Here is a 144,179-nt window from a genome sequence, read left to right on the forward strand (position 1 = left end):
GGAGTGTGTACGTTCTCCCCGTGATCTGCGTCGGTTTTATCCGAGATCTTCGGTTTCCTCCCACACTCTAAAGACGCAGAGGTTTGTAGGTTAATTGGTAAATGTAGAAAAAAAATGTCCCTAGTGGGTGTGTTAATGTGTGGGGATCGCTGGTCGGTGCGGACCCGGTGGATCGAAGGGCCTGTTTCTACGCTGAATCTCTAAACTAAACTAAATCTATCTCTGGCAGCTCATTCCACATATCCACCACCCTCTGTGTGGAAAAGGTTGGCCATCAGGTTCCTTTCCCCTCTCACCTTAAATTTTTCTCTTTTGGTTCTTGATTTCCCCACTCTGGGTGAGAGACTGTGCATTGACCTTGTCTATTCCCCTCTGACCTTATATACCTCTATAAAATCACTAAGTGTACGAAGGAACTGCAGATGTTGGTTTAAGCCGACGAAGGGTCTCAACCCGAAACATCACCTATTCATTTTCTCTAGAGATGCTACTGATCAGTTGAGTTACTCCATCTTTTTGTGTCTATCTTCTATAAAATCACTCCTGCGCTCCAAGGACTAAAGTCCTGGTCTGCCCGACCTCTCCCCATAGCTCAGGTCCTCAAGTTATGGAAACATCTTTTATGCACTCTTTCCATCTTAATGACATCCTTCCTATAGCAGGATGATCAAAACTGAACAATACTCCAAATGCAGCCTCGCCATCGTCTTGTACAACTGCAACATAACATCCCAACTTCAGTACTCAATGCCCGGACTCAGAAAGGCCAATGTACCAAACACTTTTCCAACCATCCTGTCCCTGTGATGTAGGATGGAACTGCAGATTCTGGTTTAAACTGCAGATGCTGGTTTAAAGATAGACACAAAAAGCTGGAGTAACTCAGCGGGACAGGCAGCATTTCTGGAGAGAAGGAATGGGTGACGCTTCATTTAACATCACCCATTCCTTCTCTTCAGAGATGCTGCTTGTCCCGCTGAGTTACTCCAGCTATTTTCTGTCCCTGTGATGTCACTTTCAGGGAACTATGTACCTGCACTCCTAGATCCCTCTGTTCCACAACATTCCCCAAAGCCCTGCCATTCACTGTGAATTTCCTGCCCTGGTCGACTACCCAAAATGCAACATCTCACGCTTATCTGCATTAAAATCCATTAACCATTGCCCAGCCCACTTGCCCAGCTGATCAAGATCCTGCTGCAGCTTGGATAACCATCTTCACTATCTACAACACCACCCACTCACGTTTGTCTGCAAACTTACTAAATCATGCCTGCCACATTCTCATCCAAATCTTTGATATGAACCACAAACAGCAGTGGACACAGCACCAATCCCTGAGGCACACCACTAGTCACAGGCCTAACAGAGAAAGACATGAAGACTAGCGAACTAGGGACAGTTAATGGAGTTGTCTTGAGGACAGTCCATATTATAGTCAAATAGGTAGGGAGTGTCCGAAGACTAATAAAGGTAGACAAATCTCCCATCCCTGATGAGATATATCCAAGAGCATTGTGGGAGTTATGATTGAGATATTCTGGCACGTTCTCCCTGGATTGTATGTGATGTAACCTTCCAGAACAATCGTATCAAAGACCTAGATGAAATCCTTATAGACAACATCTACAGTTTTCTCCTTGTCATTTTGGCTTACTTCAAAAAACTCAATCACATTCGTAAGACAGGATCTCCCATGTACAAAACCATGTTGACTATCCCTAAGCAGCCCGTCTATTCAAATACTCATATATCTCAAAGTCAAAGTCAAAGTCTCCTTTATTGTCATTTAGACCTTTCGGTCTGAGCGAAATTTTGTTGCCTTGCAGTCATACATATAATAAAATAACAAAACACACAATAAACACAAATTTAACATCCACCACAGTGAGTTCACCAGACACCTTCTCACTGTGATGGAAGGCAAAAGTCTTAAAGTCTGATCCCTTACTATCCTCCCCAGCAACTTGCCTACCACAGATGTTAGGCTTGTTGGTCTTTAATTCCTAGACTTTTCCCTGCCGCCCTTCTTAAATATAGATACTACTTTAGCCACCCTGCAGTCTTCAGGCACATCACCAGTGTCTAATGATGCTTCATATATCTCAGCCAGGGCTCAGACAAATTCTTCTCTAGCTTCCCTCAGTGGCCTTAGATATAACTGATCAGTCCAGGAGATTCATCTACCTTCATTTGCCTTAGGACATCCAACACCTCCTTGACTGTAATACAAACTGTCTTCGACATCTCCCTTAAATATTATGCAATCTAATACAACTAACCGACACTGACGAGGAAAAAGCACATTGCTGGAGGAACTCAGAAGGTCAGGCTATATTTGTGGATGGGTCCATTCCCTCTCCACAGATGCTGCCTGATTTGTTGAGTTCCTCCAGCACTTTCATTTTTTAACTCAGGATTCCAAGTGAGTTTTCACTTTGAAGAAACTTCACTTTGAAGATAATCAAGATGGTGATAACATTTAACACCGGTATTTCCCCTTACTCAAGTCTTCATGTCTAACTTCATGATAAAAACAGAGGAGAAATATTCATTGAGGACCTTCTCGATCTCCTGCTTCTTCACATGCAGGTGACTGCTTTGGTGTATATGAGGCCCTATTCTCCTTCCAGTTACCCTTTTTCCCTTCATATAAAACCTCTTTAGTTTCCTCTATATTATTTACCAGAGCGATCTCCTGCCTCCTTCGTGCCCTATTTCCTTCTAGATATTTGATTCTTAAATCAGAGATCCATTTTGTCATTAAACAAATTCATTGAACCGTTCCGCCCAGCCTCTCTCAGTTTACGTCACTTGGAACTTTGTGTGACTGAATCTGAAGGCAAGGTGCACTGCAGGATTTCAATTGATCCTAAAGTTTATGTGCTGAGTGTAAAAAGGGTTGTATTATAAGTAATACTTCTCCATCTCCCTCCATCCTTCTTCAAGACTTTCCCTTCATCTACTCATGCGAAAATGGAATTGGAAAAAGTTCTGAATTGGTTCTGAATTACTGAGTCACGTCGCTGGTTTGATAACAAGATACTTGGGCCCAAGAACAGGTATTCATTGGGAAGATAACAATTTACCTGTTGCTTAATTCTTTATGTAGAAAATTGACAATACGGTTCAGGTACTACCAACAATGGCGCAAGCAATTTTTTTCAATGGGTATTCTTCAAAACGACAACTCACCATTGTAGACACAAGGAACTGCAGATGCTGACCTACTGAGCAATTTGTTTTTTCGTCATCAGTGTAGGTTAGTTGTACTAGATTGCATAATATTTGGATGGGGGCCATATAATCAAGATGGTGATAACATTTTACAGAGGTATTTCAGTGCAAGCTGGATACACAAACTCTTGTTATGAAGACTTCAGCATGTTCATGAGAGAGTTCTCATAGTACATAAACCACTAATTAAACTGACACCATTTGTTGCCAATGGAAATTTGATATTTAAGTATGAAAGAGTTGCAAACATGATCATGTTTCACAGCTGAAATTGGGAACAGTAACGCAGAAAATGCACGACAGCTTGAATGAAAGCCAGACATGATGTAAACACTCAGCAAGTCAGACATCGCTTCTGTTTCATCTCCCCATAAATGCATTATGTGGTTTGATGGTGTTTACAGCATTTTCTCTACTGTATTTCTTTAGCTGTAAGTGAGTGGATGATCAGAACAATGGTGCCACCTGGTGTTGACCTATATAAATGGCATGAAAAATCTCTGAAAGACCTTGTTTTCAGTTTTTCCATGGATATTAATAAATGTTAAGGTACACAAAAATGCTGGAGAAACTCAGCGGGTGCAGCACTATCTATGGAGCGAAGGAAATAGGCAACATTTCGGGCCGAAACACAAATTTACTGTAACTAATTCTTACTCCTGAAGTAGCACTTATGTCTCTGGGACTACAAGCATGGACAGGGCTAACTATTTATGTCAAGGAGTGGGCTTGAATTTTACTGGGGGTCCTTTGTGCAAGAGTGGTGTTTATGATTATGATTTATGATTTATTAGACTTCAGGCAACAGTGAGGGACCCACTTGTAATCTTACTCAATTAAGAGCTCTATTTTATTTAGTTCAGCAACCCCACCCTACTCCGTTCAGCACCCACCTCCCACCCTACTCAGTTCAGCGCCCCCTACCCTTCTTAATTCAGCAACCACTATTCTACTCAGGTCAGCATCTCCCACCCCACTTAATGCTTCTAGCTCTTTCCATCTCCCCCTCTTACCACTTCCCCCTCAACCAATGTCTACTTGTGTGTAAAGGTCATGGTTTCAATGCTTTCAATGGGAGGAATGTATTATCCAAGGTTACAAAGTGCTGGAGTAGCCAAGCAGATCCGGCAGCATCTCTGGAGAACATGGATAGGTGACGAGTTGTGCGGGACCCTTCTTCAGGGTGATTGTGGGGGGGGGGGGGGGGGGGATGAAGAAAGCTGTCAGAGGCTCACAGCTATCCCCCCCCCCCCCACAATCGGTCCGAAGAAAGGTTCTGAGCTGAAATGTCACTTATCCATGTTCTCCAGAGATGCTGACTGACCCGCCGAGTTATTCCAGCACTTTGTGTCCTTTTTTTTATAAACCAGCATCTGCAGTTCCTTGTTTCTACCCAAGGTGACAGGTCAGTGCAATATGAAGGAAGTGTTGGTTTGCCTAAGATTCTGCCTTCAGATGAGCTATTGAACAATTTAGCCTATCTTCTTTATACTGAAGCACAAAGCCAGATAACATCTTAAATCGCTGACTTACAACTTAAAGCTAGGATGTTCAGAGGCAAATTTGCTAACACTGAGATGAAACTAATAACTAATAATTGACACAAACTGCTTAGGTAACTCAGCAGATCATGCAGCATCCATGGAGAACATGAATAAGGGATGATTCAGGTTGAGATCCATATCATTTTGATAAAATATTTGATTAAAATATTTAATCAAAAATATTATGATAAATTCCTTAAATTAATTTATTTCATAAGATTATGCTGCATTAAAGATAAGCAGTTTTACTAAACAATCATTTTATTGCACAATAGTACACCTAGTTTGTTGTAGAGCAAACAATTTGAATAGGAATGTGCGAGGCATGGTTAGTAAATTTCCAAGCAATACTAAGAGAGGGAATATTGCAGTCAGTGGCTATCAAGAAATGCAGAGGGATCTTGATCAGTTTGGGTAAGCTGGTTGAGGAATATCAAAAATAATGTAATTGATTTTGAGACATCAAACCAGTATAAGACTTTCACAGTGAATGGTAAGGGCCTGGGGAATATTATAGGACAGAGGGATCTAGGAGTACAAGTAGATACTTATCTAAAAGCAGCAACACAGGTGGACAAGGTGGTAAAGGAGACATTTGACATGCTGGCCTTCAGCGGTAGAGGCATTGAATATAAGTGTTGGGACATTATGTTGCAGTTGAACAATACGTTGGTGTATTGTGTTCAGCTCTGGACATCCTAATAAAGGACAATGTCATTAATCTGGCAAGAGTGCAGAGAAGATTCATAAAGATTTTGTCAGGACTTGAGCGATTGAGTTATTGTATAGGGTGAGTTTAGGTAGGATGGGGCTTCATACTTTGGAATATAGGAGATCGAGGGATGTTCTTGTAGAGGTGTATGAAATCTTGAGGGGCATAGATAGGGTGAAAACACGTAGCATTTTTCCCCAATCAAGAACTGGAGGGTCTTTGAAGAAGTGAGATGGGGAAATATTAACAGGAACCTGAGTGCCAGCATTTTCACACAGAGGGTGGTACTTTTATGGAACGTCCTGCCAGAGAATGTGATTGTTCTTCTACAAGAACATTTAAAAGACATTTGGACAGGGTCATGAATAACAACTATTTAGTGGGATATGGGTCAAATGCAGGCAAATAGGGTTGGGGTAGATATCCATCTTGGTTGGAATAGACTAGATGCACTGAAAGGCCTGTTTCTACTGCAAGTTTAACTTCTAAAGTAGACTAAGTGGGACCCAAACGGGTCCCCTGTCACACGGGAGGCCTGTTCCCCCAACACAACCCGTTCCCCAATACAATATTCCACCACTCACCCGTTCCCCCAACAGAATATTCCACTACTCACCCATAGCCCCCAACTGCGCAGGCACGGCTCAATTCCCCTCATCCCCGAGCACTCCCTCCCCCTCTACATCCTCCCTCTTTTCCCCTCCTCCCCTCCCCAATACTTTCCTCACCTCTCCCTCCCTCTCCTTTCCCCTACCTTCAGTCACTCGCTCCCTCCCTCCCTGCACAACTCCTCACCCCTCCCTACCCCTCTCCTATCCCTCTATCCCCCCCCCCCCACCTCCCTGCACCTCACCTCCCCCTACCCCGACCCCCCCCCCCCCACCCACCCCCCACTCTCCCTCTTCACCTCGCTTGGCATTCCCCACCTGTCCACTAAGTCACTAAATAAGCGGGACTTTTGGACTACACACAGTCGGACCTAATAAAGCATTTACTCCTTCCAAAGACAGTCAGACCTAATAAAGCATTTATTCCTTCCAAACACAGTCGGACCTAATAACGCATTTATTCCTTCCAAACACAGTCGGACCTAATAAAGCATGGCAGTTTTAAGCACAGGCCAAAAAACTCATGGCATTGTCATTTCATTTCCAATTAAGCATTGCACTTTCAAGCACAGGCAGGGCAGCAGGCCAAACAACTCATGGCATTGTCATTAAGGGCTAACAAATCATTTATTGCAAGTACTTTGCAGACTCACAGTTCAGTTGATTCACAGCTTAGAATGACAGTTGTGGCCTCTCCCTCGCTATCTTGCAGAGTGACTGACTCACGTCCAGGCATCCGTGGTTTTATAGTCCTGCCCCCCGGAAGGGGCGTTATCTTCATTGCTGTGATTGACAGGTGAGAGGACCAATCAGCTGATCTCAAGGTTTTTTAAACACTCATAACTTTTTTATTTTTCATCGATGGGAGAAATCCTCGGGGCTGGCTCAGCGGAGGACTGCGAGTAAGATGGCCAAAAATCACAGCGATACAGGGTTGCGATTGTTGTAAAATCAATATACAGTGCAGACAGGAAGTGGTCATGATGAGACTTTTAATTATATAAATAGAATAGAATGTAGGATAGATAGATACATACCGAGTCCACAATCCCTTGCTGAATAATTTGAGGGATCTTTGCACTGTTAAAATCTTGTGTTTTTGTATTAATTCTCTCACTGCAATTAGTTTGGTTTTGGCTAGGTACACCGAACATGTGAGCCTTTCATTAATCAACCTCTCTTTACCCAGATCCTTCATTATACACCATTATTAACTTTCTAGAAATCCTAATACTGCACACATTCAGTACCATTCCTCAATTAGTTTATCAATGCTTACCAAAACAGCAACTTTTATATACGTTTTAATTTAGAATATTTTTTTCTGCTAAATAATGAACCAGTTGTATTGGCATTATTCCTCAGTGAGGTGCAGTGAATTTGCTTCTTTAAAAAAACAACTGTGGGATTTCCCACATTCCAGAGCTGCCGTTCTCACTGAAATTCTCAGGTATTGTTAATTGTTACCAGTCTTGTGCACTAGATCAATGACAGTTAAATGTAATGTAGAACGAGCTAAAGACCCTGAGTTCATCAGTGCTTCCGTCCTGTGCATTAGTCGGGGTTGAGTATAAAGTAAACTGTCAAATTGAGCCAAAATTTGTGTGTATTTTTAATTTTATTAATTTACTAAACCTACCACAAGAACACAAACAATAGGAGCAGGAGTATGGCATCAGGTCCTCCAAACCTATCCCAACATTTAATAAGACCATGGTTGATCTGTGCTGGCCTCAACTTCTCTTCTGCGCCATTCATCCACACCACTCTATTCCTCATTCTGTCAATTATTTATCCACCTCCACTTTACATACTTAGAATGATCTTACTTCGACTACTTGCAAAGAAATCCATACTTAAATCCAGAGATTTGCCACCATCTGAGAGAAGACATTTTTACATAACCCAGTGTTAAACAACCACCCTTATTTTGAAGGTATGACCCCTTATGCGAGAGTCTCCCACTAGTGAAAACATCCCGAATTCTGCCTTAAGCACCAACCTTTACTTACACCATAGACAGACACAAAATGCTGGAGCAACTGAATGGGTCAGGCAGCATCTCTGGAGTGTCTTTTGGTTGGACAACTCCCTCCTCCCAGGAATTAAGCTCGTAAATGTTTTGTACTGCCTCGTTATTATATCTTTGGTGTAGGCAACGAAAAATATGCAGCACTTCAGGCGAGGCCTCACCAACATCATGTGCATTTGCAACAAAACCTCCGTTTTTTCACTCCAGCCCCATTACAATGAAGACCAAATTGTTGTTTGCCTTCTTAACTAATTGTTGGACCTGCCTGATAGTTTTTTTGAGATTCGTGACAGGAATACCTAAATCCCTCCATACTTGTCTGAAGAAGGGTCCCAACACAAAACATCACCCATCCTTTTTCTCCAGAGATGCTGGCTGACCCGCTGAGTTACTCCAGCATTTTGTGTCTGCCTCCATACTTCTCTCGCATTTAGGAAATAATCTGCTTTTTGAATTCTCTAACCAAAGTGCATGCCTTTACTCTTTCACACGTTAAATTCCTTTTGCCCACTAAATCTATCCATATTCTGTTGAAGGTTCACAGTATCCTCATCAGAACATTCCTTTCCACCTATTTTCATATCAGCAGCGAATTTGGAAGCCTTACATACTGTTCCTTCCTGTCCCGGTCATTAATGTAGTGAACAGTTGCGGGCTCAGGATTGATCCCTGTGGTATTCCGCAGGTTACCTTCGTCCAGTCTGAAAAGGCCCCATTTATTTCAACTCTATTTACTATCCATTCCAATGCAGTTCCCTCGATACCATGGGGTTTCAATTTATGCATCAGCCATGTGGCACTTGTCAAATGGTTTTTGGAAATCTGAATACACTCCATCTATAGGCAGCCAGCTATCAACTCTCCCTGCAATATTTTCAAATTGGAGTTATATACAACATGGAAGCGGAACCTGCCTATCCAGCCTCTCATTACAACTCAAACCCTGTAGACCCAGAAAATTTCACGTCAATTGTTTTTCACCGTTTAACAACGGCCTTTCAATAGCAGGGTGACGAGACTGTGCACAGTACTCAAATGTAGCCATAACATGATGTCCGGACTCATACCCTGACCAATGAAGGTAAATGTGCCAAATGCCTTCTTCACCACCTGTGTCCACGTCCATGCAATTATACACCTGTAACCCTAGATTTCTGTGTACAACACTCTCAGGGCCCTACTATTTACATCCATGTCTCCCAAAACCTTGCACATATTTGAATTAAACTTCATCTGCCATTCCCCAAACCATTAGCCTAGTTGATCAAGATCTCATTTTAATTGTAATTTGTTCACTGTCCATTATACCTGAAGGGTCTCGACCCAAAACATCACATATTCCTTTTCTCCAGAGATGCTGCCTGACCCGCTGAGTTACTTCAGCATTTTTAGTCTATCTTCTGTGTAAACCAGCATCTGCAGTTCCTTCATATGTATACCACCAATTTTCGTGTCATACAGAAAACTTACTACTACATTAGCATTCAAATCGTTGATCTAAATAATGAACAGAAAACTTGTTGCAGGCCTCCAATCTGAAAAACAACTTTCTACCATCACCTTGCCTCTTACCTTCAAGCCATTTTTATTTCCAATCAGGCCAGCTCACCCTGGATCACATGTGATCTAACCTTCCAGATCAGTGTGCTTTGTCAAAGGCTTTGCTAAAGTCCATGCACAACATCTAGTGCACTGCCCTTATCAATCTTCTTGGTCACCTTTTCAAAAAATCCAATCAACTTCAAGAGATACAATTTCCCACACAAAACCATGCTAGCTATCCCTAATCAGCCCTTGACTTTCCAAATGCATGTCAATCCTATCTCTCAGCATACACTCCAATAACTTAACCACTGATTCAAGGCTCATCCAACTGTGGTTCCCAGATTTTTTCCTTACAGTCTTTCTTAAATGTAAGTACAACATTATCCACTCTACCATCTTCTGGCACCTCACCTATGGCAATGGATTTAAGGGCAAATACATTTTCGCTGATTCACAATTGCTAAGTCATACATAGCACACATTTGTTTTAGGTTAGATACATATGAAGAATTGGACATTAATTCTTCTTAGTACCACAAGGCAAACAGAAATGAAAAGACCTAGAATAACATTATTAGTAAAGTAATATTTATAATGTTTCAAGATTTTAAACATGTACATTGTACAGATACAGAAAACTGCCCCATGCAAACACATCAATGGCTGGATATTTTGGCCCTTTTATTGCAGAAGACCGAAATAATAACATTCCCCCTCGATACCAAGTATTGCTGAAGTTCTGTTTTTCTTTTTAAAAAAATGCACGGCACAATTTATTTTTTGTCTTTCTTTTCTTCCTTCTTTGATTCGCTTTTCTCTTTATCATCTTTCTTTTCTTTCTTCCCCTCTTCCTTTTCTTGCCCTTCCTTCTTTTCTGCATCTCGGTTGGCAATTTTATTGTTGATTAAGTTGTGTAGAGCAACCACTGATCGAATAAGTGATGCAAGATATACCACCAACATCTGGTCATTTGTCTTCAGGTAAAAAGCTTTCACAAACTCTTGCAGGTTAACATCGGGTAGAAGATTGAAGACATCCTGCAGCTGGTAGATAATTTGATGGTTGATGGGCAATTTTCCTGTGGCCACTTTCTCCAAGTAATTCCTTATCTCTAAAATCTTTGAGTTCAGCCCTTTGAGGCCATGCACTTGGTTTGTGATTCGCTGTGACAGTGTTCCCACTGTAGTATCTTTAATATCTCTGTAATGGTAACACAAGCAAAGAAAAACAACTTTATTCTCATGTAATATTTTTTAAGCATGATATAACAGTGGCCAAATTTTATTCCATAAAAATACAGCTGCATTGAACCTATTATGAAATTGTTCTTGACTGACAGAGTATTAAACATAGAGTCATAGAGTGATAGTGTGGAAACAGGCCCTTTGGCCCAACTTGCCCATAATGGCCAACATGTCCCAGCTACAATAGTCCCACCTGCCCGTGTTAGGTCCATATCCCTCCATCGTCTTCAAAACACTGCAATTCCATCTCTGGCGGGAATTAACAAAATCAAAATATATCATGGTACTATTCGGTCGATCAATAAAACAGTTAGTTGCACATCAAATTATTAAACAAAACGTTACCAGCAGTCTCAAGTTGCACATTTATTTACATTCCACGAACACCAGGTAACGTTTGCCATCCATTGGGAAGTCAAAGTAAAACTAGGCAAAATTAATTCTTTAGCTATCATCATCACAAGCCAAATGGTCTTCGGTGTCTCATAGTTGTACAAAAGGAAACAAGCCCATGATTTTGCCCAAGAGCAAGGATTTTAGGGAAAGATTGACAGTTTACCGTAGCAAATGCTCCACTCCAACTTCTTCAGCCTCTTCTGCTCCTATTTCACTAGTTACGTGTTCAAATGTTTTGGATGTTGGAGTTCCATCCTGAAGAGAGATCACACAATAAATAGTGAATTTAACAGTCATTTATCAGTTCTCTTTTGCAGTCACATTGGATCTGGTGAAGTTTTAGGTGAGCACACCTATTGTACTAAATTTATTTTACTTTTTAATATTTCCACTTAATTCTTGATATCCTATATGGATCAGCATTCAACACGGGTCCTGCCCAAATGCATGTGGTTTACACTTAGGCCCAGATAAATGACAGATTACAGTACAATCTGTCTAAATCATTTTACCCCTTCATCAATTTCACTTACAAAAGATGAACAGAGTAATTTCTGATCCAGTGCATTGGATTGGGACAAAAATAAAGGACTGTGGGATTCCAAATATTGCTTGAGCAAAAACCAAAAGGAGTACCCCAACGTCTTTGTTCTTTCTTGGTAAATCGAGAGGCACCTGAACTAAAGAATTTGAAGTGATGGCCAAGTAAAATGTAAGTAACTTATCTAGAAGAGAAAAGATATTGATCAGAGTCATGTCCACAATAGTACCAAGGCAAGGAAATTCAAAAACAACCAGCATTTTTCACCTTTTTGAAGTAAAATATGTTTCAAGGCGCTTCACTGGAGCATTACCAAAAGAAATGTCATTGTGCCATGAAAGCAGATCAAGACAGCTGACTAAATGCTGAAGTCAGTGATTGTAAGCAGAGTCCTAAATGCATGGATATATAGATTAGAGGTAGGCCAATCAGCACTTCAAGCCTGTGCTGCAATTCAGCAAGACTATGAATAGGAACAGGAATTGGCCATTCGGCGATTCCTAATGCAGGTTTTCAAACATTTCTTTCAACCCAAAGAAGTTGTTCCTGCCACATTCTTCCAACAGATTGTTTATTGGTTCAGATTCCAACATCTGCAGTTTCTTGTGTTTCCATTTGGCTCCTGTGGTCAGTTCCACTATTATTACTGTATTTCCCGGCAATGAAGACACTATTTTTTACCCAAAAATAAGGCACGAAAATTTACCTGCGTTATGGAGACCGAAGGTTAGGTTGTTAGCCAAGAGAGATAGACTTGGTTATCCCTCAGTACAGCAACATCAAGAACGATGTTGCTGTACTGAGGAACAATCAAGTCTATCCCTCATTGCTGGCAGCTTATGGGAAGCGGCTGTAAAAGGACAGCGACACTGGGGGGGGGGTGAAGGGAGATCCTTTCACAGCACAGGGTCAGCACAGGCAGGAGCGTTGAGAGGAGGGGGTCAGGGATCATGCCAGCAATTCACTCACTCAATGCTGCCGCGCAGCGCTCCAGGCAGGGGAGGGGAGTAGCTCGGGTGGCTGTGAGCGGCCGCCGTTCCTTAAATTCCAATTGTCGGGGGGCGCTGTCCTGTGTATGGCTGCCCAGCCAGCAGCTGTCCGTCTTTTCATCTCTTTTTTTTATTTTTAGTTAGTTAAAGTGTTTTTGTTTCTGGAGTTCTAGACTTTTTTATGTGGGGGGTAGGGGGGAAGGGGGAAACTACCTTTCAGGGTCCCTACCTGGTCGGAGAGGCGGCTTTTCTCCGGGCTGCAGTTTTCGACCCGTCCTCGCGGCCTACCAGCGGGCCTGGAGCGGCGTTTCCTGTCGGGGACCGCCCAGAACCACGGCTTCGGCAGCGGCACAGCGCTGGAGCGCTAACGCGGAGCGGAGAGGGCGATGCCTTGCCCGGGTCGCCGCGCTGGAGCTCCGGTGAGCTGAAGACCGCCGAGAAAAACATCGCGGAGCTGCGGGACTGTGGAGCGGCCGGCCGCGGGCAGCGTCGCTGTACTTTACGGCCTGGAACATCGGGTCTCCGTGGAGGCAACTCCGTGGAGGCAACTGTGGAGGCCTCAATAGGCCCGACTATGGGTGAACTGGGGTTGGGGACTGGACATTGTGCCTTCCCTCATAATGGGAACCATTGTGGGGGGATGTTCTTTATGTTTAAATCTCTTATTAATGTTATGTCTGTATTCTTTCTTTATGTGCTGCACTGGCAAGAAGCATTTCACTTCACTACACCTAGGTGTATGTGACCATTAAATAACCTTTGAACAGGACATGGCCTCACTTGCTGCGCTAGGTGACACTGCATGGCATTCACTGCCCGGTCCGTGTCTTTCAATGTAGACTGGACAGTGAGGGGACCAGCTCAAGAGCAAAGATCATAGAGCGGAGAGGGTCAGCGGGCGATGGATAACAGGACAGCAGGTTGTGGAGCTTACTCCTGTGTCAGCGCGAGTAACCTCAATTGGTCCCTTGATCGTGCTGACACAGGAGTAAGCTCCATCGCCCGCTGACCCGCTCTGCTCTATGATCTTTGCTCTTGAGCTGGTCCCCTCACTATCCGGTCTACATTGATAGACACGGATCGGCCAGTGAACGCCATGCAGTGTCACCCAGCGCAGCAAGTGAGGCCATGTCCTGCTCCTGGTGGCAGTCGGAATATAAGGAACAGCAGCTGCTCGCAGCCACCCGAGCTACTTCCCTGCCCGGCCACAATGCGGTGGCTCCGCACCCGGAGCTCCGCGGCAGCGGTGAGTGAGTTGCTGGCATGATCCCTGACCCCCTCCTTCTCAACGCTCCTGCCCGTGCTGACCCGGGCCAGACTCCCCATACGCTGTGAAAGGAACTCCCCCCCCAATTGGACCATTGAACTAGTATTGTCATTCAATAAGATCACAACTGATTCAACTTGTCGCCCGGTGTGCTCCCGTTTTTCCCACCATCTCTCCACCTGCCGTCACCCTCCACCCCCCCACCCATTCAGTCATTCAGAATGGAGGAGATCTGGAAGCCTTGGGCAAATTGAATTGTTACTTTCTTTCTTATTTTATTTTTTTGAGCGTGAGAAATTCCATGTCCCGCCAGCCTTTTTTCAAAATTTAGCAACTCAAAAGGGAGGTGCGTCTTCATTGCCAGGAAGTACGATAATTAGAAACAGGATTAGGGTTGATACCTCCGTCTTAATGCCATATCCCTCCTCTCTCACCTTCCCCAGGTCCCTTGATGCTCTTTGTGTTTAAAAATCAACTAGTTCTAAAATATATTAACTGATTTGGCCTCCACTTCCTTCTCAGATAAGAATTCCACAAGTTCATTGTTCTCCACATTAAGTTCAAGTTTATTTGCCACTGGAAATTGAATAAATTTTGATATCAATTAGGAACATTTTTCAAATCTATTTCAGCAGTTTAGATCCCAAATTTCAGTTGGATTCACCTTACAAAGAAACTTGCAACAAAATGATTCATAATATTTAAAGGGTTTCTATAGAAGCCATGAAGCATCACTTACATCATGAACTTCCTCCACTGAAATGTAAGCTTCTGTCGGTAGTCCCAAATCTTTAGGCTTCACATCAGTGATGACTAAAACCTAAAAAACAGAATTTACAGCTTCAATCTTGAGGGTGTATATTATTTATATTTCAGTAAATTCAACAATAACATTTTTTTCTTTTCATGTTAATAAGCATCCATGTTGGAAATTATTAAAATCATAAAGTCAATTGCCCATCTATGATGATGTTTCATATTCTTCACAAGTGTTGCAAATGAATCTCAAAACAGAAATTTAGGGAACTGTCTCTAGCATTCCTTTTCCATAAACTTTTTAAATTCCAGTCAGATTAAATTTACAAGAAACAAACTATTTGCAGTAAAAAAACAAAGTGCTGGAGAAACTCAGTTGGCCAGGCAACATCTGTGGAGGGAAATGGACAGACAACCATCTAGGTTGGGACCCTTTTTCAGACTGATCAATCCTCCAGCACTTTATTTTTTGTTTAAGGTTCTAGTATCTGCAGTCTCTTGTCTGTCCTAACTACTTGCAGTATAAAACTTCAATGAAACATTTTGATACCTAATCTTTTCATTTTTGTTTCCACCTTGCCTACTTATTGTAGCACAAGAAGTCATTTAGTGAAGATCCAGGCTCACTACAGAATAACAATTCCATCAGTCTCATTTGCATTGTAGCCCTATTATTCTCTTTCATGATCCCATCAACTCCCCTTTGATTCATTTGCCATTTATCTATACTAAGAGTAAATTACAGTAGGCAGTGAACCTACCAGCAAATTGTTGGGATGTGGGTTGAAATCTAAAACTCAGGTGAAAGCCCATGTGGTCACAAGTAGAATGTACAAACACTACACAAACAGCAACTGAAGTGAGGATGGAACCAGGCCCCTGGACTAACAGTGTGCCACTGCACTGCCTGTTATTTGTCCCAGTCAGGTTATTACTCCATTTTAATCTCAAACCCATTTAAATCAAAGTGGCTGCCACACGTTCACTTTGATCCACATGCTATTCAATTCTTGTATTTAAAGAATGCAAATGCTTGATAATCTTAAATAATTAAAATAACAATTAATCCTTAAATACACAGGATATTAATCTCATTCCAAATTGTTTACCTGACCCAACACACAAACAGATAGACAATGACCGTACAGAAAACGCTGGTGAAATGCTGCATAGCAAACATTTTTTTTTGTTGAACTGAAATGTCATAGAAACACATACAGGCATGCACACTTCCATTTACACAGTGGGTTTGAGCAAGACCCAGCTCTTTGATGTGAAAAATATATCACTACAAAAATATATGGATTAAAATTAAATTGTCAAACCAGTCACCAATTAAGAGATTTCATTTTCAAAAAGAAAAGCAACACCACAAAATAACAGAATGCAATGTATTGAAAAAACCCGTTAAATCATTTTTAAAAAGCTATATGCTATGAAACAATTTAGATTGGCATACAAAACAAATGCTTGATATGCTTTGTCAAATAGTGCATTTTACCATTAAGTTCTTAAGTTATTTAAAAATAGAAAATCTAAAACCTTACGGAATTAGGACAGTATCGTTTCATAAGTTCATTGATGGCAATGTCGTTTTTGTGCAACTTGGGTCCAGTGTGGTACCATCCAACGATCCTTTCCCTAGCTGACAGGTAGATAAACACCCATTAAAATGCAAGTCAATAAATGTTAAGACAATAGCTAATGCACTCATTGCATTGATTAAACAGTATTGGGAATGAGAAAACATTAACATAATCTCTCTTTTAAAAAACAGGAAACATGACTGATGTCAATTAAGCAACAAGATTTAAGAATATTTCATATAATTTTAATTGATTTTTCTAAGAAAAGTAAATGCAGATTTTAAGTAGAAGATTTCTGCCAATTTTGATAGCATACCTGATCTCTGCAACATAATCTGACATTAGACAGTTCCTTTTCTTTGTCAAAGCATAACATTTGCCACATATTCCTATACTATTTACCCCAAAGGGAAACATTTTCACAGTATTTACCTAATGAAAGTGCCTCACAAGAGAGGAGAAAGCGACAAACTTGATTTCAGGGAAAACCTTTCTGGTATTTGTGCATTACAAAATAATATGCAAAGTTACTCTTCTGGAATATCGTTTTAATGTAAACTATAAAACTAAAGGGATTTAAGTCAGGAATCTTACCATTCACTTTTTTAAACATCCCATACATGTTCTCCAAATAATCATGATCCAGGAACCACACTGAATCATCTTTCTCATCTTCATCGAATGGGACTAAAATGGAAATAAAGAAATGTTCAAAAATGAAGAGCTTCTGAAATACATAAAAACTAAAAGATAACCTCTAACTGTCATATCTGTCATATAATTTGTGGATTTCCTTCTTTGTGCAAGTTGCAAAGATAACCATTTACTCTCATAACACAACAACTCGCAAAAATGTAACGAATTTCAAAATGTGCATTATTGCTTATTATTTAACTGGCCAATTGTATAATAATCCAAAAACAAATATAAAACAATGATTTTTCCTTTAAAAATTTTTTTTTTAATGATTACTAGTTACTAAACAATACTAGTACTAAACAATACAAGCAGCTTACTTACAGGTACATTATATGCCATCTGTTTATCAACATTGAGATTAATTTTGTCTTTATAGTATGAAATAGAAAAATCAATTTCTGCAGTTAAGGAACTATGCTACCGACACCAACACTCAAGTCGAGCAATATTTACTTACGCCCAAGTGAGGTGTAACAAATCAATGTTGCAAGGAATTTACTTCAAATAATGAATGATTGGTGATCTGTAACAATTCTACTCACAAATGTTAATTCTTACCTGCAAAACTGTTGGAAACATCAAGTATCTTTTTGTGCCAAGAACCCAGCAACACTCCAACCACTCGTTTTTGATTTCCAACTTTTCCTATTCTAAATATTAAAATAAATTATAAATGATTCTTCATAAAAATGCCACTAATAAACTAAAAACTCTAATACCATGTCTTAAAAAATTCCAGGTCAAAGCAAAATTTGACACATCGATCAGCGTGGAAGTCCCGATGATGTAGACATTTTGTCTGGATTAAAGTGGGTGCCACAAATTGCCGGAAAATCAGTGGAGCTTTATTCCTTTTAACTTCTCACTTATTTATCTATTTTGTTAACCTTAACTACAGCATGTTCTTCACCAAACTGTTCAATGTAGTATTGAAGTTTAATTTATTTAATTCCAGATGTCTGGTCTACATTCAAAATTAATTCTGTAATTATTTCCAGTTGTCCATCATGAGTGGGATAGGTACATGTTAGATGTACAGTCACAAAATAGAAATGGGACAGGACAGGAGTCCAGATCAAGAAGGCAGGAGGAGATTTGAGCTACAGTGCCCTCCATAATGTTTGGGTCAAAGACCCATCATTTATTTATTTGCCTCTGTACTCCACAATTTGAGATTTGTAATAGAAAAAAATCACGTGGTTAAAGTGCACAATCAGATTTTAATAAAGGCCATTTTTATACATTTTGGTTTCACCATGTAGAAATTACAGCAGTGTTTATACATAGACTCCCCATTTCAAGTCAAGTCAAGTTTATTCGTCAAATACACATACGAGATGCGCAGTGAAATGAAAAGTGGCAATGCTCGCGGACTTTGTGCAAAAAACAAACAAACAAACAACCAAACAAACTACAAACAGAATGGAACAGAATCACATATTCTTTTACATATTAAATATTGTGGGCGGAAGGGAAAAGGGAAAAAAACAGCAATTTAAAAAAAAGCAGGAGAGTGGTACAGTAAAGTTAGTCCCTGGTGAGATAGGAGTTTACAGTCCTAATGGCCTCTGGGAAGAAACTTCTTCTCAACCTCTCCGTTCTCACAGCATGGCAACGGAGGCGTTTGCCTGACCGTAGCAGCTGGAACAGTCCGTTGCAGGGGTGGAAGGGGTCTCCCATGATCTTATTGGTTCTGGAGTTGCACCTCCTGATGTATAGTTCCTGCAGAGGGGCGAGTGAAGTTCCCATAGTGCGTTCGGCCGAACGCACTACTCTCTGCAGAGCCTTCTTGTCCTGGGCAGAGCAATTCCCAAACCAGATTGTAATATTTCCGGACAAGATGCTTTCCACAGCCGCTGAGTAGAAGCACTGGAGGATCCTCGGAGACACTCTGAATTTCCTCAATTGCCTGAGGTGGTAAAGGCGCTGCCTTGCCTTACTCACGAGTGCTGCGGCGTGTGATGTCCATGTCATATCCTCAGAGATGTGGACTCCCAGGTATTTAAAACAGCTCACCCTATCCACAGTATCCCCATTTATCCTCAATGGTGTGTACGTCCTCGGATGATGTGCCCTCCTAAAGTCCACGATCAGCTCCTTAGTTTTTTTGATGTTCAAGAGGAGGCTGTTGTCCTGACACCAGAGTGCCAGATCAGCCACCTCCTCCTGGTAGGCCTTCTCATCGTTGTCTGAGATCAGGCCCACCACCACCGGGTCATCAGCAAACTTGATTATTGAGTTGGAGCTTAACCTAGCCACACAGTCATGTGTGTACAGGGAGTACAATAGGGGGCTGAGGACACAACCCTGGGGGGATCCTGTGCTCAGGGTGAGGGACTTCGACGTATTCCCTCCCATCTTGACTACCTGGGGCCTGGCGGTGAGAAAGTCCAGGGCCCAGGCACACAGGGGGGTGTTGAGCCCTAATTCCAGTAGCTTCTCGGCCAGTCTGGTGGGGACTATCGTGTTGAAGGCTTAACTGAAGTCTATGAACAGCATCCTCACGTAGCCCCCCTTCTGGTTGTCAAGATGAGAGAGAGCGGTGTGCAAAACCTGGGAGACCGCATCGTCCGTGGGTCTGTTCGGATGGTATGCGAATTGTAACGGGTCCATGTTGCGAGGGAGGAAGGTGCAGATGTGTTTCTTCACCAGCCTCTCAAAGCATTTAATGACTACCGAGGTGAGGGCCACCGGAGGGTAGTCATTCAGACAGGCTGGGGAGGCATTTTTTGGTACCGGTACAATGATGGATTTTTTGAAGCAGGCAGGGACCACGGACTTGTCCAGGGAGAGGTTGAATATTGTAGTGAGCACCGGAGCTAGCTGCGTAGCACAGGACTTGAGTACTCGGCCCGAGATGCCATCGGGACCTGCAGCTTTCCTCGTGTTCACACGTGTCAGAGCCCTCCTCACATCGTGCTCGGACAGCGAGAATGTGTGCACATTCCTCCCTTCAACTTCGTTAGCCAGCCCGCTGGCGGTATTGTCGATAGTCGGCAGACCTGGGGTGGTGTTGCCTATCTCGAAACTAGCATAAAAGGAGTTCAGGTCATCAGCTAGTGAGGTGCCGGCACTTGCGGATGAGGGTGGGGTGCTCCGGTAGTTGGTTACAGTCCGTAGCCCCTGCCACAGGCGTCTGGTGTCCTGCTGCTCCATCTGTGATTCCATCTTGTCCCTGTACCTCCTTTTTGCGTCCTTCACCCCCTTCGTAGTCGGTAGGACTCTACCTTGTAGACGTCCATGTTTCCTGATGCCAGGCCCGAGTTGTAGGCAGCGGTGCGAGCATTCAAGGCAACACGAATGGACCTGTCTACCCAGGGTTTTTGATTCGGAAAGGTGTTTACCCTTACCATGGGGACGATCTTGTCGGTTATTGTTGCGATGAAGTCGGTGACTGCTTCCGCGAACTCACTGACGTCACTGGAATTTGTTTGGAACATATTCCAGTCGCTCAGTGCATCTTGCAGCATGGCCTCTGACTGGTCGGACCACCGCTTTACGTCCCTCATCTCTACCGCTTCCCGAACTATCCTCTGTTTATACTCCGGCAGCAGGAAAATAGCAGCGTGGTCAGATTTTCCTAGGGGAGGGAGTGAAACGGCCTTGTAGCCCTTCTGGAACGGCGTATAGCAGTGGTCCAATGTTCTCTCCCCCCTGGTGGCACACGTGATGTGTTGGTAGAAGTACGGCATGACCTTCTTGAGATTTGATTTATTAAAATCTCCAGCCACCACCATAGCCGCATCCGGGTACTTGTTTTGATGTCGACAGAGCACATCGTGTAGGGCCGATAGTGCCACGTCGGTGTCCGCCTGTGGTGGAATGTAGACGGCTGTGATGATCACTGAGCTAAACTCCCGGGGAAGGTAGAATGGGCGACATGAGATTGTCAGGTGCTCTAGGTCCAGCGAGCAGGAACGTGAAAGCATCTTGATATTTCCAGGGTTGCACCAGTTGTTATTGGTCATGAAGCAGACTCCTCCACCCTTGGATTTCCCAGATGCTTCTGTTCTGTCAGCACGATGGCCAGTGAAGGACTCGGTTGGGCAGATTACCTGATCCGGAATCAGTGAGGTCAGCCATGTTTCAGTCAGGCAGAGGATGTTGCAGTCCCTTATGTCCCACTGGAATCTGATCCTCGCCCTGAGGTCATCCTGCTTGTTTTCCAGGGACAGGACATTCACCAGAAGAATGCTGGGCAGAGGGGGACGAAAGGCTTGGGCTCTCAGCCTATTCCGAATCTCCCCCCCCCCGCTTACCTCGATGTTTTCTCCAGGTTTTCCTTGTAGCCGAGCTCCCATTGTTGCTGCAGTAGCTTCTGTTGATCTCTGCTGGCCATGCTGGATCAGTAAGTACAGCATTTAAAAAGTCTCCGTTTGCCCTAGAGTTTAGATTTAAAAGGGTTTCCCTGCCATACTTCATTAGTACTAGGGAGTTAGAACTTAGAAATAAGTTAAAAAGGAACATGAAAGTTAAAAACACACACAATTTTCGCGGAGCTCTTGCCATCACTCTGATATGTTAATCTTCCTCTCATCTGTCCACAAGACCTTTTTTCAGAACTGTGGTTGCCCTTTTAAGTATTTCTTGGCAAACTGTAATCTGGTTATCCTATTTTTGCAGCTAACCAGTGGTTTTGCATCTTGCAGTGTAATCTCTGTATTTCTGTTCATGAGTCCTCTGCGGACTGTGGTCATTGACAAATCCACACCTGATTCCTGAAGAGAGTTTCTGCTCTGTCGGACAGGTGTTTGGGGATTTCTTCAGAATTCTTCTGTCATCAACTGTGGAGGTCTTCCTTGGTCTGCCTGTCCCTTTGCGATTAATAACTTACCAGCGCTCTCTTTCTTCTTAATGATATTCAAAACGGTTGATTTTGGTAAGTCTAAGGTTTGGCTGATGTCTCTAACAGTTTTATTCTTGCTTCCCAGTCTCATAATGGCTTCTTTGACTCATTGGCACAAATTTGGTCCTCATGTTGATAAACAGCAATGAAAGTTTCCAAAGGTGATGGAAAGACTGGAGGAAAGACTAGGCACTGAGAGCTCTCTTATACCTGCATTAAGGAGGCAATTAAACACACCTGAGCAATTACAAACGCCTGTGAAGCCATGTGTCCCATACATTATGGTGCCCTGAAATGGGGGTCCATGTATTAGCACAGCTGTAATTTCTACATGGTGAAACCAAAATGTATAAAAATACCCTTTAATAAAATCTGACAATGTGCACTTTAACCACATGTGATTTTTTTCTATTACAAATCTCAAATTATGGAGTACAGAGGCAAATAAATAAATGATAGGTCTTTGTCCCAAACATTATGGAGGGCCCTGTGAATCATTCACTAGTACTAATGATGCCTGAAAAGACTTCTCCATACAACAGGTAGTGGAAATATGGAGCTACATCGACCCAACATTTGAAATGTTTTATATTAGGTTAAAAAAAGGTTTGATCAAGATAATCAATATAACTGAATGCTGGAGAGGCTGAATCACAGTTTAGCTCACTGAACTGATCAATGAGGAAATAAAGACACATAGTACTGGAGTGATTCAAAGGTGGTCAGGCAGCATCTCTGGAGGATGTAGAAAGGCAACGTTTCAGGTTGGGACACTTCCTCCGACTGATTGTAGGGGGGAGGAAGCTGGAGGTGGGAGAAAGCCAGGAAAGTGATAGGTGGATACGTTTTAATTGGCAGATGGGTGGACAAAGGCTAGAGATTAAACAAAGACAAAAGGCTGAAAAAAGTGTGACATTTGAAGCAGAAGCAAACCTGGAAGGGACAGAGGTAAGCTTACGACCTACGAGCATTGAATTATCTAATTTTAGGTAGTAACCAACAACTGTGCTCGACCTTGATGTGTACTCATTTCAACTATCCTGCCATTCTTTCCCCTCCCCCGCTGCCCCATTCCACCTATATCCCATTCATCTGGCATCACATTTCAGACTTTCAAAATAGAATTCCTTGAGGATGCAGATGGCAGGCTGGGTAAAAGGAAACCTGCAGACATTTGAATTTCAAAATGATATTTAATAAGTTGATACATAGATACAATACATATTAGCAAGGAGAGAAGATTGGCTAATCACACAATATTGGTGAGACCACGTTTGCATTGCGACAGAAAGTTTTGGTCTTAGTTCAGAGCAGATCTATGTGCATTGGAGACTGTTACAACAAAGGTTTACTAAGCTGTTCCGGGGAATTAAAGGATAATATTGAATGACGGTACAGGTTTCTGTATGACCTATTCCTGGTCTTTCTTTCACTCAGTGACAATCCTCATCCCCATTACTATTTGAGTGCATGGACTTCATTTTTGGCTCTTACTGAAAAGATGCAACAATACACTATTTAATGTGTAATCTGATATCTTGGAGGAAATATACAAAAAGTTTATATTTCGATAAGAAAACAATGGATGCCTAAGGTTTCCTTTCCAAACAGGGGAGAAACGCCACTTTATCAATATATAATCACCCATGAAACAGAATTAGATTTTACTCATGGCTTCCAAATATAAATTCAGACGATTTTGGAGGATACCAGAGATGTGAAATAATTTTAGACAAATGTCAACTGTGTGTGATCAGCACTTCGAATTTTCCATTCTGCAGGGAGGTATCAATTTCAGTGAGTGATTTTGAAATAAAGTGTGTTTTAGACATAAACAAGATATACGCAAACGCTACTGTGCAGATCCATATTTTTAAATTAAAAAATAGAATTTACAATATTTGATGAGGAAATCAATGCTATTTTCACGATAACACTTCAACGATTGGATTGTGTTATTTTCTTGCTAAGAATCAAATGACTGGATCATGGATCAGGCTGGGCATAAAGGATTTTGGTTACATTGCACTCAAAATGTGAAATCTAACTGGTAGTGTAAGATTCAATGGTTGCATGATAACAAGAGTCGCGTTTAAAATGGAAAACAATAGTTGTGGGTGTAAACTGCAAGTTGGGATTAGGAATGAGCACTGGGAGAAGAAGGGCTGTCAATGTGACTCAGCAGGGTAAGGCCGGGCCTGAACCAGCCCCGAGTGCAACTAAAGTGTCCCCAGCAGCCGGCCCCAGACGCGGCTCGCCGCCGCCTCACCTGTTGAAATGATCCACGACGCTCAGCAGCACTAACGGGTGAACGACCACCTTCTCCACCACAGAATCGGGCATTGTGTGCGATCGGGTCGAGAATGAATCGCGGCCGCGGACAGGGGAGCGAGAGAGAGAGAGAGAGACTCACTCACCGGAAGCGGTCCGGGAGCCGGGGCCTGACTTCCGGCCGTGCCCCGGCAACCATCGCGGCCCGCGGTGAGGTCGGCGGGAGCGCGCGCCATGGCCGCCGTGTTGTCGCTGGATGTGGCGCTGCTCGACTCAAACAACATGTGAAGCCGTGTGAGTGGAATCACAAACTTCCCACTGCGCTGTCTCAGATAACAGTGGAACTTGGGCGGTTTGCTTGAGTGTCGTGGCTCCCTGTCAAGTGTTTGGTCTTTTTAATTCATTAGGCCAGCGTTTCCCTTTCCATCCCCCCCCCTCCCCAGTGAAGGGCCCTCGTGAACCGTCGTGTCCTGGTGAGGTTACACCTGCAGTACCGTTAAGGAGTTCCAGGATTTACACCCAGTGATAACGAAGGGATCGAGTCACAATCATGTGTTTAAGAAGGAACTGCAGATGCTGGAAAATCGAAGGTACACAAAAATGCTGGAGAAACTCAACGGGTGCAGCAGCATCTATGGAGCGAAGGAAATAGGCAACGTTTCGGGACGAAACGTTGCCTATTTCCTTCGCTCCATAGATGCTGCTGCACTCGCCGAGTCACAATCATGTATGACTAGGTGGGAATGTGCCAGGAACACATGCCCTCTGACCCGCTGAGTTACTCCTGCTTCTTGTGTCCATCTTCGGTTTAAACCAGCATCTGCAGTTCCTTCCTACACTTGAATTTCTTTACCGTGTTGGTGCTGGACTACATAGCTTTGGGTTGTCAGAGTAGCCTAGGTGAGTAACCGTGGTGCATTGGTCCAGTGGATTAAGGAAAATACTTTCACCTGGATGGTTGTGAGTGATTTTAGAGTTGCATTCATCTAGACAAATGGAGAGTATGTCTCCACACTTGTGCCTCGTGTATGTCAAATTCAGTTGCTGTAGGAAACCCAACTTCGGATTTGAGATATTTAAGAAAGAACTGCAGGTGCTGGAAAAATCGAAGGTAGACAAAAAAGCTGGAGAAACTCAGCGGGTGAGGCAGCTTCTATGGGGCGAAGGAATAGGCAATGTTTTGGGTTGAGGAAGAAGGGTCTTGACCTGAAATGTCGCCTATTCCTTCACTCCACAGATGCTGCCTCACCCGCTGAGTTTCTCCAACTTTTTTGTCTACCTTCTGATCTATCGTAGCTCAAGTGTTTTTAATGTGGCTGGGAGAGCTAAGAGGCTTTGTATCTTTTGCTGCTAAATGAGTTGGTGCTGGTGCAACTGAGCCAAATGTGATGATTGTCTTTGTTGTTCTCCGCTTAAAGTATTTTATTTATCCATGCTACTTTCAATATTTCTTCTGTGTTGTAATGTGCCAGAGTATCAGTTATGGGAGAAGGTAATAACTAGGTGTGTTGGAAGGAACTGCAGGTAATAGCTAGGAAAATATTTTCTTTTCTGGTTTATCTAATGCTTTGGGAGTTAAAGGGGCCTGGAGTCCTTCCTGTCTATGTGATTTTTGTCAACTTTTCTAGTGGATCTGCCCTGCTGGGACTAAATGTACCCAAGCATGAGACTGGCATGTTATCTAATGAGTTACGATTTTGTGAGGATGACTATATCACGCTGTTGTTTGATTAGTTTGTGAGACAGCTATCTAATTTAGATATTGGTCTCCAGATGTTTATGAGGAGGACTGTGCAAGGTTGACTAGGCTGGGGAAATGTTGTGATGTTGGGTGTGGGAGCATTAGAAACATAGAAAATAGATGCAGGAGGAGGCCATTCGGTCCTTCGCGCCAGCACCGCCATTCATTGTGATCATGGCTGATCGTCCCCAATCAATAACCCGTGCATGCCTTCTCCCCATATCCCTTGATTGCAACAGCCCCTAGAGCTCTATCTAACTCTCTCTTAAACCCATCCAGTGATTTGACCTCCACTGCCCTCTGTTGCAGGGAATTCCACAAATTCACAACTCTCTGGGTGAAAAAGTTTTTTCTCACCTCAGTCCTAAATGGCCTCCCTTTATTCTAAGACTGTGGCCCCTGGTTCTGGACTCGCCCAACATTGGGAACAATTTACCTGCATCTAGCCTGTCCAGTCCTTTTATAATTTTATATGTTTCTATAAGATGCCCCCTCATCCTTCTAAACTCCAGTGAATACTGTAAATACTTCAGATGTGGTCTTATCAGATCCCTATACAACTGCAGAAGAACCTCTCTACTCCTATACTGAAATCCTCTTGTTATGAAGGACAACATTCCATTAGCTTTCTTCACTGCTTGCTGTACCTGCACACCAACTTTCAGTGACACCCAGGTCTCGCTGTACCTCTTCCTAACCTAACCCCATTGAGATAATAATCTGCCCCCTTGTTTTTGCCACCAAAGTGGATAACCTCACATTTATCTATAGTACTGCATCTGCCAAGCATCTGCCCACTCACTCAAACTGTCCAGGTCACCCTACAACCTCCGAACATCCTCTTCGCAGTTCACACTGCCACCCAGCTTTGTGTCATTCGCAAACTTGCTGGTGTTGCTCCTAATTCCCTCTTCCAAATCATTAATATATATGGTAAACAGTTGCGGCCCCAACACCGAGCCTTGCGGCAATCCACTCGCCACTGCCTGCCATTCTGAAAAGGACCTGTTCACTCCTACTCTTTGCTTCCTGTCTGCCAACCAATTTTCTATCCATGTCAACACCCTACCCCCAATACCATGTGCTCTAATTTTAGTCACCAGTCTCCCGTGCGGGACCTTATCAAAGGCTTTCTGAAAGCCTAGATACACTACATCCACTGGCTCCCCTTCATCCATTTTACTTGTCACATCCTCAAAAAATTCCAGGAAATTAGTCAAACATGATTTTCCTTTCATAAATCCATGCTGACTTGGACTAATCCTTTTACTGCTATCCAAATGCCCCATTATTACCTCTTTAATAATTGACTCCAGCATCTTTCCCAGCACCAAAGTCAGGCTAACTGGTCTGTAATTCCCCGTATTCTTTCTCGCTCCATTCTTGAAAAGTGGGATAACATTAGCTATCCTCCAATCCACAGGAACTGATCCTGAATCTATTGAACATTGGAAAATGATCACCAATGCGTCCACTATTTCTAGTGCCACCTCCCTGAGGACCCTGGGATGCAGACCATCAGGCACAGGGGGATTTATCATCCTTCAGTCCCATTAGCCTACCCAATACTATTTCTTGCCTAAGGAAAATTTATTTCACTTCCTCTACCCCCTCAGATCCTCTGTCATCCAGTACTTCTGGGAGATTGTTTGTGCCTTCCTTAGTGAAGACAGATCCGAAGTACCTGTTCAACTTTTCCATTTCCTTGTTCCCCATAATAATTTCACCCGAGTCTGCCTTCAAGGGACCCACATTTGACTTTGCTATTCTTTCTCACTTAACATACCTAAAGAAGCTTTTACTGTCCTCCTTTACATTCCTGGCCAGCTTCCCCATGTACTTTATCTTTTCAGCCTGTATTGCCTGTTTTGTTTTCTTCTGTTGTCCTCTGAAAGTTTCCCAATCTTCTGTCTTCCGGCTATTCTTTGCTGTGTTATTCATCTCTTCTTTTAGTTTTATTCTATCCCTAACTTCTCTTGTCAGCCACGGTTGCCTCCTACTCCCCTTAGAATCTTTCTTCCTTTTGGAATGAAATGATCCTGCGTCTTCCGGATTATGCCCAGAAATTCCTGTCATTGCTGTTCCACCGTCATTCCAGCTAGGATACCTTTCCAGCTCCTGCCTTCATAGTCCCCTTTGTTCAACTGCATCACTGACACTTCCGATTTAACCTTCTCCTTCTCAAATTGCAGATTAAAACTAATCATATTATGATCACTACCTCCAAGGTGTTCCTTTACCTCGAGTTCTCTTATCATATCTGGTTCATTGGACAACACTCAATCCAGAATTGCCTTTTCTCTGGTCGGCTCCATTACAAGTTGCTCTAAGAATCTTTTGGGAAGAGCATGAGCTAGGGAGGCCTGATGAGCTTGTGGGACGTACAAGAGAGAGTGGATCAAAACGCATGGGTCTACAGCTGAAGAATTGCATGGCAAGGCATAGAAGGATATGGATCTAAAGTGGGTCAAAGGGATTAATATAGATGGGCAAAAAGGCTGTCATTGAAGTGATATTCTGAGAGCCCGTTTCTGTGCTGTTCACTTCTTTGGCTTCATGATAACTGCATTCAATTCAACTTTAATGTCATTGCACAAATACTGAGTATGGGTACAACGAAATGCAGTTTTGCGTCAGTCCGTAGTAGTAGTGCAATATAGAAATTTAAAAAAAAAAGAGGATACAGAATAATAAAAAATACAGAATAATTAAACAATGGGGACGGAGGGACCGGAGGAATCTATCGGCGTGACTCCGAGTTCAACAATGCGACGGTATAATTGTAGAAGCTGTTCCTCATCCTACTGGTACGAGACCTGAGGCTCCTGTACCGCCTCCCTGATGGGAGGAGGGCAAACAGTCCATGGTTGGGGTGGGAGGGGTCTTTAATGATCTTCCCAGCCCGTTTCAGACACCGTTTTCGGTGGAGGGCATCCATGGCAGGGAGCGGGGCACCGATGATGTGCTGCGCGGTTTTCGCCACCCGTTGTAGTGCCTTCCTGTCCGCAACAGTGCAGCTGCTGTACCATACCGTGAAGCAGGTGGTCAGGATGCTCTCGATGGTACACCGGTAGAAGTTGGTCAGGATCTGGGGGGACAGGTGGGCTTTCTTGAGCCTCCTCAGGAAGTAAAGGCGCTGCTGTGCCTTTTTGATCAGCTTGGAGGTGTTGAGGGACCAGGACAAATCCACCGAGATGTGTACCCCGAGGAATTTGTAGCTGGAGACGCGCTCCACCTCAGTCCCGTTTATATGGATGGGGGTATGTCTGCCCCCTCTGACCTTCCTGAAGTCGACAATAATTTCCTTCGTCTTCTTGGAGTTGAGGGCGAGGTTATTGTTGGCACACCAGGTTGTCAGGTGCTGGACCTCCTCTCTGTAGGCTGACTCATCGTTGTCACTGATCAGTCCTACCACCGTGGTGTCGTCAGCAAACTTAATGATGGCGTTGGATCCGTACTTAGGGATGCAGTCGTGGGTGAAGAGGGAGTAGAGGAGAGGGCTGAGCACACAGCCCTGTGGCACGCCAGTGTTCAGTGTTATAGTGGTGGAGGTGAGGTTGTTGACCCTAACAGACTGTGGTCTGTTGGTGAGGAAATCCAGTGTCCAGTTGCAGAGGGAGGTGGAGATGCCAAGCCCGCTGAGTTTGGTGATCAAGCTGGCGGGGATGACAGTGTTAAAAGCGGAGCTGAAATCAATGAACAGCAACCTGATGTAGGAGTTGTTGTTGTCCAGGTGGGTCAGGGCAGAGTGTAGGGCCGCCGATATGGCGTCCTCTGTAGACCTGTTGGCCCGGTAGGCAAACTGATGTGGGTCCAGTGTGGGGGGGAGGCTGGCTTTGAGGTGAGCCAAGATCAGCCGCTCAAAGCACTTAGCAATGACAGGGGTGAGTGCCACTGGGCGGAAATCGTTGAGGCTCCCTGTGGCTGACTGTTTGGGCACTGGCACGATGGTTGATGTCTTGAGGCAAGTGGGGACAACACCCTGGGCCAGTGAGAGATTGATAACTGCATGTTACGCGTCTGCCCTGGTTGCTCTAAATCTTCCCGTTCTAACAACCTAACAGAGAAATTTACTTGAAATATATAAATTTCTTCTGACACTTGCTATCAAGGTTTAACTAAAGTGGTTTAACTACCTATATTAGATTTTTAGTTATCTGGTTATTATTATTGAATCTCATTGGTGAACTCTTTGGTTAAAACAGGTCATCTGAAAAACAATTTGAAAACCACTACTCCCAGCAATACAAATAAAATGAATAACAATAGTACTAGATCATCAGCAAAGCTCGGCAAATATATCTGCTCTCAAACTCCCTGGAACACTAACTACTTTTGTCTTTTGCTGCATTCTCTTGACAATTATTTCTTTACTCGAGTGGGTCTGATAATGTTCTGTTTCTATTTGGTTTAAATCGCGCTTGGTCTGCAGAATTTACATGGAATTTGCATGATAATTCACAATTACTTTGGTGTCCACACCCTATTTGATTCTTTCTGCTCTTTCAATGTTACATTTGCAACTGTTTTGGAAGTTAAAACATTATAGCACGGGGACAGGTTCTTTGGCCTACAATATCTGTATAAACATGATGTTAATTTAAACTGCACATCTGCCTGCAATTGTTCTTTATACTTCCATCCCCTGCCTAAATGTCTCTTAAATGTTGCTGTTGTATCTGTTTAGTTTAGAGATATAGTTTGGAAACAGCCCCATGGCCCACTGTGTACCTGCTGACCAGCGGTCACTTCTACACTGAGGACAATTTACAGAAGCCAATTAACCTACAAACCTGCACTTGTTTGGAATGTGGGAAGAAACCGGACGGAGCACCTGGAAAAATCATACGCCGTCACAGGGAGACTGTACAAATTCCATACAGACAGCCCCCGTAGTTAGGATTGAACCTGGGTCTCTGGCTCTGTAAGGCAGCAGCATACAGCTGTGCCACTGTGCTGCCCCTGATCTGCTTCCACCACATTATCTGGCAGCACATTATTGGCACCTACCATTCTTGGTGTTTAAAATAAAATCTTACCTTGTGAATCTCCTTTAAACTTTCCCCCTACCATCTTAAAGCTTTGTCCTCCAGTATTCGACATTTCCAATCTGGGAAAAAGACACTGACCATCTACTGTGTCTATGCCACTCATAAGTGGGAAATGCCATGGCAAGTTCACAAGAACATTGGAAGTGGCAGAGGAGACCACTCGTCCCCTTGAGCCAACAAAATAGTGGCTGGCATTAATACCCCAATCTGATCTCCCCTCCTGTTGGCAATTCAAATATCTGTCAGTCGCCTCCTTAGTATATCAGGATGATGCTCAACATGTGCAGATATATCCTTTCTGTGATGTGATTACCATAATTGTACACATTGCTAGTGTCATTTCAATAGATTTTTACATATCGCTTGACTTCTACTGTTGCATTCTACACGTGTGCAAAGAAATACCTGTTATGGTAGAATAGTTGAAACAGATTTAACAATTTAATTATCTGAAATGACTTTTGAGGGTCATAACTTGTAAACGAGTATGAATTACCTTATACATTAATGTTTTGTATTATAAAGCCTGTCTAGTTTAATAAAGGGTGTTTTGATGGCCTTGCACCTGAATGTGTGGATAGCATGTCATGTTGAGGGTATCTGCATTTAGATAAACTCCCAAATGTGGGATAACACACTTTATCAAGTATAAATAATTGCAGTTACTATCTTTAATCACACTCTGCTGAATTTTAATCGTTGTAATTTTCATTAATAATTAATTTTTGCAATAATTATTTTTACAACCTGTTTTTAGGGGCCTGTACCTAATTCCCGCAAAGACGACCGTTTAGTGGATTTTATGCGTGCATACTTTCAAGCATGAATGATGATGATGCCATTCACAGGTTGGAGGGCTATGACCCTGACAATCAGATTGGGGGATTGATAATAAAAAAGAAGAGTGCCACAGATGATCAGCACATCTTTCGAGCCCCAGCACCAAAGGCCTCACTACTGGGGCTTGATAAATTGGCTGCTCAGAAGAGAAAAGAAAAAGAAGAGAAGGAAGAAAAAGAGGAAAAGAAGAAATCCAAGGTGTCCTCATACAAAGACTGGGAAGAAGGAAAGGAAGACTTTGGCCCAATTGAGGAGAGCGATAGCAAAGCTGCCAAAGCTGGGAAAAAGGAGAGGCAAGACATTTTAGTTGACTAATGTTAATAATGCTTATAAAACCTTTTGTGTTTTTGTTTGTTTTCCGCTGTACTATGTCCAAATTTGCTTAAAGCATCTATCTCATTCAACAAAGTAAAATGACACAAGCAATATCTTGGGTAAGAATGCAAATTCTTCTCATGGTTGCAGTGACTAAAACTAGAGGCCGTAAGTGAGAGGAAGGAGGTATAAAGGGGAACCGAAGGGCACATTTTTAATACCGAGAAGTTGGTATCTGGAATGAGCTGCCAGAGAAGGTGTTGGAGGCAGGGACAGTAACAACATTTTGCAGGTATCTAGACAGGTACTTTAGTTAGCGGTGTATAGAGGGATATGCAATAAATACAGGCATGTGGGATTAGTATAGATAGGAATGATAGTTGGAATAGACTAGGTGGGCTGAAGTGCCTGTTTCTATTCTGTACAACTCTGACAAGTTTGAAATCTGTTCAATAGACAATAGGTGCAGGAGTAGGCCATTCGGCCCTTCGAGCCAGCCATTCAAATATGATTATGGCTGATCATCCGCACTGCATTGCCACTGTCATGTTCTTGTTTGCTGTTTTATTTGCAAGCCTTGCTCTACCACCATTATCCTCACCATCCTTCTCCTAAAACGCCAAGCTGCTGCATGTATTTCCCAGGGTCCTACTTCTTCTTATCGAGTCCACACACAAGATTAGAAGTGTTCAGCCAGAGCTGAACGCACTTCTCGGCATCAGCATATAATGGTGTCTGTCTTGCGCTTCTTGTGCTTATCGTGCGTGATGGTGGAAAGATTGGTGAAAACAGGGCCGTGACGTGAACGCTCTTTCCTTGACCCCCAGGTCCTACTTACAAGCTCATACGTTTAGGACCAGGTCAATTTCATACAACAAGTACATAATGGGTAATTATTAAGAGTTAGTGGTTCATTGCTGTTAGCAAGTTCTGGCGTAAGCTAACAAGTGGATTGTATTTAATTTGTTTGCAAAGTATATAAGTTTATTTTTGCATTAAATTTTTGATTAATATTCTAGAGATTATTGCCAGAAAAATTGTGTGCAATGCTTTGATATTCAGTAAATACAATTGAATGGTTGCTATTTAAGTTAAAACTGTAAACAATAGTTATGGCACTATATTTTACGTGAGCATTGTTTAAATATTGTTAAATTTCTTGCAGATATTATCGGAGTTCTGGTGCAGAGACACCTTCACACACAGGTGGTGTTAGCGAGGAGTTTAAGGAACGGCATCGGCAAAGAGAACGAGATCGCCGAGAACACGGAGTTTATGCATCTTCAAAGGACAGTGATAAGGAAAAGAAAAGAGATCGAAGCAGAGACCATGATCGCGAATCAAGGAGGGATAGAGGTAAGTCTTTAACTATTTTTTATTTGTGTCATAAATGTAGTTGCAATGGTGAATCAAATTCACTGTATCATTTTACCTGATGTTGCTGTCATATTTTGGGACTCCAGCTCTGCTGCCATTGGGAACTTCGATATTTATATTTCCTGCAAAACCTATCTGTCAATTTAAACATATCGGAAGTTCAGTGCCCTCAATGTTTGGGACAAAGACCATCATTTATTTATTTGCCACTGTACTCCACAATTTGAGATTTGTAATAGAAAAAAAAATCGCACGTGGTTAAAGTGCACATTGTCAGATTATATTTAGTAGGTATGTTGCAAAGCCTACCTGAAGCGTCGTTGAAGATCTGCCGCTGAGGTTGTGCGCGATTTTGGCGCCGTTTAGAGGGGGCGGGTTTAAAACGCGATTTTCTCTAAGCTGTTCCAATCGAAAATGTTCAGCCTAGTTAATTATTAACGAAAAATCGCTGATAGACCCCGTCGCAAAAGCTATTATTAGGTTTAAAGGCCTTGAATAATAGTTATAGTAGTTTAAAAATCAATCTTTAAACCCGCGACCGTCAGCAACCGCAGAGTCTCATAAAGAAAATAGCAGAAGGTAGGTTGTATATTTTTACATTCAAAAGGGCTTCTAAAGATCCTTTTATACAAAATTTAATATTGCGAGTAGCTCAATTTGGGCCCATTATATCGCGCAGTATTTTTCTCGGCATTTGAGGCACAAATCTACCGCAATGTGAACGTTCTAAACCAGCGCGTTCCACAGGATCCCGCTAGAAAGCTGATTTAAATGGGCATTTATTTACAGCAATTGAACACTGAATTCCTTCCATTTGGCCTATAAATTAATGTAAATGAGATTTTAAAATCATGTTTTATTGTGAATTATTTGTGAATATTATTTGGACATTTAGGCTATTTAAAAATGTTAATCATTTATTAAGAAATGGATAGATGTTGAGATCTAGTAATTGAAGTCTGAAATTAGCTACAATTAGGTAACTAACTAATTATATGCTTTAATTTCAGGTCATCCAAGTAAGATTATTTTATATTTGTTTCAGAATGCTTCAATCTATGATAACTGAAAATTTCATTCAGTTCTCTTAATTTTTAAGAAAGTTATGGGCTTTTGACTGTTCACGATCACAACTTTTTTGTTATGTCCATAGAAAATCAATAGGGAACAAGATGCTCATTTCCGAGTATGAAAATGGCCATAACCTTTTAAATACTTGAGATATGAAAGTGAATTAGATGTCAAATTAAACTTATTTTTATGCTTTATCTGATGGGATAAATTACAGACTTGATTTTTAAAATCTCAAAATTTTGTAACATTGCTATATTTAGGGGTATTTTTTATACATTTTGGTTTCACCAGCTGTGTTTATACACAGTCGTCCCCCCCCCCCCCCCCCCCCATTTCAGGGCACCATAATGTTTGGGGCACATGGCTTCACAGGTGTTTGTAATTGCTCAGGTGTGTTTAATTGCCTCCTTAATGCAGGTATAAGAGAGCTCTCAGCACTTAGTCTTTCGTCCAGTCTTTCCATCACCTTTGGAAACTTTTATTGCTGTTTATCAACATGAGGACCAAAGTTGTGCCAATGAAAGTCAAAGAAGCCATTATGTGACTGAGAAACAAGAATAAAACTGTTATAGACATCAGCCAAATCTTAGGCATACCAAAATCAACTGGAACATCATTAAGAAGAAAGAGAGCACTGGTAAGCTTACTAATTGCAATAGGACTGGCAGGCCAAGGAAGATCTCCACAGAAGAATTCTCTCCATAATAAAGAAAAATCCCCAAGCACCTGCAGACAGATCAGAAACACTTTTCAGGAGTCGGGTGTGGATTTGTCAATGACCACTGTCTGCAGAAGACTTCATGAACATAAATACAGAGGCTAAACTGCAAGATGCAAACCACTGGTTAGCTGCAAAAATAGGATGGCCAGGTTACAGTTTGCCAAGAAGTGCTTAAAAGACCAAACACAGTTCTGGAAAAAGGTCTCGTGGAGAGATGAGACAAAGATTAACTTATCAGAGTCATAGCAAGAGCATAGTATGGAGGAGAGAAGGAACTGCCCGAGATCCAAAGCACATCAATGGTGGGGTGTTATGGCCTGGGCATGTATGGCTGCTGAAGGTACTGGCTCACTCATCTTAATTGATGATACAATTGTTGATGGTAGTAGCATACTGAATTCTGAAGTGTATAGACACATCTTATCTGCTCATTCAAACAAATGCCTCAAAACTCATTGGACGGCCGTTCATTCTAGAGTGAGACAATGATCCCAAACAAATTGCCAGTTGCTATAAACAAAGCCAAAAATGGTAAATTCTTGAGTGGCCAAGTCAATCACCCAATCTGAACCCAATTAAGCATGCCTTTTAAGGAAAAAACTGAAGGGGACTAGCCCCCAAAACAAGCATAAGCTCAAGGTGGCTGCAATACGGGCCTGGCAGAGCATCACCAGAGAAGACATCAGCAACTGGCGATGTCCATGAATCGCAGTCATTGCATGCAAAGGATATGCAACAAAATACTAAACATGACTACTTTCATTTGCATGACATTGCTGTGTCCCACACATTATGGTGCCCTGAAATGTGGGGACCATGCATAAACACTGCTGTTATTTCTACATGGTGAAACCAAAATGTAGAAAAATGACCTTTATTAATATCTGACAATGTGCACTTTAACCACATGTGATTTTTTTTTCTATTACAAATCTCAAATTGTGGAGTACATAAGCAAATAAATAAATGATGGGTCTTTGTCCCAAACATTATGGAGGATACTGTAAAAGCTGGAGAAAGCCATTTGTTCCCTCATGCCTTTATTGCCACATGGCTGAAATACCTCAGTACCACTTTACTGCACCAACCATACATTCCTTGATTCTCTTAATTTTTAAAAGCTTAAACAGTTTATAACAAGGTTTAAATCTGCTCAGATAGCATATTGCTAAGGGGAAACATTAACGATGCTGAATGCATTGAGATGACTTTTGAATTTGTTCTATATTGTCTGATTACCAAATTAGAATTGTTCATTTAATGAAAATGTTAAGACTCCTGGAATAATAATAATAATTTCACTAAAAATAAAATGTTAAGTATTAAGCATGTCACTTGAAAATAAAGTAATAGTTTTCAAGTAAAGAAAGGGTCAATTTTTCTGGCCATCTGTTTGCTTTGTATTGGTTATGTAAATTATATTCAGTGCTAAGATTTGAAAATTTATTATTGAAATAAGTAATTGGAGAGTGGAAAATGTAATAATGCTATTCAAAAAAACAATAGGGAGAGAAAAATTGAGCCTTACAGACCTGGTAGTCAAATACAAGTTTTGCAAGTGCTCTACCATAGCTTGTCTTCATCTGGGAAAATGTAAATTAGCTCCATCCTGATAATATGGTTATTTATATTGTTCTTTCTAGATGATCGAGAGTGGAGCAGGTCCAGCTCTTCCAGAGCGAAGGACAGAGACAGGTTGGAGCGAAGTGAGAGAGGGTACAGAGACAATTCCTCAGATCGAAGTAGAAATAGCAGAAAAGATGAACCTGACACACCCAGGCACAGATTGAAAGGTGAGCACAAATATTGATCAATATTTAGAATGAATGAAAATGTTTCCTAATTTTATGTGGAGAAATTATACCTTTTTTATGCAGTTTGATTATTATTGAATAGTTAATCTGCTGCTTGTTTTTGAATAATGTAGACCTGCTCGGTCTACATTATTTGCATGGAAAATGGCTAGGAGGAAAAACATTAGTGATGATTCATGCAATTAATGCTTGAATTTATTGCTCACTTCTCAGATCACAAGGCCATTTGGCCCACAGATTCAATTCTGGTTCTGTGTAAGAGCAATCCAGCTAGTCCCATTTACCTGTCATTTCTTCATAGCCCTGCAGATTGTATCCTTTCAGATTATTTCGAACGTTACTATTGAATCTGCATCCAATACAGTCGCCGTCGGTGCATTCTGGACACTAAACAGTGACTGCATAATTAAGAATTATTCTCAGTTTCTTCTGCAAATCATCCTCATTTTATGTTCCAAAGTTCTTGACCACCCCCCCCCCCCCCCCCCCCCCCCAACTTTGCCAATGAGATCATGTGTTTTCTTTCATTTTTGTCTATACCCTTCAAGGCTTTTAAATACCTCATCAGACCTCCATGAAACAGTCTGATGAAGGGCCCAGACCTGTAATGTCACCTATCCATATCCTCCAGATACACTGCCTGACCCAGCCTTTACCTTCTCCAACCTTTGTGTTCTACCCATTGTAACTTGTTCTATTTTAAGAAGAACAACAATATCTGCTTTTCCAGTCTGTCCAGTCTGTTCAGTTTCTCTTTCCTAGAACCATTTTTGTAAATCTCTTTGGAGCCTTCCCCAAGAGATGGCTCGCAGAGCTAGTGTTCATTACAAGATGAGTTTAAATATTTTCCAATCTGACTGGAAATAAATCCTCTATTATGGCCCTATTAACCTAGATGATTAGTGTGTTTCTGCTTTTGAGCTTTTTCTACTTTACATTTAGATTATTATTTTCCAAATAAGCTGATCTCTCTTACTCTTGTCAATTGTAAAATCTCTCAATTATTCATGTTGAAATTCATTTGCCAATTATTTATCTGTTCTCCATGCTTATTTATTCCTATTTTCTGTGTCACTCCTCTTTGGTCTTGACAATTAGAACATAAATACAATAAATTCTTGTAGCAACAGACAATAGTTGGGGGGGAAATGGTGTCTGTTATTGCCGATTGTCCACTCTAGCCGAATATGGTATTATCGTTGTATGTTTTTGAAACTAGGAACTGCAGTAACCCAGCAGGTCAGGCAGCATCTCTAGAGAATATGGATAGAGGATGTCAGAACCCTTCTTCAGACTGATTCGGTCTGCTGGTTACTCCAGCACTTTGTGTTGTTTCACCTTCAAACTAGGTGCCGTTGATGCTGGTTTACACCAGTGAACCCTTCCTCACCCACCGTATGGTCGGTTTGACATGGCTATTGTAGCCGCTCATGTTGTACCCCTGGCGACGGTTTTCTTCTTCTCGCCCCTGCCAGTGACAAGATGCGCTCGGTCACCATGCCACTCCCTCTCCTCTCACCAGCTGCCGCTTCTTCCTGTTGGCTGTCGCATTGTCTGTTCCACTCCATGGGTAGAACACAAGGATTGGACCGTGACTTTGACTCTATTTACTTTCCTGCCACAGACGAACGAGAATGAATAAGATAGATCTTTATTCTCTGGAATTTTGAAGAATGATTGCTTTGATGTGAAAAAGTTTGAAAAAGGATGATAGATAAGTGTCTCTCAGCGTATGCTTCTGTCAGAAGCTGGCAGGCAAAGATCCAAGAAAGCAGTTTACCAGTTAGGATTGAAATAAAATATCCCTTTGGCAGAGGTTTGTGATATTTTCTGATGGGACTATGGTAGTCTCTCACTCATTGAGTGTATTAAAGGCCGGAATCAAAAGCGAGTTACCGAAAAAAATATCGGATGATACTGGGTACAAGTGTGAATGTAGATTTGAAACACAGGGTCAATCATGATCTTGCTGAGCCATCTAAATTATTCTGCTTAATAATGTTCTTACTTCCCTAAATTTATTTTGGTGACCTGCGATTTGACTAGATTTGTGTCTAGTCTGAAGAAGGGTCTCGACCCGAAACGTTGCCTATTTCCTTCACTCCACAGATGCTGCCTCTCCCGCTGAGTTTCTCCAGCATTTTTGTCTGCCCAAATATAGAAATAACTTTATCTCCAGCAGTCTCATAGTACTGCTCTTTTTCCAATGGGTTATTGGTGTCTCCTGTCTCTTAGCTTTTAAAATCTGTTCACATTAGAGGTTTCACCTAGACCAGTGGGGGGGAAAAAGCAAAATATGAGAAAATTATAGAACAATTTCACATTTACCAACAGCATTGCCAAAATGTGGAATAGATTCTTTGGTTCCAGCTCTTTCATGTAGAAGATGCAGCAAGAGTGAACGTGGGTGGTGGGTAGTTTGATGGCTTAGAATGAAATGAAAGGGGCCTGATTTTAATGTTTTGCATTACTGTTGAAATGCCTTGTTTTATAGATGCTCTTACTCCTTCTCGATCTAGCTGGGAGGATGATGACAGTGGGAATGGAAATTATTATTCACATCGATCTCAATGGGAATCACCATCTCCTACTCCCTCGCAAAGGGATTTGGATAAGAGTGAAAGAAGTTATCGGAGTTCAGGCCGGGATACTGAGAGACGTGATAAAGAAAGGTATGGAAATCCAAAGCAAAGAATATACTTTAAGTACAGATGGCTGTGGTGTTATGATTATGGCTGCTGCTTCAGCTTTTCAGGAAGGAACTTCTATCTGATGGGGATAAAATACAATTCTGATTGTGTTGTTGATAAAGCATTTGGCACTCGAAGAGACTGTAGCCGTGATTATTGTAGACCCAACTACAATTTAAACATCGTGATAGTTAAATCGCTCATTGTGGACAATTTCCCATGATGGGTCATGATGAAGAGCCAGAGCAAATATACCCTGGGTTTGTGCCCTAATTGATCTATGCTAACTGATCTCAAATCAGATAGATAGATAGATAGATAGTAATTCCACAGATGTCTTTGAGTGATTTCAAACATTTCCCAATGTTGAAGAATTATCAGGGCTGCTACCTGATTATTGGCTGCTTTGGATGAGATACCAAAGAGTGAATGAGGAATTGGAGTAGACTAGGTTGTTAGCTGAAAAAATTGGTGAGGAAGATGAAAATATAAGACAACCCAAGTCATTCTGTTTTAAGTAACTTAAAGATGGTTTCTTTTGAATGTGTAATGGTAACTTATTTTCAGTGTGATATTTACATTAAATATTTGCATTGGAGTTAAGTTTTAGTATTGAACAAGGATTTCTTTAAGGGCCTTTCCCGTGTTACTCACAAATTCTCACAAATTTTCCCCTTGATTCAAACTCTGAGAATGTCCGTAGGAGTCCGTAGATATATCGTCGCGGCTCGTTATGCCAGCCGTAGGTACTCGGGGTATCAGGTAAGTCGGGGCTTTTTTCCAGCATGACAAAGTCCACGAGTAAAAAGATAGTTGGGAGGAGGAGTTCGTAGATCACAATCTTGATTTTTTTTTTAAGATCCTTTCAACTCGACAGAGGACTCGAGAAAGTGGGACAGGCGCTTTACTATAATTTTGAAAAATTACATAAGTAACACAATCTAAGTATTGCACACATAGAGCTTTGGCAGCAATGCATGATAATGCAGTATTCTATGCTAATATTTCATGCATTGTCATAAATGTGGATATGGCAAAGATCACAATGAAAATAATTTATTGTAAGCTATTTGAGATGGTGTGGATTCTGTTTCCCTGTGACATAAAAACGCTTCTTGACAGAAAGATGCTTATTTAGTTGATTATATCGTGGAATAGAATTGCTTGCGCTGTATAGCCTTTCAATATCCATTTCTAGTGCTATGCCTGTACATAAATGAATCAAATAATTACAACATTTAACAAATCCAAAGTACCATGATTCATTCTATAATAATAATAATGGATGGGATTTATATAGCGCCTTTCTAATACTCAAGGCGCTTTACATCGCATTATTCATTCACTCCTCAGTCACACTCGGTGGTGGTAAGCTACTTCTGTAGCCACAGCTGCCCTGGGGCAGACTGATGGAAGCGTGGCTGCCATTCTGCGCCTACGGCCCCTCCGACCACCACCAATCACTCACACACATTCACACACAGGCAAAGGTGGGTGAAGTGTCTTGCCCAAGGACACAACGACAGTATGCACTCCAAGCGGGATTCGAACCGGCTACCTTCCGGTCGCCAGCCGAACACTTAGCCCATTGTGCCATCTGTCGTCCCTGTAAACATTCTGTTCTGTAATGTATATTTTGCCACCATAGACTATTTTAGAGTTTACTACCTGGGTAAGTACTTGAATATGAAGGGAAAAATGGTATTTGGATGTCTTGTTTGGTTCAGATCTAGAAGGAACCATTATGAAGAGGATACACCTTTACCAACGCCATCGTATAAATACAATGAATGGGCTGATGACAGAAAGCATCTGGGGGCAACGCCGCGACTTTCCAAAGGCAAAGGTATAGTTTTAGATGCTTTTCCTGCTATTGATATAGTTCTTTTAAAACCTTATTAATATTACACGTTTTCACAAAGGGTGTAATATTACACAAGCGTAATATTGCACCCTTAGTGACAACATTCCAATATCTACCTGTCAAGCTCCCTTAAAATCACGTAATTCCTTGTTCTTCCGAATTCCAAGGAATGCTTACTGGCGCAGTGATAGAGCTGCTGCCTCATAATGCCAAAGACCTGGGTTCGATCCAGACTACGGGTGCTGTCTGTGCGGAGTTTGTCGGTTCTCTATGAGTATGGGGGTTTTCTCGGGGTGCTCCGGTTTCTTGTGCAGATTTGGAAATTTAACGTAATCAAATTGTGATTGAAAGTCTCACCCTCTACTGCAGCTATGGTTGATTTGCTGTATTCGACTAAACTGTAAATATCTCAATTTAATTTAGGTAGAAGGGAGGATGGTAAAGATGGCATTTATTTTGAGAATGAAGATGAGCAAAGACAATGGGAAGAAGATCAAAGGGTAAGGTGCATTAATTTAAAACAAACGTTTCATAAAGAATTTAACATTGCTGTTTGTCTTTTGAAAATTATTAGAATTTCTGCACAGTTAAGCTTTTGTTAAACTTTCACTTGTTCCCTTTGTGTAATGAACAAGACTTTTTGTATATTTATATAGGATATGGCCAATACTGACAAAGCATGTGCCCATTCCTAATTGTTCTTGAGAAAGTGACATACATCTTTAACAGCTGTAATCCTTTTAGTCAAGGTGTTAATCATGCAGACACCTTTGTTCCAGATGGTGTAAGTCATCTTACATAATAGACTTGTGCAGGAAAATGAACAGTAATCCATTACTCTTTGCTTTCTAAATGTGGAAAGGCTTTGTAGAGTCAGGAGTTGAGTCATTTGGCGTCAGATACCATTGCTGATGCTTTTGTATTAACAGTCTTTACAGACCTGGTCCAATTTATTTTCTGGCTAATTATGATCTCTAGGATTGTGACCATGTAGAACTTGTTGAAAATCAACTGAGTACTTTGGCTTTCCGGTTAGATGTGGCTGCACAGTGGCGCAGCGGTAGAGTTGCTGCCTTGCAGCGCCTGGGACCCGAGTTTGATCCTGACTACGGGTGCTCTCTGTATGGAGTTTGTATCTTCTCTCTGTGACCACGTGGGTTTTCTCCAGATGCACCAGTTTTCTCCCGCACTCCCAAAGATGTACAGGTTTGCAGGTTAATTGGCTTCTGTAAATTGTCCTTAGAATGTAGGATAGTGCTAGTGTACATGTGATCATGATCGGTATGGACTCCATGGGTTGAAGGGCCTGTTTCCACGCTATATTTCTAAAGTCTAAAGTAGTAATTGCTCAACATTTGTATCATGCAAATGCTGTCATTCCCCCCCCTCCCCCCTCACACTTGAAGGTCATTGAGAAACTTGCTGCATCAGAAATGGATTACTTACTTTACTGAAGAGTCAGGTGTGTGATGGAACATGGAACTCGAACATCAACATATCTGCTTCCACCACCTCCCTGGCAGCATACCCGAGCCACCTGGCACTAGATATAAAATATTTGTCTTGCACATCTACTTTAAACTTTCTGCCTCTTACCATAAACCTATGTCCTTTAGTATTTGGCATTTCTAAATGTGGAAAATGTCTCCATCAGCTAAATATATGTCTCTTTAAAATTTTATGTATTGCTATAGGGCTCGAAATTAGAGGTTGCCCGGGTGCCATTGACCACTCAAAGTGCAGCCGGGCAACCTAAATGCCGACTCATTTTGCCCGGCTTGGCAATCAAATACTGGTTTATACCAATAGACACAAAAACTGGAGTAACTCCAGGTCAGGCAGCATCTCTGGAGAATAGGAACGTGACGTTTCGTGTCAGCGGCGGTGGCTGTATTCGTCTAGTGTCTTTGATTGTGGGGCAAAGATACTAGGTGCGTGGTGGCGAAGGGTCGAAACGAATGACGGGCTCCGAGCAGCGGCAGCAGCGGCCGCGACAGCGGCTGCATCGCCTCCTCCTCCCGCACCCCGCCCGGCGGAAGGAACCTCCCTCTCACTCCCTCCTACCGGCCTCGGCGTGTGAGAGGGGTTGTGAAAGCAACGTTGGCGGATTTGCAAGCAGAGACCGCTATCGCCCTGATAATGGTCACTGCTTGCAAACCCGCCAACGGCGCTTTCATAACAACCCCGCCTGCACGCCGAGGCCGGGAGGAGGGAGGAGAGGGAGGGGGAGGCGTAGGCCTCCTTCCGTCGTCTGAAGCAGCTGCACGACAGATCCTATAACTATAGGATCTTTGAGCAGCACCGCTCTGCCCCGCACCTTCCTGTCGGCTGGCGGAGGAGGGGAGGCGGTGGCGTGGAGGCGGCGGCACTTTGGCGTTGGACAGGAACGGCCAAGGCAGCGGGGCGATGTTGTCCGAGGAGCGCTAACCTTCCTTCCTCCCCACCTCCACTGCACCTTCCACCCTCTCTCTCTCTTGTACGCCCCACCCCTCTTATCCTGGGACCCTTCCTCTCCATCCCGCACTGATCCCCATTCCCTCCTCCTCTATTCAGTCCTCACTGACATCCCATGTGCTCCCCTCCCCATCTACCCCCCCCCCCCCCCCCCCCCATCTATTCATCACTCTACCCACCTCGCATTGATTCTCCTGCCACCCTCCCCCCCCCCCCCCCCCCCCCCCCATCCATCCTACCACTGGTCCCCCAATTCATCCTGTACTGACCCCCCTTCCCATCCATCCTGCACTTCTCCCCCCATTCATACTGCACTGATCCACCCATTCATCCCGTACTGACCCACCCTCCATTTACCCTGCACCAACCCCCCCATCCATCCTGTAGTGATCTCCCCATACATCTTTTACTGATCCCCCATTCATCCTGTACTGATCCCCTCATGCATCCTGTACTGATCCCCTCATTCATCCCGTACTGATCCCCCATTCATCCTATACTGATCCCCTCATTCATCCTGTTGTGATGACCCATTCATCCTGCACAGACCCTCCGATCCACAGTCCTGACCCCCCCCTTCCAATTCATCCTGTACTGATCCCCCCCATTCATCCTGTGCTGACCCCCCCCCAATCCACCCTGTGCTGATCCCCCCCATTCAAGAATGGGGGGAACAGTTTGAAGAAGGGTCTCGACCCGAAATGTTGCATATTTCCTTAGCTCCATAGATGCTGCCTCACCCGCTGAATTTCTCCAGCATTTTTGTCTACCCCCATTCATCCCATACTGATCTCCCCCCCCCCCCCCCCCCCCCCATCCTTCCCGTACTGATCCCCCCCATTCAACACCACTGACATCTCCCCTCACAATTTTACATACTCCAACCAACACATACTAATTCACCTGCCTCAATCCATCCATTCCGCACCGATTGCCTTCTCAAACCCGCCCCCCGCCATCTATCCACCCCGCACTGATTCACACACCCCCTAACCGCATTGTGCTTCATGGTCTTCAGAGCGAACATTGACTATGTTTGATAACGGAATGCAATCAAACGTGTTTTAATTCCCAATGTTATTATTTGTTTTGACACCTTTAAACATATTACCAAAAGAACATTTGCTGCAGTTATGTCCTTTGGCCATCTCTTGTCAGTTAGTGTAATGTTTAACCTGTCAGATGGGTATAGTCGGTTTTAACAGCTATTATCATAAAATGCCTTTAGAAATTTCCTTGCAACCCGTATATTTTGTTATGGATAAATTATGTGGGAAGCCAGAGTGTTTCTGTGCCAATAGCAATAACGACCCATGCTATGGCCATGTCATGGTAATTTTCGGTCCTTCACAGAAAACATGCTTGCATCAATTGCAATATGTAAATTGCTATATTTAAGAGGGAGTTAGATGTGGCCCTTGTGGCTAAAGGGATCAGGGGGTATGGAGAGAGGGCAGGTACGGGATACTGAGTTGGATGATCAGCCATGATCATATTGAATGGCGATGCAGGCTCGAAGGGCCGAATGGCCTACTCGTGCACCTATTTTCTATGTTTCTACGTAAAAAGAGTTGAGATATTGTATTATAATTTTGCTGCATGTCATTGCGGTATATATAATGTCTTGATTGGTGAATATGTTTAGTTTGTGACTTTATTTGAAGCAGAAATAATATGTGAATGTAGACAAAAGTGCTGGAGAAACTCAGAGGATGCTGCAGCATCTATGGAGCGAAGGAAATGGGCAACGTTTCGGGCCGAAACCCTTCTTCAGACTGATGGGTTTCGGCCTGAAACGTTGCCGATTTTCCAACATCTGCAGTTCCTTCTTGAACATAATATGTGAATGCTTCATTGAGCATAATTCCAACTGGTAACTACGCACTTCGTCCAAGCACATTATCACAAGCTTCATGCAAACCGTCTTAAATGACCACCTAAACTGATTTGGCAACCTAAAAAGCTGTCAAGGTTGCCCGGCTGGCAACAGGGAAAAAAAGTTAAGCGAGAGCCCTGTGCTATCTCGTTGCCCCTCTGCGTCTCACGTTCAAGAGAAAAGTATCCAAGTTTGTCCAGATCCTTCTAGTTCATACTCACTAATCCGGACATCATCTTGGTAACCACCTTCTGCATCCTCTCCAGTCTCCACATCTTTCTTGTAATGCCGACCAGAACTGCACACCATACTCCAAATTTGTCCTAACAATTTTTTTATTTCCTATTGAGCAGAGTTATCTTGTTTCCCACAGGGTCTGAAGGTATATTTGGTCATGCCCTGGGAATTTATCATTAATTCACTTTAAAACCACCGTAATTCATTTACGATCCAAAGCCAACACAAATCACTCATTTAGGACCTTGTTCATCCTGACACTAGATGTGGATTCCCTTCTTTCTCCTTGAGTGGACCTACCCTCCTACTTTTAATATATCTGTTAAAAATAAGAGTGTTTCTGGGGAAAGGGTGCTCCTTAATCCTACTTGCCAAGAACATTTCTTGCTTCCTTTACATTACTCTAGGGCCTTGTCCAATTTCAGGTTTTTTTTCACCTTGAATTTTGACTTTACAAGATCTCTTGTCATCCAAGGTTCCTGAACTTTGGCACCGCATCTTTCAACCACACAGGAAAATGCTCACCCTGGACTCTAACCAGCTGGCCTTTGAAAGACTCCAACAAGTTATATGTGGATTTACCCTCAAGCAGCCACTCCCCAAACTAGCTAGTGAGGAGGAGGTCCAAATCATTGATGCAGATGAAGGACACACTGACACCACAGATGCCAAAGAGTGTTAAAAATAGGATGAGGAAATATAAGTGAGGAAGAGGAGGCCGGAGATGATCCAGACAAACTGGTGGAGAAGGAAGATGAAGACAAGTAACATGAACTCATCGACCATGATTCTTCTGAACAGTCTTGAGTCTACAAAGAGCAGCAAGGAAATGAGTTAAAAAAATGATACCACGGGCAAGATCGAAGACTCGAGCGTAAATGTAGTTAAAATTACATCCAGCTTTTGTGGCTTATAAATATGATGGAACATAGTCTTTGGTGTGAGGTTAAACTGAAGTTGCCTATCATAAAGGTGCACTTTGACTTCTCCTCACTAATTATGTCAGTGGCACAAAACGCAGTTGTTTGTGGGACCAGAGGAATCGCTCGTCGCTTCTTGAATGAAACGGCCAACAGGAGAGGAGAGAAGGAAACTGTTTTGAACACGGAGGGAAGAAACTACACCGAGATGTTCAAGTATGATGATATCTTGGACCTTGGCTGTCTGTACTCAAAAGATATCCACTGTTGCCAGCACGTCTGGCATCGAGGCTGCTCATAGAAATGGCATTGAGGCTGCTCTAGGAGTCATAGAAAAACAAATCAAAGATGTGTTTGCTCTTTATGGAGGATGGAGTCGGCGATGACGACCAGATGCGACAGGAGAGGAGCAAGTCCGGTAGGAGAGGAGGAAACCGGGGTTGGACCTACCACATCCGCGAGGTCAGCTGTGGGACAAGGGTGAACTGATGAGGAGCGGGCATCGGTTGCTAGTTGACCAAGGAAGTAGGAGGCTGGAGGCCCGCAGCAGCCTGTGGCTGGTCTGAATCGGGCACCTCTTATAACAACTAGAGTGTGGACTGGACTTTGAAAAGGGCACCAAGACAGGGTATCTATTGCATGTGGGTTCAGTGGACTATTTATGTACAACTACTAATTGGGGTGTGGTATGGTGATAGTCTACTGGACAGTTTGTAAGAAAACTATTTCACTGCATTTGCACTTCTCAGATGTGACAATAAAGCACCATTGAACCAATCTATTTCCATTTCCTGCCTAATGCTGTTTTAATTAGCCTTTGCCCAATTTAGAATCACAACTATCCTTGGGCAAGGTATGACTCCAATCACAGGTGTGCATTTCCTTTAGAAACATAGAAAATAGGTGCAGGAGTAGGCCATTCGGCCCTTTACTAGCCATTGACTACTTTAAACGGAACTCCTTATCTGAATCTAATTGGGCTTTAGTGAGTGGGTTATTAATGAATATGTTTGTGTTGATAACCCTCACCCTAATGCCAAGGACAAACCTGTAGTGGCCTCATGATGGACAGTAAACTCACTCGGTGGTAATTAGTTTAATTAGATTTATCTCTCCTTTTGTACACAGCTTGGCAACTTTCCATATACTTGGGTAATGCCAGAATTGTAACTCTGCTGGAGATCTAGGTAATTCTGTGCGCAGGCCTTCAATGCTGCAGCCGAGATTTTGTCTTCCGTAGACTTTGCTGCATTCAGAAGTCTAAGCTAAGTTTTATTTTCAGGGATTGAATTGATTGAAGTTAGCTTGTGTGATGGTGAGGAACTCTGGAGGGAGCTCATTAGAATTGTGCACATAGCACTTGTTCATGGATTATATGAACAACATTAAATTTGTGTAGAAGTAGGCCATTATGGCCCTTCAAGCCTGCTCGGCTATTCAGTAATGACTGAATATAATTTAAACGCCTGGTCCACATAACCATTGATTTGTTCTGTCACCCCAAACTCTCAGTATAAGATATACTTAATATCTCCGCATTCACAACTTTAGAGAATTAAAGGATTCTGTTTTCTGAGTAACAGTTGCTCATCGTAAGTCTTATGTGATTAATCCTTTACCCTGAGAATATCCCTTTGCGGGTTTAATTCTGCTCCACCAGGGGATATATCCCTTCAGCATTTACTCAATGAACTTTCCTTGGAGTTTTTAATGTTTCAATAAAGTTGCACATTTTTTCGAAATTGGAGAAATCATCCTGCTTAATGTGTTATCCCAAGAATCTATCTTGTAAATACATGTACCTTGCCTTCAAGGTGTGTTTATCCATCCTTGAATAAGGAGACAGCACTCCAGCTGTGATTTGACTGCAGCCCTGTACAATTGTAGCAGATTACTGTGTTGCGCTGTTTCAAATGGCATCATACGATTTGCCCTCTTAACATGGAAACATGCAAGTAGTGAACTTATTGTTTTTTTTGCTGAGGGTCATCCAAATATCTTTGAACACTAACATGATATGGTCGTGCACCATTTAATATAGTAATTATTAATAGTAACAGTCTATTATTTGTATCTAAAGGAATAATCTCAATTTTTATACATTATATTTGATTTGTCACAGATATTTTCTATCCTGCTCCTAATTTAGTCACAGAGAGATACAGCACTTCATCCTTTCAAATACTTGACAACATCGGTCACCCATTCATACTAATCCTGCATTAATACAATTTTTTTTTTAAAATCGTCCCCACATTCTCCCACCTTATTCTACCGCTTGCCTGCATGCAAGGGGTAATTTACAGTGGTCAATTAATCTACCAACCTAAAATTAGTTACTTAAAATTGGAGAATGCAATGTCCATTCTATTGGATAGTAAGCTATCCATGTGGAATATGAGGTGCTGTTCCTCCAGTTTGAGTGTGGCCTTACTCTGGCAATGGGGGAGGCCCAGGACAGGACTGTCAGTCTGGCAACCAGGAGATCCACTAGGCCTTGGCAGACTGAGTGCAAGTGTTCAGCGAAATGGTTGCCGAGTCTGCGCAGGATCTCACCTATGTGAGGGAAGTCCAGGACAAGGGGTCACAGCTTAAGGATAAGGGGGAAATCCTTTAAAACCGAGTTGAGAAGAAATTTTTTCACACAGAGAGTGGTGAATCTCTGGAACTCTCTGCCACAGAGGGTAGTCGAGGCCAGTTCATTGGCTATATTTAAGAGGGAGTTAGATGTGGCCCTTGTGGCTAAGGGGATCAGAGGGTATGGAGAGAAGGCAGGTACGGGATACTGAGTTGGATGATCAGCCATGATCATATTGAATGGCGGTGCAGGCTCGAAGGGCCGAATGGCCTACTCCTGCACCTAATTTCTATGTTTCTATGTACACCGTCTGCAGTTCCTTGTTTCCATGTTTGATCTGATTAGTTGATCCTTGGATTGCTTAGGTCTACTGCACACTACTTTTGCAGTTTAGGAGCTTGTGTTAGCACTTCAACTTGGGTCTGTCTTTTTGCAAACCTTGTGCTGCCCACAGTATGCTCCAATGGACCACCTTTAATCCCCTGTCATAATAATAGCGGTATATTGAAGGACATGTGGGCCCTTGAGGTTGGAGATTGTGATAGTAGCAGTTGAATTGCCCATAACGCTTCATATATACTCAGTCTTGTTGCAAAGTGTACTGTGGTCTCCCCTATGCAGCACACATCACAATGGAGGGTGACCTTGCTGCGAAGATCAGACTTTGGCCTCTCAACTTATGGACAGATGTATTTGCCTTGGGGAGATTGGTGGGAACATTCATTTAGTTTTATCCCTTCAATTGATTTATTCATCACCTGCCACAGATGTAGCCTGGCATTCATGTTCTTTAGGGCATAGCCAAATCAGTCAGTGGCAATGCTAATGATCCACTCATTAGCACTTGAGACCCCCTCACCCTCCCATCCCAAGTTCCTCAGTATTGATTAATCAACTCGGGAGGGTGGTTGAAGGTAATCAACCAGCATTTCCTTATCAAGGTCCAACATTGTCTGCAGTGTTGGACCTTATGGGCTAAATTTTCATGTGTCTGTGGTTATTGTTGTAGACCATTAATTTCTCCCATGGTGATGGTGCTATTGGGTTTATCTTGTCAAGACATATTCAGGGTGAAAATGCTGAAAATTGAAATAAAAACATAAAATCTAGGATTTATACTTTGTGTAAATCTCCTTTCATCAGGCTGTAAATTTGTTTTTCAATGGAAATAATTGTTTTTCACTAATGTTTTTCAATGTAAGGCAGTAATATTCAATTTTACTGCCTTACAGACTTTTATGTGATCTTTGTTTAATTTGTCTTTGTGTGTTTGAGTCAATGTGCCTATGATGCTGCTGCAGCAAGATTTTCACTATATGTGCACCTCACCGCCCTTGTGCATATGAGAATCGATTTGACTTAAAGTACCACTTCAAATTAAGTATATGGTTGCATTATTTTGGAATATGAATCTACCGTTTAATTTCATCGTAGTGAAAACCTAATTTTCAGTTTTATTTGATAAACAATTATATTATTGTTCTATCTTGTTTGTGTTTTTGAAATGTCTGTAGCAAGCAGATAGAGATTGGTACATGATGGACGAAGGACATGATGACTTTCATAATCCTCTAGCATACACTTCAGAAGAATATGTGAAGAAACGGGAACAATTATTGCAAAAACAGTCTCAGAAAAGAATTTCTGCTCAGAAGAGACAGATTAATGAGGTACAGATCATATTTTGTTTATTTGCTACCCCAATTTGTTGAAAGATTCCAGAAAAAAAAGTGTAAAATGTAAACCTATTTCTAGAGTATGCAATTTTAAGACGTACACCACGTTAACCAAAAACTTGCCTAAGATTATATTTTGAAACAAGTTTTAAAACTTGTGGTGTTACCTTGCTGAATTCAATGTTGGTTTCCTTGAAATTCAGGTTTGTCAAAGACTTGATAATTATCAAGAGGTTTATTTGGTTTTGTCAAATATTTGTCTAGCTGTATCACATTTTGTACCACATTGCATTCAAGTCCTTTCCTGAGTTAGATTTATTTTTCATTAGATTCTTGCTGAAACCGAGTTATATTTTGTTAACAAAATTGTAGTCAGACATTTGATTCCATTAATCTCATACGGTACAATTGATTGAGGAATATGTCAGAATTTATTAATTGTTGCTAAATGGCTGTTTTGTAGGATAATGAGCGATGGGAAACAAATCGAATGTTAACCAGTGGCGTGGTTCAACGTCTGGAAGTGGATGAAGATTTCGAAGAGGACAGTGCAACTAGAGTTCATTTATTAGTACATAATTTAGTCCCGCCATTCCTGGATGGACGAATTGTCTTCACCAAACAAGTAAGTCCACAGCCAGCTGTGTTATTTTTTAACAAACTCAAGTCCTAAACCTGTCTATATAGAATAATGTTGGTCAAGAGATCTATGTTAGGCTGCCAGCCGCTATGTTCCTTTCAAAGGGAAGTATGATTTTTAATGTTTGGAAATTATTAATAGTTAAAAATATTTAAAGAAAAAAATAGTTTTGTACCCAGCAAAAAAACATTTCTTCAAATATTCACAGGGGTGGCATTGTTCCAAATCTATCCCGGAAGTAATGTATGCTGCCAGCATTAGTGCACCTGTAGTGTGTTAATTGGTTCACAGACATGTTTGAAATGTGTTCGGATACAAAAATATGAATAGAATTGTGCTGAACTTTTACATTTCCACTTGAAACCCAGCTATGGTTATATAATTTTAAGCAGCCCACTTTAGGAAGGAACTGATTAATGTGGCGTGAATGCAGAGTACGTTCCAATGGATGTTGAACTTCAGGCACATTTAGCTCGAACATCTGGGAATATGCTTGGAGTATAGAAGTGTAAAGGAAGATTTAATGGAGCCGATCACCATCATAAAGAATTATGATATAGTATATAAGGAAAGCTACTTCAGTCAGATAATAGAAGTGTAAGTGATGAGACAACAGATTTATGGTAATTGATCAAAGGGGCAAACGGTGATGAGAAAATTGTCTAATGCAGCATGATGTCGAGAACTGTGCCCATGAGTGACTGCACACCTCTGAGGAAACATTGCTCCCAGTGGTTGGCAACGAGGAAACTCAGAGCAAAATTGACCCTGAAGGTTCCAGAAATACTTTCCTGCTCATTTGTCTGGCCGTTATCTATTTTCTAATTGTTCTTGCATGCAAGTTATTGAAAGGAAATGTAAAAGTACAGTAAATGGTACGTTGGCCTTTATCTCAAGAGGATTTGAGTTTCCAGAATTCAGGTACTTGTAAAATTCTAACATGGCATGATAAACTGGATGCTGTGTTTATGTTTCCACTGGCTGAGGAGTCTAGAATAAGTCAGTCTCAGAATAATCTTCACTCTAAGGGTGGCCAATGTTTGGAGAGACATGGTCACTCTATCATTTATTTCACACTAAACAAAACAATAGAATTCTGAATATAAGGGAATTGAGGAATATGGGGTTGAAGGAGGAAAATGGCAGGGCAGCCATGATGTTGGTGAATGATACGGTAGGCTTGAAGGACAAAATGACCTATTTTTCTTCCATTGATTATGCTTTTAATGCTGTTCTTTCTTTTGACAGCCTGAGCCAGTGATTCCAGTAAAAGATGCCACATCCGACATGGCAATCATCTCTCGCAAAGGAAGCCAGCTCGTGCGCAGGCACCGTGAGCAGAAAGAGCGCAAAAAGGTAAATTGATTATATTTTTAAAATAGTCCTGCTACTTTGAATTGCAGGGAAGAATTTATTACAAGGTGAGAGGAGTGGATTATTTTATAATGTGAAATTTGAATATGAGTAGTATTTTTCAATTTTAAGAGCATTTAAGAAACAATTAGACGTACATGGATAGGACAGGTTTAGAGAGAGATGGGCCAAACGCAGGCAGGTGGGACTCTTGTAGATGGGACATGTTGGTCGATGTGGGCAAGTTGGGCTGAAGGGCCTGTTTCCACGCTGTATGATTCCACGACTCTTAAGATTTAAAACTTAAGCTTATCATGTTTAAATTATATAAAATAAAACTGATCTACACCAATTTCATGTTGCCCATTGAAAATCTTGAAATGTTGTGGCATTACAGCACTCAGTGACAAACATATTGTGACCTATTTTAAGCACTGCACCAAATTGGTGTGCTGGTATTATAAGAGTATAAATTAATAAATAGCCCAAAATGGTTATTTTATTTGGTTACCTATATTCCAAGACTAACAGCATGACAATTTATGTTAATTCATCTGATTTTGGTGAGAAATGCCAGGCGTTTTTTGTGCAACACCAGCACTTCCCTCTGAAACTGTAAGGACTCCCTCGTGAACATGTCCTGAACTTCTTGATCGGTGCTTTGCCAGTGATTTCCTCACTGTGATGTGACATTGGCCTTGCAATGCAATGCCATTTTCCAGCATATTGAATAACTCCATTCTTATCGATTGAGAGGTGTTGAAAAGAGCTACAAGGGAAAGAGGCGAGTGTCAGTAATTCAGATGCTCTATATTTAATTATTCTTGTTATTTTTAAATAGATTAAAATGTTCTAGAGTGGTATGTTTTAATTTATTTTTTATAGTTTTTATCTATTCATGAATGTCCAAGACATTCACAAACATTTACTTTTATGACAGCTGATTAAGCCTGGGGTATAGTTAGCTGGCTGTTGGAAGATTTATTTGTTTTGAGCTTACCATTTTGGCTGCATGCCTTTTGCACTGCAAGGCTTCAACACATGCATTGACGCTAAATTTAATAAGCATGTTACGGCCAGAAGATCCATTTCTGGTGCCTGTGTTCCAGGAAAATCTGACCAAAAACCGTGATTAGTATAGGATTTTGAATCCGCATTTCTCATCACGCACTTGGTGGGCAAAGGCTTTGTCTCTATATGACTTTGAGACCATGTTGTGCATGCTAGATGTAATATCCTTGATTGGATGATGCTTAATTGAATCTCTGCTTCATCCTGTTTGGGTCTCTGGATGTGCAGATGCTTGTTTAAACCAAAGATAGACACAAAATGCTAGAGTAACTCAGCGGGACAGGCAGCATCTCTGGAGAGAAGGAAGGGGTGACGTTTCGGGTTGAGACCCTTCTTCAGACTTAAGGTCCTCATTGTTTGTTTAGACACTGTAATCTTCAGTTCTAAATATTGAAATTAATAATTGCAATAACTTGCTTTGTCTTTTTGAATCAGCACTGGCCGGTCCTGTACCAAGGATTGTGTTTGTCATGTTAATTGAGTTTTTCTTTCTCTACAAGTACTGCCTGATCTCCCTCTCTGTAATAGCTCTGACCTGTATCTCACAGCTTTACATCTTCCCCTGTTTTTTTAAACTCTCTAATTGCCCTCATTAATCTATCGACCAGGCAATTTTGTAAAGGGCATAATACCATGAAACCCTAGCTTGTTCCTGGTGCCTTGAGTATTTCTCACATTTTCTTCTTTTGTTATTGATTAGTGTCTGATCGCTGTAATAGTGTAATCAATGGGGAGAGCTGTAGAGCTAGAGTTAACATGAATTGATTTCATTGAAAATACTTTTGTGCCGCACATATTCAGCCATCTGGCATCCATGTGGGATGCTAGTTACATGAGAAATGTTCATTTGTTTTGTATCACTCCACTATTCTATGCATGAACATACAAATAAATTACTGAACTGTATAGCACTTAGCTGCCCTATAAATATTAAAATGTCAATATACAGCAATTGTATGTTAATGCTAAACATAATTACTGCACAACAGGAAAAATAAGTCAAATGAATGGCTGTAGATAGACACACAAAGCTGGAGTAACAGGCTGCATCTCTAGAGAGAAGGAATGGGTGACGTTTCTGGTCGAGACCCTTCTTATTCACTATCACATGGTGCCAAATGTTCAAAGAGGCCTCTAATAGGCCTACAACTGCACTGCCCTTGGGTATTAACATAAATAAACTAAACCTGTTTTTTTACACTTATTTTATGTAATACAAAACTAAATTCACTAAACATGTGTTCATAAAAGCAAATCAACTTTATATAGGCTATGCATGGACTTTTATGCATGTCCTAGCAAAGGCTAGGGTATCATTTAAACTAAAATCATTAAATTCTAAATGTCAAAATGGCAATGCAGATTATTCACCAATTTCAACAGAACTTTTAAAGATATGGCTGAGAAGATTTAGGCTTGTTACCTTTATATACGCTTGCTTACATGGCTTTTTTATATCATGCAAAAAGTGTAAATGAAGAAGATGAATCTGCATTACCGTGTGAGCAGAAATGCCATTTCATTACTCAACAAGTTTTAACACATTTTAAAATCCTTTGACAGCAATTTACCAGTAAATGTTTTCCTCTGTCACTCATCCATCATCACTTTCATTCTGTTACAAAATGCACACATTTTGTATTAAGCCCTGACCCATAAGCTGAATTAAATTTGTCACCCGGCCAGGGAGAAAAATAACAAAAAAATGTCCTTTCACAAATGTTTTTTGCAGAAGAATGAGTGCAGAGTTATCTAACAAAAACATTTCTTTGCTGTCTTCAGGAACTTTTGTACATAAATGCTTTGTCAAAAACATGATGAATCTACACGTATCTTCATCCATTTTGGCATTCTTTTGATAATCGACAGGGAGATGAATGATATCTGTAAAACTTGGTTTCGAATACTTCCTGATAACAATTGCACATGATGGATTCATGTGGCAATTGCACACATGTATATTTGAGAGATTTTTTTGTTTAAAAGCATGTGCAAATTCTTTGCACCAGTTAATGTTGTGTTTGGAAGGCAGTACCACATTAACCTTGTTTCATTAGCATCATAAATATGCTCGGCAGCCAGATTATTCAACAACTAAATCCTTAAGTTTCACAAAATGCCTCTACTGCTAGTTTTCTTTTCACTAAAGGCATTTAATTTTTGAATTCCACACTGAATCTTTAAAAGATTCATTTTTTATAAAATTCCTCTACTTTTTCCATAGCATTATCCCTGCGATGTCCTCGGTACTCTAAGGAAAACTAATCCTATAAAGTGTGATCTTGATTGTCATCCTTCACTGTATGTGTTGCATGGCACTTTTCAAAACTTGTATGTAGCTTTGCTTTCAGGAGGAACTCATGAACTGGACATTGTGAAGTAATGTAACAAAGTGTTGAATCAATGTTCAATTCTTCCATAAGAACAATACTATTTTTAGTTTTTTCAGGCCTTTTACCCGCTTCTACTTTCTGTTTTTGATATTAAAAGAACATTTGCATTTCATACCTTTGTCGGGAGTATTTTTATCTGATGTAGTGGATAGATGGGCAAAATATATTTACACTTTATGTAACACTATTGGAACCAGCCTGGCATTTGTAAATACATGTGGGGCTGATGCGCCCTAGACTGATGGGGATCACTAAGTGAAAAAAATATCAGAACCCAAGTTTAAAGTTATGTTTTTTTGAGAATGTTTTATGAAATTTTGTGTGGTATGGTGGCGCAGTGCTAGAATTGCTGCCTTACAGCGCGCGCAGTGCCGGAGACCCGGGTTAGATCCTGACTACGAGTGCTGTCTGTACGGAGTTTGTACATTCTCCCCGTGACCTGCGTGGGTTTACTCCGAGATTTTCGGTTTCCTCCCACACTCTAAAGACGAACAGGTTTATGGGTTTGGTACACAAAATTGCTGGAGGAACTCAGCGGGTGCAGCAGCATCTATGGAGCGAAGGAAATAGGCGACGTTTCGGGCCGAAACCCTTCTTCAGACCCTTTATGGGTTTATTGGCTTGGTAAATGTAAAAATGTTACTTAGCATGTGTAGGATAGTGTTACGGTGTGGAGATCGCTGCTCAGCAAGGACTCGGTGGGTCGAAGGGCCTGTTTCCGCGCTGTATCTCTAAACTGATAAACTAAACTAAATTGCTTATTATTCTTAGAATTTTTTCCAGTTGCATGAAAATTCTGGATGCACAAATACCTGAAAAACATGAATTTACTGTGTGTTGCCAGAAGTGGGAATTCAGAGTAAGTCTTGGTAATTGCAGCAGAATATAGACTTAATGGAGATAGACAATAGACAAAAGATTAAACCTAATTGCTCTAAATGCTTTGAAGCATTTAAAGGAACTGGGTTCAGTAAGAAACTGCATGTTGTGCTACAATGGACAAATAAATAAACAACAGTCTTGCGAAGCAACTTTTATTGATGCCTGTTGTCACAGCAATAAAAAGAGCTAAATAAGAGCTAAGGAAGTAGTATTGTGAATTCAATATGCAAAATTATTTAAGGGGAGTTATGATAAGATAGACAAGTTTCCAGGATTTCAGACTGAGGAAATTACAAATAAATTGGGTATAATTTCCCAAAAATCTGAGTTCAGTAAATGTGGTTTGGATTGTAAATTTGTAACTATTCATTCAAGGAGGGAGGCAAAGGTAGAATCAGACCTGTCAGTTGGAATCAGTTTTAAGCGTCAGAATTATAGTATGTGCAGAAAGATCTGTGAAGTGTAGGGTACATCTCTGATTGAATTTTTGTGATTGCCATCGGTTTGGTGAATTGGGGATTCTTTTAGATGAGATTTTGTAAATTTTCGGGAGCCATTTTATGGTAATTTGTTTGAAATATGAATAACATAAATTTGGGAGTGGCGTAATGGTAGAGCTGCTGCCTCACATCGCCGGTTTTCCGGGTTCGATCTTGACTACGGGTACTGTCTGTGCGGAGTTTGCACGTTCCCCCTGTGACTGCATGGGTTTTCTCCAGATGCTCCAATTTCCTTGCACATTCCAGAGACTCCAAGGTTCGTAGGTTAATTGGGTTCTGCAAACTTCCTCTAGTGTGTAGGATGGTCAGTGTGGACTTTGGTGTTACGGTGTGGAGATCGCTGCTCAGCAAGGACTCGGTGGGTCGAGGTTCCATGCTATATCTATAAACTAAACTAAGATATCATCTGATTGATAGGCTAATGTATAGCTGCATTTCTCAAGGATCAATTCTGGAACCTTCACAATTTGACAAAGATATTTCACAATTGGATTGAAATGTAGTAATTTTAAATTGATATGCTTCTTGGGTAAAATTTAAAACGGTGCCATATTATTGCTGTTGGTATGACATAGTCAATCTGAGAGACTTCATTTCTCATGTTATCTAATTGGTTTTAATAACTATTTGTAGGTGCTATTTAGCATTTTGTTCAGCCGAAGTAACAATATTTTCAAGATGCTGTTACAATACATCTGTAACACACAATGCAATATGTACAATATAAATGTTTAAGAAGGAACTGCAGATGCAGGAAAATCGAAGGTAGACAAAAATGCTGGAGAAACTCAGCGGGTGAGGCAGCATTTATGGAGCAAAGGAAATAGGCAACGTTTCGGACCGAAACATTCCCTATTTCCTTCGCTCCATAGATGCTGCCTCACCCGCTGAGTTTCTCCGGCATTTTTGTCTACCTTCGATTTTCCAGCATCTGCAGTTCCTTCTTAAACATTTATATTGTACATATTGCTTTTAACTTGGTAAGTGTGACATAATGACTATTGAGAAAATAAAGAAATATTGAATGGAATTTTCCGAGCCCATTTTGTTTCTCTGAAAGCTGTGACAATTATGATATGGCTGAAGTATTTTTTAATAATATAATTCTAATGCAACTTTTCTTTTTTAGGCTCAGCATAAACACTGGGAACTGGCTGGGACTAAATTGGGAGACATCATGGGCATAAAACAGGTAGAAGAGAAAGATAAAGATGTAGAAGAAGATGGGAAAGTGGATTACAGGTAGATTAATTTTTACTTTTTAAAAAATGTTTTAATTTTTGCCCTTCACCAATATTTGTAACATTTTAATTCGTAAAATAAAATGGTTGCCAAACAGTAGCGGCAAAATATGTTAAAATAAGTTAAACTAATTTAAAGAAATAGTTGGAATACTTTATAGTCACATGTGACTCGGCACGGTGAAATTCTTTGCTTGCAAACCCAGCAGTGTTAATCCCAAACTATTGAATGCTTAGACTCCCTAAATTGGAGAAGAATATTTTGAGGCCTAAATTAAAAATTGCAGTCAATTGAACTGACCTGCAAGGAGTCCTATATTGAATAGGGTGTTGAATCCTTGCTCAATTTATTCTCACGGGGTTCAATGATTACTGTTTCTTAATATATGACTGGAATATTAGCAGCCTGAATTTAGAGGCCATTGCTCGAACAAGCAGTCCTAATAGATTGTAAAAGCTAACAGCAAAATAATACAAAATATGAGGAAGGTTTTGTACAAAACAGTTCGGGAATCAGAGGACATTGAATTTAATGGTGACAGGATTTCTATGGGAGGATGTTAGGTGTGAAAAATAGTCACTGATTTTTTTTTTGTTGATTCGTTTGTAAGTTATTCACAAATTGCACAACTGGCCAAACAAATGAAAATTAATCTTGAACATTGTAAGCTATTGCCCAACAAGTAAGCAGTATAATTGTAGTTTTGAAATTTGCAGCTTGCATCCTTGTAATCCATTAATGTAATTATTAGGAAATGCAATGATGTTTCTCACACAGATGTTGCAGTACAACCGTTTAATTGTCAAAGAGACAGCTCAACTCAATATGCAGCTGAAAATTATCTCAGAAATAAAAAAAATCTAGCACACTTCTGTATATTGTCTTTTTCCGATGTATTTTCACAAATGCAAGTTTAATAATTAACTAATCACAAAATGTAATTTGTTCTCTGCCACCCATCAATACACATTTAAGTGGCTGGATGTTGTCTCATGATTTAAAAGTCATGGTCTTATTACAGATAAATACACTAATGTATTTTCCAATGTTTTTTAAATATAGAACTGATCAAAAGTTTGCTGACCACATGAAAGACAAGAATGTTGCAAGCAGTGAATTTGCAAAAAAGAAAACTATTCTTCAACAGAGACAGTATCTACCAATATTTGCCGTCAGGGAGCAGTTGCTCAATATAATACGGTAAGATGTCATTTTGTGTTTATAATGCAGGTTGGTGATTTTTCAGCTTCATATGTTCATGTTTTTGACTTTCTAAGATTCTGTATGAGGAATTGCATGCCTTATGGTCTCTGATCCTGTTCTTTTGTTCAGCAAGGTCTCATCTAATCACGTATCTCAAATTTCTTATTCTCATATCATCTGATTTTACTCCTCGTATCTACTGTTCTTTGACTAGGATGTTCTTAACACATGAATATCCTTCATTTTCTGAGTCACCATGTTCCAAAACTTTACAATTAGCTGAGTGGAAAAAATTCTCCTCATCTCTGTCCTAAATGGCAAATGGCGTATTCTCAGACTTTACCCTCCATCACTCTACTGACCCATTCCTGTAGGTAGTGACCGATGTCCCTCCCCTCTCCTCACCCAGCCATCCTTGTGTCCCGAGGGTGCAACCTGCAGCCTACCTGAAGTCATTACTATGCTGGAGTCATTACTATGGTTCACCCTCCTTGCGTCCGACCACTCCAGCTTCCTCCCGGGTGGGTTCCTGATCACGCCGACGACGAGGTTTCGGGCGAGGTCCCGTCAACCGCGAACCTTTGGGCAGACTCCGAGCCTTCGGGCGGGTTCCCAGTCCCACCAACCGAGCGTTCAAATGGGTTTCCAGTCCCGTCTGACACATTTCCGTCACCTCCAATGCGATCCCACCACCATCCCCACCCCTTTCTGCCTACCGCAGAGACTGCTCCCTCCGCAACTCCTAGGTTCACTCATCCCTCCCACCCAAACTGCCCCATCCACAGTATTTTCCTGTGCAACCGTCCTTATACCTTGTCCCTTGGTTCCATCCAGGTGTGAGAGAAGTTCACGTACACTTTGTCTAACCTAATCTGCTGTATCTGGTGTTCCCGATGTGGCCTCCTGTACATCGGCAAGACCAAGTGATGAACACTTTCCCTCGGTCTGCTAAAGGGACTGTCCCACTTTCACGAGGGACCTTTTTTACTCATGGACAATTTTCATAATTCTAGAAAAAACGCCCCGACATACTTGATGCCACGAGTACCTAGGACTAGCATCACGGCCTCCTACGACCCACCTACGACCTTGTGACGACCATGCTGCGAATATGAGTCGAAGGCAAACTCGGTAGAGGTCGTGAATTAGGTCGTGAAAGTGGGACAGGCCCTTTAGGCCACGGGACCTTCTGGTTGCGAACCATTCTAACTCCTCTTCCATTCCCATACTCTTCAATACGTTTGTCTAAAACCTCCTGTCTTTTCATCCAAGGCCTTTGTTCGACCATCTGCCAATCAGAAAACCCTCCTCACTATCAACCTATTGCCTACCAGGCTTTGCCCTGCCCCATCTCTCCCAGAATTCTCCCCCCTCCCCCCCCCCCAAAAACAACAATCTGTCTGAAGATGGGACCCGACCTGATATGTCACCTGTCTATGTTCTCCACAGATGAGGTCTGTCCTGCTGAGTTACTCCAGCACTTTGTCTTTTTTTGTAAACTAGCATCTGCAGCTTCTGTATACTTCCTATTCTCTGAGAATATTAAATGGTGAAAAAGCAATCAAAACACCATAGGTAGACAAATGCTGGAGAAACTCAGCGGGTGAGGCAGCATCCATGGAGCGAAGGAATTGGTGACGTTTCGGGTCGAGATCCTTCTTCAGTCTGATCCTTCGCTCCATAGATGCTGCCTCACCTGCTGACTTTCTGCAGCATTTTTGCCTACCTTCGATTTTTCCAGCATCTGTAGTTCTTTGTAAAACACCTTAGGAGTTGATTCAACTTTTATCGTGGCTTAAGGACATAAAAAGATAAACCTAACTCGGGAAGATGAAAGCAATAAGGAACAACATTTAAGTATCCCTCTTTTCCCTTCATTCTTACAGGGATAACAACGTGGTCATTGTTGTCGGAGAAACTGGTAGTGGAAAGACTACTCAGCTAACACAGTATCTTAGTGAAGATGGGTATTCAAACTACGGCATGATTGGATGTACTCAGCCCAGGCGTGTTGCAGCCATGTCTGTGGCAAAACGTGTCAGTGAGGAAATGAATGTGAATCTTGGAGAAGAGGTAATGAAATTAGTTTGCTTGCGTTTTTTTGTAGTGTTAGTTTACCATGCTCACCAGAGATGCATGGCAATAGCTTTTCTTTTTTTTTAAATAATGTTTCTTATGAAACAGTATGTTAAACATTTAATATTCTCAATGAGAGTGAAAAGCATAATTGATATTAATATTAAAATTGTTGACTTATTCTGTGATCATTAGCTGTGGCTCACATTGAAGAAGCCCTATACTTCAGGGGCATTATATGCTTGGTTTACATTTACTTTAAGATTAGCATTGAGTCAGATCTTCAAAAAAAAAACAGCTCCATGAAGGTAAACTAGTTATAAACAGTGCTTTGATCAGATATGAAATACTCTTTTATGAATAATTGTATAGCTTTTCAAGAAGTTTAATTGTATTATAAAATGAGAAAAGTTGATAAAATGTTAGCTTGAAAATGTTTTAATGATAAAAGTACAACTAAACACATGTAGAGTTGCCTTGAAGCCAGATTTGCATGTGATTTGTAACTGATTTAACATTTCAGAAGTCAAAACAATGAGAAAACAGGTTGTGGAAAGAACAGAGGGAATGCCTGTGTTCGGGCACAGGCCATTTAAAGAACTATAAAATAGAGACAAGACAGAAAAAGAGAACTTAAGATCTTAAGCTATCCATTGTTATTTTTCAGACTTACCTTTGTATTATTACCTTTTTAGGTGGGTTATGCTATCCGATTTGAAGATTGTACTTCAGAACAAACTGTCATTAAATATATGACGGATGGTATTCTACTTCGCGAATCTCTGAGAGAAGCAGACTTGGATCATTATAGTGCTGTCATCATGGATGAAGCCCATGAACGGTCACTAAACACTGATGTACTATTTGGCTTACTTCGAGAGGTGTGTATATAATATACAATGCGGAGGTATTGCGTATCAGTTTTGTACATTAAGTATTTGTGACTGTAATTTCTCTATTTCTATTCTTAGTTTAAAAAAAAAGTGTATTAAGGTTTTGAATTTCATTAAATACATTACGAATAATGTAGGAGATGGAGAATAATTATTTATCTTGAACTATTGTCTACCCTTTTCCAGGTTGTAGCTCGCCGTGCTGATCTAAAACTGATTGTTACATCGGCAACCATGGATGCAGGCAAATTTGCAGTATTTTTTGGGAATGTGCCTGTGTTTTATATCCCTGGCCGGACATTTCCAGTTGATATTTTCTTCAGTAAGGTATGGTACCGATTTGGAAATTTTTACTTGTGTTGGGAGTTCAGTTTAATAAATTTGTTCTATTATAACAGGGGTTGGCAACCTTGTTCTGCATAGGAGCAGATGGCGAGCCATCTATCGCCCTAGTGTGACACTTGATGTTTTATCGCATTAGTTTTCATGTGTTTTTCAATTAATTTTCTGCAGTTCACAGGTCCCTCGCGTGCCCATGGACTGGCTATAGTTCCCACGACGCGAAAACTAATTGTTAAAAAAACGCCTGCGGGCCGGATGATTTCGGGTTACGGGCTGGATCCGGCCCGTGGGCTGTAGGTTGCCGACCCCTGCATTATACAATTCTCTTAAACTGCATTACAGAACCAAAACATCGTAGATGTTGTAACTCTGAAATACAAAGTGATCAAAATATGTAATGGGTTAGGCAGCATCTGTAGAGATTAAAGCTATTAAATCTTCAGGTCAGTGAAATCCCAACAGAAGTGGGGGTGCTTAAAAAAAACTGGTTTGCAGAGGGTGAGGCAAAGAGAACAAGAGGAAAGTTATATGATGGAGGACGGGAAGGATAAAGTGACAGAAATGATAGTGAAAAGTACTTGATGACCTAATGGAAACATTCTGTAAAGTGGCCACTGTATCCTTGATCACCTCACATGGAAAGGGCCACTTAGTGGGTAGGAGATTTAGTATATATTATACTGTATATATTTATTAAAAAAAAAGGAAAATGTAAGCACTGCTTCAAGCAGTGAGTGACCTGTATCCAAACAAACCCAGAGATTCCCCCCAAAATTGACATCTTTTACTTACAATTTATTTCCTGTAAATTTCAGGGAAGGACCCAACATCTGCAATTAACTTAAAAGGGGAAAGATAATAAATATTAATAATGAAATAAGAATGGATGATACTCAGCCCCACAAGCCTGCCCTAATTCAAGATGAGAATGGCTAACCTCTACCAACCTCATCTTTTCTGTACCAGTTTCCTAAAGACCTCAAATCGCTTGTCTTTCAGAAATGTATCTATTCCCTCTTGAAATATTCCGAGTGACCCAGTCTCCACAATCCTCATGGGTAGAACATTTCACATATTCACCACTCTCCGTAAGAAAGTATCTTTTAGCTGTCACACTTAAAAGTATATAATTACACAAAGACTGATGGTGAGACAGAATAAGAAAGGCTAATATAAGAAATATAAAAGATTATAAGAGTTTGTAAAGAAGGTTGTTAATGCATTGGAAGCTGACGTTTAGAACAGTGGGAGATGGTTTAATGGTTTCAATGTAATATCCTCTGGGCTCTTGATGGGTAGGATATGGAAAGGATATATATTTTTTCTTGTGGCGCAGTCCAAAACTAAAGATTATTGTTTAAATATAAGAGTTTACCAATTCAAGGTGAGGTGCAATTATTTTCCCTGAAATTAATGAGTCTTTGAAATATCCTGTCCAGAAATATATTTGTCTGTTTATACTACAGTTACAATTAGAGGAAGATAGATATACAGTGCCCTCCATAATGTTTGGGTCAAAGACCCATCATTTATTTATTTGCTTCGGTACTCCAAAATTTGAGAGTTGTAATAGAAAACAAATCACATATGGTTAAAGTGCACATTGTCAGATTTTATTAAAGGGTGTTTTTATACATTTTGGTTATACATAGTCCCCTCCATTTCAGGGCACCATAATGTTTGGGACACATGGCTTCACAGGTGTTTGTAATTGCTCAGGTGTGTTTAAATGCATCCTTTATGCAGGTATAAGAGAGCTCTCAGCACCTAGTTTTTCCTCCAGTCTTTCCATCACCTTTGGAAACTTTTATTGCAGTTTATCAACATGAGAACCAAAGTTGTGCTAATGGAAGTCAAAGAAACCATTATGAGACTGTTATAGAGACATCAGCCAAACCTTAGGCCTACCAAAATCAACTGTTTGGAACATCATTAAGAAGAAAGAGAGCACTGGTGAGCTTACTAATCTCAAAAGGATTGGCAGGCCAAGGGAGACCTCCACAGCTGATGACAGAAGAATTCTCTCTATAATAAAGACAAATCCCCAAACACCTATCTGACAGATCAGAAACACTCTTCAGGAGCAAGGTGTGGATTTGTCAATGACAACTGTCCTCAGAAAACTTCATGAACAGAAGCTACACTGCAACTTAAAAGAGCAACCACAGTTGTGGATAAAGGTCGTGGACAGAGAGACGAAGATTAACTTGTATCAGAGTGATGGCAAGAGCAAAGTATGGAGGAGAGAAGGAATTGCCCAAAATCCAAAGCATACCACCTCATCTGTGAACCACGGTGGTGGGGGTGTTATGGCCTGGGCATGTATGGCTGCTGAAGGTACCGGCTCACTTATTTTCATTGATGATACAACTGCTGATGGTAGTAGCATAATGAATTCTGAAGTGTATAGACATATCTATCCTATCTGCTCAAGTTCAAACAAATGCCTCAAAACTCATTGCTGGCGGTTCATTCCACAGCAAGACAATGATCCCAAACATACTGCTAATGCAGCAAAGGAGCTTTTCAAAGCTAAAAAACGGTCAATTTCTGAGTGGCAGTCAATTACCTGATCTGAACCCAATTGAGCATGCCTTTTATATACTGAAGAGAAAACTGAAGGAGACTATCCCCTAAAGCAAGTATAAGCTAAGGATGGCTGCAATACATGCCTGGCAGAGCATCACCAGAGAAGACACCCAGCAACTGGTGATGTCCAATTCAAGCAGTCATTGCATGCAAAGGATATGCAACAAAATACTAAACATAACTACTTTCATTTCCATGACATTGCTGTGTCCCAAACATTATGGTGCCCTGAAATGGGGGGACTATGTATAAACACTAGTGTAATTTCTACATGGTGAAACAAACTGTATAAAAATGGCCTTTATTAAAATCTGACAATGTGCACTTTAACCACATGTGATTTTTTTTATTTTTTCTATTACAAATCTTAAATTATGGAGTACAGAGACAAATAAATAAATGATGGGTCTTTGTCCCAAACATAATGGAGGGCACTGTATGAAGAACACATTGCTGAAAGGTTACTGGGCATAGATGGAAGTGATTGAAATTGGGCCTTATTGACTGTTCGGTCTGGATTGGAGGGCCAAGCGATCTACTACTACTCCAAATTCACTCTCTTGTATGTTGAATAAGATGCAGCACTTGCTCCTTTAGCTTTCAGGACTCCAAAACCCCTTGGGCAATGCTGCGATTTTAACTTGAGCTGACTTTTAACATGATTGATCTAAAACTTTATATACTAGACTGTTTAGATGTTCTAACTTTTGCAGCTTAGTATCAAAATAATTAATTACTATACCACAGTGGAGGAGAAAGGAAGAAGTACCTTGATTTCATTTTTTTTCCTTGTTAAAACCTATTGGCTAGGTAACTTTAAACTATGCCATAGGACTTGCATGTTTTTGTGTATGTGTTCCAAGGGCTTAACTTTATTTTCAGTTATCCTTTTTCTCACAGACCATAGTCCATGCTGACCTCTAAGACCATTGACCATTATTACATCATTAACAAATTAAATAAAATGCAATTAAAGATCAACAATGTAAATGATGAATTTCAAAATCCTCAACATACACTGGACTCGGTGGGCCGAAGGGCCTGTTTCCGTGCTATAGTTCTGAAGTCTAAATTGAGATGTAATGCAAATAGCCTGTGGTTAGGTTGTGTGTTGCTGTGCTTAGGTTATATAATGCACTAAGTGAATGTACTTGCAATGTTTTCTGTTTTGCTCACATGGTGAATTGAGAATGTGCAGACCAAGCTCAGCATTGGAGATCTTGGTCACGGACAAGACTATTTACTTTAGAAAAATTGAGTGTTGTGGAGAATATCTTTGAGGTTTCCCTAAAAATAAGGTTGGACTCGAAAGTTTACCTTGAGAATCTTAGTGAATGTAATTTAAGGGTGCATAGATTTTAGATCCATGGGCAGAGCTAGATTTTTTTTGTTTGATGAGTTTACCTAATGGTTAGCTGCACTTACACAAATAATTTCATGAATTTAGGAGCACGAGTAGTCACTTGGGTCCTCCGATTCCAATATTTAAAAAGATCATGATGTGCTTATAACCTCAATTCCCCACATTTCCATCCACCTGTTCGCATTGTTTCTGATCAAGAATCTATCTTAAAAATATTCCAAGGCTTTCTTTTAGTGGGGCGCCCCCTTATTTAAACATTGACCCCTACTTCTAGGTTTTCCCCAAGAGGAGCAAACTTTTTCAATTGTATGAAATAACGGCTTGTTGTGGTTTGAAATTTTGTTTTATTGCTGGTAGGATATGAAGTGAAAAACTGAGATTAGAAAAAAAAGATGTTAGTCTTTTTCGTGGTTTTGACCCGAAACGTCGCCTATTCCTTCGCTCCATCGATGCAGCCTCACACGCTGAGTTTCTCCAGCATTTTTGTCTACCTACTCTTTTTCGTGGAGTTGTGTGGGACGTGCAAGATAAAGTTCCAGACCTATCGATCAATGTCCACATGGTTACATGGTGATTGGGTAAACCACATGAAAGAGCCTGGATCTTTATCTATTTTTCCAAATTACTTTCACATTAACAAAAAAATCACGAAATATACATTGCTCAGTTTCATTATTGCATTATAAGAAAACTACAAAATAAGTAATTTATTTCCGATAAAATTAATAATTAATTTTGGAGCCCTGGATGTCTTATATAAAGCTAGCCCTTTTTCATGAAAAATACAATGGCTGACAAAATGGTTTCAAATTAAATAAAATTATTCTTTTTTATATTTATACGTTATAACTTTATTTGTCCCAGGATGGAAATTGGTCTGCCAACAGTCATAAAACACAACAAGATACATGAAACATGAAATTAAAGCGACGAGTGGACAGTCCAGGATTGTGGATGTGCAAAGATTAGGGGGGGGGGGGGGGGGGAAGGAAGGAAGGAGGAGTCTTACAACAGATGTTGAAAGAGCAGCGCGTCCAGAGGAAGTACAGAAGGCTCTGTCCCTTCTTACTCAGTGCCTCAGCGTAAATGAACCAGCCTCATTTTCTGTCCAGGTAAACTCCAAAGTACTTATACTCCTTGGTAAACTGCATATCCACACCCTTGATGGAGACAGTACAAGGGTGTTCCTCTCCTCCTAAAGTCCACCACTAACTCCTTAGTCTTGTCGATGTTGAGCTGCAGGTGATTCAGCCCACACCACTCAACAAAGTTGTTGACCACACCTCTGTATTCAGATTCCTTCCCCTCATTGATGCAGCCCATAATTGCTGAGTCATCTGAAAACTTTACAGGTGGCGGGAGTCAGAGTTCTATCTGAAGGCCGAGGTGCAGATGATGAACAGGAAGGGAGAGCGGACTATGCCCTGTGTGGCCCCTATGTTGCTCACTATCATGTCCGAGACACAGTTCTGTAGCCGGACATACTGTGGTCGTCCAGTCAAAGAAGCCCATTTTTTGGAAGTTTTTTTTTTTTTTAGCTGATCTCAATAAATCTGAGAGTTGAGTTTAGATTGTTAAAACCTTAAGTTTGTGTGTTACATTCTACTTATTGAGGAGTTAATTTCTGTATCATTTTACAGACCCCCACAGAAGATTATGTTGAAGGAGGAGTTAAACAGGCTCTTCAAATTCACCTGTCAACTATTCCAGGTGATATATTGATTTTTATGCCAGGCCAAGAAGATATTGAGGTAAGAGAACTGTCAATTAATTTTAAAAACAGTATACTTTCATCTTTTCTCATTTATGTCACTCCTTCCAAAGCACAAATGCTGAACATGTCATGGAGTGATGTATTTTAATCACAGTAAATGATTCTCTGGATCAATCGGAATATGACACTACAGAGCTTGCCTGTGGAGAGCAGCACTGAATGATTGACATATTGCATGCTGACTTTTATCATGGTCCTGTGGCAGTCAGAGGAGAACATTGTTTCTTTTTTGAGTTAACCCCATGAAAACCAGAATGAAATGCCCTTTTATGCTTGAAATGGCAAAATACTACTGCTTGTTTTTAAAGTTTGATTTTGCATGCTAAAACAAGACTTTTACTGGATTCTTTGTGGAAAACTGAATGTTACAGAAATATGGAATTACTCAAAGTTGAAAGGAACCACAAAGGCATGTTTAATACTAACTACTATAGTCTTGCATAGTTACCTCGTTCATGAACATGCAAGAAACCTTGGAAAATGCAAAATTGTGTTGTTACAGCAAATATGAAGTAAAACAAAATCCTGGAAATAAGATTTGGCAGTTTATTTTCAGGAATAAACAGTTAATATTTAAGGTTGACAATGTTTCGTCAGAACTTGTCACACACTTAGGATTGTTCTTTGTGTCAGCCAACTGTGCACACGGTAAAGTTAAGATGTATATCTGGCCACCAACACCACCTATTGTTTAGTTTATTCCAGAATTTTTAAAACCTCCAGGATTTTATTGTTCCATGCTTTTACACATGTAGGGAGGTCTGGTACTTATCTTAGGGACACAAGAATCTGAAGATGCTGCAATCTTGAGTAAAGTACAAAGTGCTGGAATAATTCTGGGTCAGGCAGCATGTGTGGAAGAAATTGATTGGTGATGTTTTAAGTCGGGGCCCTTCAGATTAATTGTAGTAAAGGGAAGAAACCTGGAAAAGAGTTGTAGCAGGGGCAAAGACAATTAATTAGGTTTATATAATTCAATGTTTGGGGTATTACTGATGTGAAACCAGTGCACAAAGAGTTAATTGAAAGCACAGTGATTTTATTTTGGGGGAAAAAAAAAACACAATGATGGAGTAATGCAACATTACTGGAGAATATGGATAGGTGACATTTTGGGTTGAGACCTTTCATCAGACTGATTGTTGTGGGTAGGGGAAGAAAGCTAGAGGAGAGGAAGGGCAGGATAAAGCCTGGCAGGTAATAGGTGGACACAGTTGAGGGTTTATTATATTGTCAGGTGGTTGGACAAAGGCCAGAGATGAAAAGACAGAAGGTGCGGACAAAAGGATTGAAGAGTTATGAATTGTGAAGCGAGAAGAAGAAATATAGGTGGAAGGTGAGGGGGAGGGGAGAAATGGGTGCGAGTCCAGGTGGGACACAGAGGTGAACTGAGCACAAGTATTTGGCAAGATGGCTGCCAAGTCTATGATTGGTCTCACTGATGTACAGGAGGTCTCATCGAGAACACCGTATGCAGATGAGGTAGGAGGAGGTACATGCGAACCTTTGTCTCACCTGGAAGGACACGTTGGGGTCCCTTGATAAAGGTGCGAGAGGAGGTAGAGGGGCAGGTGTTTCATCTCCTGTGGTTGAAGTGGAAAATAACTTGGTAAAGGGTGGTTTGGGTGGGAAGGGATGAGTTATCCAAAGAGTTACAGAGGGAGAAGTCGGAAGGGGGGAGGATGGGAAGAGGTGATGGTGTTGGATACGGACGCTGGTGGGGAAAAAAGATGATGACCCGAGAACTCTATTCATGTTCTGTTGGGGGGGGGGGGGGGGGGGGGGAAGGGCGTGTGAGAGCAGAACTACAGGGACACAGGAGATGTGAATGAGGGATCCGTCTATGACAGCAAGGGGAAAATCATGTTTTGTGAAGAAAGGATATCTTGGATGTCTAGAATGGAAAGCCTCATCTTGGGTGCAGATGCAGCGCAGGCGCAGAAATTGAGAGTAGGGGATAAATGGGAGTCGGTAGGTGTGAAGTAGAAGTCAGTTGATAGTTCGTCTCCGGTAATGGAGACAGAGCGATCACGAAAAGGGATAGAGGTATCAGAGATAGTATAAATGAATTTGAGGGCAGGGTGGAAGTTAGTGGTAAAGTTAATGGAATCAGCGAGTTATGCACAGGTGCTGGTGGCAAATCCAATGCAGTTGTTGATGTTGTGGAGAAAGAGTTGGGGGATGGTGCCAGTGTATGTTTGGAACAAAGACTGACAACCAACAAAAAATCAGGCAGAGCTGTCGCACATGTGAGGAACCATGGCCTCACCTTTAAACTTGAAGAAAGTGAGAAGAATCACAGGAGTTATTGAGGCTGAGGACAAGTTCTGCCATGTGGAGGAGAGTGTTAGTAGAGAGAGATTGATTAGATCTCTGTTCAAGGAAGAACAAGGGGGCCTTGAGACATTCCTGGTGGGGAATAAAGGTGTAAAGAGACTGGATGTGCATGGTAAAGACAAAGCAATGGGGGCTTAGACATGGAAAGTTATTAAAAAGTTGAAGGGTGTGTGCAGTGTCGCTGATGTAGGTCAGAACGGTCTGGAGAAGGTGGGATAGGATGGAACTTTTATTTGTACTTTTTTCCCTCTGCAGATTATGCTGCCCTGGTGCTAATTCAGGTTTTATATTGAGCAGAATGTCCTGGTCTATGTAAACACAGAATTATTCTGAATATATGTTCCTTCTTGCTCATTTGGCAATTTATTAGTTCTGAGATCTTTCAGTAGCCCTTAGATATAAGGGAAGAGAACAAGGGAATGTATACTATAAATGTTGTGGCTGGGATGGTTAGTTTGGTGAAGACAAAAAGCAGGGAACACAAATTGTGGCTTTGAAGGGATGAACTGGAATTGGGCACTCCCATCTTTGGAAAATTAAAAAGTTTGTATTCAGTCTTTGATTAGCTCATTATCCGTCAGATCCGTCATATCTGTCATTGCCTTTCTAATAGGTTAGTGTAATGATGAACGAGGAAGCATCAGAGCCCAGATATTGGACTAAAGCTGAGAACAAAGAACTGTGGGGCAGTAGGGGTTTTAAAACGGCGTCACAGAGCGATGAAGAGGGTATTTGGAATGCTGAGCTGGGAATTGACTATGGAAGTTGGGACCTTATGTTACAGTTGTGCAAAATATTGTTGATGTCACACTTGGACTATTATGTTCAGTTTTGGTCACCCTTTTGTAGGAAACATGCTATTGAGCACAGAAGATTAATGAGGATGTTGCCAGGATTCGAAGACCTCGGCTATAGGGAGAGGTTGGGCAGGTTCGGTCTTTATTCCTTGGATTGTAGGAGACTGAACGGTGAAACTTGTAAGGCATATAAAATAATGAGGGGAATAGATAGGGTGAATGCACATACTTTTTCCCCCCCCAGAATCAAGGAATTGGGAACTAGAGAGCAACGGTTTAAAGTAAGTGGGGAAAGATGTCAAGAGGCAAGAGTGTTTTATTGTCATGTGTCGTGAAACGGAACAATGAAATTCTTATGCAGCAACAACACAACAGCTATAGCGCACCGTAAATACATAATAAACAAACCAACAAAAATATGTATAGAGAGGTTGTAGTGTTCAGTAGCCTGATGGATGTGGGGAAGAAACTGCTCCTGAACGTGGATGTTAACAGTTTTCAAGCTCCTATTCCTTTTTCCCGAAGTAGGAGTAAAATGAGAGTGTGGCCGGGGTGGTGTGGGTCTCTAATGCTGACTTCCCTTTGATGGTGGGGAGATCAGTACACTTTATGGTCTGGGCAGTGCTCACCACTTTTTGCAATCTTCTTTGTTCCTGGGCAGTCGAGTTGCCGAAACAGGCCCTGATGCAACCAGTCAATATATTCTCTACTGTATACCTGTAGAATGAAACCTGCAGGGCACCTTTTTCACACTAGAGTGGTGAGTAGATAGAGCGAGCTGCCAGAGGAAGAAGTTGAGGCAGATAGAATAACATTTAAAGAATATGTGGACAGGTATATAGATAGGCATGATTTAGAGCGTTATGGGTAAATGGGAGATAGACCCAAAGAGCTGGAGTAACTCAGCGGGACAGGCAGCATCTCTGGAGAGAAGACATGGGTGACGTTTTGGGTCGAGACCCTTCAGACTGGTTAATTATAATGGAAACGAGATATATATTCGATGTGGAGAGATAAAGAACAATGAATAAAAGATATGCAAAAAAAGTAATGATGATAAACAAAACAGACCACTGTTAGCTGTTTGTTGGGTGGAAACGAGAACTATTGCGACTTGTGTGGGGTGGGGGGGGGGGGGGGGGGGGACAGAGAAAGAGAGAATGCCGGGGCTACCTGAAGTGAGATAAATCAATATTCAGACCACTGGGCTGTAAGCTGCCTGTGAAATATGAGATGCTGTTCCTCCAAATTGTGTTTAGCCTCACTCTGACAATGGAGGTGACTTAAGGCAGAAAGATCAGTGTGGAGAATTAAAGTTCTTAGCAACGGAGAGATCAGGTAGGTTCAGGTGAAGGTGTTCAGCGAAACGATCGCCCAGTCTACGTTTGGTCTCGCCGATGTATAAGAGTTCACATCTTGAACAACGGATACAGTAGATGAGGTTGGAGGCGGTGCAAGTGAACATCTGCCTAACCTGAATGGATTGTCTGGGGTGGATGGTAAGGACTGGGGGGATTCTGTCTCTGTTGCGACTAGGGGAGCAAGGGCGGAGCTGTGGGGTACCGAGGAGACAAGAGTGAGGGCCTCATTTATGATGGGAAAGGGGAAGAATAAGGACATCTCAGATGTCCTTATCCTCAGATCTCAGATGTCCTGGTACAGAACACCTCATCTTGGGCGCAGATGCGGCGTAGGTGAAGGAATTGTGAGTAGAGGATAGAGCCTTTGCAGGATGCAGGATAGGAATGGGACTGGTTTAGATAGGGCATCTTAGTCGACATGGACGAGTTGGACTGAAGGGCCTATTCTCTTACTACATGACTCTCCAACTGACTATTGATAACAAAATCTTTGGAAAAGTGATTCTTTGATTTTGAGGACTGCAAATGAAAGAATCTTGCCATGTAGATGGGTTATTACTTTGTCATGAAAGAGCTTGGGTCTGGAATAGTAATAGTAAGTGTGTATTTGAAATAACATCGGTTATCAGGACCTTGGGATAAGATTAAATGGGGTGTCAAAATTGCATGACAATTATGATATTTGCTGCTGCTCTGGTTTAGTTTTTGAGAAGAATCATCGGCCTTTCATTGTAGCAATTCTTGCTAGCAAAGAAATGGCTCAAAGTGAAATGTTTTTATTTTGATGTTCAAGTGATCTCCACACGCATGTCAGGCATTGCCAGAGTTCAGTTTTCTCGGGGGACTGTGGCCATTTGATAAAATAAGAAATTTATCCAAACTAGATTTCTATTGCAAGCTCCTTTTTGAGACATTTTCATGTCACTTCAACGGTTGATGTTTGAGAATGGGTATGACGATTACTTGTTGGTGTCTAAAACTGCGAATTTTGTTCTCACGAAAATATGCTATTTCTATCTAGGTGACTTGTGATCAGATAGTGGAACGCCTGGAAGAACTAGAAAATTCTCCACAACTGGCAGTGTTACCAATATATTCCCAGCTGCCCTCTGATCTTCAGGCCAAGATTTTTCAAAAGGTGCACATAAGTGTTTTTATTTATCATGAAGTGAGCTGAAAGTACAAGAGTTTTGAGGCATTTGTTTGAACTTGAGCAGATAGGATGTGTCTATACACTTAAGAATTCATTATGCTACTACCATCAGTTGTTTCATCAATGAAGATAAGTGAGCCAGTGCCTTTAGCAGCCATACATGCCCAGACCATAACACCCCCACCACCGTGTTTCACAGATAAGGTGGTATGCTTTGGATCTTGGGCAGTTCCTTCTCTCCTCCATACTTTGCTCTTGCCATCACTCTGATATAAGTCAATCTTCATCTCATCTGTCTACAACACCTTTTTCCAGAACTGTGGTTGCCCTTTTAAGTACTTCTTGGCAAACTGTAACCTGGCCATTCTATTTTTGCAGCTAACCAGTGATTTGTATCTTGCAGTGTAGCCTCTGTATTTCTGTTCATGAAGTGTTCTGCAGACAATGGTCATTGTCAAATCCACACCTGATTCCTGAAGAGTGTTTCTGATCTGTCGGGCAGGTTTTTGGGGAATTTTCTTTATTATAGAGAGAATACTTCTGTCATCAGCTGTGGAGGTCTTCCTTGGCCTGCCAGTCCCTTTGCGATTAGTAAGATCACCAATGCTCTCTTTCTTCTTAATGATGTACCACACAGTTGATTTTGGTAAGCCTAAGGTTTGGCTGATGTCTCTAACAGTTTTATTCTTGTTTCTCAGTTTCATAATGGCTTCTTTGACTTTCATTGGCACAACCTTGGTCCTCATGTTAATAAACAGCAATAAAAGTTTCCAAAGGTGATGGAAAGACTGGAGGAAAGACTAGGTGCTGAGAGCTCTCTGATACCTGCATTAAGGAGGCAATTAAACACACCTGAGCAATTACAAACGCCTGTGAAGCCATGTGTCCCAAACATTATGGTGCCCTGAAAGGTGGGACTATGTATAAACACAGCTGTAATTTCTACATGGTGAAAACAAAGTGTATAGAAATACCCTTTAATGAAATCTGACTGGTCTTTAACCACATGTGATTTTTGTATTACAAATCTCAAATTGTGCAGTACAGAGGCAAACAAATAAATGATGGGTCTTTCTCCCAAACATTATGGAGGGCACTGCAGTTACCTTTTAATTATAGAAGCATTGGATTGTTACAAAAAAGTGGAGACTCTTTGGCCCATTGAGTGTTTCAGATCTTTTTGTCACTTCCATTTCCCTGTCCTGTTGTCTATTTGCTTGCAATATTTTTTATTTTTAGATTTTCAAGTAATAGTCAATTACATCATAATTGAATATCCCCCCCCCCTCCCCCCCACTGTGCTTTCATAGAATAGTACAATACGGGAACAGGCCTTTTGGCTCACATTGTCTGAGCTGAATGTGATCAACCCTGCACATAATCCATATTCCTGCATAGCCATGTGCCTATATCCAAAAGTCTTTCGAATGCCAATGTTGTATCTGTCTTGGCATTTACTCGCCCTTTTTGTAAATAAAATAACTTGCCCCGCACATCCCCTTAAAGCTTTGCCCCACTCACCTTAAAGCAATGCCACCTTGTATCTGTTATTTCCACCCAGGGGACAGTCAGAACTAATCTTTCCCTCTCATGATGTTATGTACTTCTATCAAGTCTCCCCGCAACCACTCCAGAGAAACCAATCAAAGTCTGTTCAGCCCCTCCCTGTGGCTAACACTCCCTAATCCAGGCATTATTCTGATAAACCTCCTCTGCACCCTTTCCAAAGCCTCCATATTGTTTCCTTAAAGACATGATTAGAACTGCATGCTGTATTCCAAATGTGGCCTAACCAAGGTCCTCTAAAGCTGCAGCGTGACGTCCTTACTCTTGTATTCATTGCCCCAACTGATGAAGGCAAGCATATCGTATGTCACTGTATCTACTTGGGTTACCACTTTTTGGGAAATAAATATATAGTCTGAATATTCCCCACCATCATAATCTTCTGTCTTCTATCACTATGTCAGCTATGAATCTATACAACCAAGTCACTATTAATCCTGTGCATCTTAATCTTTAGACAGTGCGTTCCAAATGATAATTGTGAAGCATGAAAGTTTTATTTTCGTTGGCCATCTTCATTTCTGGGAAAGGGTTTTTGTATGTAAATGTATGTGGTTCTCTCATTTTTATTTACAATCTACACCCTTCTAAGCAAACAACTCCAGAATACTCATTATGGGTTGACTGAAAGGCAGCAGGTTCATTTCATTGCAATGTTAAAGCAAAAGTTAAACAATTATACTGATTTAATTCACTGGTATCCTCCAAGTGTCTGGGACTTGTGAATATATCACTGATTTCTCCTCATTTCTGCAACTGTCTCTCCATCAAGGCTCCGGATGGAATCCGCAAATGTATTGTGGCTACAAATATTGCAGAGACTTCACTCACAGTGGATGGCATCATGTTTGTTGTTGATTCGGGATACTGCAAATTAAAAGTAAGTATCTATTAACGTGAAAATGCTGGAAACGTTCAGCAGATCAGGCAGCATTTGTAGAAAGAGAAACACGGCTAATGTTTTAATTTGGAGATCCTTTATCAGAACTGGGAAAGTAAAATTAGTTTTGTTGCTGAGTGAGTGGAGAACAGATGGATAGGACAAAGTAATAACTGATAGGGTGAAGTGTGGTTACAATGGTATCGTAGCTAGTCAAATATTTCCGTGGGACCTGAAGGAGCAGAATTGATCGAACATAAAGGTGTTTCTTGTTCCCGATGTTGAATTAACAGTTTAGTTTATTGTCATGTGTATCGAAGTGCAGTGAAAATCTTTTGTTGAAAAGCTATCCAGTCAGCGAAAAGACAATACATGATTACACTCGAGCCATTTATAATGCATAGATACATGATAAAGGAATAACGTTTAGTGCAAGGTAAATCAAGGATAGTCTGAGGGTCATCAATGAGGTAGATAGTAGTTCAGGACTGCACTCTGGTTGTGGTAGGATGATTCAGTTGCCTGAACATTGTAATGACTAATCAAAATTTGATTATTTTTTTGTTGCAAGTCTGCTCATTAGGAAAAGAAACACTAAAACAATGCAAAAACATTGTTCTAATACATATTGATTGCCATTATTTTTGCACTTTAATGTTTGAACTCTTTTGTAGGTCTTTAACCCAAGAATGGGTATGGATGCTCTTCAGATTTATCCAATCAGCCAGGCCAATGCCAATCAGCGCGCTGGTCGAGCTGGGAGAACCGGTCCAGGACAGTGTTTCAGGTAATAACTAATAATATTTCCTTGCACATTATTTTGCAGATGTGCGGCATTTCCAATTGCTTGACCAATACTTGGTGAATCTATGTGGGATATGCAAACCTGCAATTGTAACACGGTACCTCAGTTGTGCCATCTCCCGGTATTCCTCGAGGCACATGCATTAGATGCAAGTCCCTGTGTAAGTAGAAAACTGCTTCATCTGAATGTTACACCATGTCAAGGCAGAATAAAAGTCTTCAATTTCAACGAGTTGTTTAACTTTACGAAGCTCTAAGTAGAAATAATGACTGTTTAACTTATTTTGTGATGACGAAAGTAGATGGCTTCAACTGAATAGATTAGAAAACAATCCATTATAGTTTGACATTGTGGGCCAAAGGGTCTGTTCCTGTGTCCTACTTTGTTCTATATTTCATTGATCTTGTCTGTCCCTGGGGATTTATTAACCCATGAGCGTGACATGACACCGAGCACCTTCCCGTTAGAACGGCTCCAGATTATCCATGTGCCCCTCCCTGAACTCTGTATCTTTCATATTCTTCTCCTTGGGAGAGTATAGGTCAGTAGTATTCATTTAGTACCTCTCCCATATCTCCTGGCTCCATACATAGATTAGTTGCTCTTTACCTGACTACTGATTACGGTGAAGCACCTTTCATAATTGTCACATTGCATTGTGAACATCAACTACCAATGTTTATACATTTACTCTAGACTATCATCTTTAATAGATTACGTTAATAAACTAAAAGCACTTTATTTTATATGGGGTTATTTTTGTGCTTGTTATTACATTGATCGCAAGGATTATGTTATATACAAGTAAATTATATATACAAAAGTACTAAGAGACTGGTGAAAAATGCGTGTTAATTTCCCCTTAAAATTAATAACTTATTTATCGAATCTCATAGGTTGTACACACAAAGTGCTTATAAAAATGAGATGCTGACCGCCACTGTTCCTGAAATTCAGCGAACAAATTTGGCGAATGTGGTGCTGCTGCTTAAATCACTTGGTGTTCAAGATTTACTCCAGTTTCACTTTATGGACCCGCCACCTGAAGATAACATGTTGAATTCTATGTACCAACTCTGGATCCTGGGTGCTCTTGACAACACGGGTAATTATTCTGTAGGACTTTTTTGGAAACTCTTGTTCTGCATAATATTTTAATGCTTATATGTGATTGTATTGTGCAACCTGAGAATTATGGGTTTTGCAGATGGCGTCGAAGTTTCGAAATGTAACACTAATCTGCCAGTTTGGGGATTTAACCCAGACACGCCAAGTGGTGATTGGGAAAACCACTTTGGGGGAGAGAGGTTTCAATTGAAACATGTTAATGTATTTTCAGGCAAAACTTAATTATAATGTTATAAGTGATAGGAGTAGAATTAGGCCATTCGGCCCATCAAGTCTAAGCCATTCAATCATGGCTGATCTATCTCCCTCTTAACCCCATTCTCCTGCCTTTTCCCCATAACCTATACTAATCAAAGATCTATCTATCTCTGCCTTTAAAATATCCACTGACTTGGCCACCACTGCCCTCTGTGGTAGAATTCCACAGATTCACCACCATCTGACTAAAGAAATTTCTCATGTTTAAGAAGGAACTGCAGATGCTGGAAAATCGAAGGCAGACAAAAATGCTGGAGAAACTCACCCGCTGAGTTTCTCAAGCATTTTTGTCTACCTAAAGAAATTTCTCATCTACTTCCTAGGCTGACCTCTTGTCCTAGACTCACACTCGTGGAAACATCCTCTCCACATCCACTCTATCAAAGCCTTTCGCTATTCTATTCAGATTTAATCTTGGATGCATGATCCCTTTTAAATTTAAAACTGAAATTCTGGCAAGAACAAAATCAGTGATTTGAGAGCTAAAGAACTATAGTGCGGATGGAGACACTATACGGGAATTGCAGCTGGTGATCCAGGGAGTGGGCCAGGTTTGGGAACAATCTAGCCAGTTTTACTGATCTGATATTTGATGTCATTTTCTTTTATCCTGATAGGCAGTCTGACTCCAACTGGAAGGATGATGGTTGAATTCCCACTTGATCCTGCTCTCTCAAAGATGTTGATAGTATCGTGTGATATGAGCTGTAGTGCTGATGTCCTCATCATTGTATCAATGCTTTCAGTGCCTGCCATCTTTTATCGACCAAAGGTATGCGAGAAAACCTGAAATATGCAGTTCTAAAGAATGGTGAAATGCTTTTACCCAAATTTGTGCAGAGTTCTTTCCACTTTGTTTCGGTATGTCTCCTTGAAAATGACTGCATTTACAAATCTGATATTTATTTTTATTCAAGTGCTATTATATAATAGATTCATTGCGGTCAGAATATGCATTGAGATCAAGCACAGAAGAAAAGTTGAGGCCTGGGGTAGATCAACCACAATTATGTTGACGGGCAGGCCAAACTTGAGGGGCTGGGTGGTCTACCCATGCTCGTATTTTGTTTTGTGTTATTGATTGGTGAGCCCTTTGAAATACGATCTACAACAACTGTCCCAGATGTAATTCTGAGGGTTGTAAATACATTCTGGACCTCTTCTCTGTCTATCTGTTGGCGTGAGGTGTGGTTAGTTCAGCAGTAAAGGGGGGGGGGGGGAACCAAATTTCGTTTGAACTTCATGTGAGGTTCAAATGACAAATAAACGGTATTGTATTGATTGTAAAGTGGGAATCTGACCTTTTGCTCACCTCTGACACCCATATTTCAATGCACGGATATAAATGCATGAGAGGTAAGTGGATAATAATCGGTGTTTCTCTGTATAATTGAGCTCATAAATAGATACTATCTGGCCCATTAATAACAATATTAGTATATAAGAAAATGTATTTCATGGACCTGCTTGATGGTTTGAAAGATGTATGCAGTAATCCCTCAACTACTTTATGCATAAATATAGTTTTTTTTAATTCCAATTCATATTTTTTTTCCTTCTAATTTCCTTTGTGGTTTAATATTAAGCAGGGCAACAGTTGATTGTTAAATCAATTCAAAATATGACAGACATCTTGCTTTATTTCAGCATCCTTTGCCACTTTAATGGAAAATTAATTGCTCTGTTAAACTCCACAATTCAGGAGCATCGGAACTTTCAATTTGGGCTTTGTTATTCCACAGATTTGATAAGCCTATCATTTCCAGGTCCGAGCTACTCCTCCCAGTAGTAGCTGTTGGTAATAACTTTGCAGTTTATTGAACATAAAAATTTACAGTACAAAAGAAGGCACCTGAGCCATGTTGATGCTGGTTTGAAAAATGCAATCCCACTCCTCATGGCCAAATGTGTAGCTTTTTAAATTGCAGCACATTCAGCTCTTCATCCAAGTTATTTTTAAAGCCAATAAAAAAAATCTGTTTTATTATCTTTTGCTACTTTTCATGTGTGTCCATCATTTAAAAAAAAATTACATGCTCTGTTGCCTTTTTGTATCCCTTTTCTCATCTTATTTTTCCTCTACCTTTTCCCTTTTGTTCTTCCTTCCCTCACCCCCTGACTGTCTCCCATTCCACTCTGCTTGTAGTGCCTCTGCTTCCACAACTGCTACATTTTCCACTTTTTTATAAGATCATCAACCTGATGCCTTCATTTTGAAGATCTTAATTTTTACAGTTTTATTTCTTAATTTGGCATCTGAATTGCAATAGGTGGTAGGAGGGCAAAAATCTCTCTTGGCCCTAGAAATGTCAAATTTCCAATTTGATAATAAAAATAGTTCTGCTGGAATCTTTTTTCTTCCTCTCTAAACTATTCTTTTGATTATTTCTCTGAGACTATTAAGGGGCTGTCCCAATATACGAGCTAATTCAAGAGCTCTCCCGGGTTTAAAAAAAATTAAACTCATGGTAAGCACGTAGAATGTACGTAGCCGGTACGTCGGAGCTCGGGACGTCTCTTAGTGGCTCTTAACGCTAATGGCAGGTACTCGGGAAACGCGGTAAGCTCGGGAAGAATTGTGAAGATTTTTCAACATGTTGAAAAATGTTGAAAAATGTTGAAAAATGTTGAAAAATGTCCACGAGAGCCCCGAGTACCTACGAGCGGCTATTACTGTAATTCTCCAAGTTCGAATTAGGGGAAACTTGGGAGAACTCTTGAATTAGCTCGTACAGTGGGACAGCCCCATAATTGGTTTCAAAAGTTTGTTGCATTTATACAATGTTCACTGGAATAAATCAATCCAAGGTTACAGGAGTGGAATAATTCATTTTCTTTTATCTTTCATAGGTGAAATTAAATAATTTTGAAAGAGGAGTATCAGTGTGTGAAATTGGTTTTGTAACTTATCTGGTCACTGGATTTTCTTCTTAATATATATTTATATATATATGTATTTAACCATTACAGGGCCGAGAAGAAGAGAGTGATCAGATGAGGGAGAAGTTTGCTGTGCCCGAAAGTGACCATTTGACATACCTTAATGTTTACCTGCAGTGGAAGAATAACAATTATTCTACAATCTGGTCTAATGAACACTTTATTCATGCCAAAGCTATGAGGAAGGTAACTCCCTACAGTAATATTTTTTGCACATTTTAATAGGTTTTTGGATTTAATTTATTATCAGTAAGGCTCTACTTAAATATGTGGTTTTGTGGAAATTGTACTTTCTATAATATTAGCCTTCAAAGGAGTGAAGCAATCCTCCACACCATTCCTCATTGCTGTGTACTAGCCTGACCATCCCTCAATCTTCGCCAAAGAATGGATGGCTGATGACAACACTGTTATCAGCAGATTTTTTTTAAACAAGTGTGAAAAGTTTTTTCTGCTTCTGTCTCTTCTATCCAGAAATAAAATGCTTAATAAATGTTTTCAAAATTTTGCTATTATTCAATAATTAATAATTTTCCTCATTTTTGTCTGTCTCAGCTGAAACACAGCTGTTTCTTGAAGTTAATTCTGCAACTTCAGCAGCATAGTAATGTAAAGCTGCATCCTCATGACTCTAGTGACGGGTTAGATCCTAACTTTGGCTACTGTCTGTGTTGAGTTTGTACGTTCCGCATAAGACTCTGGTTTTTCCATCGAGATTCTGTTTTCCTCCCACTTCCCAAAGTTGTGCTGGTTGCGAGGTTAACCAATCTCAGTAAAGTGGCCCGAGTGTGTAGATGAGAATAGATTCTGGGAGGAGAATATATAACAGGAAAAATTAATGTGGGAATTGTTGGGCTAAAATGGCCTATGTATTAATGGTTCATTAGTACTTTGTCTCATGTGTCCAGTGAAATCCTCTTTTTGCATACAGTTCAGTAAAAATCTTACATACATAGGCACAATCATACTTAACTACAAGAGTGTAGGAATAATAGATTGCACTGAGACAGTACACGAGTCACCCAAGTTTCTGGTGCCATTTTGTATGATTCAAGTCCAAAGTTGTTAAAAAATATAGTCTTAACTTGGCCATAAAGGCCTATTGTCCAGGCAGTGGTGCTGGTTGGAGTTGCAGTGTCAGCCTGGCTAGGCAATTTTGTTGGTGTCAAGCCATGTCTGATCCACGCTCTCGACCTTTTGGAGCAGCATCTGGTCCACTCGAGGCCCAGATGGCTGCACGTTCTCCAGGGCTGGGCTGGGTGTCTTTCCAGAGCAGTAAACCTTTCCTTCCATCCATCATTTTCACTGTTCAATTTATCAATCATGAGACCCTGCTGCCTTAGTGCAGTAGCAAATATCCATCCCACCTGTGGGAGATCCTCTTTCTTTTTGGGGGAAAGTCCACTTTCTCCAAAGATTTAATAATCAGGTATTGTTGCTTTGCTGCCTTATCCTTTACCTCTCCCTCCCACCACTCAGGAGGTCCCCATTTACTTAACACATTGGCAAAACTACCATACCCTTCAGAATTATCTACCCATCCCAGGACTCGAAAGGCCTCGGGTTCCGCATCTTCAACCCTCTTTCTCCTCATTTTCACTGAATCCTGCCGAATATGCCAAAATATAACAAAATATATGCAGGGTTCAGGGATTCGGATCAAAAATTGGAGAAAGCACATGCTGAAGAGCACAAATAACTATTTATTAAAGCAAAATACAAGTAAAACACAGAAAAACTATCAAAGTAACAATGCAAAATAACAGGTCTCAAGTCCCTCTGAGTATTCGATTCTCTTGTGGCTGTCACCAAGCTCGCTCGCTCACTCTATCTCTCTTTTAAGCTCTTTTTCCCCCCGAAGGTGAAGCTCATGTTCTCATGGTAGAAGCATGTATTTATATAATAACCTTTATCTCTTGACACAATTGTGTGTCAAACTAGCTATCCTCCTTGGTACCATAATGGCTTGAGTTATATGTCCTATCAGTCACCGAGCTAGTCTTGGATGTCTCTGGGCAAGCAAAGCTTATCTTAGTGGCCTCGCAGGTGTCCGCGTGTTCCACTGGTCCCTTTGAATTAGGCTAAGCATTCTTCGAAAACAACTACCGTATTTCCCGGCGTCATGGACGCTATCTCTCTTGGATGGGTGTTAAAGGAAAGCCAAGAGGAATGAAAAGGAATACTGACAATTTACAGATTGCTAGTTGGAAGTTGTATTGTGATCATTGACATGCCTATCTCTCTCTTACCGAAGGTTCGAGAAGTTCGTTCTCAGTTAAAGGATATAATGGTGCAACAGCGTATGAACATTGTAAGCTGTGGTACTGACTGGGATATCATCAGGAAATGTATCTGTGCAGCATACTTTCATCAGGCTGCAAAACTCAAGGTCAGAAGATATATAATATGGTGTATATTCTTGGCAGATTTAATTTGATTTGCTGCGCCCTTCCTGATGGTTCTTTCATTTTACCTCGGTGCAATGTTTTCGGCGTAGTTACTCTTGGCATTAACTGCTTTGTTATTTCAACCTCTTGTTATTAAGAGTGCAATATCAAAGGAACAAGTGTTGGTGTGTGAGAAGCGACTTCTCGAATAGTGCTATGGTCAAAAAATAATCTACTGTGTGAATTTTTGACATGAAAGGATCATGCCTTATTCATCATCCTATGTTGGTAAAATACATTATTTCATTATTTGCGTGGCATATTTCATTGTTAGGATGGCCTTTTGTCCAACTTTTCATTTTATTTTTGTTCCATTCATACGTGTCATATTCCATGCCACCTACCCAAGTCCTTATCTATATGACTATTTTTCCAAAATCACCTGAAATACATTTGTTCACTTTGTTTCAATTTCACTATGGCTATGTTTCTGTTCTATCCTCATGTAGAATAGTCTACCACTAAACTCCCAAGTCCGATTAGGTATTAACTATTTTCATAACTTAGTATGACGGGAATTCAGTAATTGAGGACCTCGGCTCTGTAGTCCTCACCTTTTAATTTAACAAGTATCTCTTTTTGTAATGTTTTGCAGGGCATAGGAGAGTATGTGAATGTGAGAACAGGCATGCCTTGCCACTTGCACCCAACTAGTTCACTTTTTGGCATGGGATACACACCAGATTACATTGTGTACCACGAACTCGTGATGACTTCAAAGGTAAGAAGCTGGGATGATGGTTTCTGTTGAAAGAATTACATTTTCTGAATTTCAGTGCAAATGTTAGCTTAATTTATAGATAGCTAGAGTTTCAATAAGAGTTGTAAATGTGCTTACTCATTGACCCTTGTGGCTACTCTAATTTTGTGCTATCATGGCACTGAATTTATGGGTTGCACCAGACTTTATAATGATTAATATTGAAAGAGAATAGTAAATTATTTTGGGCATTGAATCACAGGTAGAAAGGGTGCAGAAGAAGGTGGTGTTACATGCAGAATAGATGGTAAAGAAGGCTTTTGAGACATAGGCCTTCATCAGGCAGGGTATTGAATATAGAAAAAGATTTGTGGAATTACATATACTGGAATCTTGACTAGAAAGTGCAAGAGTTACTCAGCGAGTCAGGCAGCATCTGTGGATGACTCGGATAGGTGACATTTCAGATTGGGACTCTTCTTCAGACTGATTGTAGTAGGGGCAGTTGAGAGCTGGAAAAGAGGCAGGACAAAGTCTGGCAAGTGATAGGTGGACACTGGTGAGGGGATCTGTGATTGGCAGATGGGTGGACAAAGTCTCGAGATGAAAAGGAGCCAAAGGGTGAGATAGTAGAGAGGAGCAATGAAATGTAAAGCCAGATAGTGGGATACAGGTTAAAGAGGATGGGGAACGGGGTAGAAGGGAGGGGGGGGGGGGAGAATAGTGGGAGAAATGGGTGAGGTGCACAGGAAGGAAAGGGGAAATTCCCAATGGAAGATATGGAACAAGCTATCAATGAAAGTGGTTGAGGCAAGTACTAAAATAGCATTTTAAAGACACTTGGACAGGTTCATAGACAGAAAAGGTTCAGAGGGATATGGGCTAAAATTGAACTCGCTGAGATAGTTTCTGTGCTGTATGAATCTATGCCACTACTTCTGTTAGGCATCTGTCTGGTATCAGCTGTACATAAAATAACTGAATAATGCTAATCACCAAGGTAGCTCAGTCTTGAAGTGAATATAGTGGAAAAACATGATCAGTATTGTTTGCAGAATGATAAAACTAGAGAAAATACCTGTACATTATCTCGGAGTACTCTAAATATTTTAATTTTTACTTGATATGTGACAAATCCAATCATCTTTTTCAGGAATACATGCAGTGCGTAACTGCAGTGGATGGGGAGTGGCTAGCTGAACTTGGGCCAATGTTTTACAGTGTTAAGCAAGCTGGTAAAACTCGACAGGTATGGCCGGGTAACTTTAATAGTTTACAGTCACTTTAATGTGAATATATAAGATTTATCCTGCATGTTAAAACATATGTTTAAACATTACTGATTATTTATATATACAGGTAGTTCTGCTATAACATGATAGTTATCATCATAAGAAAGCTTGCATAACCTGGCCCTTAACTCCAAGAAGACCAAGGAGCTCATTGTAGACTTCAGGAAGTCCAGGGGCGGCACGCACACCCCCATCCACATTAACGGGACGGAGGTGGAACGTGTTTCTAGCTTCAGGTTCCTGGGAGTCAACATCTCCGATTACCTCTCTTGGACCCACAATACCTCAACTCTGATCAAGAAGGCTCACCAGCGTCTCTTCTTCCTGAGGAGACTGAAGAAGGTCCATCTGTCTCCTCAGATCCTGGTGAACTTCTACCACTGCACCATCGAGAGCATCCTTACCAACTGCATCACAGTATGGTATGGCAACTGCTCTGTCTCTGACCGGAAGGCATTGCAGAGGGTGGTGAAAATTGCATAACGCATCACCGGTTCCTCGCTCCCCTCCATTGAGTCTGTCCAAAGCAAGCGTTGTCTGCGGAGGGTGCTCAGCATCGCCAATGACTGCTCTCACCCCAACCATGGACTGTTTACCCTCCTACCATCCGGGAGGCGCTACAGGTCTCTCCGTTGCCGAACCAGCAGGACCAGGAACAGCTTCTTCCCGGCGGCTGTCACTCTACTCAACAACGTACCTCGGTGACTGCCAATCACCCCCCCCCCCCCCCCCCCCCCGGACACTTATTATTATTTATTCAAATCATCTGCTATGTCGCTCTTCCAGGGAGATGCTAAATGCATTTCGTTGTCTCTGTATTGTACACTGACAATGACAATTAAAATTGAATCTGAATCTGAATCTGAATAATGAAAAATCGATTGTATCGATTAGGGAAAGGGGGTGAGGACCCAGAGAGTTTCAGATTCACTTTAAGCAAGTTTTTTTTTCTCCTCGCAGGACTTAAAGGTCGGTTACTACAAGCTAGGAATACGAAAGGCAGTTGTAACATTATTTAATAGGGTATCATTGTATAGGTGTCAATTGAAGTGATTGCTGGTCAATTTCTATGCCCACCTAGAGAAATTAGCAGCCTGAATTCCCAAGAGACAATGTTGTCTGGTTACTGTGGGAGGTTACAAGGAAACAGTTTTTTTTTTCCACTAAACTTTTTTTCCAAGACTCTTCTTTCTGCATTTCAACTTCCAAACTAACTTTTAAGTGATTTTCTAGTTTCCGATTAAATGTACATGATAACCTATTTGGCCCAAATAATTCAAACAGTATTCCTTAATTCATCAGTCACATTATTGCCAATCCATGATAGAAAATTACATCTTTAATATGCAGTGATGCCCCAGGAGTGAGAAATCCGATTTTTACATCCCTGTTCAAAAAGGAAGAAACCTAAAAGCCAGTCAGTCTAAAGTTGGGTACTCTGAAACTTTAAGAGACAGCCAAAAAGTAAGTTAATCAGCATTTGAAAAAGTAGGGGGTAATGAAAAGCAGCACAGATGTGTAGAGACAAAGATTTTGACTATCTTGATTGAATTCTCTGAAACAATTGAGGAATTGGAGTAAGAGCTGCAGTTGGTTACATTTTATAGTCTTTTGAAAAGCTTTTGGCAAAGTTTCATTTGTTTTGCTCTAAAAAGACGAGCAGCTTGGATATAAAATTGACTAATTTGCGTATAAATTGTATCTTTTTTTAAGGACCAAGTTACTTAGAGATCGTTTAGCTGAGGTTCCTGGCTAGGAGGAATTGGCTTCTGAGAAAAGATAGTGTTTACCTCAGTTCTGGAGTTTGGAAAGGGAGCAATTGAGACTCCATGATGCAGTGTTGCCTCCCTTGTGCCAGGATCCAGGATGTCTTGGAGCGGCTGGTGGGAGGATGAGCTGCCAGAAGTCGTAGTCAATGTGGCAATGTGAGAGAAGGGTAAGACGGATGAACTCAGCGTGGATAGGTATGTGAGATTGAGATGTTGTAGCCATTATGGAAACCTAGTTAAGAGGTATAGGACTGGCAGCTTAATGTTCCAGGGTACAGGTGCTGGTGTTACAGGAGAGGAGGAGGCAAACGAGGAGGGGGTGTTGCTTTAATGATAAAGGAGAATGTCACGGCAATAGTCAGAGATGACATTACTGATGGTTTATCACTTGACGCTGTAAGGGTGGAGCTGAGAAATAAAAAGGCATTGATCACCTTGTTGGAAGTGTACTATAGGCCCCCAAATAGTCAATGGGAATCAGAAGAGTAAATATTGATAATAAAGACTAATAAAGTGGTCATAGTAGGGAATTTTCACTTTCCCATTACAGACTGGGATTATCACCGTGCCAAGGGTTTAGACTGGTGGAATAGTTATGATTAAAGACAGGGTGGGCCCATGAGTGAACATTTTTAATGGGGGTTAAGGCCAACATTGCTATTGGACAGGAACTTGCTTAAGTTGATTGGAGTAGGTTGTTAGTGGTTAAAGAAAGTCCAGAGTGGGATGCTTTTAAAGTGTCATTACAGGAGTTCTGGGCATGAATGTTCAAACCAGGGCAGGACCTTCACGGTGTGTGGCAGGGCTCTGGGGATTGTTGTGAAGCTGAGGGATCTGGGAGCGCAGGTACATAATTCCTTAAAAGTGGCATCACTGGTAGATGGGGTGATGAAGATGGCTCTCAGTACATTGGCTGTCAGTCAGGGTATTGAGTATAGAAGTTGTACAATGTGTTGGTGAGGCCCCATTTGGAATATTGTGTTCAGTTTTGGTCGCTCTGCTATGGGAAGGATTTTGTTAAGTTGGAAAGTGCGCAGAGAAGATTTACGAGGCGCTCTTGGGAGAGGTTAGGCAGGCTTGGATTTTATTCCTTGTAGCGCAAGAGGTTTGGGGGTGATCTTGGAGTGGTATACATGGTCACCATGGGAATAGATTGGGTAAATTCACTTTTAGCCAGAGTAGGGGAATCAAAAGTGAAGGAACATAGGTTGAAGGTGAGAGGGGAAAGATTCAATAGGAACTTGAGGGGCAACTGTCGCACAGAAATTGGTGGGTGTATGGAATGAGTGCTGAAGGAGATAGTTGAAGCAGTTACTATCTACTTCTTGCGTATGGCATGCACAGCCTAAAGTTGTAGGACGACTTGTTCTATTTAATCTTATTTGATTGTGCACGCCAGGTTGATTGCATTCGTCGAAACAGGGCGGGCCACGTGAAGGTGCAATCGTCCACCACAGCAGTTTCTATAACAACATTTAAATGAAATTTGGACTGGGAGGGATATTTGCCAAACGCGGGCATATGGGAATAGTATGGATGGGGCATCTCGGTTGGTATGGGCAAGTTGGCCAAAGGGCCTGCTTCTGTGCTGTATGACTGACTCTATGGAAGGTTGTGAGATCTTATTGTTGCTTGTGAATTCTAAGATGTTTGGATGCTGTGATGGTCTTTAACCCTATTCAGCTTAACAACATCTTTCCTATAACAGGGTGACTAAAACGGAACACAATACTCCAAATGTGGCCTCACCAATTGTAGATTAGTGACTCGTGTTATGAGTCATGCATTTGTAGTTACGCCCACTAGCTTTTCAGTATCGTGGTCTGCTGCTTCCCTTTTAGTATAAGTGGAACTGTTTAGAGAGAAGTTGTGTTTGCTATGTAGTTAATAAAACCTATGAATCCTTATCTTGATGTAAGATCACTGTTATTGTAAGGACTTCAATCGACACCAATGTCTTGTATAGCTGTATAGCTATAACATAACGATCCAACTTCTATACTCAAGAGTTTGATTGATGAAGGGATATGTGCTCAATGACATCTTGACCACCCCTTCTACCTGTGATGCCACCTTCTATGTACCTGCACTTCCAGATCCCTCTGCTCTTCAACATTCCCCAGAGCCCTGCCATACACTGAAGGTCCTGCCCTGGTTTGACTTCCCAAAGTGCAACACATCGCACTTATCTGTATTAATGTACATTAACCATTCCTCAGCCCAACTGATCAAGATCCTGCTGCAATTTTTGATAATCATCTTTGCTATCTACAATGCCACCCACCTTCATGTCCACTATATGCTCTCATCCAAATCATTGATATAACCACAAACCGCTATGGACCCAGCACCGATCCCTGAAGCACACTGTTAGTCACAGGCCTCCAGTCCGAAAAACAACCTGCCACCATCACACTCTGCTTCTTGCCAATTCTCTATCAGCTGACTAGTTCTCCCTGGATCCCACATGATCTAAACTTGCAGTCTAGATTGAAATATTTTCACTAATGAGATGGTCAAGAAAGAGGGGACAAAACTGAGAGAAAGGGCTTGTCATTTAAACTAGAGGTACGTATAAATATCATCTTACAGCGGGTTTTGAATGTCTGGAATTCCATGCCCTGCTGGGTGATAGAGCTGGATCATTCAAAGATGATTATTTAAAGTAGAGATCATGGAACAGATCAGGGGATAGATGGGTTTGGTAAAATGGCACAGAAGAGTTGAGGCCAGCGAAGATCAGCTATTATTATATTAAATGGTGATGCAGTCTTGAACGGTCTGAGAGCCTACTCCTGACCCTATTTCCACGTGTTCTTGTGAGGAGGAATTTCTTCTGCTGTATGTTTGTGATTCTTTGGAATGTTGTATCCAAGAGCTGTGAATGCCGATTTACTGTCATTCTAAGTCTGAGTGAAAGTTTTGTATTTTACAAGAATGGAGGGTTATGGGGACTGGATAAGAAAATGGAATCAAGATAAATCATGGAGAAAAGGAACTGCAGATGCTGGAATCGTATGTCGAATACAATGTGTTGGAGTAACAGTATCTCTGGCAGCATCTCTGGAGGTCATAGATAGGCAATGTTTTGTGTTGGGTTCCTCCTTCAGACTGGATGGATAAATCATGATCTTGTTGAATATGGGGGAAGGAGAAGTATCGCCTACCCCCTTGCCCCTATTTGTTATGTTCTGATGACAGAAAGCAGATTTGTGTTGATCGATGATTTTAGATGGAGGGAGGCGTTTCTCAAGTGTTGGGATTAGCATCATTGTCAGATATAGATATTGATAGCTTGGTTTGAGTATACAACGTGTCAATTTAAAATTTCCCATTAATGACATACAGGTAGTTTTGCTTTGACAGGATAGTCACATTCCTCAGAAATCTTGCATTATAGAAAATTATGTTTTAAAATACAATTGTGTCATGGGGAAAGGGTGGTTAGGGGATTGAGAGCATTAGACTCGCAATTACATTTTTTCCCCCAAAGGATTTTCAAAATTAAAGGTCTTTTTAACAGGAAGAAGTTTAGTTTTGTTACTGCGAGCTGAGAAAATTAAAGGTGGTTTGTTACATTGTTTCATTGCACAAGTGTCAACAGAAGCGATTGCTTGTTAATTTCAATGTCCATCTGAGGTTAAGCTAGCAGTCTGTATTCTTGGGAGACAAGGGAAGGCGATTACTGCTGGGTGGTTACATGGAATGTTTTTTTTCCTCGTGGGACTTTTTTTCCACGACCGCTTTCTTTCTGCTTGTCTATTCCAATGTTACTTTTAAATGCTTCTCCAGTTTTCGATCAGATTTGTGTTATAAACAATTTGGCCCATGCAATGCAAATAGTGTTCCCGAATTCATCAAATGCATTACATCCAATTTGTGTAGTGAAACATGTTATAGCAGAACTACTTGCACTCAGAAATGTGGCAAACAATGAGGATAGTGATTGTCTGTCAATCCTCTCCTCGTGAAATGTATAGATGTTTAGCAAGAAGTGCATGATTTGAAATTCCTGATCATGGCATGTAAGTCATTTTTGTGAGATTTTCTTGAATCTCATTTCATGTAATAACTTTTTTGGTTAATCCTTCTATATCAATAGCAATAATGGGATATAAACATAGATTCATATTTATACTTTCTAAATGGAATAAAAGATAACATGTTAAATGGTAATTGTTCTGGCAAGGCTTCTGGCCACTAGGTGGTGATGTGGTGAAGCTGTAATTACAGACCATTAGAGTTTTTGGTGCATTTTCTGCCTCGTTTGGAGTTGGTTCCTTTTTCTGTTTTATTTTCTTGTCCAATTTTTTACATTTTGTTTTGGATTTGATGTTTTTATTTCTGTGTTCCTGGATTGCCTACACTGCATTTGCGTCATTTAATTTTCTTTCCATTCTTCCTCCACCACGCCCCAAATTTACATCAACTCTCATTTAAGTAATGACTTAATGTTAGAATTCTCATTATTTTCAAGCCTATCAATCCTGAAATATCTGAATTCCTTTCATCAAGGCCTATTGTTCTTCCTGCAATGTAATTGTTCCATCACTGGCCTTCAGCTACCATGCCCTAATCTCTTGAATTCTGTTGAGGCACTCATTTAAACATGACAATTTATGTTATGTGACCCAGTGTCACTTTTTGTTTGATGATGCCGCCTGTGAAGCATCTTGAGGTAATTTGAAGACCTCGCTTGGAGCGGCTGATTTTCCATTTGCCCTGCTGCCCCACAACCTAGCATGTTGCTTGTACTCTATTCACAGAATCTGTTGCAATACCTGACCCTTAATTTTTCATTTTTTATTGTTTTCCAAGGCTAATTATCCTGTTGCGTCCATGTAATAGTATGCAACCTTCATACGTTCTGCGAGCAGAATTAGGCCATTTGACCCATCTAGTATACGCTGCCATTCAATCATGCCTGATAGAAACATCGAAACATAGAAATTAGGTGCAGGAGTAGGCCATTCGGCCCTTCGAGCCTGCACCGCCATTCAATATGATCATGGCTGATCATCCAACTCAGTATCCTGTACCTGCCTTCTCTCCATACCCTCTGATCCCCTTAGCCACAAGGACCACATCTAACTCCCTCCTAAATATAGCCAATGAACTGGCCTCGACTACCCTCTGTGGCAGAGAGTTCCAGAGATTCACCACTCTCTGTGTGAAAAAAGTTCTTCTCATCTCGGTTTTAAAGGATTTCCCACTTATCCTTAAGCTGTGACCCCTTGTCCTGGACTTCCCCAACATCGGGAGCAATCTTCCTGCATCTAGCCTGTCCAACCCCTTAAGAATTTTGTAAGTTTCTATAAGATCCCCTCTCAATCTCCTAAATTCTAGAGAGTATAAACCAAGTCTATCCAGTCTTTCTTCATAAGACAGTCCTGACATCCCAGGAATCAGTCTGGTGAACCTTCTCTGCACTCCCTCTATGGCAATAATGTCCTTCCTCAGATTTGGAGACCAAAACTGTACACAATACTCCAGGTGTGGTCTCACCAAGACCCTGTACAACTGCAGTAGAACCTCCCTGCTCCTATACTCAAATCCTTTTGCTATGAAAGCTAACATACCATTCGCTTTCTTCACTGCCTGCTGCACCTTCATGCCCACTTTCAATGACTGGTGTACCATGACACCCAGGTCTCGCTGCATCTCCCCTTTTCCTAGTCGGCCACCATTTAGATAATAGTCTGCTTTCCTGTTTTTGCCACCAAAATGGATAACCTCACATTTATCCACATTATACTGCATCTGCCAAACATTTGCCCACTCACCCAGCCTATCCAAGTCACCTTGCAGTCTCCTAGCATCCTCCTCACAGCCAACACTGCCCCCCAGCTTAGTGTCATCCGCAAACTTGGAGATATTGCCTTCAATTCCCTCATCCAGATCATTAATATATATTGTAAATAGCTGGGGTCCCAGCACTGAGCCTTGCGGTACCCCACTAGTCACTGCCTGCCATTGTGAAAAGGACCCGTTTACTCCTACTCTTTGCTTCCTGTTTGCCAGCCAGTTCTCTATCCACATCAATACTGAACCCCCAATGCCGTGTGCTTTAAGTTTGTATACTAATCTCTTATGTGGGACCTTGTCGAAAGCCTTCTGGAAGTCCAGATACACCACATCCACTGGTTCTCCCCTATCCACGCTACTAGTTACATCCTCGAAAAATTCTATAAGATTCGTCAGACATGATTTACCTTTTGTAAATCCATGCTGACTTTGTCCAATGATTTCACCACTTTCCAAATGTGCTGCTATCCCATCTTTAATAACTGACTCTAGCAGTTTCCCCACTACCGATGTTAGACTAACTGGTCTGTAATTCCCCGTTTTCTCTCTCCCTCCCTTCTTAAAAAGTGGGGTTACGTTTGCTACCCGCCAATCCTCAGGAACTACTCCAGAATCTAAAGAGTTTTGAAAGATTATTACTAATGCATCCACTATTTCTGGAGCTACGTCCTTAAGTACTCTGGGATGCAGCCTATCTGGCCCTGGGGATTTATCAGCCTTTAATCCATTCAATTTACCCAACACCACTTCCCGGCTAACCTGGATTTCACTCAATTCCTCCAACTCCTTTGACCCGCGGTCCCCTGCTATTTCCGGCAGATTATTTATGTCTTCCTTAGTGAAGACGGAACCAAAGTAGTTATTCAATTGGTCCGCCATATCCTTGTTCCCCATGATCAACTCACCTGTTTCTGACTGCAAGGGACCTACCTACATTTGTTTTAACTAATCTCTTTCTTTTCACATATCTATAAAAACTTTTGCAGTCAGTCAGTTTTGCAGATCTATCTTTCCCTCTCAACCCCATTCTCCTGCCTTCTCCCCATAACCCCTGATACCCACACTAATCAAGAATCTGTCAATCTTTGCCTTAAATATCCATTGATGGCCTCCACAACTAGCTGTGGCAATGAAATCCACAGATTCACCACCTTCGGACTAAAGAAATTGCTCCTCAGCTCCATTCTAAAGGTACATCCATTTATTCTGAGGCTATGGCCTCTGGTCCTAGACTCTCCCACTAGTGGAAACATCCTCTCCACATTCACTTTATCCAGGACTCTCACTATTCGGTAAGTTTCAGTGAGGTTCCCCCACATCCTTCAAAATTCCAATGAGTACAAGCCCAGTGTCTTCAAACACTCATCATATGTTAACCCAATTATTCCTGGGATAATTCTTGTAAACCTCCTCTGGGCCCTCTCCAACACCAGAACATCCTTCCTCAGATATGGGGCTGATAGTGCTCACAATACTCCAAATGTGGCCTGACCAGTGCCTTCTGAAGCCTCAGCATTACATCCCTATTTTGGTATTCTAGCCCTCTTGAAATAAATTTGCCTTCCTTACTACCTTCATTCCTCGCAGCCTACCTCCATCATCTTTCCAATCCCTTCTCTCCTTGGAGTGAGCTACCTGCCACATATCAGTATACTGGTGCTTCCATTCTAAATGTGTGGTTCTTTTTTCCACTGGCTTGCCAGCAATCTGATACAGTTGCTTTCAACAAATCATCCTTCAGTCTTGCCTTCATTTTTTGAAATGGAAAGGATGTTGTTCCACATACCCCCACCCCCACTCCTCATGTCTTCTTTAAATCCATGTTCCTCTTACCTTAAAGCTATGCCCTTGGGTTTTAGATTCCCATACACTGGGGAAAAAGACTTAACATTTACCTTAACTATGCCTCTCGTGATACTTCTCTATTTAAGGCAAATTTACAAAATGCATACAATTACAATCTAACATAAAACAGTGCTAGTAATATTCAGCAAGTTGGGTTACATCTCTAGAAAGCGTATCAGAATATTTCTGACCCTTGATCAGAACTATTTTTACAATTCTAATGATGAATCTTTAACCTGAAGTGTTAACCCTATCCTATCTGCTGTCAGACCGGCCCAGCATTTCTAGGACTATCTCGGGTATCATGAGAATATGTCCTCTGGTTAGGTGCTCGTGATCTCAAAATCCCATGATCATGAAATTCTTTGTCACATATGGCTGTGGAGGCCAAGTTAATGTATATTTTTAAGGTGGAGATTGACAGATTCATGATTCGTATGGGTGTCAGGGTTATTGGGCGAAGGCAAGAGAATGGGGTTGAGAGGGAAAGTTAGATCAGCCATGTTTAAATGGCAGAGGAGACTTGATGGGCCGAATGCCCTAATTCTGCTCCTGGAACTTATGAACTCATTAAACTGGTGGGTTACTTGGGACTGAATGCTAAAGAAATGTCTTAACCCAAAAGTGGTGAATCTTGAGAAGTTTTCACTCAAAAGGGTGTTGAGTCAAAGTCATTGATTGTAATCCAAGCAGAGATCCATAATATCTTGGGTAGACACAAAATGCTGTAGTAACTCAGCGGGACAGGCAGCATCTCTGGAGAGAAGGAATGGGAGGCGTTTCGGGGCGAGACCTTTCTTCAGATTCATCTTGTTATGAGCAGAATCCAGTGTTTGAAGAAGGTGTAGGAAACTGGTGTTGAAGTAAAGATCATCTATCTTATTTAAAGTTGACACAGGCTTAATTAAACTAATACCCGACTGCTGTTCCTATTTCTTATGTACATACAAATGTTCACATAATGACTCTCAGTGAAGAATATTTGAAAAGAAGCCCAGATTCATGAATGTAGGTTCCATCTTTGTTCATCACTACCAAGCAGGAGTGAAACCAGAGATGGACACACAATGCTGGAGTAATTCAGCAAGTCCAGCAACAAATGGATAAGTGACATTTTGGGTCAGGACACTTCTTCAGACTTTTAGGAGTGAAACTAGTATAGGATGTGGGTTGCAAACATGAAGATATAAAGATTGACACCAAGACAAAGAAGCTTTTTTAACCAATACTTTCATTATCGTTTGGAACTAAGCAAAATATATACCCTTTAATAATGTATTTGAATCTTTAATAGTAAACATTTACCCACCTCTGAACCAATATATCAGAGAGAGAATTTGTTAAAATAAAATTGGGGAAATCAGAAAACCATGCAACATTGATTAATTACATCTCTAACCTAAATTCAGAAAAATTATAATCTTGTCCCTGTCATGCTGAACAAGTTGTGCTGTAGTTAGCAAAGTATTGAAGTGGGAGAGACAATGTTTCACTTCTAGAGATCAGCATTAGACTGCCCATGTTTGTACTTTAAAATGATCCTTAAATTCTTATATTTTATGATAAATAAAAAAGGAAAATCGCCGGCGAGCCAAAGAGGAATTGTCGTCCATGGAGGAAGAAATGGTCATGGCGCAGGAACAGCTTCGGGCACGGAAGGAAGAACAGGAAAAAAAGAGTATTTTGAATAGTGTGAGGTATGGATCATTTAGTATTTTCCCCTAAAGTATTCTGTTGATGTTGCTTAATAGTTTTGTTATCAGTTTTTAAAATATTGAATATGACCCATAAGCTTAAAAGAGCAAGCTATCAATGGACACTTCATTATTGCCTCAATTACAAATGAATTTGCCTATTAATGACTTGACAGCTTTGCCATTAGTTTGCACACATCATTTTCCCCATGATCTGTTTATCAATTCAACAACATTTGGTATTTAAAATAATCTTAACAGGCAATCAAAATGTGTTCAATGGTTTCATTTTCAAATAGAGAATTGGGAATCAGATGTGAAATCTTTAAGATTTAAAAAATATATATGTTCATACAGATATGTCAGTTCGGGTAATCCCCTTCCACTCTAAATTTTAACATAAAATTGCTGTGTAACTTTGTTAAAATGTTCAGAATAGCTTGGGAAGATAAATAGCTGATTGAGTATTTATATGCAGGCTTCAGAATTTGAACTGAAAATTCTCAGACAATGAAGATTTGCAGTAGATCTTTTTGCATTGATGTCGAGTACAATGCAGCTTCTTTGATTTTTGATTTTTTCCCTTTGATTTGATTGTTTTGATTTGAAAACATTTTTCTGATCTGTTGCTATCTTTTCCATGTGCAATCTCCAGAGGGCGCCACAGTTTCATTGCTATGTATCTAATTTTCAGAATCCCTTGCAATTGTTGGGATAATCTTTATGGAACACATTTTTGTATTTGTGCTGAAAAATAAAACGATTGAATGTGCCTCTAAATACAAGGTATATTTAAAAACGGTGATTTAAATAGGTTCTTTAATATTTAAAACATTTTTCAAAGTACTTTGTAAAGGTAGGCATTTGCGTGCAGATGTCATTGTACCTATTTGGTACAGAACAGGATCCCTAAAAATTATGTGTGATTTGACTTTCTGTTGGAGATATTTTTGTGGAATATGTAGAGTATTGGCTTTAACGTTGGGAGAAAATATTTTAAGTAGATTTCATTGGACCTTTCATTTGAATATTCAGGACTTAAGTTTAACATCACTGTAGGATTGCAACTCTCTCTTTGTATTGCAGTTTATAAAGGTAACTAGAAATTTGATGAGGATCTCCATACTGGATATCCTTGATGCAATATTTCACTTTCAACTAACCAGCATTTTTTAAACTTTTTGCAATTATAAATAGAATGGTCACCCTGAAGCATGAAACATGTTTTAATGACCTGTTAACTCTAGATTTCTATATGTAGATTTATGTTTGCAATTCTGAGCTGATTTTCTTTGAATATTTTACTTTGATGTTACCATCGGTCTATTCGTATGGAAAAGTCCAAAAACAGTGGATAAATGTGAGGTTATCCACTTTGGAGGCAAGAAGGGTGTCGGGTTCGGAAAAAGGGAAGTACAACGAGACCTGGATGTCCTAGTACAACAGTCACTGAAAGTAAGCATACAGGTGCAACAGGCAGTGAAGAAAGCTAAGTTGGTCTTCATAATGAGAGGAGTTGAGTATAGGAGCAAAGGTGACCACACCTGGAGTATTGTGTGCTGTTTTGGTCTCCTAATTTGAAGAAGGACATTCTTGCTTTGAGGGAGTGCATTGTAGGTTCACGAGGTTAATTCCCAGGATGGCAGGACTGTCATATGATGGAATAATGGAGCGACTGGGCTTGTATTCACTGGAATTTAGAAGGGTGAGAGGCAGAGCTGCCAAGTAATACGGATGATTGTTTTTGTGGGCGTTGGTCTGCCGCAGTGCTTGGGTCTCTCTGTCTCTCGTTCTTTCTCGCCCTCACTCTCCCTCCCTCTCTCCCCTCTCTCTCCCCTCCATCCCTCGCTCTCTCTCCCTCCCTCGCTGTCTCTCTCTGTCTTTCGCTCTCCCTCCCTCCCTCTATGGCGTGCTCTCTCTCCCGCTCCCCATCTCGTCTCTCTCGCTCTCGCTCCCTCTCTCGCCTCGGCATTCCCGGGATCATTTGGCGTTTTGCGGGGATGGCAGCATCTGCGGTTCCTTCCTGTTGGGGGGGGGGGGGGGGGGAGCCCGGGGCGGCTCCTGGTCCTTTCCCTCCGCGGGTGCCGCCTGGTCCGCTGAGTTCCACCAGCACTCTGTGTTTTTTGTTTGGCTCTGGAGTTGAAGGTGGACACGGGGGGGCTGGGGTGGCTCAGCGGGACGGGCGGCGACTCTGGGGAGAGGGAGTGGGTGGCGTTTTGGGTCGAGACCCTTCTTCAGACAATCACAAGTACTCTCACCGACGAGAGTTCATTTCAGTCTGAAGAAGGATCTCGACCCGAAACGTCACCCATTCCTTCTCTCCAGAAATGCTGCCTATCCTGCTAAGTTACTCCAGCTTTGTCTATCTTCAATTTCAGTTAAATTAAAAAAAACAGAGTGCTGGAGGAACTCTGCGGGCTAGGCGGCATCTGTGGTGGGAATGGATTAGGAGTTGTTTTGGGCCAGGGTTCTTCTCAATAGGAAGATTTAAATCGGAATTCGGATTTTTTTTTTTTTCCTGTTTGTCAATTTTATTGTGCCCGATTATTTGGTGGCCAATCAACCGCTGTCTCTAAGGGGGTTGCGTCCAATCACCGACTACCTTCCCTTAAAATTCCTGTCCAATCAGCCGCTGCCTCCAATCACATAATGCGCTGGTCACTCGGCGGCCAATCAAACGCAGTCTCCGAAGGGCGTTGTGACCAATCACCGACCAGCTTCCCTTACTGAAGCAGACGATGGCTGCAGCCAACACAGAGAGAGAGAGAGAGGCAGAGAGATGCAAGAAAGCAGCTATGACATATAATACACAATAAACTGTATTGCAAATACACAATAAACAAGTTATGCATGCTTGTACATGGGTAAAACCGCACATTAAAAATAAAATTTCAGCAAAATGGTACCGGGTAAAAATACTGATTTCCTCAGCAAAATACTGGTTTTCAGGTACTAGAATACTGAAATGCTCTGACAAAACTTGGCAGCTCTGGAGAGAGGATCTTATAGAAACATAAAATTATTAAGGGATTGAACGCGCTAGATGAGGGAAACATGTTCCCGATGTTGTGGGAGTCCAGAACTAGGGGCCACTGTTTAAGAGTAAGGGGTAGGCTATTTAGAACTGAGAAGAGAAAAAACTTTTACACCCAGAGAGTTGTGAATTTGTGGAATTCTCTGCCTCAGAAGGCAGTGGAGGCCGATTCACTGGATGCATGCCTGAAATCTAGTATAGTGAATGCTGCAATAACATTCCTTTCAACTGAAAATAGTCTCGAGCTCCCGGTCCAGGTGATAGTGTGGCACACCTCATGTTCCGCTTGTAGCTTATCACCCAACGATACACCCACCCTGGTGCACACTCATTTCTCCCGTCCCCTTTCCCATCCCCTCCTATCTCTTCCTCCTATATCTCCCCCTCTGGCTCTACATTTCACACCCCTTTTCTCCTTATCTGATGCCCTTTAATCTCCTTTTCACCTCCTGCCTTTGTCCACCCATCTGCCAATCAAACCCACCTCACCTGCATCCAACAATCACTTGCCAGACTTTGCCCTGCCCACACCTCTTTTCCATCTTCCTCTCCCTACTACAACCAAACTGAAGGAGGATTCAGACATGAAATATTGCCAATTCATGCCCTCCCGAGATGTTGCCTGATATGCTGAGTTACTCGAGCACTTTTATTTTTAAAGCTATTTTTACTTATTTTCCATTAGTTTAATATTTTTCATGATATTGATAACTATATGTTTTAAGTTTTAATTAGTTCATTTTCACCTATTTTTCAAAATGTTTGTGAATATCATGGATAGTTAAAAACAAATGTTACAATGTACTCAACAGCTTTGATAGAAGCTAAGTGTTGTCCCCAGCTTGGCCTCTGTCTGACCGACACAGCCATTTTGGATGTGTACCTGTGTGACTGTATGGCCTGGTCATTACCATCCAATGTTACGGCATAGTGGGTAGCCAGAATGGGGCTCTTCCTTTGACTCAGTTCAGTGTAGGGTCAAGAACCACAAGCAATAATCTTGCTTGGCAGACCAGGATCCACTTCAATATACTATTTATGGCACTACTCTACCAAGCTGATGTACCCTAATGCAAATAAGTGAATTGGCAATGGCAAAGGTAGCTTCTAGCAGAGGTATGGATGAGATTGCATTTAAATTGTTATTCTAACTTAAATGTGAGTTGAACTGTCACATCAAGGGATGGAAAACAAAAAAATGGAAATGGGGAAAAAGAGAAATGGAAGATGGTGAATGTCCATGTTTTAAAGGAGTTTTAAAAAACTGTAATACTTGTGAAAGCAAGGATTATAGTAGGAGAGTTTCCAATTTTTAAAATCTCCTTCTCTGACCACTTCCAATTAAAGATTTCAAATTCATGCCAGTGATGATTCATAATTTATTTTTATAAAAATCAATTAGAAAATTTGAAAGTTTAATTTAATCATTTTGGATAACTTGATAGAAATGTACAAAATGACATTTCAATGGGAAATTTATTTCACGTGTTTTTTTACTACTTAACATACTTCAATAATAAAACAGAATATGCTGGAATTAGCAGTCAGGCAGCATCTATGAAAGGAAAAACAGAGTTAGGATTTACAAAACAATCAAAGTAGAAAAGTACTAGAACTATAAAAGTAACTAGTTGGTTTAAAGTTGTAGAGATGGTGGAGGAAAGATGGTTGTGACTAAGGAAATATCTCTGGAAAAAAACAAACAAATTCAGAGTTCAGTAAAGATTGCAGTTAGCGAGTGAGAACATAAAAGATCAAAAATGTTATGAAATGTAGTACAATCAGACGTGTCTGGCAGGCCAACCTGTACTAATGAAGAGTGTAAATCTGTGCCAACATGACAATACAGGTACAGAGAAAGTGAGTTAGCTGTAGAACTGGGTACAGTCCAGGAGGAGCAAAGGGTCCAGACAGAAGACAAGGTGTCTTTTCTCAAATTTCTGTTGGATCTTGTTTCAATAATTCAGAACGGGAGTCTGATGGAGAATTAAAGTGGCAGGCATCAGGAAGCTCAGGGTCGCTCCACAGGCTGTGTGCAGGTACTCGGCAAAGCGGTCATATAATCTGTTTGTTTTCTCAAGTTGAGGAAACCACATTGTGAATACTAAATGCAGTGCACTGGATTGGAAGAAGTGCAGGTGAATCGCCTCTTCATCTGGAAGGATTGTTTGGGTTGACTGGATTGTTTCCTTTACAGTTTATCTCCATGACAACAGTGGCCTGGTTTTATCAGAGATAGTTCCTTTGTCCGCTCTACAACTTAAAACCAACTTATTTTTTTCCCTAGTTATAGAAATTTTCAACCTAAATGTTTCGCTTTAAATCAATGATGCCAATTTGCTGTGTTTTCTCTGCATTGTCTGTTATCCCCATCGTTTGCAGCTGTTTTTAATTATCAAGAATAATATTTACTTCCATAAAGAAAATGAGGAACATAATAAGAGTGGTATCCTAAATGCTGCTCTTCTTTCGGCAGTCATGGGCTAGGAATTCACAAGAATCAGTGAGGATGTTACTTTTTAACGAGGCGTTGAGCACGTCCTTGAGTTTTTTTCCATCTGATAATTTTAATAAGGTGCTGAGCAGGCAGACATTTTTCCCTGACAGGTTGTTACTGTAGATTAGGTCTACGTGCATTCCACAACTTAAATGGTAACGGTAGAACTTTCAAACAGCTTTCTCTTTACTTGGAAGTGTCTGGAATGGAGAGACTAAAACCGAAAAATGAATGAAATATATTCGTCAAAGTAAGATGGTCTACTTTCAAAAACCTTCTGCAAATAACTGAAATCGTATAACTATTAAAAGTCTGATAGTGTGCATGCGTGCGTGCGTGGAGATTTCCACATATTGGTGTAAAGTTTTATGCCGTTAAGTCAAAAATCATCGTACTTCAACATTTCGAGCTTTATTTCTTGAGTTACTTATGAAAATGTTAAACAATTACAATACAGGTACAGAGAAAGTAAGTTAGCTGTAGAATTGGATACAGTCCAAGAGGAGCAAAGGGTCCCCATTTGTATGAATTTAAAACTAGGGAAGGAAATTAAACTGTCCCTTTTGTTTGGGTATATTGTAATACACCTTTTTGAAGGACTGAACATAGAATAGTTAATTATTCTCAGAGTGTTTACTGCTGTTTTAGATGCATCCACTAAAATCATGCGAGTAGTCTGGAATGTGCTCTGGGGGGGGGTCGGAGGAGAGGCACATAATCCTGTTCAGTACTTTGCTCAAACATAGCATATAGAATGAATAAGTCTGTGTTTTACTGATTAGTGATGAACTAGGAAGATAATTAAAAATATAGAGAATTAGGATAAACTCCAAATCTAATATATTGAATTTTGTTGGTGTTTGAAAAAATCCATGCAGTCGAAAGTAAAGTTGCAATGAGCAACTTATTGGTTTATCATGCAGCATTTTATTTAAAAAATGTGCAAGGAGACAATCACTTTCTCTTTCACATAATTGCAGTACATTATTTTCATGTAAGAGATGATCTTTCACCGAAATGTCATAAATAAGATTTTCTATTTATTTTGTTGGAGTGAATTATACTTTCAGTTTTGGTACATCCTTTTAATAACTCTAGTATGCAGTACATGACTTGCCACTCATTAAATGATGTGTGCATAAATACATTTTTCTCTTCATGTCTGAATAAATATCCATCAGGATTATATTGAACTTGCCATTTATTCAGAAAACACTGCAAATAGTTTGTTATATTTTTGGGCCCATAGCACAATTTTCTATTGGCAGAGAAACATTGCTATTGACTCGCCTATCTTTTTACTCTCATTTCTGGTCGAGAAGTACCACATCTTCTGCCGTGTAACGATACATCTGCTGTACTGAGATTTTATTTTGTGAACTTAACATATTACTAACCAAATTGAGGTCGTATGACCCTTTCGTGTGACCCTTAATCTGTGCAGAATTTGTGCCTGAATTCAGCACAACAGCCTTTCATTTTTTTTGACAAGAGTGGCTTCCATTGATATGGAATTAAATTACATTTTTAACAAGCATTGAATCGAGACTTAAGTGACATTAATCTATCATTAATTTTCCTTTGTGCTTGAAGCATAAAGTTAGTTTTGCACATTATGCCTTTATTAGGTAATGTGTGTGTGCTGGTTGTGACCTTAATATAAGCAACTAAATATGTGGATTTGTATGATATTTTTGATTAAAAAGACAGATCAATACTAGGAATTCGCTGTGCAGACTAATTAATCAAATAATTTAACTATTTTTAGAACTATCTTGAGCAAAAATATTTCAGACCTTTCAGTACTGACAGTAGTGTTGATTGGAATTTCTTCATTTGGAAGATTATAATTAAAAATGTATGTCTTCAGTTGTTTCCCAATGATGCCACATTCTAATGCAAATAATGTAATTGTCAGATGAGCAGATTCCATTTCCACCATGCAATACGGCAATCGTCTGATTAGTTTAAATTATGCAGTCATTAATATGAATATAACAAAGAAAATAATTATTTAATTGTTGCTGAGTATCAGCACAGTCAAAATTTACATTGTAAAGGCATTTTATAAATTTCAAAAAAACTCTGAATCAAACTGAATATACTTGTATAAACTAATATCTCTTTGGATTTTCTGGTCTTGTTGCCGATGTTGCCAAAAAATAATTGCTATAGGTTTTCCAGTAGATGTATGAATAACTTGTTGTATTTACTATAACATTGTCCTATCATTAGAATCCAACTGAATTTTTTTTGTTGTGACTTAAGACTTAAATGAAATGTGTTAGTACAGTGGAAGTAACCTTTCAATGGGCTTCGGTGCAAAATTGCTTTCACAATTCTTACAAAAATCATGACTATTATCCGATTGTAGGATTACGAATCCCCACATCCTTGAGAGGGAAGAGAAAAACTATTCTTCATGTGGATTTCAGCAATGTAGTATAGTATGCGTGAAGTACATGGGTAATTACTTTTTTTAATGGATTCCTTATTTGCCCAGGCATAGAAATCATCTTTTTTCCACCCTCCTCTTAAACTACCATCACCATCCTGTTATCACAATGGACTTGCATTTTTGTAGTTCTTAGCAATAGTCTTATTGAGAAGAACTGGCAGTTAAATCAATATTTACAAATTCAAAATTGATTGTTGTCTTGTACGTTTCACTATCTTAATGGTTGGTTCTTTCAAAATAACAGCTTAATGTTACACTTATATGGATTAACTGTGAGAGCGAGAGTGGTGTACCAGTGTAGGAAAGACTGAAGAAAATGTCTGAAGAAAATGCATTTAGTATCAAGAATATTATGAGACAAAGTTTGAAACTACTCAGGCATCCAAATTATATTATTTAAAATATCCAAATGATATAATTCACCTTGGTGCATGTACGGATACACAAACTGAGCTGGTTTACATTGATTATACGTGGGCCTCCTAGATTGTGTCTGTGCTAGCCATGCATTCAGTTTTTGCACCCCTACAGCTTCTAATGTATTGCTTGCGGTGCATGGTGTATGGTGCAGTGCAGGTTTGCAAGGTGCTGTGGGCTAGAAATTGTAATTGCCAAGTAGATCAAATAAATGAGTTGTGAACTATTAAAACTCAAGGGAAGTTGGAACAAAAGTGAAATTATGTCGATAAAACCAAAAGACTCAACACACCTCCGGAAATTCCCCTTTAAAATAGCCACAGAAAAATTCAAATATTTGGGAATTGAAATTACTAGAAACTACCATGATATGTTTAAAGCCAATTATAATCCCTTACTTAAGAAACTAAATAATTTGATTAAATTCTGGAAAACACTTCCGATGTCCCTAATAGGCAGAATAAACGCTATAAAAATGATCTTTTTACCACAAATCCTATACCTATTTCAATCAATACCTATATATCTCCCAAAAAAGTTTTTCAAAAAATTGGACTCAGACATTACAAATTTTATATGGGAATATAAATCCCATAGAATACAAAGAGCACACCTTAATAAACGAAAAGAGTTGGGGGGTCTAGCGCTCCCTAATTTTATGTATTATAATTGGGCAGTAAATATTAAAAATATGATTCACCTGCTGGACAATTCTGCCCAGCAGGTGGACTGGATTGTAATGGAAAGAGAGGACTGCTCTCCGTGTAATATAGGAGCAACTCTCCTCTCACCAATACATTTGAATAACAAAAATTATAATAAAAATCCAATTATACATAGCACAATTAGAACATGGAAACAAATAAAACAGAATCTAAAATTAAGAAACCTATCTCTTTTAATACCAATAGTTAATAATCCATCGTTTAAACCATCAATTATAGACAAATCATTTATACAATGGGAAAGAATGGGAATCAAAACGCTCGAAGATCTGTATGAATTGGGAAAATTATTATCATTTCAACAACGACAACTGAAATATAATTTGAAAAATAATCAATATTTTAAATATCTTCAAATTCGTGATTATCCGAAAAAATATACAAAAGACTCATAATATGCCTACCGACTTACTGGATGAAGCAATGAAGTCAAAGGCGGAATCAGCTAATCTAATATCGTACCTATATAACATCATCTTAAATATAGAAATACCCACAACTGATGGAATTAGAAGAGACTGGGAACAAGAATTAGCTATAAAAATTTCAAAAGAGAGCTGGGATAATCACTTACTACAGGTGCATAAATGTTCGATCAACGTACGACATACTCTCATCCAATTCAAAACATTACATAGACTATATTATTCAAAAACTAAAATAAATAAACTCTTCCCTAATGTCTCACCCATCTGTGATAAATGTATGTGTCAAGAAGCTACCATAGCGCATTCTTTTGTTTTTTGTACAAAAATCCCAAAATTCTGGTATGAAATATTTGATATCTTTACAAAATTAATCAAAATAAAACTGGTACCAAAACCAGAATGGATCATTTTTGGAATATCGGAAGGTAACCCTGAACTAAACGTGTTTCAGAAGAATTTACTCAATTACGGGCTAATAATGGGGAAAAAAGCTCATACTTAAATTCTGGAAAAATGCGCCCACACCAAAAATAAAAATGTGGATATCAAATATGTTTGAAACACTACATCTGGAAGAGATGAGATTCCTCTTAGCAGGCAAAGCAGACCAATTCCAAAAGACATGGTCTACGTTTTTGGAACTATTACAAGCATGAGGTGCAATAGTAATTTTAAAAATAAATAAATAAATAAACGGTGCCAGGATCTGGCAACGGGGGGGGGTAAAACAACAAAAACAGACTTAGTTGGTAGTACCCTTTCTGCGGAGTTTAATGTTATAATAGAGCGATTGTTTCTCCTTTCTTTTTCCTTCTTTTCTAGGGTCTACTTTCTTTCTTTACTTCCTTCTCTAACTTCTTTTCTAAGGGGCTTTCTTTTCTCAACACTCTCTTGCACCTTCACGACTCTTGCGCACTTTCCTTACTTCCTTTACTTCTATCTTTTTCTTAAAGCTCAAAAAATGAAGCGGTACAAAAAATGTATTAAGACATATGTGTTGTGTATTATTGTAACTTACCGTACTTCTAATTTAAAAAAATAAAATAAAACTCAAGGGAAGTTAGGCCCTGCCTCTTGCAGAAGGTCTTTTCACGGTTTCCAAATATCTTTGATAGTTGGATGTTAGAAAATGAATAAAAATACCTTTATTAAAAAACAAAAATTACAAATGATACATTTCTTTATCAGCACACAACATTTCTCTTTAATTAGGGATATGAATATGTACTGAAATAAATACATTTAAACCTTGCCTTTTTTAAATGAAGGGTGGCGTTCTGATTCAACTGGCATAAACCCAAGGGGACAAAAACCAATGTAACTGTTCCCTTGGCTCTGTAATTCATGGAACATGATAGCCACACCTCCAGTGTATTCCTGTTTTCTTCATTGCACTGCTAGGCTACAGAATATGTTGTCACTTGCTCAGCAGCGAGCCAGTGGCTTCACTACTCTGCTAAGCATCATAGCATTCCAGACTATTATTAAAGCCCTTATTCTGACTGTCAGAATAGAATCTTGTTCAGGCTATTTTTAAATTAAGAAATCAAAAGCACTCTTAATATTCAATTTTGTCTGTAATTTTAATTTACTATCGTTTTGCATTTAAAATAATCAGAACATAGAAATGCAGACTTGCGATTCCCAGCAAGGGTTGGCATAGCCATCTGTTTGCTTGCTGTACTTTCTTATAATTAGGCTCATGTTTTCATGTTTATTGCAATGAACAAAGCAATAGTATTGAAATACTTTAATAAAGCTGGAACTGAGATACATTGGTCTACCTGCCAGCCAGGAGCATTTGTGCCTTTTTCAGTTCTCTGCGTGATAGTTACTATACTGCTTCCTACCAAAACATCTGCCGTGTGAGATATCTTCTTGGGATAATATAGTGAAAATCTAATTGGGTAAAAATTTATAAAAAATAGATTTAGCTTTGAAGTAAATATATTAATCTTCTGATTCAGACATTCATTTTAAGCACATCTTTCTGCACATCGCAGTTATAACCCTTATGAAAAAGGATTATTCAAAATGTACATAAAATATAATTAATTATGCATGCAGAGTTAATGTTTGAAGTATGGTTTGACACAATTTAATGTAAATATTTTAAATATTCATCCCTATACAGTTGCTTTAACGTCAGCCTTTAAGAATAGTAATTATATTTTGTCATTGTTGAGACTAAGCTGTTGTTAATTTATTAACCAAAAAACATTAGGAATTTGTGAGGATTTTTCATGTAATATTGTGGCTGTCTAGTGTTGTCAGGCAGCCATCAGTAGTTGCACTTCTAAATATAACCGAGAGTGTTCGCAGCAGACTTTGATTTACGAAATTGAATAGAAACAATATCTAGCATGAAAATTGCTGGGGGATCTGTCTAGCTTTTTCCAGGAGAACATAATTGTTCTGGTGACTTTCATCTTAGTTTTGGTAGAGTCCTTTAATACAGTATCTCCTCCCCTCTTTTTCCCCTTCTCTCAAGTGAATGAAATAATAGCCTGCCATTTCTGGGAAAGAGAGATAGGAAAATATTCTCTGTTCCTATAGTCGTCCATTATTGAATATAAAACACTACCGTCCCTTTTTGAACAGTTCTTTGAAGAAGGTCACCAATAGGTGTCACTGATGCAATACCAAATTACGATGTATTAAAAATGTGCAATCAATGTATGCCTAATGTGTTTTGTGGATTTGCTGATAAATTTATACATTTATCAAAGATGTTCAGTTAACCAGATATCATGCAAATATGAGTACATCATTGATATTTTGTAATTTCACCTGTGTGCATGAAAGGAAGGATTATATTCCTTTAAAGCTATCAGTGCTGCTAAAATGGAATATTGAGCAAAATGCATTACAGAATACTGTGCAAGTGATGACAATGTGATTTTTAATCATTGTAAATTGTCAGGCAAATTATTCTAATTCAACTGTTAATAAGTCAACAGTATGGAAATAGATAAGAAATCTGTTCTAGATTTCCACTCTTCCTTCACTTAGGAGTAATTCAGACAATATTGAATTGGCTGATAATTTGAAAGATATCCAGGGCTTTCTTGTTCAAGGTATTTTAAAAAGGAGATGGTACTGCAAGGTTAGATGTTGTTCCTTTTATGAATGGTAACTGGTTTTTAACTTGGGAACAAAATAAAGCTTTCTTTCTGGTGATATATTTTTCATGGAGTTTAATTTTTATTTGGCTCTATTTAGACTGTATTCTTGTTTTTTTATGTTTCCTGTTTTATTCTCTCTTTATTCAATATTCAGTAATCAGTTTATGGGAATAAATGAATGTTGCCAGTGATCATATGCATTAAATATGCACCTTGCTATCACAGACAGTGTATATCCTGCTTGATTATTCGTCTGAAGAAGGGTGTCGACCCAAAACGTCACCCATTCCTTCTCTCCAGAGATGCTGCCTGCCCCGCTGAGTTATTCCAGCATTTTGTGTCTATCTTTGATTTTACACCCTTGTGAATATTAATAGAAATAATAATCAAACCTAAAGTTTATTGAAACTATAACTTGGTGAGTTTGAGTTTAATTTACTGTTACGTGTACCAAGATACAGTGAAAAGCTTTTGTTGTGTGCTAACCAGTCAGCGGAAAGACAATACATGATTCCTATCGAACCATTCGCAGTTAGCAGATGCATGATAAAGGAAATAATGTGAATTGCTTTTAGTGCAAGATATAGCCAGTAAAGTCCAATCAAATATCGTCCAAATATCTACCTGATGAGGTAGATATTAGTTGAGGACTACTCTCTAGTTGTGATAGGATGGTTCAGTTGCCAGATAACAGCTGGGAAGAAACTGTCCCTGAATCTGGAGGTGTTCAAGAAGGAACTGTTGATGCTGGAAAATCGAAGGTACACAAAAATGCTGGAGAAACTCAGCGGGTGCAGCAGCATCTATGGAGCGAAGGAAATGGGTAACGTTTCGGGCCGAAACCCATCTGGAGGTGTGTCTTTTGCCTTTTGCCCAATGGGAAAGGGGAGAAGAGGGAGTGGCCAAGGTGTTACTAATCTTTGATTATGCTGCTGGCCTTGCCCAGACAGCATGAGATATAAATGGAATTATAAATGGAAAGGAGGTCGATTTGTGTGATGGTCTGGGCTGCGTCTACAATTCTCTGCAATTTCTTGCGGTCTTGGATGGAGCTGTTCCCAAACCGTGCTGTGATGCACCCCGATAAAATGCTCTCTGCGGCACTTCTGTAGATGTTGATGAGTGATCTTGGAGACATGCTGAACTTCCTAATTGGTGTTAGTATTTACTGAATTATTGCTGAATATTATGCTGAACTGCAGCTCTTGACAAATAACAGTTTAATTCCTAAATGTAATTTGAAGGTACAATTGTGGAGTTTATTTTTAATTAATTTCCACAATATATTCTCATTCCCTTTATTTAATCACAGAAAAGGTGAAATGCTTCCTTATTTGTATGCAACAGCCAATTCTCGTCACTACACCCTGGATTTACGTACTGGCCCAAAGTTTGCCAAACACCAGCTGAAGCTGTCTCTTTCCAGGAAACATTGAAACATAGAAACATAGAAAATAGGTGCAGGAGTAGGCCATTCGGCCCTTCGAGCCTGCACCGCCATTCAATATGATCATGGCTGATCATTCAACTCAGTATCCTAGCCTTCTCTCCATACCCCCTGATCCCTTTAGCCACAAGGGCCACATCTAACTCCCTCTTAAATATAGCCAATGTACTGGCCTCAACTACCTTCTGTGGCAGAGAATTCCACAGATTCACCACTCTCTGTGTAAAAAATGATTTTCTCATCTTGGTCCTAAAAGACTTCCCCCTTATTCTTAAAATGTGACCCCTTGTTCTGGACTTCCCCAACATCGGGAATAATCTTCCTGCATCTAGCCTGTCCAACCCATTAAGAATTTTGTAAGTTTCTATAAGATCCCCCCTCAATCTTCTAAATTCTAGCGAGTACAAGCCGAGTCTATCCAGTCTTTCTTCATATGAAAGTCCTGACATCCCAGGAATCAGTCTGGTGAACCTTCTCTGTACTCCCTCTATGGCAAGAACTTGAGGTGGAACTTTACTGGCTAATAAAGCTGTAATGGTTCTTAAATGTTTCTGAATCTGAATTATTATTGACGGAATATTTCTGACTTCCAGTATGTTATGATTGAAAGAAAATTGACTAATGACACAAATAATTTAAAAGATTTAACAAAAATTTAAAAACCTCTTTCCTCCTCTGCAACCCTGCCTTCACTGTTGAAATTATTGCATCCATGGATCCTGATCCAAATCTAACGTGGGCAAGCTCCAATAACTGATTTCACCTGCTTAAATACTGGAAATATTGAGGGACCATATCATTCCGTATCTTTGAGGCTTCTGCCATGCAAAAGTTATGAATGGCAAAGGGTGGCGGATCTGTAGGGTGCACCTGGAAATTGGCATAAAAATCCAGAACATTTAATCTTTTTATTTTTATATTGTTGAACAAATGCAAGTAGGTGATTTGACTTCAGAAATGCTAATATCCACACCAAGAGTTCCGTTTCAAAATGTCTTGCACTTATCACTGACTTCCCTCAAATAATTTCAGGTCCTTTAGTACAGTTCTAAAAACAATGGCAGACCTAAGAGTATGCAAGCCAAGTGGCTACTTCATGTATGTTGGGTGGTGGGAATACTGCTTGTGAGCTAGTTCTCTTGTTCAATATGGGCTATTAAGGTAGAATGTATTGCTCGTGATAAGGAATGGAAATGCTGGGTATTTCTTTTTGCAACTTCAGCATTGTCTTTCTTTATCATAGGGCAGTTGACGTCAATTGTATTATTTTTATTACCGTTCTTCCTCATCATAGCTTAATTCCTCATCTGTTGTGTCTGGGATCGTTGTTTAGTTTAGTTTAGAGAAACAGCACTGAAACAGGCCCACCAGGTCAGCGTCGACCAGCAATCCCCGCACATTAACACTACCCTACACCCACAAGGGACAGTGTTTTTTACATTTACCAAGCCAATTACCCTACAAACCTGTACGTCTTTGGAATGTGGGAGGACACCGAAGATCTCGGAGAAAACCCACGCAGGTCAAGGGGAGAACGCACAAACTCCGTACAGACAGCACCCGTAATCGGGATCGAACCCGGGTCTCCGGCGCTGCATTCGCTGTAAGGCAGCAACTCTATCGCTGCGCCACCGTGGTTATTCTTACCAATTATGATGCTGCAGTCAATCGACCCAGTGAGCCATCAGAAAGCAAGCTATCTTTATAATTGGCAATATTCCATGTTAACACAACATTTTAATTTTTGTTAGTTTTGTTTTTGTTCCACCTCGTACCATAATTTGATATCTTAAATTCAACTGGGGAGGTCGGAAAAATACAGATGAACTGATGACATCAGCCAAAAAACACATCCAATGATGGTGTGTTCCATTCAATTTTGATTTTGTTACTGGCAGTGAAATATGCCATATAACTTGTTGAACAATCTATTTTCATGCCGAGACAGCAATTTACACCTATTATTTAAGTAAATGTGCTATCTGCAAGGGTCATGGAACTTTAGCAAAAATTAGATGCATTAGTCAAGATAAAATTGTATTTTGTTGTTATGGATTAGGTTCAATATTTGGTACAGTGCGGATCAAGCTTGGTTATGAAATGGTTGCTTTTATTTTTGTGTTATATTAAGTATTGAAATTGTAACCAATAAAGTGATTGAACATTGTGGTTTCTAAATAAAGCTATACCCAAACTCTTTATCAATCACACTGCATTAAAATTCCTGAATACTTCTCTCGGTAGGTATGTAGTGAAAAATCGTGAGCGTCTATAGGGTTGAATAAAATTCATAATAGCCTTCATTGTAAGAATATGACAGTCTGTGAATATAATTCTCTTCAGCCTTTGTTCACCTCTGTATACAATGTAGTATGTGTTTTTTTTTCTCTCTATCTAGGCTTATCTAACAGATAAGCTTTTCTTTAGAACTGTTGATTGAAGATTAAACGTTGTCCGTAGAGTTGGGGATAATACTCCTGCTCTAGTTTGAAATGCTTTTACGGGATCCTTTATCTACATCTGAGAGTGCAGATGGAACTACTGCTTAATATCTCATTCAAAAAATGACGCATCTGATGATTCGGCATTTCTTCAATACTAGATATATTCGTGTTCATCTCCTAGTGCAGCTTGAAACTAGAACCCCACATCATGAGGGATAAGAGCTATAATCTTAAATACGGTTCAAGTTCCAATTGGATGAGTTCACAAAAAATGTGATAGCGTATCACTTAATTGGCAATATAACTACAAATAACATACCCCGTTGCCTCTATGGGTAATTTACTTTGGCAGAATAAAGATTGCATTTCTTTGCATATGATGCATTCCTCCGCAGGTATGGGGATATTCATTTGTGATGTTGGAGGACTTCTAATGTCATTTGGGCTGCCATGTAATATATTTTTGATTTGCTTATGCTTATTGAATGTGTTAATGCCTAAACAAGAACAATAACTGGTTGTGGGTGTGAAGTTTATTTCAACCAGCTGAATATTCTTGTCTTTGGTATATAAAGTAAAATAATATCAAGTGTGCATGCCCAGCAATGAAATCTGGGCATGAAGATATCACAAACTAATTAATTTCAAAATGTCCTTACTGTGTGTATGATACAATGATACAATTTATTTATTGTCATTTGAACCTCATTGAGGTTCAAACAAAATTTGGTTTCTGCAGTCATAGCAACAAGTAGAAGAACCAAGACAACACAATTTACACAAACATCCATCACAGCGAATCTCCTCCTCGCTGTGATGGAAGGCAAAGTCTTAACTCTGCCCTGCACTCCCCATTGGTTCTTCTGTGAAACTGCAAAGCTTTTTAGCTCTATTTTTAAATGATAGGATTGCATTCCCACAGAAAAATGAGAAGGATAGAAAAATTGTGTATTTATTCATCCTGAATGGCGCTGTTGTACTTTATACCATGGCATGTTAAGGTGCAAGCTGTTAATGGACAAGTTCAGGCTTGACGTCAGGCTCTGGATTGATTTAGAGTGCAGTTGTTGTTTGTTGAGAGTGTTGCAGGTAAAAATATTGGAGAACTTAAAGTGGTTAGATGTTTCGAGGAAGGTCATGGCATGAAAAAAGGGCTCGATCAATTAAATGCTCTTTGTCATTATCTGGTGAGCATAGAAAATGTAAAGGATAACCTTGGAGAGTTGAACTGAATTTCTCATCGGAGATTGTCAACTATGATATAAATCACATAAAGAAGCATAAGAAATGAAATTTAAAATCTTAGATTGGACAATATGACAGTTGAAGCAAATTAACTGCTAATACTAGAAATCTAAGCTGAAAGCACTAAGTACTCTGCAGGTCAAGCAGCATCCGTGAAGAAATAAACCGAGTTAATGGTTCAGGTCATCTCCCTTTCTTCTGATCTGAATTCTCGGTTCAGGTGATAGATCATAAATTCCCTACTGTTCTGAGCAGCAGAATATTTAAAATATTTCCTATGTTTTATTGTTTTACTACCAAGATCCATGGAAATAATTAATATCTCCATTTGATTTACATTACATCCCACAAATTGTATGTGCTGATGGTTAAAAGCATCTTTAATACAGAAGTGGAGGAAAAAAGAGGGGATTGGTTGTACACAACATTAATGTGTACCTTGATGCTAGTGCAAAACAAACATTTGGATTGTGATGCAGTCTACTTTTTCAATTATTTGTACAATGCCTATAAATACATTTTTACTAACGTGCAATATATAAAAATCTTGTCGGCATGCATATCCCATGTTAGCTATTTCATAATAAATTCCTATGTCCACATTGTTAATGGAAACTGGCTGTGTAAACTGCTTTGTTGTAATTACAATCTTCCAATGATACAGCTGGAACACCTCAATTTAGCATTTTGAGTCTGCAACCTGCACTCCACAGAAACTCCTTTTGAGATCATGCTTGTATTAGGAGTTTGCATTAGCTGTAACAGAGAGAAGATATCCATTGTCCATTAGCTGTAATAAAATCCTAAACCTTTTTATGTGGAAACAAGTTTATGATTATACAATAGTGCATTAAGAAAATCTTAGTAGTTTTTCTTTTTATCCTTTCATCAGTAAAACAATTTGGCGGTTGAGATTGTCTGGCTGAACAATTTTTTTGATTGATTGAACGATACAGCTAGCCTTTTACTTATTGCCTGCTTCTCATATTTGAATTGAGAAGGAAAATAAAAAAATCAGCTGCAGACACTTGATAGACAAGATAATTTAATATAGATGAAAAGAACAGCCTGATTTGTGTTTTGCACAGGAACTGCAAGCTGGAAAAGAAAATTGCTTAGTGCCGCTATTCATGTAAATAGCTTATTATTATAAACCTTTGAACCCAGCAATTGAAGGTGATTTGCCTTGTCTAATTTATACTTTTTACCTACCTTTCTGTTTAATTTGAAATGAAGAAATATTCCTTATGATTTTGTCATTGTTTTATAGGTCGGTCAAGATCTATACACCTGGGCGGAGGGAACCAGGAACACCAGTGACACCACGCCATACGCCAGCACGCTTTGGACTGTGACTGTTTTTTAACTTTTGTAGAAAAGCTGTTCAAATATTCATGTCCTTAAATTTATATTTGTATATTATAAGTGAGAGATAAAACTAATCTACATTTTTCTATTTCTTTAGCAAAACAGGTTGTGGTGTGGTGTGTGGGTTTTTCAATTTGTCACAGTAAAATGCTGGTGATGAATACATTCATCATCACCATGGAATGCATTCAAGTAGGTGTGGCAGCAGCCTTTTTGCAGTCATCATGAGGTTTGACATTGATCAGTTGAACTGTGCCCAGAGCAAAGGGTCAACTAACTTCTTTGCAATGTATACAAGTAACATGTGCATTCCAATGAATATTTTAATTATTATTTTTTATGCTAGAATTGTTTCATTGTTCAAATGTCACACTTTTTCACTTTGCGAAGACTTGCATTTTTTTTTCAATGAATCTTTGAGCCTTTATTTCCATTTTATCGTGGATATCTGAAATGACACCACCATGAGGTATTGTAATAATCAAAACTATTAGCTTTCTTTAGTGGAATAAGTGAACAGGAGATTTCTAGCTGGATTATAGTTTAATGTATCTATCTACATGAGATCTTCTTAACCAACAACAAAGCTGTCTGCAAAGGAGAAGAAATGTGCTCCCTTTGACACTAAGAATCAACTAAAATAATTAATCACAAGGGAAAATACTGGTCCAAACTTGCATCTGAGTGTAGAGAAGAGCTGGTATTTTGCACATTTATGTAGTTGAAACATATTGCATAGGTAGCAAGATCTGTTAGATATGCCATATTCTATTGTTTATTAAACAAGCTTTGTTTGATTAGCAAAAATTAACTTGCATTCCAATTTATCTCCTTGTATGCTCTTAAGTTGGTCAAATCCAATAGTGTCATTGTTTTGTGAAAATTTATTTGAATGTAGTTCTGTGAGAAGGATGTTCGTACTTGATTTATTAACAAAATGAAGTTGGCTTTCAACTTGTAACTTGGAGAATTAAAAAAAAACACAAAAAAGACTGAAAACACTCGGCAGGGCAGGTAGCATCCCTGTGGATAGACACTTAGGTTACGTATCAGATCATAGAATTTTGATTCAAAAAGGGATTCCCAAAGAGATAAAAATGTGTTTTGGAAAAAGGTGGGAGGAAAAGACGAAATGGAAAATCGTTGAATTTAAAGCTGGACAAATGAAGTAACAATAGGAGTAACAGGACAAAGAAGCAAAAGCAGAAAGCGTTTCTTTCATTAGCTGTTGCCTGTCTGTTGAGTGTTTTTCACATTTTTGGTTTTATTTCAAATTTCCTGCACCCGCTATATTTTGCAGATGGAAACGAGAATTTATATATCTAATTATGAAGTCCCAAATGATCAATTTTTCTGGTGAATTCTTCTGACACCGGTATCTAAAATGTTTGCGATTTAAAAAGAACACGCAGCTAAATTCTTGGAAACTGTTGTTAGTTGTAACTTTTAAAACTTGAAGCTCCATGCAGTAGAATAAGGATGCACAAAGACTCCAGACTTATTCTTCTAATTATTCTTCTCAAAACATTTTATTAACAAGGTTATTTCTTTGAACACTTCTTCACAGATGTGAGATCTAAATCCCAACGTTAATCTGAGAGAAAATGTAATTTCCTTCATCTTTTTCCAACTAATTTTTATTCTTTTGCCGAGGTCCCTTTATCCTTTAACAATTCGTCTTGCCCTACTCGAATTTTCAACATAGTTTTAGTTATGTGAACACCTTGTGATTTTGCTGTGTGTGGTCTTTTACAGTCAGAATCCCCTCAGTACATTTTTGTACTGGATTGGAGTCCTATCGGGTATAGCAGAGGTTCTGAGAAATTATTTTTGACCATAATTGTCCACAGAATCTATTGATATTCCATCTCAGTAAACTTCCACATATGCATAGATGTTACTGGCTTCATCTTTTTTTGAATTTTACAGACATCAAGAATTAATGAAGGCCACTACTTATTTTGTCAAGTGGTACGTTGGTTCATGTAGCTGCCTTGTAGCTCCAGAGACCCAGGTTTGATCATGATCTTCTTGGGTGCTGTCTGTAAGGATTTTGCACTTTTTTTTCTCCCTTGTGACTGCACAGGGTTCTCCTGGATCCTTTGGTTTCCTTCCACATTTAAAGATATGCTGCTTGGTGGGTTAATTAACGCTAGTGTACATTGGTAGCAGGAGAATTAGAGATGGGGTTTGGGGACAGGAGTTTCATGCAAGAGGAAAATTGGGATCAGTGTAAATGGGTTGGTATGGATGTTGTCGATCTAAAAGGCCTGTTTCTATGCTATATGGTTCTATTAACCAGTTGACCTATTTTTAATAAACCAAGAAAGAATCTAGATGAGGTGAAAAGCTGTGTGCAGTAGGGGAAACCAAAAATTGATGATTATTGTACAGGTTGGCCAACAGCAATAACAATTAACTGGTAAAATGGGCATAAATACAAGTCATGGAAAGCATTAACTGCAGCAAAGAAACTAAATGGGGAGCACCAATAGGCTGCCAGATTTTTGTACAAAAATGCTGATTTTTGCATTTGCTTGTCAGAAATGTTGTGCATTTGTGTGAAACAATTCTTCAATAAATGTAAAAATATTTTATTGTAAAATAAGTCCCAGATCTTGTATTCAAAAGCAGATTGTGAAAATGTGTGAGAATATTGATCCAATAAACGTGGAATTGTTTAATTGGAAACAAAAGTAAATGTATTGGACCTGGTATTAAATCAGAATTGTATCAACAAGTGACTTTTAACAAAATGGTTCACTGGTGACGTAGAACTGGGCATTGTTCTGAAAAGTGGAACATTCATGAACCAGCAGTCATAACAAATAAGTATTTAAGAATCTCTTTTGACTTTATTAATGGACCATTATTAATGAACTCTATTGCACCCATGTTTTCACTTCTCCATCCAATATTTTTAACTCTTCATCTGCAGTTCTGTCGTGTCCATAGTTTTTCCTTCAGATTCTCATTGCTATGTTTATCCTTTGCTGCACAGTTATGTTGTCAATCTAGGAGCACGAGGACTTGCTCCAGAGGTTTAGGCCAGTGTCTTGGGATTTATCAATATGAAAAAAGGATTGAGTACTTTACTGATGTCATAGAGTGATACAGTGTGGAAACAGACCCTTTGACCCAACTTGCCCACACCGGCCAACATGTCCCAGCTATACGAGTCCCACCTGCCCGTGTTTGGTCCATATCCCTCCAAACCTGTCCTATCCATGTGCCTGTCTAACTGTTTCTTAAACATTGGGATAGTCCCAGCCTCAACTACCTCCTCTGGCAGCTTGTTCCATGCACCTACCATTCTTTGTGTGAAAAAGTTACCCCTCAGATTCCTATTAAATCTTTCCCCCTTCACCTTAAACCTGTGTTCTCTGGTCTTCGATTCACCTACGGCAGAGACTGTGCATCTACCCGATCTACTCCTCTCATTAATTTATACATCATGCTGCATCTGAAAAAAGAAGGTTATAGAGGATTGGAGCATTTATTTGATAATATTGCAGGAAGTTAGTGCTTGTGTGCGGATTATTTGGATGGATTTGTCATAACTACCGGTAGGTTTTGTGGATTTGGAATAATTACCACACCCTATTTATTTTATTGATTTGCCTCTTGGCTTTTGAATACTGGATGGCATCAAAATGAAATAAAGCTTGGAGATGTTTTGCCTTCAGAAGCTAAGCCAAGATAGCGGGAGAAACGGAAAGGTAGCAAGATTTTTTATAGGTTCTGCAGTAGTAGAGCTTGGCACGAGTAGGATGCACTGTGAAGGGTTGAATTATTTGAAACAAAGGAGGTGGAGGTGTGGTTCACTATGTTTATAAAATATGACTTTAGAGTTGAATGGATAGGACCTTGCCATCCAACACTAGGTCTTAAAGGCATTTATTTTGCTGAGTTTTACTCCAAGTGTTAGACAGTTTGTGTCTCCCTTGGGAATGTAAATCTTGAATTTGCGAAGATTTCCAAATCTTACGTAACAATTGAACTCGTTGATGATCAGGTGCTTCCTAGCAATGACACTGGAATTTATGCCAGCTTGTACTTGGAGAAGCATTTACATGCCCACTCAATTAACAACAGCTTTTGGAGCTGCGTGGAAGAAAGTAAGAATAAGGTAAGTTACATTTTAAAATTGTGTTTGTGATAATGCTTTTCATTGTAAGATTTATAGATTATTTTTTTTAATTCATATGTTCACATTTACTAAGTTAAATATTTCACTTTGCATAGTTTTAGAATGTTTCTGGAGCTGGCAGTACAGCTTTGCCTTCATCAGTTTGTCACAGGTTCTTACTGAGTTTTTTTTGCAATTACACAGTGCAATGCCTCAGTGCCAGAGGGGTTTGACTTCAGCAATAAGCTTACCCAACCAACACAAGTAAAGTGAGTGTGAGGTACTGATGCATTTAAGACATAGGCCCAAGAGGTAACCTCAGTCACCACACCCTGAGCTTTATCATGTTTCCACATTATTATTAATTGGAAATGAGATTTGGAGTCAATACTACACAACGTACCGAGGAGTTCTGAAATCTGGAAAATTCCTTAAGAACACTTTCAGTTGGGGCTTGTTTGAGATGTTGTCCAAGATGTAATCTCCAAATATGCCACCACCAAAGTTTCTGCTGAACAAAGATATATTTTTTTCAGAAATTGACTGATGATGCTCAAATTAACAAAAAAAGAATCATTAAAACATTACAAATATTGCAAAACTCGATTACACATACTCGTGGGTGATACATTTTGGTACGCTTCATTGTCCCGGTGAGTGCAAATCACATGGTCAATTTATAGTCTCAATGAGTCGAAGATTGGCTATAGATCATTGGAAATCAAGCCTTGAAAAGAGAGCTGGAGTATTTAAGTAACTTCTCACATACCTCTGACCATCTGGCAGAGTTTACTATATTCAGTGCCAGAGACAGTCACTGGGCCGTTGTAATCCATTTACCAGTCAAAAGTTGGCACACAACACATAAATATCAGGTTTTCCAATCACAAGACACTCAATAGACAATAGGTGCAGGAGTAGGCCATTCGGCCCTTTGAGCCAGCACTGCCATTCAATGTGATCATGGCTAATCATCTATAATCAGTACCCCGTTCCTGCCTGTATCCCATATCCCCCGACTCCGCTATCTTCAAGAGCCCGATCTAGCTCTCTTTTGAAAGGATCCAGAGAACCGGCCTCCACCGCCCTCTGAGGCAGATAATTCCACACTCGCAACTTTCTGTGTGAAAAAGTATATCCTCATCTCCGTTCTAAATGGCTTACCCCTTATTCTTAAACTGTAGCCCATGGTCTTGAACTCCCCCAACATCGGGAACATGTTTCCTGCCTCTAGCGTGTCCAAACCCTTAATAGTCTTTTATGTTTCAATAAGATCCCCTCTCATCCTAAATTCCAGAATATACAAGCCCTGCCGCTCCATTCTCTCAGCATATGACTGTCCCGCCATCCCAGGAATTAACCATGTGATCCTACGTTGCACTCCCTCAATTGCAAGAATGTCCTTCCTCAAATTTGGAGACCAAAACTGCACACAATACTCCAGATGTGGTTTCACTAGAGCCCTGTACAACTGCAGAAGGACCTCTTTGCTCCTATACTCAACTCCTCTTGTTATGAAGGCCATTTGCTTTCTTCATTGCCTGCTGTACCTGCATGCTTACTTTCATTGACTGATGAACAAGGACCCCCAGATCCCGTTGTACTTCACCTTTTTCCACTTGACACCATTTAGATAATAATCTGCCTTCCTGTTTTTACTACCAAAGTGGATAACCTCACATTTATCCACATTAAACTGCATCTGCCATGCATCTGCCCACTCACCCAACCTGCCCAAGTCACCCTGCATTCTCATAGCATCCTCCTCACAGTTCACACAGCCACCCAGCTTTGTGTCATCTGCAAATTTGCTAATGTTACTGTAATCCCTTCATCTAAATCATTAATATATATATATAAAAAATAGCTGCGTTCCCTGCACCGAGCCTTGCGGTACCCCACTAGTCACTGCCTGCTGTTCTGAAAGGGACACGTTAATCCCTACTCTTTGTTTCCTGTCTGCCAACCAATTTTCTAACCATGTCAGTACTCTACCCCCCAATACCATGTGCCCTAATTTTGCTCACTAATCTATGTGGGACCTAAAATGCTTTCTGAAAGTCCAGGTACACTACATCCACTGGCTCTCCCTTGTCCATTTTCCTAGTTACATACTTGTTTTACACTCTGCATGTCCTCCAATGACTTTCAGAATGTGATTATGATTATGTTACTCTCTTTATTTGCCATTATTTATAACTTTATTTTGCTCTGATTATTAAATGAGCCTTCATTTCTAAGTGCATAATTATCAGGACGTAAAATGCAAATATGTTGCCATTCGTGGATTTCTCGGCAGTTTAAAAATAGGAATGAAATCCTCCTTTGAGCAAGTTATTAATCACAGTCACTGGTTTTATTTCTATAATTCTCTGCTTCATTTCGTTAATTGAGATACTAACTGAAGGTTACTTTTTAATAATTTTTGGAGAAATTTATGCCCAGACTCCATCTTAATTTATGTCTTCAGTCATTACCATGTTGCCTATTCCACCCCGTCCCTGATTTCTCAATTAATTAACATATTTATAACTCTACATATTTATTTACATAATACATAATGAATTTAATTCTCTGATCTAGGTCATGGTTCAATTGTTTTTTCTCATGATTATTTATTAATTGACATTCTTTGTCTGCATGGCCTGCTCTAGTTTTCATCTCTGTTTGTCTTCATCTGTGCTCAATAATGAATTGAGAATCCAATGCAATAACCTCCTTACAAAAAAATTGACAGTCTTCACACGCTCCAACAACTTTTATATTGCATGAAAGTTCTTTTTTATTTTGCAACTTCATCATCAATGTGAACACCATCAGGAAAGGGCAAATGGATTGGCATTCTTTGGGATGGGAGGGAGGGGGGGTGGGAGGGTGAAACATGAGCGGTGACCGTGTAAAGGTTTTTGAAGTAATGATAGAATCATCATCTGTTTGCATTCACGATGATGAGCAAATGTGAGGGCCTCGAATATATAATCCAAAACTGATCAAGAAGTCAAACAGGGAGTTCAGACTAAATTAATTTATGCAGTGAATAATGCATAATGAATTTACTCCCATGGGAAGTAATTGGGACAAATAGTAGAAATACATTTAAAGGGAAGCTAAAACACATGGGAAAAGAAAACTGCTGGGAGTTGAGTGATTAATGGAAGTTGAGTGAGGTAAGATGGGATGGACCTCGTTGAGAAAAAACTCCACCTTGGACTAGTTAGACAGAATGTTTTATTACAGTAATGATTGTTCTGTGTAATATTACGCTAAAATCTTATGAATATTTCTCCAATTGTGATGTTTAATCCATAATTTTCCCCAAGAAAGTGTACACGCTGCTTTTGTTGTTTATGCGATCTTTCTTTGTAATTATGCACCTTATCTTTTGTGATATTCAAATCTTATCATATTGGTTTTGTACAATAGGCTTTGCTGTTGGGGGCTGCAATATATTTTTATAATCATAATACCCTGTAGGTATGGCATTTTGTAATTTTTGCTGTATGTTATTTTAACCCTACTTTTTTTTAAGTTGATGTAATACCCTTTTGATTTATATTACAGCTCAGCTGATGTACAATCTGATTCCCTTAATATCATATTGGGTGATTACAGATAGTGCTCTTGTCCTCTTCCTATTTGGAACCGTCTTGATAGTCCATTTCTACATTTGTCTGAGTTTGCTTGCTCGCCTCAAGTGATATTTACCTGCAAGTCCAAGATAATCCACTTTAAATTGTGGGAGAATTTAAATCACCACAGCTACAGTTCATTCCTTGTGTCGTACTGAAATAAAAGCATGTCTGAACTTGGGAGTTTTTGCAGTTGAAAGAAAGCTGGGTTTATCTAAGGATAAATCTCTTCTCTAAGCCATCAAAGTTCAGATATTTCAAATATTGAACCTGGATTTATACTCTTTTTATATTTGTGCAGATGACTTCGCCAGTGGTGAAGGTTATTCGGAGCTGTCAGTGGTCTGTGATGGTTTGAGCTTATTAAATAAGGCTGGATTTTTGCTGTGAAAACAAGCCATATTTTCCCTCATGAGAATAGAATTAGGCAATTACATCCTTCAATTTGTTTTGCCATTCCATTAGATTATGACTGAGCCTACATGTATTGTATCCCCATCTTCCTGCCCAGTTTGTGTCGCACGTATCTTATCAAATTTCCTAATTAAAATTTTAGTTGGCTTCAAGAACCCTTTTGGGGAGAGAATTCCAAATCATATTGTGAAATATTATCACCTCTGAATGGCCTAACTCGTGGACCTTTCTGCACTCGCATATCAAAATAATTAGTTTATCTCTTTCTAACCTGTAAACCTATCATTGAAGCACCTCATTTGTATTTTTCTTTGTTGCCCTTGGAATTATGGGGCCCACTGACCCGAAATGTTGCAGTCCTTTCGACTGTTGGAAGCATGGAAGTAGGCCTTTTGGCCCATAATGTTGTTGGGGAGTGAGTTTCAGGAATTAGATAGGAGGTGGGGTAGGAATACGAGCATTTCTCCAGGTCAGGATTGTGTGTTACTTGAAGCGGAATCCATTACATTTAATCCCTGTTTGTCGATGGCTCTACACCTGTTTGACAGCTGCAATGAAAGTAGCCAAAATGAATCAGCGGAAGCCTATTTCCATGCTGTCTGCCTGATTCGACAATATGCTGGACCACTTGAATGAATGAATAAGTTTATTGGCCAAGTATGTACACATACAAGGAATTTCCCTTGGTGCTCCGCTCGCAAGTAACAACATGACATACAGTAAACCATTAAGAATAAAGCATTATAGTTTAAACATGTGAATCAAAAGAAATACCAGAGCAAAAGGAGGCTGCAGACTTTTGGTTATTGAGTAGAGCTACTGCTCGTGGGGAAAAAAGCTGTTTTTATGTCTGGCTGTGACGTAGGTAAAGCTATTGCTCATCAACTACAGTTTGGCATCCACCATTATCCCTGTCAAACTCTGGGAACTGGGTCCCTGCTCCGTTCTACATCCTCAACTTCCGCATCAACACATCCCGATCAGTACCGATCAGCAACAGCACCTAATCCTAAATGACTAACAGCACAGAGGCACCTCAGGGCTTTGTGATTAGTCCCCTAATCCACTCTTTAGATACCCACAACTGTGTCGCCAGAAAGCACTCCAAAGTCATCGTGGAAGAGTTTAGGTCCTGAGGGCATAGCCTCAGAATAAAATGACACACATTTAGAAAGGAGATGACATGGAATTTCTTTAGTCCGAGGGTGATGAATCTGTGGACTTCATTGCCTTAGATGGCCAAGTCATTGGGTATTTTTAAGGTGGAGATTGACACATTATTGATTAGTGTGGGTTCCGAGGGAGAGATAGATCAGCCATGATTGAATGGCAGAGTACACTTGATGGGCCAAATGACCTACTTCTGCTCATATGACTTATAAACTTATTTAAATTTGTCGACAGTACCATTGTTGGATGAATAACGGGTAATGACGAGTCAGAGTATGGCAGGGCATTGACCATCTGGTTGGCTGGTGCCAGAATAATAATCTTACACTTATCATTAGCAAGACAAGGAGCCAGGAAGAGGTGAGGGACCAAACACCTATCCTCAACGATGGATTTCTAACTATTTGTCCTGGGCCCAGCACATTGATGCAATCGCAGAGAGAGTTCACCAACACTTACTGTCCAAGCCAACAACCTTTCTCGTTATCCGCCAGTCAAAGGTGATAGTTTGACTTCAGGTAGTGAAGAGGTACACATACCCCTTTATGCATTGTTGGTGCTAAAGTAGAGATGATTGAAGGCGTAGGAGTAAATATCACCAGCAACTTGTCCTGGACCAACCCGATTGAAGCAATGGCCGAGAAAGCACATAAACAGCAATATCATATTGGGTGATTACAGATAGTGCTCTTGTCCTCTTCCTATTTGGAACCGTCTTGATAGTTTATTTCTACATTTGTTAGAAGGTTTAGGAAGTTCAGCATGTCCCTAACAACTCTCATCAACTTCTACACATGTACCATAGAAAGCATTTTACTGAGATGTATCACAACATGGTTTGGGAACAGCTCCATCCAAGACTGCAAGAATTTGCAGAGAATTGTGGACACAGCCCAGATTGTCACACAACCCAACTGCCCTTCCATTGACTCCATTTGTCCCAGCATGGCCACCAGCATAATCTAGGACCTCGCATCCCGGCCACTCCCACTTCAACCCTCTCCCATCAGGCAAAAAGTACACTTGTGAAAATGCACAACTCCAGATTGAGGGCCAGTTTCTTCCCAGCTGTTATCAGGCAACTGAACCAGCCTATCAACAACTAGAGAGTGGTCCTGAGCTACTATTTGCGTTTTTGGAGATTCTTGGACTGTCATTAATCAGACTTTACTGGAATTTATCATGTACTAAATGCTATTCCCTCTATCGTGTATCTGTACACGGCGGATGGCTCGATTGTAATATTACCACCAGGGGGTGGCGAATGATGACTGCCTCGCTAATAGTCTGTCTTGTCTCATTCATTTATGTTTTTCGTTTCTTGTAACATGTATGTTTTAGTGTATTTTTAGTTTGGTGTTGGGGGGGGAGGGGGGACTTTTTATCTAGTTCCTCGATGCAGATGCGACCTTTTCAGTGTCGTATCTCTGCACTGCGGACTATTCTCGGAGCTGGCGATGCCTTTTCCAAGGATACCCTCTGAGACTCCAACCGCGGGGGTCTGCGGACTTTAACAACGTGGAGCTCGCGGTCCCTGGTCAGCGATCGGCTTCGGGAGCTCCAAGCCGCTGAAGCTTCGACCGCCCCGATCGTGGGAGCTTCGATCACCGGCTGTGGGAGCTTCAATTGCCCCGACCGCGGGGAAAAAAGGAGTAAAGAAGATAAGACTTTATTGCCTTCCATCACAGTGGGGAATGTGGAAGAGCTGCTGTGGTGGATGTTTATGTCAATTTTTTATTTAGTTCTGTTTCTTGTTGCTTTTTTGGTATGACTGTATGGCAAACCAAATTCCTCGTATGTTGCAAAACCTACTTGGCTAATAAATTACGATTATTTTTATGATTATTATTATGGACAACATAAGCTTTTCACTGTACTTAAATACTTGTGACTATAACCTAAACTTCATTTTCTCCAGAGATTTGACATGACACATTACTCATGACACTTCCACGATAATTCAGTGAAGAGCAGGCTGGCTGGTTCGGTACTTTGAATGCTCAAGAAAGAGGCAGCCAAAAGTAATGTCCATTGCCAGGTCCCTCATGGTTACTGACCTCTGCATCATCAGAGATTTACTGAAAACGTTGTTCAAGAAGTTAGCTTATATTGTCAACTGCCCACACCGTCCTGCTCTCGTTCTCACTGCTACAGTTGGGGGAAAAAGTACAGGAGTCTGGGAATTATTGCTTTTTTTTTTTCCAATGCTCCTTAGAAACATAGAAATAGAAACATAGAAATTAGGTGCAGGAGTAGGCCATTCGGCCCTTCGAGCCTGCACCGCCATTCAATATGATCATGGCTGATCATCCAACTCAGTATCCCGTACCTGCCTTCTCTCCATACCCTCTGATCCCCTTAGCCACCAGGGCCACATCTAACTCCCTCTTAAATATAGCCAATGAACTGGCCTCGACTACCCTCTGTGGCAGGGAGTTCCTTATTTGGGGAGGTCCTTATTTGGGACCTCTTTATAACTGAATTTGGTTAATGCACATCTAAACTTAAAGATTACAGATGCATTCCCTCATTTGAGTTCCTTAGTTAGATTCTGTCTTAAATTAGATGGCATTATATAGACGGTTGTTTTCAGCTACCCTATAAATCAAATATTGCAATACCCTTTTAGAATTCACAATTCACGATTACTGATGGCGTAACTGTCACTGTATGTCATGTTACTTGTGGGCGGAGCACCAAGGCAAATTCCTTGTATGTGAATACTTGGCCAATAAACGTACTTCAACTAGAATTCTCCTGCCAAAGGACAAATTTCTAGCCATTCAATTTTTTCCCCCAATCTTTAATAAAGTTGTATTCTTGATTATTTTGCCAGTGCCAAAAGCTGCCAACTTTGTGACATGTGAAAATCTTCATGGGGAAGTATTCAAGTTTCTCCATTTTCGCAATCTCCTTCAGAAGGCTTGGATTCTGCTTTCAGTTTCAGCAGAACCTGCTGCATTGACATTTTTCTATTTTCTTTTGACGCAGAAGAAGGGTGTTTGGTCCATGATATCAACGCTGGCCATAAATCAAATTTCTCCACGTATTTCCATGTAATTTATACATTAACTGCCCTGATTCTCCTGCCACCTATACAATACTTGCTTCTTTAAAGAATATCCTTGTTCCATCAAATTCTTATACATTCTTATAAACTACTTTTTGGAGAGCTATGATTAGTAAAGAAGGTTGATTGTCAGATTCCGACTCGTTTATTGTCCTAGGCTCCAGGGTGCAATAAAATTCCTTGTGTAATGAAGCTCAAATACTAAAACCGTGTTCATGATGATAATGGATAGAATAATAAACACAGTGACAAATACAATGATGGAAAGGGTGAAGTGCAATCTGCAGTGGTGCAAAAACACCATCAAGTGCAGTAATCAAACTAGCTGCCTAAGTTAAGAGTACGTGGCAGTACATTCAAGAAGGGAATGTAAAAGAGGTACACAAAAATGCTGGAGAAACTCAGCGGGTGCAGCAGCATCTGGAGCGAATGAAATAGGTAACATTTCGGGCCGAAACCCTTCAGACGGTGATTGTTTCAGGTGTCTACTGACGGTGAGGGAGAATATTTTCTTAAGTCTGGAAAAGAGAACGGTCAGGGTGGCAGGTATCCTTGCCGATAATTCCAGCTATATTGTTGCAAAGCACCATTGAGATGGATTGGAAGTGACGAGCCTGTGATGGATTGGTGTTCACTGCTGTCTGCGGTTTCAGATGGTCTAGAGCAGAACAGGGCCACACCAAACTGTAAATTTCTATAATGCATCATCAGCATCAACAGGAGAATCCTTGTGGACATGCTGAATTAAAACATGTCTAAGAAAGTAAATAAGGTGATGCACTTATTTTGAATTGAATTGAACACTTCGAATTTCATTGTACCTTAATTGGTACATGTGGCAAACTGACCTTAAAACCTTTATTGTCACATGTGACAAGTCACAGTGAAACTCTGCTTGCATACCCAAGGTATGTAAATAGTTGCCCGTAAAGGGCGCTTACAAAGTTACAAATCTCCCCCTCCCCCCTCCCTCATGGCGGTCCCACACGCCGGATCCTCCTTTGTTCCTTCCCTCGGCAGCGAGTCCTCACTTTGACGCCATCATTGACCGCAGCACTGACCTCTCCCTTAACGCTACTGGGTCCTCTCCGTGGCGCCAGCCCAGACCCAGGCTGTCGGCTTCTTCGACCCCTGACGCACCGGCCTTGGCTTCTCAGCGGCACCTCCGGGAGCTTCCGCATCAGCGTGAAGGTACCAGGTTAGGTTTGCTAGTGGTGTGAATACAAGGGCATTTAAAGCTCAACCATCTCTAGGGCAGTTCCCTTGATGAGGATAGGGTTGTGTTCACCACCACCACCCCTTCCTGCCCGATTCCTTAGGTCCACACCCAACACTTTCATCTTGCTGATGTTAAGGACTAGGTTTTTGTCCTGACACCTTGGCACAGCGTTCCCGATCTCTTTCCCCGAATCCCCGTCATCATGATAGTTAATCTGGCTGACGACAGCGGTATTGTTGCTGAATTTAAAGATTGAGTTGATGCGATGCTTACCCACACAGTCATGGTTGTATCGGGAGCAGGGACTGAACGCACAACCTTCAGGAGCAACAAAGTTGCGCGTCGAGGTTAAAGACATTTATGACAAATTCTAACCAACTGAGGGTTGCCGGTTGTGAAATCCAGAAGGCAATTGCAAGTGGAACCCCGAAGGTTAAGGACCAGGAATTTAGATATGAGCTTATTTGGTATTGTGGTGTTGAAAGTCGAGCTGTCATCAATGAATAGCATCCTGACATAAGTTTTCTAAATGCCATGGTGATCCAGATATTAATGCATTGCAAGGGAGATGACGTCCTCCATTGACCTATTTGTCCAGTGGCATATTGCAAAAGGTCTATTTTGTCCAGAAGCACTTTATATAAGGAATAGAATAGGAATAAGGAATAAGAGTAGAATTAGGCCATTCGGCCCATCAAGTCTACTCCGTCATTCAATCATGGCCGATCTATCTCTCCCTCATAACCGTTTTTTCCTGCCTTCTCCCCATAACCTCTGACACCTGTACTATTATGGTCGATGTTAGAGCTAGTGTGGTAGTTATTGAGACTGGTCACATGCCTGTTCCTGGGGACTGGAATGTTGGATGTTTCCTTGAAGCAGATCAGTGTTTATGAGCTATTTTAATGATGATTTGAAGGATATCCTGACTTTTATTGTACCTCCTGTTGGATAACCATCATCCTGGGAACTATCATCTCCAAGGACCTTAAATTGGGGGCTACCATCAACTCCTCAGTCAAAAAAACACAACAGAGGATGTACTACCTGCGGCAGCTGAGAAAACACAATCTGCCACAGGCAATGATGGTCCAATTCTATACTGCCATCGTAGAGTCTGTCCTCACTTTCTCCATCATGGGCTGGTTTGGCTCAGCCACCAAGCATGACATCCGGAGGTTGCAGCGAATCGTCTGATCAGCTGAGAAGGTTGCAACCTTCCCTCCATTGACGAACTGTACACGGCAAGGGCCAGGAAGCGAGCGGGTAAGATAATCTCTGAACCCTGTCACCCTGGCCACAAACTCTTTGAATCACTTCCCTCTGGAAGGCGACTCCAGACTGTCAAAGCCGCCACAGACATAAAAACAGCTTTTTTCCAGAGTAGTAGCTCTACTCAATAACCAAAAATCTGCGACCTCCTTTTGCTATGGTATTATTTAATTCACATGTTTAATCAATAATGTTTTATTATTAATGTTTAATGTGTCATTCCTAACTGTCACTGTATGTCATGTCACTTGCGGGCGGAGCATCAAGTCAAATTTCTTGTATGTGAATACTTGGCCAATATTCATTCATTCATTGCCAGGATTTATTTTGCTAACCTGTGATGGTAAAAAAAAGTTTGAGTAAGAAGTAAAATTGCATGAAATTGATGGAATTGTCATTGTAATAGTACAGGAAATGATTGAGACATAAGCTGTCATTAAGGTAAAATTACCTGTTTTACTATCCAATTCCAAGTCTTGCTTCTAATAAATGGGTGATCTATCCTACAAGGGGCAATCTGTTTCACAATAACAGGATGAACCAATCTCAAAGGATGAAAATCTCACTGCTATCGAGAGAGAGAGAGAGAGAGAGAGAGAGAGAGAAGGAATTGAGGGACATTACAAAACATTTGGTTGGTGAGGTTGATTTTAGCAGTGGCTGGCTTAGAGGAATCGGAAGCTAATGGGCAAATACGCACTTGATCCAAACAATCCCATGAATAATACCAGCACAACTTGGAGTAGGCTGTTAATCTTACCTCATAAAATCAATTCTCTTAATATACTCCAAAATATACACACAATTCTTGAGCAGTTATTGGCTTATTAAATGTTGATAAGTAACACTTTGTTACCAATGTGACATTTTCTCATGTGACTGCCACAGTGGGCACATGTGGGTAAATCACTGCCACAGTAGGCACATGTGGGTAAATCACTGCCACAGTGGGTAAATCACTTGATGGATTTAAGAGAGTTAGATAGAGCTCTAGGGGCTAGTGGAATCAAGAGATATGGGGAGAAGGCAGGCACGGGTTACTGATTGGGGACGATCAGCCACGACCACAATGAATGGCGGTGCTGGCTCGAAGGGCCGAATAGCCTCCTGCACCTATTTTCTATGTTTCTATGTAAATTGATAAAACAGGATTACAAATGTTTTAGTTTTAACATGCCCTGTTATGAGAATGTTATTCAATTCTGATTTATATTCCAGTATTAATATACAATTCGATAATTCTGATCGAATACAACTTTTAATAGTTTTCAATCTTTTTTCTTGAGGCTAATAAGATGGATTATTTAGTACTTCTTGCAAAACTGTCCAATTATTAACTATGAAAAGTGCCGTTTACTTGTGAGAAATCATGGGCACCAGTTCATGTTAACACTGGTTAATTACATTCTGCACAGTGGCCTGTGCTGCCAATAATTAAATTATGTAGATACAGAAAAGGAATATTTAATTAGAACTCAATCAACCAGAAAGGTGATTTGACATTTTCCATAATCATGATGGATTCTCTTCTTTCTCCGGGGTGGCATTTTAAATCAAGGGGAAACAAAAAAAATCTGCTGTCGGACATTGAAATTGGTGAAGTGGCTTTTGCCTTCTTCATCTTCCCATCTGCATTGTGTATCAGATTAATTTGCTTTCTGCCCATTCTAACAACAGAACAAATGCTCCTTTAATCTGCTTAATGAAGTGACATGCCATCACACTTTTGATTTCACACTGCGTCCATTGGAAAGAACACATTCCAAGTTACAAATTTGAAATTTTATTTCCACAGCTCTAACATTTTACATGTAATTGGTCTGAAACTTCAAAGGTTTAATTTTCATTCAAAACTGCTTGTAATATTAATGAAAACTGTAAATGGTGCAGCCACTTCCGATTCAGATTTAGTTCATTGCCATATGCATCAGGATGCAATGAAATTCCTTGTTCACATGAAACTGATGGAGTAAACAATATAAATATAGAAATGATAAATACAACAATGAATGCAACACAAAAAATAAGGTGCGTGATTGTAGTGCAATCTGAAGTAGTGCAAAAAAAACCCCAATTGAAGTACAATAACAGGATGGCCAAAAGAAGCAGTTACTTCATTGAAATGTACCGAATAGTGAAAGGCTTGGATGGAGTGGATGCGGAGAGGATGTTTTTAAAGAGAAGTATTTCGCTTTAAATCTAAAAATCTGAAATGGATCATTGGAAAGAAGTTCCTTCACATAGCATGCTAACTATGTAATCATGTATTGTCTTTCATGTATTGTAATCGTGTATGGTCTTTCTGCTGACTGGTTAGCACGCAACAAAAGCTTTTGATTGTACCTCGCTACACATGACACTAAACTAAACTAATATATGGATTGGCATCTACTCCATGGTAGTGTTGCTGCTTGCTATGAAGCATGGGAGAAATGGAGCACATTTGACCTGGAAAATGACCTTCTGCAGGTCCCAGTAAAATGAAGGATTTAGAGGAAGGTGCAAATATGGGATAATGTTGAGAAGTATAATTTATAATTGAAATTGTGGAACTTGTTCAATATTTATTGAATGAATGCTTACAGCAATATACAAGCCTCGCCTTCTGTGGAGCATTACTTTGGCCCAATCACTAATGACCAACAATTCCTTGTCAGCTTCAAGACCACAACATCACATACTCATTCACTGGTCTTAGCCCAAGAGATAGAGTGAGGGAACAGCTAATGGGCACTTGTTGAAAAGATGTCAGGTTTGTACATAAAGTTCATCTCTTGAGAGATGGAAAAGAAGCAAGATGAATAATAACAGGAAATGATTAATCAGTAATAAAATTAAAGCAAGTCTGTATAAGAATCAAATATCAATTTTTCAAACAAAGGATAGCTAATATCTGGAATTTAATCACCATTAATCACCATTATAGATTGTGAGCATTGGATCAATTTAAATATTGAAGGCTGCAATTAACACATTTGTGCTGCTTAAGGGTCTCAATCGATGCTATTAAACCTACTGAATTGAACTGAGCTGCAGATCAGCTATTAGCTAACTGAATGGTGAAACAGGCTTGATTAGCCTCATTCTACCTTATGTAAATAGTCCGGAGTCTTTTTCAATAATATCAACAATGTCTCCATCAAAGTGTTGGGGTGTTAAAATATTTTGCATGGATCATATTGGAACTCATCAGCTACAGTATTTATCCAGGTGGACAATGATTGAATTATACCTCTTGCTGTATACTTTTAAGTTTGGGGGGAGATGAGGGGGAAGGGGTGCATGAAAGTAGGCAAGACTGCCAGGATCTTATTGCCTATACAAAAAAATATAAATCCTTGATTATATTTCTTTCAGTAGCTGGATTTAAACTGGGAAATTTCACTGACAGAGTTTGAACGATAACTAACACCAGTATCTGGGATATTCAACCTGCAATATTTCTGTGCTGTCGTTAGTATAATGAGTGTGAGTCTTTGTGAATAAATCTCTCTTTAAAATTTGCTAAATACAAAATTGAATAAAAATAGTAAGATTAAACGAGAACTTACCAGTTTGAAATTTGATCTTTATTTTATGAGGAGTTACGTCGAGGGACTACGTGAAGAAGGCCGTCCAGGCGCACGCGCGTCAAACTTCAAAGCAGCGGTGTGAAATCACAGATGATATATTCCGAAGCATAATAGTAAGCTACGTGATACAAACTTAACTTACCTTTGATCTTTACTAGGGTGGGAGCGGAGGGCACGTAGTCCCTTGACGTAACTCCTCATAAAATAAAGATCAAACTTCAAACTGGTAAGTTCTCGTTTAATCTTACTATTTTACTTCGGAGTCACGTGAGTGACTACGTGAAGATTTTAAAGCTTCTGTGATTTCAGGCCGTAGATTGGGTTCCGGCGTATCACTGCATTTTGCTTGACTCTATGAGTGAAAACAGTCAATAACATGCAACCATCATACTTGTTTAATTAATTAATGGTTTATTTTATGATAAACATTATGTGTCCCATTTTAATCACTAGGGACATTTAATACTGAATCCAAAACAGTACCACCAAATACACCAGGGTCTGCAATTTCTTTGTGATAATACTTGTGAAACATCCTTTCATTTGCCCATCCTACGGGCAATATGGTCTATTGGAACGTCCAAATCCTTGGCCGCCGATGTTGCCGCTGCCCTGGTGGAATGAGATTTAAATTTGTCAGTATCAATTCCTGCATCCAATAGCACCTTCTTCAGCCATCTTGAAATTGTTTGTGTTGTCACTTTTTTGTGTGGCTTTTTACGGCTGATGAATAATGTAGATTCTACACCTCTAAGATGCTTGGTGGTCTCAATGTAGTGTTTCAAATATATAACTACACAAAGTCTTTGATCTGAAGGATATGCTGAAAAAAACAATTTACACCCCGAGACTCCTGGTCTGCTCTGTTTTAGTAGGTCATAGACATAGAATGTAATTTCCTCTGTTGTCATTCCCATTCTGTCTATCCTTAACTTGTATAATGTTTGTACTCTTTGGGCTGAGACTAAAGCCATTAACATGACTACTTTCATCGTAATTTTGTCTAATGACAAATTTGAGATGGGATCCCAATCCCTAAGTAGTGATAGTACATCCCTCACATTCCAGATTTCCGTATATCTTGGTCTGGGAGGTTTAGCATTAAAGATGCCCTTCATGTATCTACAAATCAAAGGGTGTGATCCTAGAACTTGATGTTCCAATGGTCTCGATAAGTATGCCGACAAAGCACTCCTTGCCGTGTTGATCGCACTATAACTTAAGTTATCATCAAAATGTAATTTTGACAAAAATTCTACAACATCTGAAGTGTCTGCAGTGTGGTAAGAAATATTTTGTGTTGAACAAAACTGCTCCCATTTCTTAATGTAAGAAATGTACTGCTTCTGGGTACTATCCCTCCATGATCCTGTAATTACATCCATAGAGCGATCTGATAGTCTTCTTCCAACATATGGTCTTTTTAAAATCTGCAAATCAATAAATCAATACGATCTTGTAAAGGATGAAATTCACCAGTTACAGGGTGCACAAGTAGGTTTTCTTGTCTTGAGACATGCATTATGGGTTCTGTCACCATTTTTAACACTAATGAATACCATGTTTGTGTGGGCCAATCTGGAACCACCAACAATCCTGAAGCATAATCTTGTTTGATTTTCTGTAGACACCTACTGATCAGACAAAAGGGAGGAAATGCATACAAAAACATTCCACCCCAATTTAATGTAAACGCATCTACCCCTGTTGCACCTGGATCTGGTTCCCACGAAACATATTGAGGTAACTGATGATTCAATCTGGATGCAAACAAGTCAATTTCTGGTTTCCCAAATTTTTTTACAATTTTGTGGAAAATGTCACGATTTAACATCCATTTTGTATTGTCATTAAAATTTCTTGACCTAGTATCTGCAATTATGTTGAATTTAACTGGTAGGTAAATTGCAGAAAGCCAAATGTCTTTCTCAATGCACCAGTGCCAAATCATGTTTGCCAATCTGTCACATGCTTCTGACTTGATTCCACCCATGTGATTGACATATGCCACTGCCGTAGTGTTGTCAATCTGAACCTGTACATGCAAATTTTGTACCTTTCGGCAAAGGGCTTTCAACCCATGCAATACACTTAGTAATTCAAGATAATTAATGCCATGTGTCTCGAGCAAAGGTTCTTCCTCTGCATTCCATCTACCTCCACAGCTTGAGATGGCATCAGCAGCTCCCCATCCCAGTGCACTTGCATCTGTTTGTAAAATGGTAGCTGGTGATTCAATCAGAATTTTCCTGTAAGAGCAATCCACATTTTTAATCCACCATTTTATATCCTCAATTGCTGTGTTAGGCAGTTGCATTGGTCTATCGAAATGCCCAGCATGTCTTTTCAATGCTGATATATTTGCTCGCTGCAGCTGCTGATAATGAAGTGGTCCAAGCTGAACAGCTGGAAAAGAAGCAATTAATTTGCCAAGTAGACTTGCCACTTGGCTGATTGATGGTTGTTTGCCTGCAATTAGCTCCTTACAACCCTCAATCAATTGCAGCTTTTTGTCCTTGGGTAAGCTCATTATCATGTGCTCTGAATTGATAGTGAACCCCAAGTAATCAATTATTTTGTTGGGTGTCAGTCTGGATTTCTCTGGGTGAATCACAAAGCCCAATTTTTGAAATGTAAGTTTTACTTTTAAAACTGAGACTGTTGCCATGGCTTCAGTGTCTCCCACAATTAAAATGTCATCCAGATAAGCCATTATCAAATGGTCTTGAGCTCTTAACAATGCTAAGATTGGTTTCAGCAGTTTTGTAAACAATCTAGGGGCTGAAGTTAAATCATTAGGCAATGCTTTGAATTGCCACAATTGACTCATCCAGACAAATTTCAAATATCTACGATATTTAACATGCACGGCCACAGAGTAATATGCATCTTGGAGATCTATGCTTGCCATATAGCATTCTGTTGAAATTAATTGCAAAGCATTAGTAAAAGTCTCCATTTTGAAATGTTTATACTGTACAAAAGGGTTGAGATTTGTGAGGTCCAAAATGATCCTACTATCCCCATCCTTTTTTGGTCTACAGAAAATACTAGATATAAACTGATGGTTTTGATAAGTTGTTTTCTCTATTACCCCTTTTTTTACTCAAAATATCAATTTCTATTTGAATTATTCTAATCTCTAATTTAGAGAAAGAATGTATTCGTTTTGGAGTATGTTGAGTAGGGGGATTTTCATTCTGGTAAAATTCAATTCTAAACCCCATTATACTGCACAGTATATATGCATCAGATGTTATTAGCTTCCATTCTTTTAAAAATAATTGTAACCTACCCCCAATTTGTAAGTAGGACACATCTGATATGTTTCTTTCAGAACCAGAACCACCTACCTCAGGGTTTACTGGTGTCACTTTTTGTACCTTGCCCCTTGTGGGAATACCATGTCCTACACGTCCTGGGGTTGTACGCCCATATCTTGTATGCGGGTACGAGCGACTTGTTCCTTCACCAGTTCCACTTCGGTATGGATATAGCCTTCTAGCTGTGCTGCCAAACATCGGTGGCTTCATCATCCCGATGGTTTTTGATTCTTCATTGACAACCTTCAGTTTTTTGGCAAGCTCTTCTCCAAAGAGTAAGTATGGCAATTGTATATTAGATAGTTTACAGAGCCCTGCAAACTTAGGATGTATGTTAGGTCTTATCGCAGATTTACGAATACAGTTTATTTCAAAATGTGCATTACTCATCATTCCCATCACATCTTGTTGTGGCGTTGTCACATTTCCATCTTCCAGATCTCTGGCAAATGCCGTAATGCTTGACCCCATTAATCTTAATACCCGCTGTAATCTCATTTCTTGAGCTCTTACTGCAGTGCCCATATAATTCCACACTTCTTTGTTAACAGATGGAACTCCTAACAGAGCACAGTTCTGCGGGATTTCATATTTGTTCACAATTTCATCCATCGTTGGTTCTTCAAAATGATAGGAATGCAGGTAATTTATACTCTCTGCTATCTCCTCTGGTAGAGGTTGTCCCTTGTGTCTGGGACTAGAGAACCTTTGGGCCAGCCCTGGCACTTTTCTTTTTTGCATTGGGCTCTGGCCCTCAAATGATTCGTTATCAGAGTATTCTGGATATTCCTCCTCATAATGGGTTTCACCTGGATTTTCATCATCAGGTATTTCATGCGATGGCTCTATGATAGCCCACGCTTTTTTGTCCCTCTTTGGGGTACATCAAGCTCTTCCATTGAGCTGTATATTGGCAGCCCACTTTTGGGTGCTGCTCCATATTCTGGGTCTCCTGTAGACCAACGCCTGTATTGTCTTTCAGACATTTCTGGTGCTGCCTCCGTGTCAGGCCAGCCCACATATTCATCTTCATCATCAGGCATTTCGGTCGCTGGCTCAAATCTGGGCCAACGTTTCCCAAAACCTCTTCTGGGTGTTCCATGCGGTTGCTCTTTAAGCCCGCGTTTTTTATACTCCTTCTGGAGTTTGCCTTTATAAATCATTTTACCCATGAAGAATTCCAGCTGAGAAAGTCTGTCTGATACGATCTCTGGTTCAGATTCGTCCGAGTCTACCAGCCGATTAGTTTTCTTTTTGGCTTTGATCCCTGCGGGAGTTTCAACGAGACTTTTTTCTCCCGGTTTAGAAGTACTCGGTTTATCTACCGACTTTTTAGTCGGGCGCCCGCTACTCTCAGACATTTTGTCGTCTTGAGTACTTACTGCGGTGCGCTTTCCCTTATTCCTCCCACCTTTCTCCATAAACTAAGACTTGCCTGTCTCTGCACGCAGTCTCTCCGGAGAAAAGCAGCCTGAAAGTGAAAGTAAAAATACTTACGTTCAGGTTTTCTTTCGCTCACCGCTTGGCGATTCGTCCTCCTACCGCGGTCGCAGCGCAATGCGTCTGACGAGATGACGCGCGTGCGCCTGGACGGCCTTCTTCACGTAGTCACTCACATGACTCCGAAGTAAAATATGCCATTTGTGGCTATATACCATTGGATTTTTTTTGTAGTCATTCAAGAGTACTTCAGGTGTGGGTTAAAAAGAGTTATGTTCTTCCTTGCGTGTAGAATGCAGTATATCATGTGTAGCGTGCATGGTCAGGTTATGTTTTCAAAATGGTAAATTTTATTCAAGTAATTCCTATCAATATTGCACGGTTAGACAATCAATACTACCATCTTTCAATGTTATAAGTTTAATTTGGTTTCAGCTGCTGTTTGGAAATGCAGTATGTTTTTTTAGGTGAGTTGGTACTGAAGCTACAATGGCTGAGTGGTTAGGGCGTTGGATTTAAAACCTAATACCGTTTCCCAGCGAAGGTTCATCTCCTGCTCAAAGTGGGTTTACTTTTTGTTTGTCATCTATATGAATGATTTGGATGAGAGCGTACATCGCATGATTAGCAAATTTGCAGATGACACTAAAGTGGGTGGCTTCACTTGGAGATAGTGAAGGTGGTTGTCAAAAATTGCAGCACGATCTTGATGGGTTGGACAGGTGGGTTGAGTAATGGTGATGGAATTTAATACAGAGAAATGTGAGGTGTTACATTTTGGGAAGAATAACATGGGCAGGACCAACACAGTGAATGGTAGGGGTCTGGGGAGTGTTGTTGAGCAGAGGGATCTAGGAGGGCAAATACATTGTTCCTTGAAAGTGGCGTCAAGGGTAGATTGTGTGGTCAAAAAGGCTTTCGGCACATTGGCTTGCATTAGTCAGAGTAATGACTATAGAAGTTGGGATGTCATGCTGCAGTTATATCAGACATTGGTGAGGCCGCATTTGGAGTATTGTGTTCCGTTTTGGTCACCATGTTATACAAACTTGGCCACAAAGCCATCAATTCCATAATCCACGCCTTTAATACACAACGTGAAAAGTAACAGACCCAACACTGACCCCTACGGAACACCACTCGTCATTGGCAGCCAACCAGAGAATAATTAATTTCCAATACATTCCACCTTTATTCCCTTGCCCAAATTTTGCTATTGTAAATGTTAAAGTGATTTTACTTTTAGAGGTAAGTAATTCACCTTTTCCGTTGTTCTATGATTCCTATTGAAGTCAAAACGTTTTGGCTCCTGCATCAGGTTTAATTCCAAACCAAATCGGAGAAGCGATTCCCCCAGCATCATGCAAAGAACTCCCAGCCCAACAAGGATCGCAGAATGAATGGAGAGATTTGGCCTTCTAAATCCATCAGTAAACACCAGAATCCTGAATTTGACTTTGCCTGTGGGCCTGGAGCTTACTGTTGTTTAACAATTGTCTGCAAGTGGTTTGAGTAGCCAGCACAATCCTTTGAAACCACAACAAAGGGTAACGATATATGAAAATCAATTTGTGAAATGATTTTGTGCTGTGTTAAACAACAATTGGACATGTTTATACACATGTGTTAAACTCCCCTAAACCAACATTATGATAAATTGGTTTATTCTGGTTTACAGGAATTAAGGTTTGACATGATAACCTAAATCATCGAAAGAAAGAGATGTGCAGTGATATAATACCTTTCATAACTTCAGGATGTCCAAAAGACCTGCTGCAATGAAGTTACTCGTACAGTATGGGAGAAGCATGAGCCAGTTTGCACACAGCAAGCTCATAGGTAGTGATGTGATCAAACTAGGCACGTGCCATGAGTAACTACTCAGGGTAGGCAGTCAGTCGACTCTTAAAAATCTTAAAAACCGCGTATGCGCAGATTGGTCTCTTCTCCAGTAGGCAGTCAGTCGACTTTTATAAAGTAATTTGTCTTCAAAAGCCTTATCTCTTAATAAAATATTTAAAAATGTAGCGCAAAGAAATTTACTTACCACATTATTTGTACACAAACTCCATTCTTCTCTCTTTGTCTGCAGCAAAAACATCCGTAACTTTTTCATAACCCGCCAAGGTAACAGGCGGACGATGTACACATGTGCAGCACCTTGCGCAGGCTGCACAGCACACATGTGCGCAGTCCATGGGGCAAAAGCTGAATTTAAGCTGTCTTTATTGTCCGTTGTAAGTGAAGGCTTGAAGCAGCGTCCACGGCTCGTGAGTTGCACATAGTGGCGCGTAGAACATGTACTGCGGATGAAAAGCACGGGAGAATTATGCCTACCTAACGTCGACGAAATCATGAAAATAACCATTTAATAAATTATGCATGTAATTTTGTGCATTAAGTTGCCAACGGTAAATGAATTGGAAATCTTTACTATTTATATTTAATAATTATCTTTTAATAATTTTAGTCGGGGTAGGCACTGCCTAGGTGCCTGTATCAAGCATACAGAAACTGCTTGTGATTAAGGTTGGTGATACATATTAGCTAGGAGAATGTGGTTAACTCCCTCAATCTTCCTTACGAATGTTTTTTTCGTACTATTTCAACTACTTTAATAGAAAAGATGGGGTTGATGTGGTGGGGTGGAAGGCATTGGTTTGAATGTTGGTCTCCATCCACAGCTCTGCACTTTCTTGTGCTCTTGGGCAGAACAATTGCCAAACCTGGTTGTGACGCTCCCCGATGTGGCATTGCACCCCAGTCTAATTCCATTATGATGATGGATTTAAAAAAATGAGTATCCAACATAATAAAGAATAACTGTGTGAAAATCATAACCTGGTATAATTTTACTCTGGCCTTTTTACCTGCCTCTTATCCTCTTACTCTCTAAATCCTACTCCTTCCCAGCCCTTGTGATTAATTCTCCCCAACCCCTCACTACCTACCCCTCATTCTTCAAATCTCCCCTACTCCTCAGGTCGTAGTGTTTTCCTGCTTGCTCTCTCTCTTACATTTGTTTCCTTCCGCCTACTCCAAACACATCCTTCTTTCCCTTCTTTTGCCTTGCTGTGAAACTAAAATTAAATAATTACAATCAATTATTGTGGTGAAAAATTACAGACTATTGTTGTGGAAACTTCTATGGGAA

General features: G+C 40.3%; 2 protein-coding genes across 2 annotated transcripts; one reads left to right on the forward strand and one right to left on the reverse strand.

The window, feature by feature from the left end:
- Positions 1-10,249: 10,249 nt before the first annotated feature.
- psmd7 (proteasome 26S subunit, non-ATPase 7) lies at positions 10,250-24,457 on the reverse strand. Its single transcript, XM_033035742.1, has 7 exons — positions 24,272-24,457; positions 17,715-17,806; positions 17,052-17,144; positions 16,419-16,516; positions 14,855-14,935; positions 11,482-11,573; positions 10,250-10,878 (listed from the first exon to the last, which is right to left on the reverse strand). The coding sequence occupies exons 1-7, from the start codon at positions 24,343-24,345 to the stop codon at positions 10,452-10,454; spliced, it is 957 nt and encodes a 318-aa protein (XP_032891633.1). The 5' UTR covers positions 24,346-24,457; the 3' UTR covers positions 10,250-10,451.
- Positions 24,458-24,480: 23 nt separating this feature from the next.
- On the forward strand, positions 24,481-120,488 carry dhx38 (DEAH-box helicase 38). Its single transcript, XM_033035740.1, has 27 exons — positions 24,481-24,567; positions 31,823-32,198; positions 33,386-33,576; positions 37,036-37,185; positions 39,701-39,878; positions 41,624-41,742; positions 42,184-42,260; positions 51,340-51,495; positions 51,965-52,126; positions 53,390-53,497; positions 59,470-59,582; positions 60,645-60,782; positions 62,672-62,858; positions 63,557-63,742; positions 63,941-64,081; positions 69,689-69,799; positions 75,339-75,455; positions 77,809-77,916; positions 78,591-78,703; positions 79,618-79,826; positions 80,725-80,879; positions 83,078-83,233; positions 85,302-85,436; positions 86,090-86,215; positions 87,348-87,443; positions 98,481-98,602; positions 117,690-120,488. Exons 2-27 carry the CDS (start codon positions 31,888-31,890, stop codon positions 117,772-117,774), a joined length of 3,750 nt encoding a protein of 1,249 aa, XP_032891631.1. The 5' UTR covers positions 24,481-24,567; positions 31,823-31,887; the 3' UTR covers positions 117,775-120,488.
- The last annotated feature ends 23,691 nt before the right edge of the window (positions 120,489-144,179 follow it).

The sequence above is a fragment of the Amblyraja radiata genome, chromosome 17, assembly GCF_010909765.2.
Source record: "Amblyraja radiata isolate CabotCenter1 chromosome 17, sAmbRad1.1.pri, whole genome shotgun sequence".
Taxonomy (NCBI): domain Eukaryota; kingdom Metazoa; phylum Chordata; class Chondrichthyes; order Rajiformes; family Rajidae; genus Amblyraja; species Amblyraja radiata.

Excerpts from the sequence above, each read along its gene's own strand:
- psmd7 (XM_033035742.1), bottom strand. The coding sequence starts at position 24,345 with ATGCCCGATTCTGTGGTGGAGAAGGTGGTCGTTCACCCGTTAGTGCTG. Across the intron at positions 17,145-17,714 it reads TGTTTCCAACAGTTTTGCAG|TCCCATTCGATGAAGATGAG; the intron begins GTAAGAATTAAC and ends TTTCCATTTTAG. Across the intron at positions 11,574-14,854 it reads CAGTGGAGGAAGTTCATGAT|GATGGAACTCCAACATCCAA; the intron begins GTAAGTGATGCT and ends ATCTCTCTTCAG.
- dhx38 (XM_033035740.1), top strand. The coding sequence starts at position 31,888 with ATGAATGATGATGATGCCATTCACAGGTTGGAGGGCTATGACCCTGAC. Across the intron at positions 64,082-69,688 it reads TTGATATTTTCTTCAGTAAG|ACCCCCACAGAAGATTATGT; the intron begins GTATGGTACCGA and ends ATCATTTTACAG. Across the intron at positions 75,456-77,808 it reads AGGCCAAGATTTTTCAAAAG|GCTCCGGATGGAATCCGCAA; the intron begins GTGCACATAAGT and ends CTCTCCATCAAG.